At 43.0% G+C, this 144,179-nt stretch overlaps 1 protein-coding gene across 4 annotated transcripts; it reads left to right on the plus strand.

Moving 5' to 3' along the window:
- The first annotated feature begins 31,941 nt into the window (after window positions 1-31,941).
- CTDSPL (CTD small phosphatase like) lies at window positions 31,942-111,863 on the plus strand. 4 transcript variants are annotated; one of them, XM_075705144.1, is made up of 9 exons: window positions 31,942-32,157; window positions 80,795-80,949; window positions 88,234-88,266; window positions 91,775-91,828; window positions 95,046-95,147; window positions 100,225-100,281; window positions 107,502-107,594; window positions 109,224-109,409; window positions 111,628-111,863. In XM_075705144.1, exons 1-9 carry the CDS (start codon window positions 32,082-32,084, stop codon window positions 111,751-111,753), a joined length of 882 nt encoding a protein of 293 aa, XP_075561259.1. In that variant the 5' UTR covers window positions 31,942-32,081; the 3' UTR covers window positions 111,754-111,863. The 4 variants fall into 4 exon arrangements, with proteins under 4 accessions (XP_075561259.1, XP_075561261.1, XP_075561260.1 ...); XM_075705146.1 differs by lacking the exon at window positions 91,775-91,828; XM_075705145.1 differs by lacking the exon at window positions 88,234-88,266.
- Window positions 111,864-144,179: the final 32,316 nt, after the last annotated feature.

The raw sequence follows: 144,179 nt of genomic DNA on the forward strand, positions 1-144,179 counted from the left end.
TCTCATGCCCTTGGGTTGGCTTGAAGGAGGAGGGGACAAAGGAAGCATTTATTTATTGATGGCACCAACTGAGGAGCAGTTCTGTGGCACAAAGTGGGGTAAAAGACGAATAGAAAGAAGCATTGCAAAGAGGATCCCTGCTTAGCTCATAGGTCTGTTTTTAAAGAAGGGCCTCAGCAATGCAATAACAGAATGCAAATGACTTGAAAAAAAATCTCCAGGAAAAATATTTCCTCCCCCCAAAAAACCCACCTTGGTTTCTCTTTACAAATTTAGGTCTGTTCTCAGTTGAGCCGGTGTCAAAGGTCTTCAGCGGGAGCAGGAGCAGACCCATCAGGGAATTTGCAAGGTTTCGTGAACCTGAATTCAGTGACGGGGCCACAGAGCATAGCCCTGGGACGTGAAACTTATTTTCATTGCCCTTCATAGAAAGCATGAGGTTGATGTGTCTGAAAATTGAGGTCCTCTCTTGATCTCACACCCTCGGCAAGACAAGCTTTTCTAGACTGCTCCGTCAGCCCAGCCAGTGCTGCCTCCGAGGACTGCACAGAGGAGCATCCGCTCCTCCCGTCCCCAGGCTGGCACTGACAGTGGAGCCACCAAAGAGGTGACTCACCAAGGTGCTAAGCACCTTCGCTGTTCCCACTGAACTCTAATTTACTTAATCACCACAGATTAAAGCGTGTCTAATTAAGGACAGGCGTTAGATCTGATGGGGACCTGGTTCTTGTTCTGTTCACACACTATCTGGCTGGGCAAGTCCAATGTCCCTCACCTACTTTCAGGCTTTCAAAGTGAAATATTTTCTTCCTTTTCCAACAGAAGTCCAAAGCGTACACCTAAAAGCTGAGGGTATAGAAGAACCCAGTTTTCAGACCCCCAAAAATATTTTAGGGGAAACTTTCTCTCTGTCCCAGGTATTTACATGACTGTGCTGGGTCCCAGCAGGGATTCAATAACTCTGCTTATGGGTGGGCCAAAGAAGGAACAAAATATTGTTATGAGTAATACAGAAGGAAGTTCACTCGCCACAGGCTCACTGCCCAGCATGACCATAGCTCTGCATGGAGACCAGGAGGGACCAGGACCCTTCTCTGTAAGGACTGCTTTGCTCTGCTAACCTGACCTTTACTGAAAGCATAGCCTCCAGTGACGTGGCACTGAAATCAGTTCCACCTCTTGCACATATTGCTGCGCAGCCTTGAGTGAGTCACTTAACCTGCCCGAGTCATTTAACCTCCCTCAGATGCACATTGTATGGCTAGGGAGGCATGGAAAGGGAGTTTCTGCCATCATTTGGCTGATGGGATTGTAAGGTCTCTATGGTGGCATCCATCTACTACTAGGTGTGGACACATTTCTGACATTGGAATAAATAATAATGGCAATATTTGGCTTCTTGAAGGCACTTATCACAAGCAGATCTTGAAGTCCTTTCTAAAAGGCGTAAAATGTCATTATTCTTGGTTGGTAAATGATGCCTTAACCCTGGTAGGAGTGTCTAAAGGCTGCCACAGTGCCTTTCATCCGCTGCTGTCTATCAAATACAGTAAGCAACTGAATTGCCTCATAGGATCATCCAGGGCTGAGGGCCACCGTTGGTTCATGACTCTCATTCATCAGAGCACTTTCACAGACATGTCTCCCTGACCTCCAGGAGAGCCAAGCACTGGTTAGTTTACAAACAAGCTTCAGAAGGAGTCTGCTGGGCTGGCGCACTGGAGAAGCTCAAGTTTCACTTCCCAAAACGATGAAGCACTTGTTTAGCACTCCTCTGGTTGAATGGTGCTGTGAAGTTATTTAACCCTGCCAAGGTTTCACTATGAGAAAAGACAATATAGTTGAGGTCTAGTATGATCGGGGATTTTTTTGGTATTTAAATGTAAATAATTCCAACAGAAGAAGCACTTGCCTAATGCTGAGATGAATCAGGGCATGCACAGGACTGTGCAGCACAGTGAGCATCACAGCCACCCACCCTGACACCATCATCATGTGGCCAACACAGCCTTGAAGATCTGCAAAGGGTCTCCCATAATAAGTCACAACACGGGTGTGCCAAGGGCTTCCCAAGGGTCTCACAGCTCCCTTCCAGCATGGGCTGGGTTTGTAGGATGCAGAGCAACCAGCAGTGTCAGCTTTCTAGTTAGAGGAAAAGGGACTGCTGCAAGGTCAGGCTGGGAAAGTAGGGTGCTGCAAGCACCATCCATGTTGCAAATGCAGCGATGCCGAGGGAGTGAGAGTGGTCTATCAGCCGGGAAGAATATGAGCCCAAGGCCCAAAGCAAGGATATCTGCCCAAGAAGAAGCAAGCTCCCCCAGCAGCCCCTGTGGGCTCACAGACTCTAACAGCTGGCGATTCGGGTGATGCAGACACCCGGTGCTGGCAGCGCCCTGAGCCGTACGCAGGGAGTCATGCACGGAGGTGGCCACTGCAGCAGCAGAGACATTTGTAACTCCCCAAGGCCCACCAGCCCACACATGCTACAGCGAGGTTCCAGCTCTGTGGGAGCCTCATTGGGATGCCAGGCAATGCCAAAACCACATCCTTTCAAAGCAGAGAAGGAAACAGCAGGGAGTACACATCTGCATGTGACCTGGGTGACACAAGCCTGCAGGCACAAATTACATACTTTACAAGTGACATTTGCTGTCATGGGGGGACATCTGAGTGAGGCTGTTTAAAATTCAACTGAACTCTGCCTGGAAGGAGGATGGCATGTGGTCTTCTTTTCTTTTTCACTCCCCAGGGTAACACTGTGATATTTCTAGCAAGGAAATCCCCCTCCTGCTCCCAGATTTGGCAGTGGGTTTTGCCCCAGGGATGGGATTCACATGTGGCATGTGAATCTCTGGCCGGTTTGCAAGCTCCAGGCCAGAATCCCTGTCAGTAAGCACCATGGGAATTGATTTATGCCATCAGAGGGTCTGAGTTAGACCAGCAAGAGTTACACAGCTCAGGAGATACTCAGTAGATTTGTCCTACCAGCTCCACGGTGCAGATGGAGAAACCGAGCCACAGTGACTCCATGTGCCTTTCCAGTGCACGCAGCCTAACAGGAGGTCATAACACAGATCTGTTCACATCATCTGGAGCAGCGTCCACCTCCTCTTTTACACCACCTGCAGTGAGAGTGATGAAAGGAATGGTAGCCATGCACAGAGGCTCCACCTGGGATCAGAGACACTAGGTGACAGTGAGTACGGGGTGCCTTGGCATTCTTTTCTGTGTCATTGTTGAAGATTTTCTCATGCTTGATGTGCAATACCAAGCATCAAGGGTCTCTCTCACTCAGCCTCAAATCCTACTGACTTCAGGTATCCTACATGCCTATCTTCTTAGCATCTCTCCCATGGGATATGAGGCCAAGATCATGACCAATGAAGTTAGCCACAGTGTTGGGACGCATTCTGAAGGAGATAAGACCACCTGCTAGCCACGCAATTACATTCAGCCTTCCCTCCCCTGAACTTTTCCCATAGCTTCTTCTAAGCTGTTGTGCAGTTTCAAAGGGGGAGACAGAAGACCCAAAATCCTGTTCCAAAATCTGGGATAAAAGAAGGTATTCTGAAGAAAGTAGTCAGAACGCTTCAAGAAAGGCATCTGTTCTGGGTTGTGCTGAAGCAGTTGTCAAAATTCAGAGTTGCTTCCACCAGGAGAAATTATTGTAGGATCAAGAGCTCTGCAGTGCAATCCTGTTCATTGAGAAAGTCCTTTTTTTCTCTAGAAACGGTGGAAAAGAACTGAAAGCTGTTTCTGAGTTCACAGCTCCAACCCATTTTCCAGATAACTCAAGACATGAAAGTCAAATGTATTATCGCTCTCCTGTCCATTTTCTCAGCAAATGCTAACAGCGTTCCTGTGACTACGTCCATTGGATAGTCTCTCTCCAGTTTTCTGGTCTTACGGCTCTCTTTGGACATATGCACTTTGCCATGCAGTTAAACTCTCCCATTCATATGTGGCTTGCACATAGCTTTGCTTTGATTTGTCATAGACGGCTGTACCACAATGATGTTATTAAATCAGTTATCTCGTAACACGGAATTACTTAATAATTTGCTCCATTTGTCCTCATTGACAGAAACAATGTATTCAGCCATGTGTTATCTCAGTTCTTAAGAATTTTAAGCAATTTTGCAAGGCCTTGAGCAACTCCAGCTCTTTATTTTATCAATGGGATGACCAGAACAGATGACTCACTGCAGTGCTAAAGGATCCTTCAATTTACTGAAAAGAAGCAGGACATAAACTGAAGCCAGAAGTTCAAACCAGACAAATTCAGATGAGACAATTACCAGTCACAGGGAAAATCTATCAAAGGAATTCATGGACTGCCTATCTCCTGAAGATGCAATTCTTCTGATTAAATGGCTGTATCTACAGGGAAAAGCCAATGCTGACTTCCTATGCACCTTTTAGATCCTGTAGAGATCTAGTCTATGCAGTCAGGAGAACCAAAGGGTTATTCTTGTCCTCCTAGAGAAGACATCTAAAATTGGCAGATGAATCATGCTCCTGGAGTGCACATTTCCTACCACCTATGGTAAAGGGATCTGGGAGTGGCAATATTAGATACAACTCTCTGTATTATGAATGTCTAGTTAGGAGAGAAGAACTACGATTTTGGTGCTCAGCTCAGTTTCCAAACAGACATGTCTAGCGCTTTTTGGGTATGTTAGGTATCTGCACACATATCTGCTGGCAGATATGATAAAAGACCTATGGAGACCTGCACCTCTCTGGAATTTGATGTCATCCAGACCTGGGGCTCCTTTAAGTCCTTTTTCATGTCTGCCACTGCAGATGCCATAGGTGTCCTGGGCACCAGCTGTCTGGGATAATCTGGAGCATCTCACATAGCAAAAGGTGCCAATGCTTAGAAAACCGAGTACCTCCTAATACAGTCAGCAGAGTTGTTCATCTGTCCAAATAATCACTCTCTGGGGTCTGTTGACTGGATGGACAAGATCTTCACTGACCGTAACTCAGACACCCAATGCTCATGTGGACACCATTCTGCAGACACTTCAATTTAGCTGTCTCCATCTGTGAGCTGAACCCTACCCTTCATATCATGCAGGGAGCTCAACTCTGTTGACAACACATAGATATCTCACACCTCTTGAGGGTCTTGGGGGTATCTTGCACAACTTCCAGCAGCTGCTCCAAGAGGGAGGGAGCCCATAGGCTTGCATCATTTCTTTCCAGACCTGTGTGGTTGCCTCAGATTCCCACAGCATCTCAAAAAAACCCTGTACACCTCCATTTAGGCAACTGAACAGTGCCCTGTATGTTTTCCAGGAACAGACACACTACTCAAGAATGCATTGCTGGACACAATGCAGAAATACGTACGTGAATTTTTATGGCATGTGTATAAAAGTGCCCTGACTCAAAGATCAAATGGTGTTTCTAGCCATAAAGTTTCTAAATGCTCCTTACCTATCTTACAGGATGTTTGCTTTGCTCAGTTCATTGGTGTAGGCAAGACACTTTTACCATGCTTTATCACAGGATCTCAAAGTGTAAATTATTTCTATGAATACCGATGTTTATTCTATCAATGGGAACACTCAGTGAAGTTAAAATATAGTCAAACAAGATGCAGTAGGACAGAAAACCACAAGCTGCATTTGATGCATGTCCATAAACAAGCTAAGCTTATCAGAAAAACAGGTCCAAATGTGTAAGGGGGCCAAAGCAAGCTCTTGATTACACAGCTTCAAGTCCATAGCCAATGTGACTATTAGATTATTTTCAGATGAGCAAGTTATAATCCATGTTGGCATGTATGAAATAAGGAATTGGTGGCACTCATTAAGAAAGAAATGGAAAAACATGAAAAAGAAAGTAGCTTTGCTAGTGTTTCCAATGTTGAATCATTGGCATTCAGGGCTGAGGACAGGCTAGAGTGAGAAGGCATCTAATTTGGGTGCCCCACACTGACAAATCCTACTAGGGAAAAATGCTTCCCCTGGAAGCAGGAGGGAAGGAGGGTTAGAGCTCAGCTGCTGCAAGGGATTCCCTTCTCCACCCTCCCCAGGGAAGCCATCCCCCTTTCAAACTCCCCACTCCACCCCAGCCAGATCCTGGCAGTCTGCTTCCAGCCCCACAGGCTGTCTTCAGCCTGATCCATAAAGGCTGCTCCCAAGATGTTCAAACCCTGCTTTCCCAGCAGAGAGGGAAAATCCTGGCTCTTTGGAAACCAATGGCAATATTCTCAGAGACTGCGGGGCTTCAGCATTTTCCGCATCTTCCTGTGTCCAAGCCCTTACTGGTACAGACTGGGAGCAAACTCTGGTCCCTCTTGCCAGCAGTGCTTTCCCTATAAAAACAGGAGTTTCCAACAGAACAAGTTTTCCCTAATTGTTCCTGGCAGGCGTTTCACCATCAGCCTCTCCATGGGCAAACCGGCTACTGGTCCCTCCACTAAAACCACAGTAAACAAGGTCTGGAAAACAAAACTCAAGATGACAGGGAGAGCCCTAAATCAAAAGGAAAGAAGGAAGGAAAAAAACCACGGTAGGCACATAATCAAGTGAACCAAAATGCTTGTCCATGCTACCAACAGCCGGGTGACAAATCTGCCCAGCTGCGGTGCAAGAGGCAGAGCAAGTAGCTCAGCAAACCATCCAGGGGCTGAAATTCAGCACCCTACGATGAGTCGCTGGGGCCAGGACTTGAATTTGGGGTGGCTGGGAGTGGAGAGGACAACCCAGTGGTGCCTGCAGCGCCTGCTTTCTCCAGGGAGATGCCTGTCGCCCGCCTGGTCCAGCACTAGAGGGTAACAGTGAGTCAGGCTGCTGGAGCCACATGGCTGGGACAGGTCTTGCTGATGGAGGTGGAGGGCTTGGAAGTGGTGATCCCAGAGAGGTAAGAGCAGGCAAGAGCAAATGAAAGGGCAGGTTGCACTCCCCTCGCCGCCCTCGCCCTCGTCGCGCTTGTGCGGCTGGGCTGCACCGAGGCGAGAGCAGCGGGTGTGCCGGGAGGGTGTCCCTGCGCGCTGGTGGGAGGAGAAATGAGGTGGCATCAGAAATGGGTCGCTGAGCTTTGCAGGAGCACGGGGCCGTGAGGTGGGAGCCCAGGGAAGGGGATGAGGAGCCCAGTGGAAGGCACCTTCTGCCCCACACAGGACGATTTTGGGCAAAGAGCCAACTTACTGCTCTGCTTCTGCACATGGAGCAGGAGGTGCATCTACTAAACTCCCGGTGCTATGCTCAAAGCCCGGGTTGCTTGTATTTAGCAGCTAAATTACATGCTTTTGAACACATAACAGAAGCCCAGTGTAAAGTGTAAACTCACAGCTTGCTGCTTCTTCAGTTCAGGACCTCATCTTCTGGACACGGACGTGCAGAGCCCTGCCAGCCACCTGAGCTGCCCGCAGCGGCAGGAGCCAGACCTGCTGCGCGTCAGCTGGCGCTGAGCTTAGGACCTCATGCATATGCAGAGCGTGCAGCAGATCAGTGCTGCTTAACCAGTGCTTGTATTCCCAGAGGGGCTGTGCCCAGTCATGCATCGCTTGGTAAAGTTGTAGCGAATTACTTTTTCCTTTAAAGCTCCAATATTTTTTGAATCTTTAATCAAAATTGTAAAGCCTAAGAGTAGGCTCTCTAGCAATTGATGTTAGGTATCTAGTGGGTAGAAAGGACCAGCAGTCAGGACTCCTGGGTCCCATTTTCAAATCTCCTGCTGACTCTTTGAGTGACCTTGAAGAAGTCAATTAATTTCTGTGTCATTTTCCAGACAGGTAAAAATGAGGAGATAATTCTTCCCCATCTCGCTGGGGGTTTGTGAGACTTAATTGTTTGCAGGGCACTTTGCTATCCTCAGATGAGAGGCAAAGGACTGTTGCTACACCATAGCTGGAGGAAGGCTGAAGCTCAGCATGGAAAGCCATGAATACTTCAGGACCGAGACTGCAGTGCTCAGAGGGCACATCTGCTTTTGCTGCAAGGAGGCAGAACCACTTAACCCTGTATCCCATGCCCTATACATATGGATAGCAACTTTCCAGCAGAGAAAACCAGCAGTGTTCTGCCTCTGGGGACCCAGCTCTCCCCATCAGCTGCCCCAAGGCTGCCCTGCCCCAGGCTTTCGTCAGCTCTGGAGGCTGACGTCTCCTTGCAGTCATGTTATGGAGACAGAGGCAATGAGAAGGAACCAGCTGCTTCCATCCAGAGCCACTCGCACGCGTCCGTCTCTCATCCCCCCCGGCTCCCAGCTTTGACACGTTTGCCGATCCTCACCGGTAACATGCTGATACCTCACCAACGGGGATGCATCACCAGCTGGCAGCCTCTCAGCATCCAGCCGCAGCTATGAAGCCCCATCTGGGCTATCAGCTGCTTTGTGGAGCCTACCAAAAAATCCTTTAGGGCCTTAGCTTTGCCGGAAAATTGAATATTTTCACATATAGGATGAGGTGATCCTTTTGCTGGTGTGCTCTGTTGAGGTCAGTGAAGCTGCGTCAGGCGGGGTGTAAATGACTCCTGCAGGAAAGGAACTCTGAGTTTATATATGTCTAAGTTCATTTTTGCCTTGAAGGGAAGCTTGTCACTGCCCTGTCTTGCAGAGCTGATCACTGCACAGGTTTCCCTGGGCAGAAGAGAGGAAGAGGAGCTGCCACCCAGGGAACCCCATCCAAATTAACCTACTTACCAGGCAGCTCTCCTATCTGCACTAGGAGAGTGGTTGGTTGCTTGCTTTAGGCCATTTCTGTGTGAGGAGTAACTAGAGATGGGCAAAATTCAGAAAATTTCTGCTCCCATGGGAAATTTCAGCCTTTCAGAGGTTGGTTTGCATCCCAAATCAGACCAGTTCAGCAAAATGAAATTCTGGTTGAACTCACTTGAAACAGTCACATTCTCCCTGGTGAAAAACTGGAATCTGGGCAAAGAAGAAGGGGGAGAAATGGGGGAAATTTTCTTTTACTTACAGGAAACTTCCCTTTTAGAGAATTTGTATTTTTCACTCGTTCCAGTCCCAAACTGCTCCAGAACTAATGCCAGGAATTCCCTCATCTATTTATACTCAGTTTTGCTGTCTGGGTCTTATTGTACCTGGCATTTGCTGTGACATATGACTGTGTTGCAAATAATACCAGGAACATTTACCTTGTGGAAGTATAGTGGAGGGAAGGTTTCCAAGAGCCCTTTGTTAACCTGCTGTCACCAACCTGCAGGGACCATCCCAGGTCCCTCCCACCCTGCCAGCAAGGGTCCAAAGCCCTGTAGCTTTCTGAACGCTGCAGCTGCAACAGCGTGGGTGTATTTTTGGGGGGCTAAATGCTCTTTCTGGTGAAAAAAAAAGCAGCAACACTGTGAATTTCTGTCAGTTTTGCCAAATGAATTCATTTAGAATTAAAAAACATAAGTTGCTTGAGACAGATTTCACTATGAAATGTCTCTTTGTTCAGAGATTTCCTTTCACCCTGTTTTTCTTCTTAACATGAAAAATGCTTAAAAGCAAACTGAAATGTTTTCTCTGGGATTGAGTGAAACTTTTTTATTAGGTCAGGAACAATATAGATGTGCGTAATTATCTTTCAGTATTGCCAGCAAACCAAAACATCTCTTACTCACCTCGTTGTAATTGAAAGCGTCGTGGGACACCCCGTTAAAATTGAAGCCATTTGCAATTGGCTTGAATCCAAACAAATAACTCTTAACTGAAACTCTTGTTTTTACACAAGGAGCCATGAAAACATTACCATAATGAATATCTGTCAGAGCTTACTTTGGGGGACAACTGCCAAATGGTGGTTCTGAATCTAATCTTATCAACACTGCTGTAATTGCAAGTAAAATCAGGTCCGTGGATTGCTGTTTTCTAGGTATTAAGCTAATGTCAACACGAGACAGACCAGATCCGGCATGAGGTTCATCTGATTGCATGTAAATGTCTATATTTGAGTTCCCCTTGCAGTCACAGAAATCTAGTTATGACAGTCCATGGTGTCTAGGGAACAACTCACCCCCTCCGGAAATAGGCGTCTAAAACAGTTTGGCTAAACCACACCTTGAAAATACTTCTGTCTCTACGCCGACTGCAAAAACAGCCCTGCGTGACCAGCTCTGGTGGAGACACTGAGGGTGTAGATGTGCTGGAAGGAATGCAGGCGCCTAAATACAGGCATCTCATGCCCTTTGAGATGCCCTGGTGTATGTCACCTGGCTTCTAGTCGCCACTCAAGAAGGGCACAGGTCTCACACGGGTCCCATCTCCTATCTTCAGCTTCATGCAGATGTCTCAGATAACACGGGGCATCTAAAGTGGCACTTGATGTCCGATTCCTTCCCCTGAAGCTGCACTAGATAAAATCATTCCCAGAGTCCTCAGGATGGCAGGACTTGGAAATGCACGATTTGGAAGTGCTCCTGATGGGACCTTATTTCCAAAGATGGTTCACGTAATGGCAGCCTGCAGCGCGACAGTCCTGCCCAGATTTTCAGGAGGTTACCCAGCCAAGTCAGTCAGTCTCTTGTTACCTTACATAAGACACATGACGAGAGAAGGAATTGCCGTGGAGACTATATGGTGCTTTCTTGGAAGGTCCCTGCATTAACTTCCAACCTTTTGTCACCTTCCGTATAATCGCTTCCATGATTTTCCTGCTGACAAGTCACACCTCTTGCTTTGGCGGGGCAGCGCCATGCCAAACTGCCCTCCCTCTTTGTGACGGCGGAGCTTGCTTGCATCACGCTAGGAAGCAGGAGATTTACACCACTGGGATTGCGCAATCGCCCCAGATAAGAGGAATGTAACATGTCAGCAGTGTCCGTGTCTTTATCTCTGTAGGAAAGACATACAGGAACACGCAGATCTTTGTGGCGTTGATAGAAAAAAATATCCTTCCCCTGCAGTTTGTCCGAACACGAGTGGCGTAGAGTGGATAGCGCCATTTGATCAACAGCCCCACTGCTGTTTATCTGCTATTAGACCAGAGCTGGCACTGCTTTACATCACGCATTTCCCTTTCACTGTCATTCATAATCAACAGAGATATTTCATGTTTACATAGCTTCTTTCATGCTAAGAATCCCATGGTGTGTTATAAGGCGTGATCCAGATGCAGCTCTCCTGTTCTGCAAGTAGATTGGCTCACGAGGACATCGTGATGGGCTTTGTCCAGAGGGAGCCCATCTGGGTTTTCTGCCCTGGTGGCTTTTTTGCTCAAGGGTGTTCTGGTCAGTGGTGGTTTCCCAAGTAGTAATGGAAAGAAGCACAACCATCCCATTCAGATTCCCTCGTTACAAAATACTTTCTAGAGGATGGTTTGAAAGAGAGGTATGCCCAAGGGCAAGACACTCATGAAAGCATGATTGCTGCGAAGGGCCACGTGTGCAGATGGTTTAGGGACCAAGTTCACATCGTATCTTGGAAAGAGGGCAAATCCATCTCCAGAGATGACTGACTGAAGTGAAAACAGACTGAATGGAGGTTTGATTTTAAAACCCTGAGATCCAGTGAAAACTAGACTGAAAATCTGAGGCTTTCTAATCAAATCTGGATACCTGAGCTGTGGATGTCTATCTCTGAGCTTATTTTCTACACCCCATTAGAGTCCGTGAAGACAACCAGGGTCTTCTAGGGCATAACCCAACAGGGCATGTCTTGCAAATGCCTACTTTAGGATGAGGTAAATTGCTGGACGGTATAGAGGTCCAGGATGACTATTCAGAAGTAAAAGCCCATATTGCAGATGTCTAAAGTTAAGAGAGATGAATCTTACCAGCCTGTACCATGTAGCAGCACCTATGAGCCCAAAACAGAGCAAAGGATCTAAACAGAAAACAAGACTCATGCTTTCAGCTCGACCAACACCTTTGTTTTCTCTGTCCTACACCTTTCAGAGCAACGGAGGAGATCTGGCAAACAGCACTGGGCTCTTTGTTGCTTTGGATCCATATGACAAGCCAGTGAAACAGGCCTTGCCAGACAATCCCTCTAAAAGTAGTCAAAAGGTTTCTTGGTTTAATTACCCAGGCCAGAAGGTGGTATAGAAATCAGCAAGTGCAGAACCACTGATTCACACACACCCAGAAATAACAATCTTGATATTTAGACCACTGAAATAAAAAGAGTGGGCTGGAGATGGGATGAGAAATAGCAATCTTTAAAACACAACCCATTTTAATGTTTCTTTGGAGATTATAATGAGAATTGTGAAATTAGAGGATGAGATGCAAGTTTCCTATTTAGCAAATTAAAGAGAGGTTTCTAGGCTTTCCAGGAGCTTCAGCCAGCTTCAAAACAGAGTGGACCAAAACTAAACATCACCCAGACTAACCACAGTCCTGGTCAGAAGAACAGATCTAAGAATACTCTCTCTGAGCATCTGATTCACAGTTGATGGGAGTCTTTCCACTGACTTCTCTGGTTTTGGACACATGCAGAGCTTTTTCCCCTTAGACGCAGTTGATCTTAGACCCGCGCCTACAGCTGCTAATAAAGGCAGTCAGTGTTTGCCTGTCTGCATTCCAGAGCTAATGCACATTCCAGCCTGTGCAGAAGACTTTGCCTCACCTCCAATGCACAAGGTCACCTCACCTTTGATCCTCCGCGTTGGTGTAAGGCTATCCAAGGAGGATTGTGTAATGACTCAGCAGCTTGCTGCCTGCTATGTTTCTCCCTTTAACTGGATGTTTTTGCTCCAGTGAAGCTGTCTCAGAATGGCTGAAGCTCACATGCCCAATCTTGAAGCTAGTGAGAGCACAATTATTTAGCAGGTGTAAAGCCGGCTAATGCCAGTACAGCGCAGCTCAGGCATGCGTCAGGCAGGATGATGTGTCAAATGATTGTTGCCGTTGCCACGGGAATAACAACACAGGAGAACAGCATCATGTAACATCATGGCAAGCTGTCACCTGTCAGCAGGGCATCCACCTTCACCCACTTCACCTCAGCTGGAGAAGGGGACCGTGATTTGGAGACACTGTGTTCGTTTGGGAGTTTTCATATGAACTCCACGACTCCTATTTGTGCTGCTAAACCCCAGCAGTGCCTGATACTCCTGAGTTCATGAGACACGTACCAGAATCTTAAGATGGCCAAAAGCCACAAGACAAGTGACCAATGGAAGGACAAATTTAGGGGAGGGCTTAAGAAGTAGCACATAGACCAGGTATGTCAACTGCTTCTTAGCTTCCTACTGTCCCTTGTGGGAAGGGGTCTGGCCCTCTGTTTTAGTCCCAGGATAGACTCATGATGTCATGATGTCAGCCTGAGCAACCTTGCCACCTCCACTCTTTCCCCAACTGAAAGTCTAAATCACACAGCCGCCTCAATACCAGCGAAGCCTGAGAGGTGTCCACGTAACCTAGACCAGAAGGGGAGATGTACATGAGTCAAGAGGCAACTCAACAGCCCTAGGTGGGCCATGCTAGAGACTTTAGTAGAAAACTTGCCTAGAGCCTTGCCTAGTTTTCCTTCATGTCACTGGCACTCCTACAACCACCACTGCTAGTAAGTCCCACCAATCGCTGGCCAACATACCACCACATCACACAGCTCTCTTGAAACACCTTTGGAAGAACATGGCTCTGAAGACACCACAAGTACCCCCAACACACTCGCAGCATTAGTTCTCCCTGAATTTTAACCACCATTAATGTACACTGATCAGTACTGTTGGGAACTCTTAAGAAAAGCATGGACAAATACTGAGAAACTACTTAATGCCAAAAAGCCTAAAATATCTTGGCTTTACCTAGTTTATACTGTATCGTAGTATCCAACTTACAGCACAGGGCACAAAAATAGCTCCCAACGATATTATCACTTTGTTATAATGGGCTAAATTCAGCCCTGAGGGGCTGTAGAAATTAATGGAGTTTGGCCCAACATGTGGTTAATGAGGATGGTCTATTTCAAGCCCATAAGGTACCACACTTCTGCCACTACAGATTGGCTGGGAATAATTCACCTCTTCAGAGACACTGTATTCACTTCCAGCCCTGGCTATGTTTGCTCTAAATAGAGGGAGCAAAAATAGACATCAAAACCAAAAACATTTCTTTCAAATTCCAAATGCCTCTGGCTCTGATTTTGATCTCGCATGCAGTAGAAGCTCAAGTGAGTGGAGAGGTTTATTTCTCATTTGCGCCAGTAAAAATGAAATGGGCCCACTATGTTTAACATTGCTTTAGAATGCAGAACATTTAAGACAGTATCTAAACACTTAGAAAATGTTAACCCTGATTCAACAAGGCTAACCTTTACTTCTTCAGATCTCTTCCTATGGATAATCTTTTTGCATCTTTTGATTTCTGTAACCACCTAGTTTCTAACTTCCCTGCCCAAACTGCTAAATCACCTCCCCAGAAGTCCCTTCCCAGGAACTTTAGAATCAAACTCATCCAGCATCAGATTTCTAGTTCTGCATGATCCTGTCCTCATCTCTAGAAAGCATGTAAGCCCATGTTCACCTATTCAGAGCAATATGTAAGTGTTTACGTGTAAGAAGAGGAGCATAAGGATGCTTTCTTGGAGTCTGCACTGTTGCTCCCTCCCTTTATATCTTAGTCTTAGCCCCCACTTTGAACTTGACCTTTACATCTTTGCTGCTGTTTGTTTGTTTTGAAACAGAGCACAGCCACAGAGGCTCAAAATATACCCTCAATTCTTGTATCCAAATTATCCATCATGTCCTCTATTTTCCACAAACACTGAAAACCTCCAAAAAAGCAGAATCATAGAATCACAGACTGCTTTGGGCTGGAAGGGACCTTTAGAGCCCACCCAGCCCAGCCCCTGCAGTGCCAGGGACAGCTTTAACCAGCCCAGGGTGCTCACAGCCCCGTCCAGCCTGGCCTGGGATGGTGCCAGGGATGGGGCCTCCACCGCCTCTCTGGGCAACCTGTGCCAGTGCCTCACCACCCCCACTGTAAAACATTTCTTCCTTATATCCAGTCTAAATCTATTCTTTAGTTTAAATCCATTATTCCTTGTCCTGTCACAACGGGCCTTATTAAAAAGATTCTCCCCATCTTTCCTGTAGGCCCCCTTTAAGTATTGGAAGGTCGCAATAAGGTCTCCTCACAGCCTTCTCTTCTCCAGGCTGAACAACCCCAACTCTCTCAGCCTGGCCTCGTAGGAGAGGAGTTCCATCCCTCGGATCATTTTGGTGGCCCTCTTCTGGACCCACTCCAGCAGGTCCATGTCCTTCTTGTGCTGAGGGCCCCAGAGCCGGACGCAGGGCTCCAGATGAGGTCTTACCAGAGCAGAGTAGAGGGGCAGAATGCTCCAGAAAGTATTGAACTGCAATTCAAGTGGTGTCAGATCTTCCAGCCTTGTAATTTTTAATGTGGATGTTTTGTGTAAGAGATCTCATATATTCCCTCTTCCTCTTACAACTTATCTCAGCCATTCTTAGCTGAAGAGGTAACTGAGGATCTCCCCTGAATGTCTGGATATAGCCTAACAAGTTTCAGCTATGCCTCTTCTAGTGGACTAAATTGTGCCAGGGAGCATTTTATGGTCCAGAGGCCAACTGCCAGTCTGGCTGGGTCCATACTATCAAAGTCCTTCAGCCTCCAGAAAAGGGTGACCTCAACAAAACTGCCTATGGGAAAAGGTCCCTCATCCGTGTGAACTTCCAAACAGTGACCGGAGACTGTTTGGGACAGTGCTACGTGGCCTGGGCCAAAAATTGTGCCAGGGATCATTCTAATAACCAGAAAAAAATAGAAGGCATATTTGAGGGGGTCAACATTGTTTGTTTCTCTGTCATAGATGTACCCTCTAAAACCTTCCCATCATCACCAAAAAAAAGACTGGATCAATTTTTTCTGGACTACTTGCTTTTAGCTTATGGGTTGTTCTCCTTTTCCCAGAAAGAAAGAAAGATGTTCATTGCTGATAAAACCTGTGCTGAAGTGGAGCACATCCACATCTTTCCTTTGGGATAAGCTTATGCTTTCATTCCTATGGCTCATAACCTTAGCTCCCCAAACTTGTTGACATTGAGCAAGATAGCCAAAGGTGGGACTTGGGACTGTAAGTATGGACTCATGCAGACTACAGCTATGTAGATTAGGACTTTCCAAGGATGCTAAAGAACTAAGTGCCCAACTCCTTTCAATCCCAAAGGCTCTACCTGGTCTTCACTGATACAGACAGTACCTCCCAACAGCACTGCTCTGTTGTGTTCCAGCAGAGATGAAGGGGACAATAGCTAAGGTATTATGTTTGGTCTTTTACTACCTCCAAGCATACTCCATTAATTACTTGGATCACAATGAAATAAAGAGCAGATTTGAGATTTTCATCTACTTAGTAATTTGTTAACTTCTGATAAAACCGAGCTTTGTCTTCTTATCTCTCTTTGCCAAACAAAGAGGCCAAGGCCAACAAGTGAACCTCATCTGTCACACTACTCACCTGATTCAATCAGTCACATATTGTAGTTGATCATTACATTTTCTAGATAACTACTTGCTCTCTATTCTATGATGTAAAAAATGTTTGGTGCGCTAACCAGCATTTAATGGGAAGGAGGAGAAAAGACAAAGCTCTACTGATATCACATCTTTGTTATCAGTTTCACTGGTGTAAAACTGGCAATAATTTAGCAATGTGTTTGGTCCATAATCAGCAGGAATAACTCGTCTCTCTAGAATGAAAATATAATCTTTATCCTCAATATACAGCCATTATACCTCATCCTCCATGGGCCATTGTAATACAAAAGTTTCCCAATGACGAAACTTCACCACCTTATTTTTTATCGTTATGATTTCTGAATCCTCAAAATATGAACCTAGTCTTCCTTCAGGGAGCTTTGACCCCACTTACTGCATTATACAACTCAGGTTAAAGACCTAGCCCTTATTCATGGATGCTCTATGCTTCTTGGGAACTACTTCTCAAATACAACTGCTATCAGCTTTGCTTTTGTGGCTAACATATCTGCTCATATCTGTCAGGCCTCTCATTTGGAAGATATTGGGACTTTCTTGGGAACAGGCTGACATCTCTAGCCTACAGTCTTTAAAGTCACAATTCCTAATTAGTCACCAAATCTAAGGGAAAATGGGAACTTTGAAAACTTTGAAAATCCGACTTTAGAAACTTCACCATCAATTCTGAAAATCTCAGCTTTGGACTGATGTCCTCATGGTGGAAAGAGATCTGTATTCATTTGATAGTAGCGATAAAATTTTGCTCTCATTCATAACAGCGTAATTCTGGAAGCAGATTCAGTTAGTCCCTACAACCATTTCCTTTGGCTAAGGGTAGATTTACACATATGTAACAGATTATGACCTTTCTCCCACCTACTCCAAAGCTTTGGCACCACGTGTATTTATAGCATTATGCATACAGTAAGCAATCACCCTGCAAAATAGGAAGGCAACTCCAGAGAGCAAGTCATTGCCAATAGCAAAGAACTAGTTAGGTAAAAGGGTAGTTAATGTTCTGAAATACTGAGTGGTTAACAACACGTCAAGCGGCTGTTGAGAGAATGCTCGTATTTACTCAGAGGTCAATTATTCACTCATAAATTTCTTGGTTTAATTTCCTTGTAGTCTATTTCCTTTATTACATATTCATAATCATCTTCTCATAAGTTCTCCTCCTACAGCTACTAATTATTCTCTATGTTCACCACATACCCTTTTGTGCCATATAGATGGTGAATATTAATTTCCGTAGAGCAGAGATTTTTTTTTTTAATTAAAGCAATGTTCTTTAGAAATAAATGCAATAACCATCAATTAAATTTAACAAATAAGGAAGAGTCATTAAACAAGAATGCCAATCAAGATGCTGAGCTGAAATGCAAACGACATCAATCATACTTCTGTTGTTCCAAAAGGTTGATTTAATCAATACGAAGTCCACAGGGTTTCAGTAAGGGAATCATTCACACACATTACTTTTTATTTCTCTGGAAGATGCAGTTACCAGCTCTGTACCTGGGGCAATCAAACAGCATCTCAGCTACTCTGGAAAAAGTTGTGCAAAAGGTGTGCTCCACGCAGTGTGCTTCTGAGAAATCAACAGAGAAGACATCTCAGACTTTGCATGGTATCTTTGCTCCTCCACATGAACAAGATCAGGTACAACAAACCGAAGCATTTGAAATACATCACTGAAAATAGGGGCTCACATTCTCCAGGGACTCAGAATTATTTACTTCTACAGCAGACAATCAGGTGTCATTCCTTTTTCAATGAGGATCTTCCAAAAAAAAAAGATGCACAAGCCTTTTAAGGTCTGCAAGGGAGTTTTTCTGCACCAACACTTCCCTATTCTGTCTAATCAAAGCAGCTGAGAAGGAAGGACGTGGTCACCAAGAAACTAGAACTAGATTAAGAAAAGTAGTCTGGTGGGTCTTACAAAATTCAGTACTTTGGGTCTTGGCTTCAAGGGAATGGGGTAAGAAACTTGCAGCTCTGGAACTGGATATCATCAAGTATTTATTTCATACAGCTACATGTTACCTAGGACTGAGCAGTTACACATGGTCATTCATACTGTAGTTACACATAACAACAAAAAAACCGGACAATAATATGCATCTTGCCAATTGTGTTTTAAATACCTATTTGGCCCTGAGCAAGAAAGAAATAGTAACTTCTGCAGTAGAAGAATCTCTTGGTCCAGAAGCTGGATTGTGTCCTAGAGCTATCTCATAGATCTGCTTTCCAGAATTGCAGCCAGACACACACAACTCCCATTAAAGTAATTGATTGCTCTGTGAGCTTAATACTTCAATATCCCAGGATCTATAGATTACAACACAATACGCCATATCATAATATATAGCAAATAGCATTGAGGTCAGTTGGCACCAGCTAAGTAAAGACCAAACAGAAGATGGATATTAGAGTCCAGAAAGAGGCACAAGGGATATGTTAGAAGCCAGTAGCCAGCTGTGCAGAATTTAACCTGTCTATGATATTTCTGTGAAGGCTGCAAGCAGAAAATCCCATCCCATTATCTCCAGAGAAGGAAGAAGGATCGTGAAGAGAGAAGGGTGAATTATTAAAGGATAGGCCAAGTATGACTGAGAGCTTATTAAAAAGGGAGGAGGATGGGTAAGCGAAGAAACAGCTTGCTAGGCTGGTTCTATTAAAATCTAAGGCCAGATCCTCTGTGTAAACTAGCATAGCTCCATTGACTCGGGTTGACTGGTTGACTTCTCTGGCTTTATGGCAGTTTACCAGCTGACATTTCAGCCCATTAACTTGAAGCATTGCATGTTTTCCTGTGAGCTTGGTCTTTGTTTGTTCGCCCCCCCCCCCCCATTCTTTTTTTCTGCCAGAACTGACAAAATTCTTCAGCTGAAACATCTGAGGAATGACATCTCATCAAAGATGGACGTTTCCATGGAAATATCTGTTTCAGATGAATTTTTCTGAGTCTTTCACAGATAAAATATAAATAACTGGTTGGACAAGTTTTCAATAAATCAAAATAGAAACTTTGCTGGAGAAGCTGAAATGCTGTTTGGGTTGCATTTTTCCTCTCTTTTCTTTAATAAAGAACATACAATGCCTGAAGAAATGACCAAAATGAAAATTTGCTGAAAACTTCCAAGAGGAGACAAAACCATGTATCAGGTTATTCCCCCACAGATGCCCACATTTATAGCCCTGAGGGCAGAAAGAGATGATGAAGAGCTGGTGGCATTGAATGCAAGGCAGAGGAGGGAGAGGGAGAGATAAGCGCTCCTGGCTTCTCTCTAGATGAGGGCCTTTTCCTTCTTCTCCCTCTTTTCCCTACTCCTCCCTCCCCACCCACTGCAGCTAGTGCCTCAGACCATAATCTGCTGGAAAAAAACCCAGAGCAAGTTGCGCCTCCCCTGCACCAGCCGTTGCTGATAGAGAGATCCTCTGACATGAATCTAGAGGGCTTTTTCTTCCTCATTTTGAGCATTGATTCACCCACACAAATGGACTGACATGTAATCATATTGGGAAATACATTCCAGGGGTGAAACTGCTGTGACTGTTTCCCAAAATATGATCCCAAGGAAGAAAAACTGGTTATGGAAGATTATGCACTGAAAATTATTTTACAAATGAATAGTTAAAATAAAATGCAGAGTTCTGTTCAAGCACATAGAGGAGTCTGACCACAATGGAAGTTGGTAACTACATCCCTGACAGTCTCCATTAGGAGTCTCAGCCCAAGAATACTAGAGGGAGCAGGAATGCATCTAGGATCCTGGACATATCCTACCACCTTCACATCTGCTAGTAGTCCCATGCCCCAAAATAGTGCTGGGGAACCACTCTTGGAGGTCTTACCCAATATGTGTAATGACAGCCAAGACTGTGCTTTACAATGCAAAGATAGTATTGAAGATAAAAGATTCAGGTGAGTATTTCCACAGCTTTGCCTTACCACCGCTACCCAGAAAGCTCTCCATAAATAAAATGTTCCAACTTAATCAATCCCTGCTTCTGGAAATGCAGTACCAGCTTCCTTGGCACAGTTCAGAATAGCAAAAAATGTAAGAAGCCTCCTACGACTGGGGAAGAGAGCTAGAGCTACCAGCTGCTTTGAACATTTGTAGAGGAATACTTGGGAACTGGGTTGCAAATACACCAATATACTCCACTTTCCAGGAGCCTGAAGTATGTTTGGCAATATACAGGAGAGAACTGCTGTTGGTGTGAAACCTCAACTGGGAGGTTGACTAGAACAGTGCATAATCCTACACATGGATGAATACGGTCATGCTATTTTATTGCTTTGCATAAGGTCCCATAAAGAATGTGTCACTTCACTTACTTTTCCCACATAAATAATAAAAGAAATGTTTAAATCATTGCTTAGCTTTAGGCCGCGCTTAGCTCCTGACCAGGGTGGATATCCCATCGGATGGGCCCAAGGAAAAGACATGCAGATTTGTCATCACTGCCAAAGTGGTTTTTGTGCAGCAAGTGCTAATGCAGAATGAGACAAGAACTACTTATTTTGGTGGAGGCTAACTCCAGCTTTTCCCGTGAGCTAGTTAGGTGAGGTCAGCCAGACTAAAAAAAAAATAGTTTGTTAAACCATAAATGCAATTAAAACCAAAGAGACTGTACTGGGGATAGGTGTTATTCAGTGCGTGTGATGGGGTGCCAGAATCTGGCTCTAGTTTTGATTAACAAACCTGAGTCTGAGTTGTTAGAGAACTGTTCATTTCGTTAAGCCATTATTCATGGCCTGTGACTGGTCATAAGTAATGTTCTGCATCCTGATGAGAGGATTGAAGTTTACACTGGAATGATGAATGCCTGACAGGAGATAATGAATAGTGTACTTCCCTCACAATTCACAAATGCTCTAGGGTTTCTGAATTGTAAACTACCAGGCCAACTCACTGAACAAGTACATTGAAAGAACATTCCCAAAAGCAGCAGGATTTCAGCTCTTTCTCGATGGGGTAGAGTTTAATTTCCCTAAATCAAAGCAGTACAGGTCAAGCAGGTGTCCTAGAGCTGTTTGTTGGTTTTGTCTCAGGCCCAAGCAGTCTGCAAATACAACCCAACCCCTCAGCCACAAATTCCTCCTTAGGGAGAGAGCTGGGGGTTTCTCCGTGAGGTCAAAACCCAACTCCCCCAAAAAGCACTATCACTCCATGACCCAGGCACTTCCACTTGTAGTTGGAGCTGCATGAATACTTGCAAATAATAACCTACATGGTCACATAAATAGCAGCCAATGGAAGCCAAGTAATTCATTTATCAATATATTGGCCAACAGACTGTCTTAATTATTTAACTATTCTGGTAAAAGCTGATGCATAAAGAACTTAAATGGTGCATGGATCTTGCACAGGGCCTTCAGCCAAGGGGAGATTTCACACAACACGCCAGGCAGTTCAAAGTCTTCTCTGCATGCAAATGGAACAGAGTGCACTTCTGCTACACGGAGCTGCAGGATGACTGGCCAGGGGCAAAGCATTGCAAATGATGCTTGGACCCCACACATTGCGATACTGTTTTCCAGTTTTGTCATAGCCTCTAAACACCAGCTTGGCTTGCACCCAGTCATATGTATCTCACCAACTGTCCTGGTTTGGGCTGGGATAGAGTTAATTTTCTTCCTAGCAGCAGGCATAGTGCTGTGTTTTGCATTTAGTAGGAGAAGAACGTTGATAACATGCTGATGTTTTTAGTTGTTGCTCAGTACTGCTTATGCTAGTCAAGGACTTTTTCAGCTTCCCATGCTCTGCCAGGCGCACAAGAAACTGGGAGGGGGCACAGCCAGAACAGTTGATCCAAACTGACCAAAGGGCTATTCCATACCATATGACGTCATGCTCAGTATAGAAACTGGGGGGGGGTGGCCAGGGAGCAGCGATCGCTGCTCGGGAACTGTCTGGGTATCGGTCGGCGGGTGGTGAGCAATTGCATTGGGCATCACTTGCTTCGTGTATCATTATTATTATTATCATTATTATACTGTTACTATTAGCATTACTATTTTACTTTATTTCAATTATTAAACTGTTCTTATCTCAACCCAGGAGTGTTTCTCACTCTTACTCCTCCGATTCTCTCCCCCATCCCATCGGGGCAGGGGGAGTGAGTGAGCGGCTGCGTGGTGCTGAGTTGCTGGCTGGGGCTAAACCACGACATCAATTGAATGTAATGCAAGTACGCAAGGAAAATGTTTCACTTACTGACCCAAGGGAAAGCGAAATGTAGAATAGCTGTCAAGTGAAGCTTGGAGAAAATCACCTGAGAACATCAAGATGCACATGTTGCAGCCGAACATTTGATAGACAAGCACGTGCGGAACATGTTACCCACGACAGACATGAAAAATATTGGTTGGCTTGAGCTATTTGTACTTCACAGGTTGATCTTTCAACCAAGCTGAAGAACCAATTAATTGAATTAACATATCAGTCTCCGGAGCACTCAACACTTTGCAACTGTGTGAAGTCTGTTGCTGTGGCAGGCCTGCCTACACGTCTTCAGCTAATAGCGCTACAATTTACTTGTTTCCATTTACAGCCATGTCCTTCATAGCTGTAAATGACAGCAATGGCACTCGTTAAATTGGTGGCTTGGGACAGGCTTCAAGTTGGGAATGGCTTACATGAGAATCTCAGTTCAGCGGTATCCCGCTGGGATGGCAGCTCCAAAAATAAACAAGCAGAGGCTTCCCACTGACCCAGTGACACAGCATCAGTTACATTTTCACACTTGGCACCTTTTTAACAAACGATTTCACTGCGGTTGCATGAGGCAATAGTACACGCTCTGTGAGTCCTTTGTGTCTGCTCACAGGGCTGAGCTCCTGCATCCCAGTGCGCCACTCGGTGCTTCTGTTTCTGATGGGTGGGGGATAGCACCAGGAATTACGGACTTTGCCTGTCTTCCAGGAGTAGTGACACAAATTGTCACACTATATTCCTCCCTGTGTCTTTACTGGGTTGACTTTTAAGATCTTAAAGGATAGCTTCAATCTCAGACTGGAGAAGTAGCAGATTGGGTAGTCCCAACCCTGTCAGAAATTGCCTGTGTAATCTCAGTTGAATTACTCTTTCTATGCTTCCATTTTCCACAGGAAATCATAATTCCTTTTACACTTAAACTGTAAATCTTTAGGCTGTGGGTCACTTCGCACTACTTATTGTACAGAATCCAGCACAATGAGACTAATTTTGACAAGATTATTGTGTTATCTTGATCTCACCATCAAATATTTTTATCAACCTCAATTTCATCCTGGTTGTCCTACATAAGTGCATATTCCTGATGCTTAGACCCTTCTGTTACTTGTAGATATTTATCAGAGAACTGGTTTCATGGCCCTTTTACTGGAATACAAATTCTAATGGTGAAAAGTGTAGGATATTACTCCAAACTATTTGGGGATGGCCAGTGTCTCCTGCTTCAGGAGTCACCAGGAACCAGTCAAGCAGCAGCATCTCCATAGCTTCGCATATTCAGGAAAGCAAAGTTATGTGGAGCTCCTGGTGTCCACTGGACCCCTTTTCATTACACAGGCGGCAGAAGGAACAACTGGAGAACAATACTACTCCCAAGGACAGCCAGAGAACTCCTTTAAATTACCTCTGCTTTTCCAATATCTAAAGCTCCTTTCCCCAACAAATGCTGCCAAGTTTCTTTGCAGCTCTCCAGCAACCAGGTGCTGAAGATCACCCCACATTTAAAATGCCCTACTAGGAAATTCTCCAGGGGAAAGCCACTAGGACTGAAATGCTGAGAGTTGTTAAGAGCTTTTCTTTAAGGATTTCCTACCCTTTCTGTGGTTCATTTTCCTTTCCTCTGCCTTACCACTTCCTCCATCTACGCTGCACCCTCATAGCTTGTGTACAGACAGCCTAAGGCTCCCTTTTGTTACATCTGCAGATACTTTCTCCTCTCTTCCTCACTCCAGCCTACCCACTTCGAATCCAATTTCTCTGCTTCCAGACACACGGACCACCCCACCACATGAGAAATGCTCTTTCACATTCTTGACACTCTCATGTTCCACGAGCAGCCGTGTGAACAAAATTTCAGTCAAACAAATGGTCAGAGTGGCCAGTAAGCATAGCTCCAAAGACTTCAAAGAGAGTTTGTGGTTTTCATGCTAGCATTTTTTGTGGTAGTCATTCACTGCTAGTTAGGTCTAGTATCAGCCTTAACCAATCAAGCCACTTTACTTTCCAAAGCCAGCCCATAATTAAAAAAGAAGGCCAATAGACTCTCAAAGTGATGACGCAATGATGTGTTCTCAGGTGCTCTTCTAGGCATGAGGCCAAAAGCTAAGTTACCATTTATGCAATTTGAAATGAATGGCATAAAATTAGGCACTGACTAGAATTTCTCATTGCAATTCTTAACCATTTTGACTATATTTTTCAAACAGTCAGCAAGTTTTTCTTCTGAGAAGTCCTTTTAAAAAAAATTAGATGGCTACTTACAATGACTATCAGTTGACTCAGATGACAGGACATTGCCCTTACAAGACCTTTCGTGTTCCTCACTCCTTTTCTGTTTCTCAATTAGGCCAAATTCTACTGCCTTTATTCATACTATTGCTTTATTTCATAGCTCACACTGATGATTTCAGTAGTGACTCCTAGAATAAATTACCACTTCAGTGTGCCAAGATGACCTGAAGTCCTTGCTGAAGGCTGTTTCAGGCCTTTGTCACACCTTTCTTATCCCATTTCATCATCCACAAAGCCAGGACTTTCTCAGAGCTCATCGGCTGGTTCCCCCAGAATTGGCAGACAAATACCTTCCCATGTTTACTGGGCTTAATGGGAAAGCATAACCGCATCACTAACATGGCATGCATCTACCACTGCTCTTATTTAGTAATCTCATCGTGTATCTATCAGTAAGAACGGTATTTGGTGTCCTGTTTCAAGGAGGCAAGTTTTATATGTAACAATGGTTGTGTTGGTCAATGCCTCACCGAATCCAGTATTGCATTCATATTTCCCATATTTGTGGGATAAAATACACACTTTTAAGAATGGGTACCAGCAATTGAAATGAGAATTCAGAACATTTAGAAGCATTTAGAAGTATGAACCTCTAAGAGTTACCTAAACATCGTGTAGCTATCCTATTTCCCTCCAGTGAAAGTCCAGCCAATTCAGCAGATCACTTTTAAGTGTTGTGAAGATACCCACCTGAGCTGGTGCACAAGGTAGAGCTTAGTTACGGAGTCTCTTCTTGGAAATCAGTTGGGACATTCGCAAGTATAAATCACGGAGCAAAATCAATTGCTTGCCAGTCGTGTCTCAGAAAGAATGCCAAGAACACATAGTCAAATCCCCAAAGGATAGGGAATGCCAGAGTTAAGATGATCATGACCTGGTCCGGAAAGGACAAGCTGCTACACTTGAGGCTACATAGCCTCAGGGGAACGTGCAGTAACTGGTTACACCAGTGCCCTATAAAATCTACTCCCAGGCTTTCCGCAGTTGCTATTAACAGGAGTTATAAACAGCCACAGAACCATAACAAGAGATTAGCTGTTATTGTATCCGTTTCTCAGATAAACTATCTGACAACCAGTAAAACTGAAATGGAAACCAAGCCTCTAGAGCCCTATCGGTAGGAATGCTACAGCAGGATACTGGAGAACAGAGTGCTCGCAATGGGTAACCAGATAAGGGCAAAGCCAAGTTTTATCCTATTCCACTGCTGTGCTCAAGTGAAACAGAAGTACAATCAAAAGTGAAGTCCTGCTACTGTTGTCATGTCTCCATTGTGGTCCCTTGATGACACAGAATTCCCACCTCTCATCTCTGACCAACAGCAAAAAATTATAGCATGGATATGATCTAAGGCTGTAGACAGACATGCAATTCTGCTAGAAGTTGCTGTTGCCTCCGAAATGGTTGTTTCTGGCAGTTTGAAAGATTCAGAGTAAGCCCTAATCTGGTTTAAGCCAAATTATTTAGGCTAAAGAATTTAAATAGTTGCCTTGAGTCAGCTGGTTTTGACTAAGTGGGAGCTTTCTTACAAACATCTCTGCTAGCTGAATTTTGGTGGCAGCTCACCTCCAGCTCTAAGATGTTGAAGAGCACCTTAGGGCAGTAGGACACTGTTTAAACTTGACCACATGAAGCAGAAGATGCACCTAAGCACACCCCGTGAATGGGAGTCTTCGCCAGTCTTTGAAAAGCCTGGAACATGATTTGGTTGCTTGCTAAAAAAAAAAAAAAAAAAAAAAAAAGCAGGCGCCCTTGCAAAGGTGTATCATTTGCAATTAGGGAGGACTGGATATGTCACTTGTGGGTCACCAGGTGATGAGCTCTACAGAGCCTTCCACCTGTTGGTCACTAGCAGAATTCAACCCAGCACCAAAATTATGGCCAGGCATTTTAATTATATGTTCTCTTCACACCAGGCTGAGCGCTTTTCAGGCATCCGTTCTCATGTGGGTGTCTAGCATCTGGCACAGTCAGGCCTCATCTTAGTTGGGCTCCTTGAGCAAAGTTTCTGGATTAGGAGTCTATAGGAATTTGAGGTTGAACATAAATCATTAATGTTAGTAAAAAAAAAAACCCATTCAACTTGTCTTCGGCACTAATTTAACCCAAGCTAAGGACCCACATTTTCTCTATCATATGCACCATGAAAAGTCAAGGAGAACTAAAAAAAAAAAAAGTACCCCAAAAAACTTTTATTGGGGAGCAAGAAGGGAGACAATTTATGTTAGTTTTTGAAGACGGGTTTCATGAACGTTTCTCGGCTTGACAGTAATACCAATTCCTCCCAAACAACTCAGCCTGAAACAGACAACTCATAATGTTAAAGTTAGGTATAGTTACAGTTGACTGAAAAAGGGACTTAGAATGGAAATTGTTATGCAACCGCTACTTTATGAATTGCTGCCAGATCTGAAGATAATACTAAAAGCAGCCATTTTCTTCTGATTGATTTGGTACTCTTTTATCCTTCTGTGGAATGACAATAGTAACCTCTAAACGACAGTGCTGTTTGGAGTTTTCTCATTTCTTTTTCCACAGGCAAAAAGAAATAAATACATTGCATTCAAAGGCACGAAATCTTTGGAATTCACAGCATTTGGTGAAACCAAAAGAGATCAAATAAGTAGCAGTTTAATAAATTCTGATATGCACATATCTATTCCATCAGGGAATGAGCTATGTTTTACTGTGGTGAGAGCAGAGTCCCAGCACACTTAATGCTCTACTGTTTTCTCATTAAAACCTCTTATACCACATCAAATAGGTCACTGTGCTGAAATCACAGTTATGTTTTAAGTAGATTGCGTTAACTTTATGAATGCATCATAAAATGGGAACTCCATAACTTTGTATTGACACTGTTTTACTGTTGCAATTTACCAGTGTAATGGCACTGTTTAGGAAACAATGAATGAACTGCAATGAGATAATTAAGGGATAATCTCCATTACTTCGAAGTATACAAAGCAATAAACAGCTGCCAAAACTGATTAATAGCTGAAGTGAAGACATTTAATCAATCTAATAAACCATTTATTGCAAGAATATAGCAGCTTACACTAACTATGAAACATTTATCTTATTGATACAAACTGCAGTATTTTCCTTTCTTTAGGATGTAGTATCATGAGACCTTGATTGTTCTTCCATTAAAATCAAGGATAAAACTCCCATTGCAGGCCCAGGGTCAAGCCTTCACTGAGCTGATGTCAATGAAAACAAATGCTTCCTTTTAATGTGGAACAGTTCTGCTAAAAAACATTCCCCCCCCATTATAAAACATCCTATGGCATTGAAAGGGGACACGTTTCAGTGGCAAGGACAAACGTCAGGAGTCGCGATGAAAATCTGGATCTCCTACCAGCTTGTACTGCAATTTCCTGGAAAGCATTGTTTTGCCTGTTGCCTCCACCTCCTATCTGTAACATGGAGATGAAACCATTCACTCGTTCCACGGGATCATTTAGGATTTAGTTCATGTAGCACATAAAGAAACATACATAGAAGACACTACACACTTCAGAGCGTCTCTAAAGTAATAGCAGAAAGGAAACAACATGGATTGCTCTTGATTCTGTCACACCTATCTCATACCCGGTACAGGAATGGGAGCGAGGTGGGTGGGAGAGGCTGAACCACATGCTCAGAGGAAGGGACCCGTTTCCTATGTTACAGCAGCGCTGCCAGTACAAGTACAGCTGAGCTTCCTAAACTTCCATTCTGCCTCCCACTACCCTGCAAGAGCATGGACTTTCTACAGCTCCTCGTGTGCTATCAGTATCCTGCTTTTCTGCTCTCCACTTTAGACTGGAGGGGTGAGCCTGCACGACAGTAGCAAAGGGACAAGCACAGGAAGAGAGATCCCCTCCCGGCACGTTCTCTCACCCTACTTCCACTTTGTATATCGCCATAAATAGCAGTTCCCCCTCTAAACTGAAGTACGCACCAAATTCCTTAGTAAGATGAATACATAGCTAGCTGTTCGACTGAAGTTTTACATCAGTTGCAAAAAACAATCTCACCAACATTTAAAACATACATAACACACTGGCTCAAGGCGAACATCGTATTTGTCAAGCCTTGCAAAACGTGCTTTTTCACTAGGCAAGACGTTTATATCTCCTCATCCCCGCATAGAAAAGAGGCACTAGAGCACACGTTGTCCGACCACACGTTATAATTGCCCTTTCCCTGCAAAGAAGTAGAAGATGCTTTTAGTGCTGGGTGACTCTCAAACTTGCTCTGAAGCAACCCCTTTGTCTTAATGCTAGTAGGAAGCTACTTTGGTTTTATCCAAATATGAATATTGATACAGAAACTCATACCAAATAATAACAGAGGTATGAATTTATTGTTTCAGCAAAAGCTTCTATGCAAATTAAGCCCCAGATAATTAAAAATGCCTCCAGTGCCTGGGCGGGTAAAAGATCAAGCACTTGCTGGATTACAACATAACTAGTGCTGTGATAAAGCTTCATAATAGCTTAGGAGCAGGAGCTCTCAACCTTTACAGGTAGCAGGACTAATCCCATCAGCCAACATGTACGAACTCCTATTCATCTGTGCCCGATCTAACCTGTGAGGGACTGTTTGCAACTGCAAGACTCTTGTCTTGAGAAGCCAAAGCTAAGCAGCAGGTTGAAACTTGCACAATTGGATGCAGTGCAAGCAGTGGCATTGCACTCATTCGCTGTGCAAGTGTTTGTCATAAGAGTAGGACGGGCAAACCTAAAATACAAGTCCCAGAAACCTGCAATACTGGTATCTCTGCATGTACTGTTCTTTAGGGAGTGTTAGTTTTGCGAGAGAAAACGCAGCTAGATTTTGAACAACTTTTTCTACATTGAACAAATGCAGCTATTTGAAGACTTACAGCAAAACGTTTAAATGTGTTGACTGTAGGAATACACTCACTGAAAGCGAAACAAGGCCCCAGAGCTTTAAGTAATTTTCCCCAGAAACTAGCTGTGGCACTACCGCAGATTACAAATTCCTCAAGGCTGGGCCCATAGTCTCCCTTTACGCTGAAGCACTGCAACAAGAACAGCGGCTTGCTGTTGCTGGAATTAAACACAATGGTCATTTCTGCAACCTAGCTCGGCAGTTGGAATGCCGTATTTTTGCTAATGTTAAGTAAAACTGTTCAGAGCTACATACGTCTTTTTTTATATATATAGTTTTATATATATATGAAAAGGCACACACTATCCATGGCTTTCTTTTAGGGTCAAAAAAAGATAGTCGTAACCATTGCTACTAAAATTCACATTGCCTGGGTCTATGCCAGTTACAGAAGGATTTTACCCATTTAGTTAACAGAATTTAAAATGATATCTGTCCTTTTTGTAGCAAAGTTGCAATAGATGCTTGTATCTTTTTTTCAGGAGAGGAAGAGAGGTTGCAATACCTTAGTTGTACCAGATACACCACCACACTTTCTCAAAGGTTTTCTCTTTTAATTTTACACTCTGCCAGCCCCACGGAAGAGCCATGACTCGGGGGGGGGGGGGGGGGCTCCCCCACCTACCTTCCCCACCACCGTGCCTGACAGCAGGCAGCCGAGGGCGGGAGGAGCCGGGCACGCACCCCACAGCCCATCCCCTGATGCAGCCTCCCAGCAGCGCTGGGAATTCCTGGAGAGCCAGACATGCCTTTTAAGATGCTCTGGGGGGGGGGGGGAGGGAAGAGTTATTTTCTCTGAGAGAAGCTGCCAAGGCTGCCCTCGGTACCTGCTAGTTACACACCCGCCTCTGAAAAACACTTCGCGGCCACCCCGTCAAAACCACCTCCCTGCCCCCATCTCCTCCTCGGCCACTGCAGCTCCGCTCCCGAAGGGAAGCGGCCGAGCGGGGACAGCCCCTGCGGCGGGGGCAGGCCCGGGCAGCCCCGCACAGGCCCTGCGGGGGGTGGGGGGGGGCAGCCCCGCACAGCCCCGCTTCCCGCCGCCGCCTCCCTGAGGCCTCAGCGCTCCCAGGGCCCCTCAGCCGCGCGCCGGCCCTGGCCCTGGCCCCGCCCCCGTCGCGCGGCCCCGCTCCCTGCCAGCGGCGGAGAGCGAAGCCTTTTGTACGCAACAACAATAGCCGCCTCGCCCCGCCTTAGCCCCGCCCCGCCCCAGCCCCGCCCCCCGCCTTAGCCCCGCCCCCTTGTTTACCGCGCAGCGGGCCCCGGGCGCTGCCCCGCTCCCCGCCTCCATGTTGGCGCGGGCCGCCGCGCGGGGGCGGGGCGGGGCGGGGCGGGGCGGGGCCGGCCGGGCGGGCGGGCGGGCTGACAGGCGGCGAGCGCGGCGGCGGTGGCGGCGGGCGGCTGTGGCGCAGCGCGGGGAGCGCGGCCGGGGCGCGCAGCGCGGCTCGGCTCGGCCCCTTTCCCCTCCCTTCCTCCCCTCGCACCGCGCTTCCCTCCTCGCCCGCGCACGGCGGCGGCCCGTGGCCCGGGAAGGGGGGGAGGAGGAAGAGGAGGAGGAGGAGGAGGAGGAGGAGGGGGCGGCCCGGCGTCGCTCCGCCGAGCCCGCAGCGCTGCCCGCGGGAAGGGGGGTGGGGGGGAGGGAGGGCCGGGGCGGAGGTGTGAGGGGGGCCGGGGCGCGGGGATGAGATAAGCGCGGAGGAGGAGGAGGAGGAGGGCGGCGGCGGGGGGTATGTAGGCAGCGGGGCCGTGCCGGGGGACGCGCTCGGGGGAGGCCCCGCGGGGCGGCTCGGGTGGATGCGGGGGGCGGCGGCGTGAGGCGGGGGCTGGCCGCGGGGGGCGGCGCGGCGCGCAGGGCCGGGGGCACTTCCCCGCCTCGGGAGGCGGCGGCGGCTCCGGCGGGGGCTGGGGGGCAGCGCTGCGGAGGGCTTCCCGGAAGGGGAACTGGATTAACCGGGGGATTTTTTGTTGTTTTTTAAGGGGGGGGGTTGATTCGCCTCCCTCCCCCCCCCCCCCGGTGGAGAATTGGAGGCGGCGGCGGCGTTACCGGAGGGGCCCCTGTGCGCGGTGCTCCCCCCACCCCCAGCTTGGCTTCGCTCCTGGAGGACTTGGTGGTTTTTTTGTGGTTTTTTTTTTTTTTCCTTTTTTAAATACAAATCCGCATATTGATTTTTAAACAAACAAACAAATACCCCGCCTGCCCCCCCGCGCACAAGCCTGCCTCTGGGAGGGAAGTAGCCAGGTGAAATCTCACTCTGTTTCCATGGACAACCCGTCCATTATCACCCAGGTGACTAACCCCAAAGAGGAGGAGATCCTGTCCTGCGCTCAGGATAAAGGTGAGCTGCCCTCTCTCTTGCTCCATGGTTTCTTTCTTTTTTTTTTTTCTTTTCTGGAAATCGCTGCTTAAAAATGCACGTAGTAACAACTTGCGTTCTTCAGTGACCGCCTAATCCTCTCTCTAGGCTGCTGGGAGTAGAGGAGGGCTTGTTGGGGTTGGTTTGGGGTTGGTTTTGGTTTTTTTTTTTTTGGTGGGATGAAGATATTTGCATGAAGGTCTCTGAAACTGCTTGCTGGATACAGCTTAGAACTTGTTACAGTGTCTAAATACTGAGTTTAATCAGCAGTTATTTAAATAAAATGCTCCTTGAGGCTTGGCGAGGTAACTTTGTAAGGTTGTCACTTTGCACTTAGTGCCCAGCTTCAGGGAAAGGATACCTGTGCTGGATGTCTTGGAAGGTTTTGCAATCCCAGCTCTAAAGATTTAATTTCCCCCCCCCTTTTTCCTTTGGGCGGGGGGAGGGATTCCCGATTTCTGTCTGCTTGCCCTGCCTCAAATTTAAGAATCTGTGGAGCTTCCAGGTTTGTTGTTGGGGGATACTTGTGCGTCTCCGAAAGAAACATGGGCCGCTCTTCAAAGCGGGCTCTATTTACTCTGTAGATAAATAGTTGTTGGTTGCGTAAGCCATCACGCTTGGGTTGCATTTTAGTCCAAAATAAGATGGATCGAGCCTGGCTAAAGGAGCTGCTTCTCCTCAAAAGTCTGGACATCGATGATTGACCTTAACCTTCTTTCCTTTTGGAAGCTCAGCGGGGTCTGGGGCTGTAAGTGGTTGTGTCCTTGCAGCTGGCGATGAGAAAGGTGCGGGTGAGCAGCGGGGTTCCGCTCCTGGGGAGTCGCGTGTCATTGCTCACGGATTTTGGAAGTTACGTGGATGTTGAGTTTATGCTTTGTTACAGGCAGTGCGGGTAAAAAGGGGAGAAATGACAGAAATTAGAGTGTGTGGCAATGTTCCCTAGTAGATATGGGAATAGACCTCTGAGGGGTCTCTAAAAATGGTAGGTTGATGTATCTCCCCCTAAAATCAATGCTTTTAAGATCAGAAAGCTTCCATTGTTGCGTGGCTCATCTTGTGCATAGTGAGGGGTCCTGTATCATTGGAGAAGTTGCTTCCTCTTACTTTCGAGCAAAAGGCTGTACGTGAGATCCCTGTCTTCTAGGGATCTAGGTACTAGCAGGATCCCTCACTTCTCACCAGTGCTGACTGCAGAAGTATGGAGATTTAAAACAAAACAACAAAAAAAAAGCCATCAGGTTGGGGGGGATGTTCAAACGAGAAATTATTTTTTTGTTCAGTATAGGAGTGCTCATGTAACTCTCTAATTCATGTCACTTGCGAAGTGACACTTCCACCACGAAGCCTTGTTTGTCTCGAGATTCCTGATGTTTTCCTCTGTTTTGGCAATGTTGAGCATGGGGTATCTACGGTAAATGAAGCGCTGGTGCTCTGCCTACAATGTCTCCTAAGACCTGGTTTGGAGTGGACTGATGTGGTACTGTGCTCAGATGATGATGTGGTCTTAACGGCCTATATCATTGTACTGGAAGAGCTTCATCAATATTGTTAGCAGCTGGTTGAGATTTTAGTGGTTAAAAAAAAAAAAAAGCCAGTTGAGACAAGTAGAGGAAAATTTGACAGCTCAAAATAAGAGTAAGCATCCACATCAAACAAGTGTCTTCGGAGTCCTCGGTACAGTGAGCTACGCTGCGTAGCGAAAATATGCATATAACTTGCATAACTATGCAGTAACTTGCATAATATGCATTGTGTTCTTGCTGTTGGTTTGTCTTTGGCAGAAAATCGTGATGGTCTTAATTGCAGAGCAGGGGCTTTTCAGGCTGCGTGTTAGCAAGGGTGGGCTGGGGGAGAGTGGAAGGAGGGTGGTTAGAGTTTGAGACAAGAGGCAACTTCAGCATGATCTTAATACGGGAGGCAGATTAATGTTTTTTTCTGTATTTTTTTTTTTTTAATGTGGTTAAAATGCATGCTTTGGATTGATTATGTGCTGTGCGGTGAGACTCTTGAATCAGCCAGAGCAACTTTTGCAGAAAGAGAATTGCAGGTCTGTCCGTCCTGGGCTCTGGAAGGAGAGCGTCGCTCTTACCTTGTCCGCTACAGCTTTTCCCACTGCTCGAGCTTGTGAAAACCCGCTGCGCTACCTACTTTCCTTGCGTGGTCGCATATCGCGTCACCCAACTTTCTGTTAGATTTCTTAACAGTCTTAGCAAAGCCTTTAGGTCCGGTGAGCTACGAGAGACGTGAAGCTGAGATGGTGAATACAGACAGGTTCTTAGTGGGAGACTGATGCTTAAAGTGAGTCTTCACTGCTAATTCAGACTGGACTGAACGTATTGGCACAAAATGGCCAACAAATATGTTAAGGCATAATGAATTAACTCTTTATTTAATGAATACAAGAATCACCTGAGCCTGTCTTCTGAAATTTTTTAATACAGTGGATTACAACAGCACTGTACTGTGTGAGCAAAGGCTGTCCAGTTTAATGAAAACCTGCTTTTTCCTCCGAGTTTAGCGTTTGGCTGCAGAAATATATTCCAGGGGACTAGGTGGCATGTGGTGGTTTCGGGAGTCAGGGTTTTCTCTGGGGTTTTGGGACCTGTTGGTTTTTCTTGTGGCAAAAATTATTTTTTTTCATGTTGTTAAGCTGGAGAGAAGCAGTTTTACAGTAGCTGAGCAACTGCTAAATAATGCATGTGTATACTTTCAAGTGTTTGATTTTTTTCCCAAGATTTTTTGAAGCTTTTAATCAGCCGTGAGTCCAGCATTTAGCTTGATTTATTTTTTTAAATGTATTTATGTTTTAAAAGGAGCTTGATGTGCAGTATATGCTTATGCCCACTTTCTCTTGTGCAAGGGAGGACGATCGGCAACCAACAGAGCTGTTGCTCTGGTCATGGGGCAGTTATGGTTTTAGGTAAATATCGTGCTTTACAGATAAAAATGCCCGGATATTTTCTTGCTAATCCGGATGTATTAAAAATTAGCTTTTGAGATAAGTGAAGCTATGACAACTTGTTAAAGAGGAGCTTGTTCATACTGAGATGGAATTGTTAACATTTATTCTTAACAAATAGTAAAAAAATTTCAAAGGTGGAAAAAAACCAGATCTTGGTACAAGAACCGTTCCCTAATATGTTGCCACATGGTGGTGCACTGTATTTAGTTGTCTGTCAAAATGAAAGCTGAGCATGGAAAGTTGCTACAATCGTATTTTATTATGATTGTAATGTTTGCTCCGAAATGCCTGTGGTGGTCATGCTCCTGCAGGATTTTGGTCCCTATCAGTGTCGTTAAATTAGTTCTGGGAAATAGAAACTTAATGTCCTCCCAGTCGGAAGTGATACATAGGTGATTTAAAAATATTTTGAGCACTAAATTCACAGAGAATTTAATTCCCTGTTAGTTTTCTAAGCAATGAAAATAGTAGTTCTTCATGGAAATATTTTAAGTTGTGGTCATTTGGCGCTTCTGGAAGTTGGAAACACTACAAGACTTGTAACTTGAAATTAAAATGGAGACTTAAGTATGTGAAAAGGGGTTTGTTATACCAGTGATAAATGTGAGTGACTAAGAAAAAAAAAAAAAGTAAAGAAAAACTGAAAATCTGAATCTCAGTATAATCGGTTCTACATATAAAATCAACTGTTTATTTTATAATGAAAGTATTCATTCTCACTAATCAGTTGAACAGTGACCTCTAATGTAAAAATCTATACAGTTAAATCTACAGAAAACAGTGCAATGCTGACAAGTCTTTGCACTGAGTGTAACATACAGAGTGTGATCACGAATGGGTGATAGGCATTCAGTCCAAAGAAGTGAATTTCCCTTTTTTTACCTACGTGCTTTAATTTGATCCTCATAGCTGATGCAAATTCTTGGCTGTTCCCATGTGCCAAGTTAAGTAGTAGTGTAATAATAGTCCAGTCCTCCTTCAGGTACCAAATCCTTCAGGTTGTGGTGGTGTGTTTTCTCTCTGCAGATACATCTTTCCTGACTTCTGTAAAATTTGTCTGTCAGCTGAGCATCTATTTTCAGTTATTTAGAGTAGCCCAATGTTGTAGTGTCCCTACAGAAGTGTATTTTCTTCTGCAGTAAATTATTTGAGAAAGCTTTACAGTGAAACCTAAACCATTATAATTTTTTTCTTCTTTTTAACGAACAGTGTAATTCCCCGAGGATGTTTTTGCAAACAGGCAAACTTCTCTGCCTTCCTTTTTTCCAAATAATACTGGAAAAAAACAGCAATGAGACCAGTATTCATTGTCATTTAAAATAACAAGTTCTTAAGATCTCAAGTTAAAAGCCAAAATAAATGTCTTTAATTGTGTCTTCAATAAAAAGCATTTTGAAAATGTATGAAATTATTTAGAATATTCTTTTTTGCCATTACATCATTGGGATTCAGAGTACTCAAGCATTTGAAGATATGTTAATGTTCCCGAGACATTGTCTCCGCAAATTTTGATAACACCCTAGAATCACAGAATCATTTAGGTTGGAAAAAAGGCCTTTAAGATCATCACGTTCAACCGTTAACCTAGCAACTATACACCTTCAGAATTTTAACTTTCAAGTAGCATTTTAAAAAAAAAAAATGGATGTGGAAAGCACCCCAGCACTACATTGGAATGTGAATTGCTCGCAGAGGGTAAAATTTTAAATCATTAACTAATGACATAGTTGTTATATGAAACCAGAGTAACCATGCAGTAGGTTTTATGTTCCAGGGAGACTGTGGTAACCTGCAGTAACCCAAGATTTGATTTAGGGTAGCAGTTAACAAGCTGAAGTGTGCTGGCAGTAACACGAATGATAATTTGCATGGATATCTAATATTCAGGCCGTGTCTCTAAGCTGCAGGATTACCATTTCTTCGTAGCGCATGTCATCTCGGATTCATATTTGTTTCAGTGCAGTGATTTAACTAAAGTGTTCAGAAGTTTAACGTGCCTTTAAAAAAACAAAGTTGACCTACATTTTGTCAATTCAGTATTCAGAAATGCAGATAGCATTTCTGAGATAATCAGTGAAATGCAGTGTGATCGATGCTACACTTCATCTTTCAGAATTTAATCTGAACATTACACATAAGCCTCCGGATAATGGGTCTGTGTTTGTTTCTTTGTACGAAATTAAAATGCTGAGAAAGTGAAAACTAGGAGAAATGAAACTCACTTATTTGGTCAGTGTTGGTGAAGAAGTTGTTCCCGTTTGCCTGGTAGGTAGGTTTAATTGTGGGAAGCTTGTTTTTCTGTCACGGAACACTAAATTCATGAGTTCTGCTGCTTTGTAAAAGTCAACGTTCAAAGATGAAAATGGTTGCAAAGTCGTTCTAGCCCGCAATTTTTATATATGTCGAATCTTAAATATTTGCTCTGTAAGCAAGCGCGCCTTCGTTTTCTGCTAAATTTTGAGTTGGAAGAGTTGTTGGCAATGGCCACCGCGGCTGGTGCTCAGTATTACATTTTCCATGAAAAATCCAGTTTCAGGCAATCCTGGATGTGGAAATGTTAACTTGGGAAGGGACTTTGTCCATTACTCAACCCTACCCGATGGAGAATTTCGGATGGGTTACTTAGAATTCTATTCAAAGTGTTTCTGTCCACAAGACTTAACATTTTCCTTTTTTAATAAAAAGAGGAAAAGCGAAGATAGGTCTGACTCTCTACATTCTTCCTTAGGTTTTTACCCACTGTGTGGATGAGTAGGGGAGGCTGTGGCTCATCCCTCCTCCTCCTCCCTGCCCGAGGGATGTGTCTTGCTGGGAGAGAAGCTCGGCGTGTGGATGCGTGTAGGACCAGGAGGGAGAAGAGGGCTGCCCCAGCGCTCCGGCCTGTTTGAGGGGCAGAGCAGAGGGTATGAGCTCCTGGCTCTCGAGGGCTGCTGAGCCCATACGGGAATGGGAGTGGGACAGGGAATGGGTTTAGTGTCTGCTACGGGCTCCCGCCCTGCTCTGACCCCGTCTGGCCTCGTACCGCTCCTGGGTAGTGGGTGCTCTTCACGACGAAGCTGGTGGCTCTGTCCACCCGGCTGGCTGGTGGTGTGTGTTCCCTTATCCCACTTTGTAAGTATATGCAGAAAGGGGCAGGAATCGTCCAAGCTGAAATAAGAGAACAGCGAGAGCTAATGGGCAAGCCTATCTAGACCTTTAAAGACCGTATCTGGATTGCTGGTAAGGGTTGCATACCGTCTGATTCCTCTCGGCAGAGAGGCCTGGCTGGAAAAATCTTACAAAACCGCTCAGCAGCATCTCTGCAGTCTTCACGTGTCTGTGCTATTGAATGATAGCGACACAAGCTGTATTTTCAGTGCTCATCTTCCTGGCCAGGAGGCTCCAATAGGATGACATGGTGTCAGTGCGTTTAAATGCTTTGCTGAACTTCCAGAGCTTTTTTGTGAGGGGCTGTGGGCGGGCGCAGGGGAAGGATGCCTTTTGTGCTGTAATGTGGCCAGAGGTGTTTTTAAGAGTTTCACGTTGGAAATGTTGATCTTCTGTAAATTCTACTTTAGCCAGACTATGACGGGAGCTTGCTTTATTTTTACTTGGAGAGGTTAAGGTGTAAAATGCACATAGATGTGACAAATACGGAAGGCGTAAGTAGCGTCTAAATAGATCAGGGCAAAAATACGTTCCACGTGGTCTACTGTGGTATAATTTTGGCCTTTTTTTGTATTTCTGGAATGTTTGCTATAAGACAAAAGAATCAAAGTGAGTCCTATACAGTCCAGTCCTTTTGGTACCAGCCGCTGCTGCGTAACAGATATTAGCGGTAAAAATACCAGCTTCAGACAGATCGGCAGAGCAAGTTCTGTGCATGGTGTTGGGCCTACATAAAGTTTGTAGGCTTTATTCAGTGTGCTGTCAAAATGATCACTTACATAAAAGTGCCACGGCTTGTTTTCTTTGTACGAGATAATAAAGTGTGATTTATAAAAAAAGAAAACACCATTATTAGAAGTGATGGGCTGTACTAGAAACTGGAATTCTGTTATCTGGAAAATTTATTGTGAGTTAAATCTGAATAAATATATGGTAGACTTGGATTCTAAGGATGCCAGGGTGTTTTAAGTGAGATTTTTTTTCCCTTAGTTCTTTTTGCGAGGAAGAGCTATTGCTCTCTTCTGAACCTTTATTAGGATGTTTAAAGCCTGGCAGACAGGGGCAAGTAAGATCCTGCAGGACATATTTTGTACAGAAGAGCAGCCCCGGATGAAGGATGCGTGATCTGTCAAAACCTACTGTGTATGTCACTTTTTAAAATGTTTATAAAAATTCAGGACAGGTTTGTAGGAAACAAATATTTCTTGAACCTCAACCGAAGTTACAGTTTGTATATTGGTGGGTTTTGTTTAAAGTTAAGTCCTCTCTGGTGAGTAACTGGTCAGCCAGTTCTCTCAGGTTTGCTGCTGCTGTTGCAGGGCCTCCTTATTTTCTTGGTAGAAAGGGATTTATTGATTTATTCACCGCTGGGCTCTCCCCCGCCCCGCAGCTCTCTTGCTTCCTGCGTTGTCCTCCAGGATTCCCAGCATTATGAGCAGTAAAACTAATCTTGCTCTTTCCTTGTCTGCTGTAATCGGCAGTAAAATTTTAAACTTTCTTGTTTATTTGATGATTTGCAAGGCTTGATCATCTCCTTGGTGTATAGCACTCCTCTCCTGGCCTCCGGGGGTCAGAGGGAGGAAGAGGGAGAGATGTGTGTCCAGCGCCTGGGGTATGAACTTACAGCTTCAGAGCACATTTTGGGGTAGATGGATCGGTTTGCATCTTCATAGCTGTCAGAAAGAAATTCTGCCACAATGGATGCTATTACAGTGGACGCACGTAGAAGAATCCAGGCGCGTTTCTTTCAAGTAACGTTAGTAAAAAAAAATTTTTTTTAAAGGTACAAATTTTGTACAGAGTTGTTCCAAGCATGCATTTAACAATTTGCATGCGGTGCTTTATTTTTGTCCACAAAAGCTGTTTTGTATATACATGCCTGAATAATTACAGACTTGCATCGGTTACCCATGAACGCACGTACGTGCGGTTACTGGGGATCTAATTATCAGAAAGCTTCGGTAAAGTTCAAAATGGTGGGTGCAGGTTTTGAAGTTGTTTTGCAGTCTAAGATTTGCTCGAACTGTGAAGTTGGCATTTTTTCCTAGTGATAGTTCGGGTAGAAGTATTCTCCAAAGGAGTGGTCAGTAGTTACACATTCCTAGAAGATACTTAATAATTTATACTTCCTTCAGCCAAGCACATTGAAAGATCTAATATTTACCACCTGGAGAGAAAGGAAATTTTAAGATTATTAAGGCTTTCGTGAAGCTTTATGGAGATCCTTTCAAATTTAAAAAAATAGGCTTCATGGACTTCTTGTAAACTAAAACTAAAATGGGTTCGAGACATACGTTAACAATTTGATGAATGCAGTGTAAAGCAAAGCATTTCAGGAAAAACAGTTTAAGCATGTATTTTACAGGGTTTTTTGGAGTGAAGCTTTGACCTTTGGGTTGGGTGTTTTTTTTTTTTTTTGTATTCTCTCCCTTACTGTATTTTGCTTTCTTGCCTTTTTCTCTTCTCATCATGATTTTCTGGATGGCAACAGCTGCCTCTTTGCGGTTGATGATGATGAAGTTTAACGGGCTCGGAGGTGTTTGGCGTCGGTGGCTGTGCCCAGGGATGATTCTGATACCAGAAGCTATAGTAGATGTTTGGGGAGTGAGATGGTGCAGTGATGAGGAGCCCTGGACCATGCTGCATGGACAGATTGGCCCCTGGCAAGTTGGCCAAAATGGCATAGGAGCTATCTGATAAGGAGAGACGGTCTCTATGTTTCTTAAGTCCCTGTTAAAATCTAGTGAGATAAAGGTCTTGATCCTGTGTCTGATGCAGGATCACTGCCGCTGTATAGCAGCTTTGGTTCTTAAAGCCAAGACGTTTATTTCTTCTTCGTAACAACTGGTTAAAAACCTTGAGTGAATGTTGTGCTGTATTTAAAGGGAGGAGGTGCATGAAAAATAACCAGTAAAATAGAGGTAAGTATGCCAGGGCTCTTTCACAGTACATCATGGCTTCAGAATTAAATGGAGACTGTCCCACTTGGGTAAAAGGAAGCGTTTGCTCATGCATCGTATGGGTGACCTGCATAATCCTTGAGAAGATACCGTTGCCAAAATAGTTTATCTGGGAATTCCTAAACAGGATTAACCGACAGCAATTTGCATTTATATAATTAAAGTAATCTTATGAAGGTACTGAAAAATAATACTATAAAGGTACTGATCGTGTTTCAGCATATGAATTGTGTGTCATCAGTCAGTAGGGGAAGGAAGGGAAAAATATCTTTACATAGCGACCACCTGAACATGTCAAGTATTCGAAATGATATTTATCGTGAACTCTTACCAAGAGTTTTCCTGTGATGGGTTATGTGTGCTGGAAGATGATTCCCTCTGCCAAGTCACTTGTTGGCCTGCTGCCATTCTTATGACTTCTTATGATACGAAGCTGGTTTTGTTGAGTATCAGTAAGTTGATAAATGACTTGAGAGTTTTGGAAGGAGTTGGGGGGGAGAGGTTATGTTAGTTGGGGAATTAAAAACAGAAAAGGAAAAGAGTACTGAAAGCAATCTGCAGTGCAATTCATTTGCTAATTACACATTGACATAAATTGAAAAGTCCCAGAAGGAGGGGGTTTACAACATAACTGTAAAACAATTTGCATCTGTGTAGAGGTCTGTGCTTATCCACAAAGGAATGGGATTTTAAGTGGATTTGTTTAATCGGGTTTATCGTGAGTACATAGTTGTGGGACTCCTTTTTCCTCACATTTCAACATCTCCTGTCTTTCTGGAAGATTCCCTCTTGTGTTGAGACTAAAGATGTCAAGGAAGCAAGTATGGTGAAGTTTAACGGAGAATGAAAGTGAAACCTAAAAAAGCCCAAGAAATGTTCTTCTTAATTTTAGAGTGGATTGAATACTTGGATGTTTCTGGCTCCAGATTATCATGATAAAACTGACAGTTTAAGGCAAATTGTGCCCTGAAATTCAAATTCTTTTTTTTCCTGCCTCATAAGAAATTTGAAACACTCCAGCAAATTCTTTCTGTCTGTATTGTAAAGGATGCTAACAACTTAAGCACGCTAACTAGTATTTCTACAAAGAGCATTCACTGTTAGTATTAGGATGGTTTGGGTTTGGTGGTTTTTTTTTTTTTCCTCCCTATAAACCTTTCAGACTTGTTGGTGCCCAACATGTTACCCTGCAGTTGCTGCCACTTTTTCTTTTGTAAACATGTCATGACAGGAGCAAGGATAAAAATTTGAACAAAACTGGAAATCAAGCTTGGTGATTTTGAAATAGAAATCTGTTCAGGTCTCATTCCTGTATTTACTTGTACTATTTCTGCTGCACTTTATTATAAATTACCTGTTTAGCATCGTTCTGGCAGGCAAGTGAGCTCTCAGAGCAGAGTGTTTTTTAAAATGTCACTACCTCAGTTGTTTTGGTAGCAAGGGATTCTTTTCAATAGCTTTAAATCAAACAGTTGTTTATCTTAAACGTAATAACTAAATACCGTTACTGTCTCATGTTATAAAACCGTAATAGGATTAAAAGGAGAAAAATGAGCTTTCGGACAAAACCTGCCCCAGGTGCAAGGAGGAACTTCAGTAGATTCCTGAGGACCAGGTGCCCTAGATCCGTCAGTAAGGTACCGCTTCCAGTAGGTGCAGAGTAGCACTCGCTAACTACAGTACCACATCTCAAGAAAAGATGAGATCAGAAGGAGGTTTCGCTTCATAATCAATGTTCAAAGTGTCCTTTCAGGAAATGTCCTAAATAGAATGAAACTATGCCATTTCATTTTGCGTTGTGTGATATGCTAGATTAAGCCCTGAAGTGCAAAACTTAATGTCGACCTTGTGCTAGTGTGGTTCTGTTCAAAGACAGTTTCCACAGTGGTTGTGAACTCCTGTTGCACCAGATGGTTCTGATTCTTCCCCCCACGACCCAAAAGTATTTCTTTCACCAAACTCTCTTTAAACAATACTTGCAGTCTTCTTAAATTATATATCTAAAAATATTTATTGGAGCTTTGCAACATAAAAAATAAATCAAGAACACCCCCCCCTCCCCCCCCCCCAAAAAAAATCAAACCGAAACCAAGCAAACAAACAAAAAAATCCCAGTAATGTTAGCAGGGATATAAGCTGTGAAAAGCAAGCTAATGATGAAAATCTCGGAAGGCAACCTTGTGATGATGACCAGAAGGGCATAGCAGTACAACTTTTAGCCAGGTAACCTGGCACTCAGTCTGTACAAAACATGCTCCAACCCCTTGAGAAAGTGGGAAGTTAGTGTAAAAGGATATACATTTCTTTGAGTAGTGTTTGTACTAAAACATAGAAGTAACACTGGTTTTGTTTTGGAAATGTCTTCAATGGGTACTAAAGAAAGATAAGAGTAAAATATGGCTGGGCTGACTCATCACAGAATATGCTGAGATAACCTTACCATGTTGAATTTAGGACTAATACCTGTCTAGTTTAGGCTTTATTTATCTTTAATGCTGTGGATGGGGGGGTGTTGGGATTCACTTTGAATAATTTTATAAGTCTGTAGGTGAAAAAATCAGTATTTTTTTCAGCAAACAGTAATGCACTTGCTGCTTACTGGAATGCTTGGATTTTTTTTCCTTTACTAATGGTGGAAGGTTGAAGTAAAATGTTTCTAATGGCCACTTTAAATTACCAGTTGGAATCAAGGTGGGAAAACAAAACCAAAAATTTATGGTTTTGTTTTTAAACTACTTTCAAGTAACTGTCAGCCCAATACTTGCTGCTCTTAATAAAAAAAATTGCAGGTTGTTTTTTTTAGTCAAGATGATTTCTTAAGTCCCGCTGTGGGTGGTCTTTGTATGTTAGCCTTCAAGTAACAAATGGCTTTATCTTCTCTTCTGCTAATAAGGTCAGTAAAGATTTCTGATTTGGATAATAATGACACAGTTATGAATGGATAATAATTTTGGCTGGAAAACAGGTTCACAGTTTTCACCTTTTTAATAGCTGATTAGGCGATAGCTAGCTGGCTGTTAGGAAGTATTTTACAGGAGTAAACAGGCTTTCTGGCTTTAATTAAGACCATATGCGTACAGCAACTGTGATTGTCTGGGAATGCGTATCCCGTATTTTCAGTTAAATAGCTGATAAAATGTTGCAGTTGTGGAAATGACTACCAAGTCCAGTAGGCAGATGTCTTTGAAAGCAGTTTTGGTTTTGCTTTCTATTTCATCATGGAAAGCAACCAAACATTTCTTGAGGTTTGATGGTCTTGTGCTGTAACAAAATAAACACTGAATATTTTTCTGTACCTGATAAGGTTACTGTTTGGACCCAGTATTCAGCAACACTTTTTTAATTAAATCTCAAGTTTACTAAGTGGCAAAACACCTATAAATTCTTGTGTTTTCTATGTGGAAGTGTGGGTTAACTTCTCTGTAAACAGTTGTCTTGCATGTTAAATAATCATGAAAATGTATTGAGCAAGAGAGTTGAAGACGAACATGTTAAATTCTTGATTTGTGTTCTAGTGAAAAGGAGCAGCCAGTATTTACCAGAGAAGTAACTTTTTAATTCTTCTAGAACAAATTAAAACATGTCAACTGAATGGAGGACTCGGATGCTCAACCTGAAGATACTTCTTTGGGAATGTTTGGGTAAAACTGGCCACTAGCACCCTTCCCTCTGGAAAACATCATGTCTATTCATATCACTTCCCAGAGGTTAAATGCAGCCTTTGGAACAGTCACAGGAAATAATACCAGTGTGCTTCTAAACCATGACCCGCCTTTTGGCCAAATATGCCACTTTTCTTGATTACTGGGAGGACCACATATAATTATTCTTGCTGTGCGTGGAGCCGGGAGGTGCCGGGAGATGTCCCAGGGCCCCTGCACTCACTGCCCACTGGCTGATCTTTTTTTTTTTTCTTCTTTTTTTTTTTTTTTTCTGTGCTTCTTCACAAACACCACCTGTGGATTGCTTTCAGCATTTTGGTTCTTTCTGAGGAAAAGCTGAGCCAGATGTTCTGTTGTCCTTCAGCTGAGGATGCGTGACTGAAAGAGATGCTTGCTTGGAAGAGTCCTAAATAATGCGATACTTAAATATCCGGTAGAACTTTTTCAGTCATACTTGAGCTGTTGCTAGCAATGCTGGAAATGTTTTCATGTCTGAAAAATGGAAATGTTGCTGTGCCTTACCAGGTGGTCAGGAACAGGACAATTTTCCTTGCTTTGACTGATAAAGTTAGAAGTCAGGGAGTTTTGTTCCATTTTGTTCAGCGTGTTTGAATATTTTTCCATTTTGAGGCTTTTTTTTTTTGATAAAATAATCTTTGTTATTCAATAAAAATTAACGTGGCTTTGCCATGTGTGCATGTAAATAAGGTGGGTTTGTTTTAATAAGTGGTGGAGGAAACGCAGGCACTTGCAGGATGCATTTCATTGCACTGTTGTAGTTGTCTGCTGTAGGATGACGTGGATCGCGTCCTGGGGACTCCATTAACACTGAAGGAAGCGTGCAGTTTTTCTCTGACCTCCGTGCTTGGCTATGCGCAAAGATAGGTGGAATGGTGTTCAAAATCCTAATTTGACAATTTTTTCGTCAGCTCCATATGCTGTACGTGCCGCACTGGCGTTTGGCTGCACTGAAATGTAACCAGGGATACGGAGTTGCAGAGTCCCACTGTTTATCTTTAGCTCCTCTTCAGAGGAGGAGGAGAAAAAGAGGGAAAACTTGGCAAAAAAATTTCAGGCGGTTGTTGGTGGTGCTCTGCTTCTCTAAGTTTAGCAGCGTTGGGGGTGGTTGTTAAAACGGGCTTTCAGATTTTGAAACCCTCTGTTCTGAGCAGCGTTAGGTAATGTGGTGCTTCAGCATGCTGGAATTCTGTCTATGCTGCAGCTTCCAAAGCCAAAATAAAATACCTGGCTGAATTTAATCAGTAATTTAGTAAAACTGGAAGAGATTTTAAAACTTTCCCTGTTGCTGACAAGAACTGCTTAGTTTGCTCGCCAATAAACTTCAGGCAGCGTGTTGAAATTGCAATTTGTGGAAGTTGCATGTCACGCTGAAGTGACATCGCTTTACTCCACAGAGGCAAACCTGATCTCAGCATCAGCAGGGGCTTGTTGTTTGGCACTGTAGAGAAACTTCTCCTTGCGTCTGTTACGCAGCCAGGAGAACAATGTAGAGGGTTATGGAAAGGCTGCATTATTCCAGGGGCCTTTCGGACAGTTTTCACAGTTTCTATAGGATGTTAACAAATCTCCCATTGCAAAAAGCTGCAACTGAATTTGATAAAATACCACCTCTTCTAATTCCTTCTCTGATGGATTTTGTCAGCTGGCTTCCTGAGTGAGTACCAGCAACATTTTTATATGCTTACCCTTCAGCATTTCCACAAAATCTGTTTTAATTGTCTGTTTCTGAATTAAATAAGTATACTTGCAAGACTGTGATCCCTTGCATAGTTATTTATGAAAAGTCTTTTAGTTCCCTGCTCTTCTCAAGTCTGCAGCATCAAAGGGAAATGAATACACAGTTATGGAAAGGGAAGGGGATTCATCTGGGATGATTGCTAATGCTGGCTGTAGGAGGAAATGGGATGCTGTTGTGGAAGGAAGGGAAGACATCACACATATATGAGTATTTTAAGTGGGATTCTGACTGGATTAATCTCATACTTTTTGATAGTCCACGGTACTGCTAACGGAAAAAAAACCAAAGTCCAAAGTGTGCATCCCATTAAAAGAACGTATATACTTCTCTTTTTAACATTTATATTCAGGAAGCATAAATTTACTGCACTCATAGCAAAATTAAATTTTCATAACTCTTTAGAACTAAGACTGTTTATATTTTTTTTCATAAATTTCATTTGACTTACACTTTCAGTGGTTTGGGTCTTGGCTTCAGGTTGCTCTCATCAGTATAGGGAAAGACGATAGGGATAGAGAAGCCTTCACAGAGCTGTGTGGCCATGCCTGGGATTTTTTGTAATCCTTCTGTGATTTTTTTTTTTTTTTTTTTTTTTTTTGGTAATATTTTGGAATCTTGTCTCATCCCACAGGTATGCGTGGCTTGGCACCTGTGCAGGACTTTGTGTGAGCTTAAGCTCTAGTTCAATGGGAGTCATTTTAATGCAGGTACTTGCTGTGCATTTTGGGTTGTGGAGGTTGAATTTACAGCCAACTTTAAACTTCTGTTCTGAAATTCTGCTTTAGGACTGGATTAAATCATTCTGTAAGCTCAGCTGTATGCTCAATGGTATGATTTTTATGGTGCTGGTTTGTGATACTAAGGATAAAATTCAGCTTGCTGCTGGAGCTTGACACAGTAAGATTCATGATGAAGGTTAGTAAATATTTACAAGACATGTAGCAATTAGTGAGATGCTAATGCTTTTCACCCTTTTTCTGTCATCAATGATTAGTAAGGTGGTGTTTTATTTCTGCTGGCTGGCTATGGTATTCCTTGCTCTACCTCTACTATTAATGTCCCATGAAGTAATTTAAGGGAATGAGGATGTGTAAATAGTAAGGACCTGGAAAAAGAAGATAGGCTGATATTTCTGGGGTAAACAGAAAACTGAGAAAAAAGAGAATAAGGTAGCTAACACAAAACTGGAGGAAAGATGGATGAAAGCTTTTAAAGAACTCAGTGTGAGGTAAGTGTCAGTTTGAAAAAAAATCACCTTTCAGATGTCACACAAGCCCTTTTTAGGTTTTCTTATTTGTCAGTATCATTTTTCAAGATAAAAATACTAAGCTTTAGTTTTCTGCTGCATAAAAGAATTTAAAAGAAGAGGCTTATTGTTCATTCAAGGCTGGCAGATTAATGTTAGAAAATGATTTTTTTTTTTTTAAAGTCATGGGGTTTTTAACCCATTAGTGGTATTTAAGCCGTTGTAAATACTTGTGTATAATTCTTTAAATAATGGAGAGTTCATTGTTACATGTGTATACAGGAGCACAAACTACGTAAATACCTGTTATTCCACTTCAGTAGCAGGGTGCGTTACTGCGGTAGCGGTGTCCAGGCTCGAGGTACCGTACGCTAATCCGGGTCGGAAGGGACCTCCGCGGGTCCCTGCTCAAAGCAGGGCTGAGGACGCCCCGGGCGTTGTCCAGGCAAGTTTTGAGTATCTCCAAGGATGGGGTAATTCCTAATACTTGGGAGGAATTTATCCTGTTGTAACTTGGATCCGTTGCCTCTTGTACTGTTCCTGTGTACCTCCAAAAGTCTCACTCCCATCTTCTCTGTAACCTCCACTTAGGTTGCTCTATCTGCTTAAAATGTTAATCTAAATGTACAAAAGAATTTAAAAAATGCTTCTTTGTCTGATGTTTCCCTCTTCCTCAAGCAGTTATCTGTTCACTTGAATATAATTAATCTGCAAAGAGCTTTTTCTTCCATTATATTTGTAGTGATTTTCAGTTTAAAACCAGTGCTTCATTCTATTCTCCCACTTGCCTTGGTCATATTTTTTCCTGAGGGTAGGAGAATATTGTAGCTGTAGGTTCCTCACTTCACGGAATAATAACAATTTTGTCACGCTCTCATATACTCATCTAAGCCATTTTTTGCTTTAGCATAATCACCTGTTGAAAGTACTACCCTACTGTGCATGTGCAGCTTTTAAAATTTTCTGGAATAAACAAAATCCCACTTTCAACAAAGTCATACTATGTGTCAAAAAACCCCTCAAAAATTAGTAAGTCACGAAAGTGGAAGCTGAGTACATTTGAAAGAGATGCTCCTCTTTTCCAGCACTCTCTTGTTAAGGATTTGACATGCTGGTTCTTGAGACACTGGACCCAAGTTACTAAGCGTTTCAGTAAATACACACTATTAATCCATGAACATTTTTTAATTGTCCAGTGACGTACCCAGAAAAATTACTTGGATAAGGGTGAAGACAAAGGCAGAATCAGCCAAACACGAGCGCTCTTATGCCCATGTGTTGTACAGTGCTGTACGTCGGAGCTATAGGTAACACCCCCCCACGCACACCCCTTTTAATTGGGTTAATTTTCTCACAGGAGAAAAGATGGGAACGTGTGGTCAGCGGCAAAGACTTCTACCGGTTGTAGCAGATGGCGTAATTGTGGTTGTACGTCTTGAACAGGTTGGGGTAGGGACTGGTGTGTTAGTGACCGCTACAGCATAAAGTAAGTAGATAGGAAGCACGCTGCTACAGTGCTTACATCTGCTCGTTCCAGTAAAAGCCAAAACAGGTAGAAAGCGTAGTGTCTCTGGAAAACTAGCAACAGGTAAGCTCAAGAGATGCTGTTAACAAAAATGTTGCATTTGTTCCTATTTCAAATAGGGAATTTGAAAATAAGGGCTTTTTTCTTCAAAACCACACGTAACTCCCCAAAAATGAAGGGGGAGGGAAGCACCATCGTGGCTTTTTTTATCCACTTTGTTTGAAGCCATCCTACAGAGATGCTTAGCTATGGTTGTAGACAAACTGTTTTTTCTGGGTGTGCATTTATGTGAAAGTAATAGTGCTTTCAGCTCGCCTTTTCAAAGAGGGAAAGGGAAATAATGAGATGATGATCTTGTTATTAAATTGTATGTGTTTTTCACTCCTTGACAGACGTGGTCCTAACTACATAGTGGTCTCGCTCCTGAGTAGTTTGCTGCTGTTACACAGTGTATATTCATACTCAGTCTTGAAACAAATTCAAGTTTGTCTGGATTTAAAATTTAGATGAGATCCTTTGCCTTTAAAGTTCAACTTTATCTGCATTAAAACTTGGCAGTTCATAATATCCTGCAGCAATTTTGCATGGCAGTTTGATATATTTTCTCTAAAACACACAGAATCTGAGCCTGTATATTCTCAGTGACTAGTAGTTACGATAATGGCTCTTCAAGAGTGTAGTAGGAATGTGAGCAAACTTTGGGCGCTAGTGCCGCTGCTCTGCTGAAAATTAGGCTGAGTACTTTAATGGTACCAGGTGGTTACGGTCTCCCTCCAGAAATGGCATGATGATCCATAAACAGCTCAGTGTTCCTGAACAAGAAGCTTAAATAATGGGTTACTTTTAAATAAATTGCCATCTGACAACTTTTTACATTTTTTCTGTTAGTTATTTTTTTTTCCCCAAATGTATAATGATTTCAAATAGAATTTGAGATTATAGTGTAAGGTGATGTATGTGTGGACTTCATGTAGAGAAGAAGAAGGTTGGGTTTCAAGAGAACAGCGACACAGACCTTGGTAGTCTGGGGTGCTTTTTCAACCTTCTTCCATTCCGCCTGTTCTTATTTTCTGTGCTAATTACATCTTACGTCGCCAGAAAGTTCTGCAGGGCACAAGAGAAATGTGAATGTCAGGCTGCAGTTTGTATCCTTCGAAATATGCATCTTTACTCCAGTAAACTGGTACTCGTATTTGCAGCTGACATAGGGAAGCGCGTACTGCGCTTCCCTGATTTTCCTGGCCTGTGGAAGCGAAGCGCTGACAGTCCTGGCGCTCAAAGGTGCGGGGAGAGCGGGGGTTAACGATTGCGACAAGGGACAACTCACCCTTGCAAAATGCCCTTCTGAGGTTAGGAAAACAACTGTTAAGACTAAGCAGGGGGTTTTTTGGTGGTGTTAGTGCTGGGGGTTCTTTGTATTTCTTTTTTAAGCTGTTGTGGATAGGATAATCTTTCTCTGCTGCTTGAGTTTAACTTTCCCAGGACATGTAGGATGACAGTATTTTAGATACTACTTGTTGCCCTAACTCCTTATTTTAGCGCAGAGCCTGCAGAGGTGAAATAGTTTAGTGCTTCACACAGCCTCAGGAAGAATGTATATACTTTTTTTTTTTTTTTTTAAATTATTGTCGTAGCTTTTCATCAGAATATCATGAACATTAATTTACAGAAGATTCAAAAAAATTACGGCGTAGATATTCCTGTAGAAAATTTGTACCACATTTAAAAACATCCCTCTGAATCTTGTCTTCAAAGAAAAAAAAAATCTGTAAAATTCCTTTTGTACCTCCCAGTAAAATTCTGACGTAGCCCTTCTTTAGCTTCAGCTTTACCTTTTGCAGTGTCCTTTGGTTTAGTGCCGTAACACCAACTAGTCCATAAGAAGCCAGTTCTTTCCCTTCTTTGAACTGCATCATGACAGCAGGTTGATTCTATTCCATTAATTCTGTCAAATAAACCAATTTGTGTTAATTACCGCTTCGGTTTCTCACATTATTTGCACATATGGCTCTGTCACACTCAACAGCACATTTTCTGATTGTTTGTTTGTAAGTTTGTTTTGGTGACAGTATTTGTGTTTCACTTCAGTGTTTTGCTTTAAGATGAACATATCATTAAGATACAGTCGTCATTCTCATGCAGTGAAATGGCAGGGGAAGGCAGGGCATAGTTCCGCAGTTTATTCAAGAGAAGTAAAAAAAAAAAAAAAAAAAAAAAAATCTCAGAAAGTGGATTAGCCAGTTACTTGGTGCTCTTTGTTATGGCCAAAACTGAAGCATTTGCAGTAAAACTCATGTTCATGGAGGTAGATTATTTTTCCATCTTTGCCAAATGTTGCGAAAGACTGAGTGTTAGTACTAAAATGATCCATGTAGCTAGTTTTTGCCTAATTTGGGGACAAGTCTTCTCTGATTTACCAGCAGTATTTGGTATACTTTTATAATATATTGTGCTGTACGGCTCTGGTATGGATAGCTAGAGGTCTCTTTAATAACTGCAGTTTGGTAGATTTAACAGTTAAAAGATTTGCTTTTGGAGGCAAGAAGTTAATCTTCGACAGTGTATTTTTGATGTGTTACCGAAAATCGTTTCGTACGCTAGCTCTGCTGCTGTTTTCAGTGTTTGTTGTGGGGCTCTCTTCAGTGAAGCTGCTGTCAGCGATAGCCCCATGGAGGCAAAACCAGCAGCTAATCAACGTGTGTTTTATCCGTGGAGTTAAGTGCTAAACTTAAATGGAGAATAGATTTATTTAAAAAAAAAAAAAATCTTTCCATTGAGATGTGACGAGCTGCTGCAGCCTCATCTTCTCAGTTTCCTTGTGTGCGTTTGGTCCCAATTCTGGACATAAGTTTAAACAGGGTTTATGTTAGGTAGAAGAAAGGTTGACGGGTTTTTTTGTGTTGGTTTTTTTTGTTTTCCTTTATGCTTCCTAGGCCTTTGCCTTTAAAATGTGATTCCATGTGGAACAGACTGTTTGTGTTTCTCTTCTGGCCTTTCATCAATGGCATATGCTCTTAAATTACTGTCTCGGAAAAATGTAGGACACCAGGCTATCTACTAGCAGTGCTCCGCATAAAGTTGAGCGTAAAAGCATTTGGAAATCCTCTACTCTGAAGTATTTCAGAAAGGTTGCTTCAAAAGTTCTTGAAACATCTGGGGTCTCTCTTGGCATGGCGACTTGGGATGCGGTCCCGGTAGTTGTACATCCTGGCCTGCCACTGGTAATTGATTAGCTTCTCATTTCCTAAAACAAATGGGATGTTTGGAGTGTGGTTAATATTTATTCCTTACATTGTTGTCCATAAAAAACCCTGTGTTCTTAATGTGCACATACTTTTTATTAAAACGAGGTTACAGCCCTATTCCTTCAAAAAAGGAATCATCGGGTCACTTCCTGGAAGCATATCGAGTCTGACCTCTTACCGTTGTCTTCGTAAATGATCCTGGTTTTCCTTACGATTCATCCTTCTTCTTCCCACTCTCTCTTTGACTTCATGAGCTACCTGTAGAGACAAATGTGCCAAACAGATTGTTAACTGTTGCCGTTGCTTTTACTGGAGTCTATAATGAGGCATCTCATGACGGAAAGGTGGTTGTACATGCTGAAAACCTGATAGATGAACATGTCACCGTTGACATGAAACATTACGGGTGTGCCTGTAGTCATTTCATTCATCACTACAAATGCGATTCTCTTCATCTGCTTGGCATGCATATATATGCAGAATGGCTGAACAGATTTAAGCATGCTTATGTGTCAAACGATGGTCTAGATTGAGCACGGTGGTAGAAACATTTGTTCTTACAAGAGATTGTTGTAAGTTTGGGGACCTCCTCTGTTAGCTCTCCTGCGTGGTGATGATGGTTATTGCTTGAAATGTGATGGGAACCTGTTGGTGTCTGCCTGAGCTGTAAGCATCATTGGTCTTGAACAATCTGTTTCCTTTTTTATTTGGACTCCTTGAATTCTGCAGTTCAATTTTTTTTAAATGTTTAAGCTTCCTGTTACTCTGAACATTTGGACATACACAATGCTGTTCAGAAGTAGTGTGTTTTTAAAAAAAAAAAAAAATCAAATCAACCTGGGATAACCACAATATACTTTTTATCTGTTCTTGTAAGGATGCTCAATACTTTTTAAAGTGTTGGTGTTCAGTTTATATTCTCTATCTATACAGAAGACTTCAAGGAAATGCGTAGGTGTTTCACTGACTGCTGAGCCTGTGGACCTGTGTTTTTTACCAGTACTCCACGCTGTCTTCAAAGATGAATTAAGAAACAGTACAAAATTGCACAAAGTTTTGTTTTGGCTTTTTTCTTTTTTTTTTTTTTTTTTTTAATCCTCTCTCCCAGGCATTTGAGCTCAGAATTTATTTAGAAAAAAGCTTATAACAATGAAACAAACAAAACACTAAAAAAAAAACCCACCAAACAAAAATACTTTTATTTCAGTGCGGTTAGTCACAGAGTGGAAACATTGGTCTGGGTGACAGCTTTCTTAAAGGGAGCCGAGCAGCTTTGCAGCTCCGGCAGAAAAGGCTGTAGTCAGGTCCTCATTTGATCAAAAGGGGAGATGGCACCCAGTTGAGAGGTGCTTATATGGGGATTTGAGCAGAATTACAAATTGCTTTTGTGTGTTACTGCCTCTCTGGCACTTCTTAAACTCTGAAAATACAACCTGAAATTGTCTTGGTAAGAAAGTAAGATTCATCCCTTAAGGATTAATATGCACCTCTCTCAAAATGACTTTCATATTTCATCTAGACATGAAGATTTGTTACAGCAATTATTTTTAAAAAAGACCTGAGAGGAGCTATGCGTTTGTGAAGAAGGATCAGCGCGACGCACGTGTTGCGGCAGATGTGGTGAACGCTGCGAAAGCTGTGAAAGGAGGGGATCTGCAAAGGGCAGGATGGCGCAAGGTCTGTCACAGCAGGGAATTTCAGTTTGGGCAGAGTCCTTCACCTGGGACAGGTGACACCTCTTGAAGCCAAACGTGAGCTTTGGAGGTGCTGGAGTTGTCTTTTGTGCAGGAAGAGCCAGCTCACAGCCTGCCTTCACGCTGCGGGTTTTTGTAGGATGGGCTAAGATGCGCTTCGTACGGACGGGAGCAGTGACGGTGATACAGAGCCCATAAATGACGTCTGCACTTGCCGTTTGAACACCGCTGCGCTCTGCTGTGGTCCCTCACAAAGCCTGCCTCCGGTGCTGTCCTTGCTCGATAGCTGCGTGGCAGCGTAGCGTCAGCTTCGGGAGTGCTGTTCGGCGGTGAGGTACCCAGCGACCTTGTGATGGGTCTTTAGGACACAGTAATTAAATATTTGAACTTCATGTATGGAGTTATTGAGAAAGACAGACTGAGACGCAGTGTTGGAAGTAATAAAATTTACAGTAAAATGGTAGCACCACAGAGCTTCTGTAGTGGCCGCGTTTCATGAAAACACGGCTCTTCTTAGCATAATAGGTTGTAAAAGTGAGCACTGATGATGATGTCAGTGCAGTCACGTTGCGGTAGATAGTTTTTCTTGGACGGCTTTGTATCCTTACTGTGCTTTCACTCAAGTACTTGATAGCATCTGGCAATTATAAGCACGTGCCTGATATGCTGTACAAGACTCACAGAGTCATTCAAACCACAGACGATGGTGGTGAAGTGTTTTTTGCAACTAGACGCTTGGGGAAGGAGTACTGCAGGACACGCTGTCCGGCACATCCTCCCAGTGCTCAGACGGGCTTTGATGTAGGAAGCCGAGAGGGATCCTTAAAGGCGTGATGCTGAATCACAGCTAAGGAGGCACCGAGAACCCAGAAGCGGCAGGCAGTTTGGAAGGGGTGGCTGTGAAATGGTGGCATTCATCAGGGGGTTCAGGGAGGGAGGAGAGAGAAAGAGAGCAAAAACATTGAAATCAGTGAGCTCTACAAGATGGCAAACCACAATAAACTCTGAGAAGTGGGAGACATGACTCAGAGAGTTCTTACAGCTGCAAACCTGAAAGAAAAAGAGGGCTTAAGATGAGGTGGCAGTTTAACAGAATTTTTTATTATGGAGACAAGCACAGACTGTCCCAGTTCAAGTGAAGGATAGAAAAATATAGTAACTCGCTAACTTGCTAAGTTTCTCCAGCACAAGAAGGAAGGAAGGAAGCAAGCCTGCAGAAAGTGTGACCTGGTTTCCAACAGAGATGATTTGAGCCAGGATAAGTGTAAAAGAATATTTTTGCTTCTCTGATATTTTTTTGGTGGTTGTTTTTAATTTTTTAAAACTAATTTTTTACGTTCTGTGACTTGTGCTTGCCAGAACATGCACCTAGCAGTAGCTGTGGGGAATACAAAGAATTGGAGAGTATTGTAGTAATGAAAGGAAGACAAAGGATTTGGTCTGCTGCTCAGCAGGAAGAGGAAGTTACCGACTTCTGACACTAAAATATTTTATTAAAATGGGGGAAGGGAAGCTTGTGTCAGTCTTAGCTAAAGACTTTAATTGAGAGCAGATGGCATATTAAATCACGGGATGCTTAGTGGCTGGTGTGAAACTATACAACTTCAGAGCTGTGAGCTGTTACCTTTGACACCTTGGTAAGAGTAAATAAGCTTCTAAGAAAACCAGAAGAATGAGCGTAATGCTTAGGCTGCCTTATTCGTAATTTCTAGTTTCAGTTTTCAGAAGAGAACATGGAAACATAAGAAATATGGCAAGAGACCAAGGAAACCGATAATATCCAGCAGATTTTTCTTTTCAAAAATAAACTATGTCAAAGAAACTGAACTTATTTCTGTAACTTCGTAACAAGGAAAGGAAAAAGTAGTGGATTACCACAAGTTGAAGCAAAGGTTTTAGGACTGTAAAGTAGACAAATGTGGTCTGCGTATAAACGGCTATAAAGTGGGTGCAGAAGTCTTTGCATAGCGTATCGATAGCTCAGGGCCTTCGAAGGGATGTGGCAGGTAGGACTGTGCAGCCGTCTCTTCTAGGTGTGATCCCGGTCAGTCATTAATGACCGGGATAATGGGATGAGGAATATACTGAATCTGCAGGTGCTGAAATGAAAGACATACTGGGTGTTGCCACTAAAACCAGAGAGGGACTGGATGAGCTAAATGTATATCCTGTGTTTTTCATGTTACTTCATCAGACTATTTCAAGTTTTTGTGGAATATTCCACTGCAAAAACTGAGAAGAATAGACAACTAGTTGTGTTGCTAGTCCATAAAAGTCCTGAGATATTTGTAGTACTTGGATTTGACATGCAGCAGTAAAAAAAAAAAGATATATGCCTGTTTACGCATTCCAACGTGACAGCTGATTTGTAAGAGTGGTGAAGTTGTCCTGCTGCACTCTGTTTTGGAAAGACTTCTTCTGAACTGCTGTGTAAAGCTTTGAGCGCTGGATTTGGATTTGAGAGCTTTCCAAGGAGCAAGGAGAAAGAAATGAGAGTAGAAAAGCTGACCTGCAGTGAAAGGCTGAACAAATTGAGAACTTTTTTTATTTGGGGGGGGGGGCCAGGCGGGACATGGATGACCTGATTTTTTATTTATTTGTTTATCCATCTGTCCCTAGTTTCTGTGACTGATGTGACTGCAACATTTCAATAGTTTGCCAACAGAAATCACAACAGTGCTGGTATTGGCGTACATTTTTTAATATGGAAAAGGTGTGTTGGTGTGGTTAATTCTGCATGTAGTTGATCTGTGTATAGTAATTTCCTTTCTTCCCGCCTCTTCTTGCTATTATATTATTAAACATTACGTATAAATGGCTATGGGATCGCTGTAGTTGACCATGAAGTAAAGGATGAGCGTTTAAAAGCATCACGTTCATTCCTACCACTGGAAGCACCTTGAATCAGCAGGTCAGGCATCCTAAAAGAAATTAATTCAGCTGTCACTTAGCAGTAGCCTTTCTTCCCTCCCTTTTGAGAAAGTACCTTTTCTCTTAGCCATATTAAATGCTTTTTGCGGAATAGCTCGAGGGACTGATGGTAGGGAGGGTGCTCCAATACGTCCTCGTTTTGTGGTGCCCTTCGCACATCCTGCGGTACTTTTGGTGAGTAGCCCCAGTTATTCAGCAGACCACAGGCATTAGAAGATACATCAGCTCCTTTTGATGGTTTCTCGATACAACAGTCAACAGTAATTTGCTGCTGTGCTGTCTACATCTTAAACGCTAGAAAATTATTTAGAGTAAATCCAGTAAAAACTGTAGTGGAATTGGCTGCTGATCTTAGTCAGCAACTGAAGGAATGGTGAGTCTGGGAATCAGGCAATCCTACCTTTCTTAAGCGCCGTGTATGCAATTAAGCAAATTGCAGATGTCTTTATGTATAGTATAGTAGTTCTACCTAGAGTCAGTAATTGAGGAAGTGCCAGAATAATTGGAAAGGATGACAGGAAGGGGTTTTTAACTCTGTTTTAAGCCATGAGGTTCGGAAAGAAGGAGTTGAGGAAGCTGCTGGGACACACACACGCACAAAAAACATTACAAAAGGCTACAATTCAAGATACAGAAATGTCATGCTTGGTTGGTTTTTACCTCCCTGGAACATAGTGGGGTGGTCTGGCAATGTTGCAATGGCCAAGAGAGAGGAAAAGGAGGTTCACCCTCTTAGGTTGAGAAGGAAACAAGCTGTTCTGAGGGTGGAAGGGGCTGATGGTAGAGTCCAGAGACCGGCATGGAGCGAGCAGGCAGAGTGGCAGAGAAACTCAACTGCTTTCAGACGAAAAGAGGAGAAGTTCGAGTTGTAGATGACTCCTTCCTCCCTTTACCCCCTTGATCTGCTGCACTGGGTACCCAGGCTGCTGCAGCCACGCTCCTCTGCTTGCAGCCACATCTTCCCCATCTTCCTACCCACCTCCGGCAAGTGCGCTGCTGCTGCCGCTTCTCCAGCCCCGCACGAAGCCCGTGAGAGTGCTCGCCTGCAGCTGCATCTGGCTCGCCCAGAGTGGCGGCGGCGCAATGCTGAAATGTGGATAAAGACATTAGGACATTCGCGGTTATCTGGTTGTAGTGGCGTTGCGAGGTTTGTTTGTACCTTTAGATTATCTGCTCTCTATCTTGATAAATAGCGTTCAGTGTGTTTGTTCAGCTGCAGGAATTTGTTAATCTTTCGTTCCTTCGGTTTTCTTCCAGAAATAGGGAGAAATAATCTCAGCGTGGAGAAGTTTAGCAAAGATTTGATTGCGAGAGCTTTCGTTGCCTTTTTTTTTTTTTTTTTTTTCCTTTTTTTTCCCCTGGGAGAATAGGTTCGTAGTGGTAGCTGGAAGAGCAGAGAACTGAATGTGCAGGATTAAGCTTGAGGCCCCGGCTTCCTGTATAAGGGGAGAGGAGCTCACGAAGCCGAGACGCCGGCCAAGAGGAAAAAGGGTAACGGGCAAACGTGGGCTGTGCGGCTTGCTCGCTGCGTGCCGGCTGCTGCGGGGTGGCCTCCCTGCTGCGGGACAGCGGTGACGTTTGGGGCGGTCGCTGGCTGCGCGCAGCTGCCCCTCCGCTGGGCTGAGCGCAGGAGCCAGACGAGGGCAGCTCGGCAGCTTGGCACTTTCTCCTGGTTTTAACAGTTCGGAAAGCAATAGGGTTTTATTTCTGGGAGGGTTGAGGTAAAAGAGCTCCTCATATGAATTTTATTATTTAAGACTAAAGCAAATGTTGAGAAGTAGGAAAATAGAAGTTCTCGGAAAAAATAACGCAAGGAATTCACCGCTCTGTCGTTGAAGAGCCGCAGGTTTGTAGGAGGTTGTCTCTTGAACACCGCAAAGCCAAGCGACTCGGGAGTGCCGATTCCAAAACCTTGCTGGGACCTCACTTCCCTTTGAAAGCTCAGTTAGAAATGTGTTTTTGCCAGGGTTTACAGCTTGCTTCCACAATCTCTGATCTGGGAACTGGTGATCAAAAAACATTTACAAGCTAGTTCTCTGCAAACTAGGCACTAGAGAGTCTCCGTTTCCCACGTCTTGCAGCTTAGATATGTCTTTTTGTAGGGAGTGTGAAGAGCCACGTGAAGATCCAACCCAGAATTAGATCTTGGAGTGCTAATAAATTAATAATAATTTAAAAAGCATTTGTAGTACATCAGGTAAAGGATAAAACTTTCCTTTTCCTACTCTCTTGCTGTGATACTGAGCAGAGTATCCCAGCTCTTGTGGAACGCTGCGCCTTAAAGAAGAGAAATTAAAAGATCTCTTTAAAGGATAATTGAGCTGAAAGTTGACTTAAACCTGTAGTTGCAGCCATACAGTCGAGTCCATAAAAATTTCTTCCAGTCCCCTTAATAAAAATGACTCTCTTGCCCTTGATAGCCCTCCCCCATTCTACTAGTCCTTCCAGCAGAGGCAACGCACAGAAATGAAAACAAAGTTTGTGTTTGTTGTATTTGTCCTTTATTCTGCAGACTGTAGTGCGTGTGCTCCTTTCTCAAAGGACACCTTGTCCAGTTCCTTAAGTGTCGTTAACTTGCTGCTGCCTTCCTGGAAAAGATACTTGAAGGCTCCAGGGAATTGAACTCGGCGATACTGCCTTCTAACGCAGCCTTGCCGGATGCGAACGCTTAAAAATACTTCTATGGTAGCAGTATAATTGGACTCTTGCTTTCTGATTTCTGAAACATCTGGGTTCATATTCCGCAGTTTGTTTATTTTTACACAAGCCGAAGCAGGAATAAGAAGCCCGCGGCCGTAGTGGAGCCGTCAGACTGCAGAGTCAAGGCTCAAACAAGCAGCACAAGATCGATGCGGCTGCTGTTCTTAGAAGGACTCTTCTCTTCCTAGAAGTTTTCATCCTTTTAACAGACAGTTATTTTGCTCCCTCTGCTCTCCTACATAATTTTTGCTTCTGTAAATGGTTTTCCTTGTTGGATTTGCTTTTATTTACATAATCTACTAGTAATGTGGACTGTAGATGCCTACTCGAAATCAGGATTCTCTTGTCTCCTTCATGTAAACAAACTGGTTTTCATGAATGGCTGAGAAAATCTATTCCACTTCAGATTATAACACTGAGTTATGGACCAAAATGTGTTATACTCCTTATTGTGGATACGGTAAGTGATTATCTTTTTTGATGGCAGTTATAAAGCTATGCGCTATTGGCTTAGAATTGGGCTGATAAATGGTGAAATATTGTTACAGCTTAATTATGGAAAACGGGAGCTTATGGTTTACCCTTACTTAAATGTGGACATGAATCTTTTCAAAGTAATAGGGCAAATACATTACTGTTTCTGGAGGCTTAAAAAGAAGATTTGTTCTCTAATATTAAATTTTTAATGTATTATTCATGAGAAACGTGAAGCTGAAAGCTTTTCTCTCCCCTCAGTAGAAATGAACTTGAAGAATACATTATCTGTATAGGAAAAAAAAAAAAAAAGTAAAGGACTCTAACTCTTGCTAATACGGGAGTGGTGCATGCAAGTACTATTGGAATTTCCTCAGGGAAAAGGAACCAGAATTTTGTTGAAAATAAGCCGATAGGATCATTGAGTAATTCGTACAATATTACTTGAATGCAATTCCAAAAAAAAAAAAAAAAAAAAAAGTCAGGGTAAGTCTAGTTAGAATATGCTTTTTAGAGTGACAGAGTGACTGTTTACTGAAGTTTCTTTAAAGTCCATGTCTAAGAATTATTACCTCTCTGGTTTGGATACAGGGCTGGGCTGCATATTTTTGTTGCTTGTACTGCTTTCAAGCTAGCTTTTCCAGATGTGTGCATATGCATGTAATGTATTCATGCTTATATATATGCTGTTGGTTTATTAAGACAGACAAAATGTGTGTGAGCTTTTGTATCTATGCCATGGAAATGGAATTTGGAAAAAAAACATTTAAAGCTATTTAGCATTATGTAATATGATAAATTCTTCCAATATGAAATATGTTAAACCTGGTGCATACTTATGTTTGTGATTATATTTTCTGCTGTCCTGTCGCTATAAACAAGACGTATAAGCCAAGTGACATCATCTTGAGTGATCTTCTTCATTTGTACTTTTCAATGTACATTCTTATTCCTACATCATGCTTGGTTTAGTTTCCCGAAACGACTCAAGGAAAAGAGATACCAAGTTGCATGTTCAGATGAGCTCTCAAGATATGTTTTTCCATTGCCTTCCTCAAATCTGACTCAACAATTAGTTTATTAATAGGAAAAATATCTGTAATTAGTAATAACCGAACACCAAACACTACAATTATATTTTGTGGAAGGCATAACTTAAATTGTTACTTAAATGTTAAGGACGTCTTCTAGCAGCATTTCCTATGTATGGTTAATGTCGCTTCTGGAATATGTTGGATAAAACAGGGTGTGATACCACTGCAGGAATTCATGCTACCTGTGATACGGGAATAAAATTAGGATGTTACAAGCTAAGTGCTCCTCTAGACCTTAATATTAAATCATATGAGCACTTCTCAATTTTTAATATATATTCAGCCCCAAGCTCCTAGTGAAAGGCTGCGTGTGTGCCTTACCTAAGAATGAAAATGAAGCAGGAAATATTTTGAAGGTGCTTTTTACCCTGGGTTTAAAAAGTTGTTCTATAGACAAGGAACCATGGCATAAAACGTATGAAGCCACTTGTCCAAAAAAACGGAAATTTGGAGTGGAGCAGAGAAGTGAATGTAGTTCTCTTTAGGCTTTTAACTGGTTGTCTTAATTGGTGGGCTTGACCTTTTTCTCTTTGCAGTACCTATATCCTATTAAGTAGTACAGTATTGTCTTTTGTCACTTGATCCGGAGTTTTAAGGAAACCTCAGTTCGATGTCCCCAGTTGTTACTTGGAGCAGTTAGTACCTTCTGGCATTACTTGGATTTTTGTATTGTCTTTCCTTTTAATGGAAGTATCCAAAACTTGCGGTTGCAAGAGAAACTACGTATTTCTAGCTCTTTTTTTTTACATATTCACTTCCAGCCACATTCCTTAATGTTTGCTGTGATTTTTTCCAATGACATAAAACACAAACAGATACAGATGTTTGTACCATAAGCAAAAGAGAGGAGGCATGTCGCAGATTCGTAGAACTTGCATTTTTTTTAACGTTATTCATGAAGATACACCAATCTTTGGGATTGAACAGGAGACTTAAGATAGTGGTGGGAAATGTAAAATCTGTGGCCAGAAAGCAGGCACAAACATTACACAAGTGTTGTAATTACCTCACGTTGTTATCGGATGGTGGTGAAGCGTGTTTTAACGTGTGGCTTGTCAAAGGTATTTGGAAATTGAGCTCGTCCTTCATTAAAGGAGGGGATGAAATAGCCTCTTCAATGCTTGGGCTCACCTATAAATGTGCGCTAGCTGATTAATCTTTGAAAAATTGAGTTTTCTCAAATGAGGGAAAAAAACCCCCAAGTTTGGTGGATAATGTGCTTGCTTAAGTACTGCATAACTCGGTGTCCAAAGCATCCTCTGTATGAAAAAATTTTCCACTTTCACCCTTGGCAAAAGGAGGGAAGAAAAGTGGAGAAAAAATTGCTGTGAAAGTCCATCCAGAAGCTTTGCCCTGTTTGCGTAAGCTCTTTCCCTTGCGAATTGTGTTGTGGTCTTTGAGCTGGTACACATAATATTTTGGGCAAATAATGTTCCATAAAATGTTCTGTCATCAGATTTTCTGTATTGTGGCATTTTTCCTCCAACACACCGTGGGGAACTCGCTGGAGTCCCCAGGAATCCTGAAAGCTGGGGTACGCTCAGCAGCAAATTGTGGGTGCAGGAGCCTGCACTTGATGTCCAGTGTTCCTGATTCAGCCTTGTTGAGGAACCTCGCGTTAAGCCCTAGTCCCGTGTTTTGTTTTATTTTTCATCGGAACAACGTTTTCCGTTTGTATTTTGGATATGCAGATTAACACTTTGGAGCGGTTAGGAAATAGTTGCATTGATATGGGTAGAGGAGCAGAAGGATTAAATGAAGGGGTTATTTTGCAGCATTTTTAGGATGAGCAGCTTGATGGATTGTTTCTGGTCTTGGCCAACTCCACTGACTTACAGGAAAGACTGTAGAAGTGTTGTGGGGGATGGTGATCTTTCCCCTAACTGTAAGTGTTTGCAATATAAACAGCTGAGCAATTTATCAGCAGCTCTCAGTGGAGGGAAACAAAAAAAAATTGGCATTTTTAGGGTGGGTTCTAGCGTAGACAAATCAGATTAATTCTGCCCTTCAAGTTCTTATCAGCTTGGCTTTGTGAACGCTGCCTATGGTCAGCTGGGCTGATGACTGAGCTACCAGGAGGCTAAGGAGAATATCCATGGACGTGACTTTGGAGCTATAGTGGTAGAATTAAAAAAAAAAAAAATTTCTGTTCAATGTGGAGATGTGTTACCACCCAGAAACTTCTCACCACTAGCTTTCTGGATCTTTTAAGGAGGTTTTTGGCAGCGTGTGTCTTAAACACACCGGACTTGACTTTGTTTATTTTGTAGGGCTGGATTTCCTTGCTTGCGTTGGGACTGTGGGAAGGGACTCGTGCCTTCCTTCGTGCACACGTTTTACTGGAGTAGAGTTCTTCAGCAGAAAGGAGAATGTCTCCACAGCATTACAAGAGTTAGTTCCAGATTGCTACTGTTGATCTTTGTTAAATTTTGGTCTGGGAAAAGCACGTTTGGTCATGTGTTTCTCTTGTCACGTTTTCCTGTGTCCCCAAGAAAAACAGAATCCTGCAAGAACGGCAGTAACGAAGCAAGCCCGTGTGCAGCTATTTGTCCTTCTCGGGTTGGTTACGTAGGAGCGGGAGAGATGCCAGATACTTATCTTGTTTCGCAGCAGGCATGCGATCGCATACAATGCTTTTTTGCTTTAGTTCTGTGTAGGTTCGGGAGATTAATTCAAATGCAGAAGTCCGGTTAGGTTTTAGTAATTCATTGAATGTGCAGAGCTGGGCAGAGGCAGCTAAGTGGGCAGGGAGAGGCTCTGCCCGAACTGATAGCACTCAGCCAGTAGCCAGAAGAAAAGCTTTTAAAATTGCTCATGCTGTGTTAAGAGTACAGGACATAATACTTACAATTCGGGCCAAAAGGGATTTTTAAAGCTATGAGGACAAACAACACACACAGCTGTGGCAGGTGTGACCGTCCTAGGCAACGCTTTTCTCAAGGCAAGTTTTGCTGCGCGCAGCCGGGTATCCCGGAGGCACCCGTACGCTTTTCGGTTGGAAACTGCTGTTGCTGCCCCCCTTCCGTCTCGGTCTGAGTTACGACCCGCGCCGCAGGGGGTTTGGTGGGTGAACACCTGCTCGCAGAGCCGCCGCAGGCATCTTCGCTGCGAACCGGCAGAGCCCGAGTCAGGGCTGCGCAGCCGGCCTGACATAACTGGAGAGGAGCGATGCTGAGTGGCGGTGCCGCTGGCGTTCTGGCTGGAGCTTGTTGGTTTGGGGAGAGGACAAGGGGCAAATCCTAGAGGTGGCCTTCTAAGTGCTTGAGTGTAGATGGAGCTATAGACTTCATAGGATTTAACATTCATGGGTCCATACGCCTGGGATTTTCCATCTAAGCTAAGTGCAGTAAATGCACCGGGTCCGTCATCTGGTTTGGGCTCCTTGCATGAGCTCACCAGCCGCTTCGCTCCCTTGAGCCTCACCGGGACCTCTGCTGTTAGACGCGCTGGTAATAAGGCAGGGGTCCTTCCTCCCTGCGCGACGAAGAGAGTGCTCTGCAAGACCGGGCTTCCCTTAGCACCAAGAACAACAGGACAGTAAGATCTGTTTAATGTAAATGGTTGTCCTGGTTTGGGCTGGGATAGAGTTAATTTTCTTCCTAGCAGCAGGCATAGTGCTGTGGTTTGCATTTAGTAGGAGAAGAATGTTGATAACATGCTGATGTTTTTAGTTGTTGCTCAGTACTGCTTATGCCAGTCAAGGACTTTTCAGCTTCCCATGCTCTGCCAGGCGCACAAGAAACTGGGAGGGGGCACAGCCAGAATAGTTGATCCAAACTGGCCCAAGGGCTATTCCATACCATATGGCGTCATGCTCAGTATAGAAACTGGGGGGGGTTGGCTGGGGAGCAGCGATCGCTGCTCGGGAACTGGCTGGGTATCGGTCGGCGGGTGGTGAGCAATTGCATTGTGCATCACTTGCTTTGTATATCATTATTATTATTATTATCATTATTATACTGTTACTATTAGCATTACTATTTTACTTTATTTCAGTTATTAAACTGTTCTTATCTCAACCCAGGAGTGTTTCTCACTCTTACTCCTCCGAATCTCTCCCCCATCCCACCGGGGTAGGGGCAGTGAGCGAGCGGCTGCGTGGTGCTGAGCTGCTGCCTGGGGCTGAACCAGGACAATGGTAAAAGTCTGGTTCTTTTATCCCAAGAAAGAAGAGGATGCAAAGCGGTGGGCATAGTATTGTGTCATTATGTACTAAATAAAGTGCTCACCCTTGCCCCTGCATCAGTGACGAAGGGAAACAGCTTTTTTTTTGCCAGATTGGGCAGAGCCCAGCTGATTTGGAAGCGTTCTGCAGAAACAGCTTGGGCAAGAATGTAGGTTGAGAGAGGCTGGGACCCGGGCAAGCTGTAAAATTAGAGTAATTCCTGTTGCGTCATGCCTTGGTCATCTCTTAAAATTAGCATGAAGGCACATCCTGAAGAAGTAAGCTAGGAAGGAGTTTTAATTTTGTTAATGGGTGCCGGTGCTACTTTTACCTTCTCTTATTCTACCATAAGATCAATATCTGGCCTTTGGTTGGGGATAACAGGAGTGAGTTTTGTAGAATGTATCCACACAATTACAAACGTTACCGGTTTTGCTCCAGTAAACAACAAAAAGGTAGCCTACTGCTTTGGTTTTTGCATGTTTTGGAGTTTGGTGGGGTTTTTTGGGTTTTTTTTTCCTAGTAGAATTAAGGAAACCGTTTGTTTTTAACTTCTCCAAACTTGTAGTCCTGAAGACACTGGTTATTGAACACGGTCAGCTACTGTACAGCAGTCAGTTACTCTGCTTTCTTATGACTTGCATGTGAAGTAGCAAGTGGCTAGCTTTCTGCTTTGCAGGCTTGTTAGGAATTAAAGCATAGGTATTAAATTGTGTGCATCCCTTTTAGTAGAAAGCTTAGGATATTTCAAATAGGCCAAAAGTAGTTGACGTTCTGGGTATTTGGAGAAACAATTAGACGTGCCTGCCTCTGTTCCAACCTGCAGCTGAACTGTCAGCTTGGTAGAGGCATCTAAGTACTTGTTTAAGGCACCAAAACGCTTTTCAAAAAATCCCCTCCTGTTAAGCTTACTGGAATAAGAAAAAATGACTTATTTTTGTTTTTTATTATCTGAATTTCTAAACAGGCAATAAAATGCGGCTTTGTTCTGGAAAGGAATTGCTGGAAGTTGGACAAGTTTCGCTGCTTTTTCTGTCAAAACTGTAGGAACTTTATCATACAGAGCTTGCCGTTTCCTGTATCTTTTGTTTCAGTCTTAATCTAGTTTTAGCTTTCTGAATATCATATTTCCAGGTGAGAATGTGCTGCTTTTAATGGTCGTGGAATGCTGAATGGGTAAAATAACCTTCAGTCCACAGTACAAGGTCAGAAGAGCTAGGAATGAGTATGTCCCAACTTATTCCAAGGGCTCAGTTGAAAATACACTTCATATTAAGCAGTACCTGCAGTCTGTACTGTTACAGTGGTTGCTGGCATTGGTTGAATTACCTTGCAGATGGTTGATAGTTATCATTTCAGGCTTTTTAGTTCTTAGTGTGAAATATTACTTTTTTTTTTTTTTAAACGTAAATTATGGACTTGCTAAATGAGGTAAGTTGAACATTTTCCTAAAGCTGATTTTGATATTTAGTTCAGCTTTGCGTTTTGGTACAACATACATACCCAGCCAGTAAGGAAATAAAAAAATCTCTGTATCAGACTCCTAAACATTTTTAAATAACGTCAGATGTATACTGGTTTTGCCTGTTCCTTCCTCTGCCGTCAGCTGGGGGTTTTTTGGTAGTTGTTCAGGACTCAAATAGACATTTAGATGTTTTAAACTTAATATGACTACATCACGCTTGTCTTTCAGAAATGATAGCGTGTATGCTACTGGCCTTTTTAAATACACCCCAGGGAAGAGGAGTTTGAAAGCCAAGGAGAGAGGGCTCATGTTTCACCAGGGCAATGCTACGTATTTTAGCAAATTATTAATGAGAATTTGCAATACGCTTTTGTGGGTTTTTTTAACTTAGCTATTTACTTAGGAGTATAACAATAGATGCTCTGTTACAGAGAGGTGAACTACAGCTTAAAATTTTCGTCAGAGGTAACAGGCAGTGCTGCTGTTCTGCAGGTGACGCTTCCATGGGACTGAAAAACCACAGTGGTTGATGTTGTAATTACTTTAGGTTTAATATAGTTACTGAATATGCGTAGATCTTACTGAAAACTTAAATTCATCAAAATGCTTTCTAGCTTAACTGGTGAGGGCGGATGCAACAGCTTGAAGAAGAAAAGCAGCAAATAAGATTGCAAACATTTTTTTCTCTGTAATATGCACTTGTATTGCACGTTCATAAATATTGCAAGTATTTAAAAAAAATTAATATATGAAGGGTAATTTAAGGTTGGGTAAAACCTACTCCATGGAAGCTAAAGCTGGAGGAGAAATTACTTTGGCAACAATTCCTCCAAGCTGGATTCTGTGCCAGCAGATAGACTCAAATGTCTTACGGACTGCTCCTTGAGAAATCCCTGCAGCTAAACATGCAACAATTAAGTTTATAATCAAAATCTGATGTTTTAATTTTACTCCTAGAAGCACTGGATTCAAATAACCTGCTAAAGTGATACTAGCTGTATGCTGGCTGTAGCTTGATTACAAGAGTGGTTTTAGGGTTTGGATCATATTAATAACCGAAGCACCGGTCATACAGTGATTTAGAGAAAGTTCCTTCTTCCAAATGAGTGGGGCTCTTCTTGCTTCTGGTGTGTCTGGGTTTCATAATACAGAGAAATAATCGTGGGGGCTGGAGGGAGAATGGGGAAAATCAGGAATTGGTCCAAATAACTTCATCTCTGTTAAAGTCAATGTCTTTTTGAAGTTACACAACTTCTATTTTGCTTTTCCAAAGAAAGAAGGTAGATCTTTCATAAATAGTCATGCATGTTCCTTACTCCATTAAGACAGAGTCTTTTCCAGAAATTACGTGATGAAAATGGCTTTGGTTCTGTAAAACGCGTTACCATAAGCAGCATCGTTTGAAATGTGTACTTCCTTGCAGAGTGGATGTTGTAGGAGAACTGCACTCAGTATCCACAAAGTCACAATGGATTGGGAGAAGCAAGTGGTAATTGGAAATAAGCCTCAAAGGAGCTACCAAAAAAAGAAAAAAAAAAAAAGGCATCCTAGTTTGATTTTTACTATTAGGGATGTATCTTTTGGGGAGCAGACTTTGAATGAGTGATTTCCCTGGCAGGAATGAGAATTGTAGCCTCTCCCAAAATATCCCCAGGGAGTGAACGAAAAATTCATAAGGTGAAATGGAGAAACAAAACTGCCTTGCAAGGGAGCACCCTTTAACAGCATTTTTGTGAGATGAAGCCATTAGAGAAGAGCTGTTCCTAGGAAAGAAATGAGAAAGCTTGCAAAAATAGACTAATACTTTAGATTTGATGTCTTACTGAAGTATTTGCTGCAAAAAGTACAGTTTGGAATGTTACTGTCTCTATGGGAGCATCTTACAGCTATATTTAGGAAAAGTAAATTAAGCTTAGCAAGATGAGCAAGGTTTTGGTAAGGCTTTGGTTGGAGGTGTAGTAGTAGTATTGAGGGGAAGGAGTAGAAGAATTCCTTCTGCGTTTGGCTTTGGTGAATCACTTGCCTGATACTTTTCAAGTCAAAAAAAAAAAAAAAGTGCCAAAACCTGTCACCTGTGTTTGAGTCAACCTGTTTGCAGCAGGAAGCAGAAAGAAACCCAGCTTAATTTTTGGAGCCAAACCTCAGGTTGTGAATTTGGTCACTGGGGGGGAACCCAAACATCTATTTATTAAGCTGAACAACCTTGATAAGGAAACGAGCCGATCATAGGTGTGGTGCCCGGCAATATTCTTTGGGTTTGGATCACGCTTTGACCTGAAACATGAATTGATTGGATAGCACGTGTGCGGCAGGTGGATGGCTTGGGGTTTTACACACCGCGCCGCGCCCGTGGAGCACAGGAAAAGGGGCTTTTACAGCTCTTCGGTAACTTCATACTGATTTCATGGCATAACTTCTTCAGGAAAATGCAGCCTGGGGTTGCAGAGGCCGTGTGTGTGTCTGTGCCACGTGCGAGTATCTGTCCGTCTGTCTGTCTGTCCAGTCATACCATGCGTAATAAGAAGACACGCTCTGCAAAAGTGCTTTTCTTTAGCTTGTTTTGCACGCTTTTTTGTTTAATCAGCATCGGTTCAAAGACTGTTGAGGGGGTTTTTTTTATTATTATTATACCAGCTTTGAATTAAATTAATGTTTGGGGAAAACTGTTAACTGCTTTGGTTGTGTGATGCCTTCGGGTGCCCGGCTGTTGCTCGCTTGTATCCGCTTTTCCCGTGTTTTAGCTGCTTGGCATTCGGCGAGTTGTTCTTTTCTGCCTTTCCCACCACGTTACATGTAAGCACAATCCAAGGCAGAGCAGATCGGATGCTGTACATATTTTTTGCTCTATAAACACATGCTTGTTTACATTTACTTCCTTGCCGTTTTGACTCTAATCCTCTTCCTATCGGCCGTGACTAACAAACTCTGAGATGCTGCCATTTTGACCCCGTGTGCTGCTCATGTTTCCATTTGTTTGTTTCTCCTTTGCCTTCCCTCCCAAGTATTTAACAAATGATTATTAAATATCTTCCAGGATTTAAGAGGCCAACCTGGGAGCAATTCAAGAGAGTCGAGATACACGACCATGTGTTCTGGTTACTAATTCTCTTTGTTACTTTATGGTTGAAGAGAAACTTCAGTGCTGAGTCCTTGTTCCTCAGTGCTGCACATCAAATGGAAATAAAGCAAATCCCCTTTTTTGCAAATAGGTCTTTTTTGCGGTACAAAATTCAGTTCTGATCGACTGTTGCAGCTTGATTCTAAGCTGCTGCTAATATTTGGCAAAACTTTCTTAAAATAAACCCTCTGACATATGTGCAATTGCTGCTCACTTACAGCAATAGCACCCTGCAGAAGCTCAGCATTGCAGATTTTGCATCTTTAAACGTCCAGGTCTTTGCTGATCCAGCTTTGCAAAACCGTGACGTTACACCAACATTGCAAATGCATCGAATTCTTTCTATCGGCAAAAAAGGCCGGTTTGGATTCAGAGGCCACATCTGCTGGTGAACTTTGTGCAGTCTGCTTTTTTTTTTTTTTATTTTTTCTCTTTTACTAGAAGAAAGGTTTGTTTGTTGGCCGCCCGCTCGGGGCGGGACAGGAATGTAATGCATGCACAGACTGCGCAGTATTTCCTGTTCAACTGCCGCGCTCCAAACCTCGGCGCTGGGAAAATCTCCAGATTGAGCAGCTCGGTCCTTGCTCAAATGACGGAGAAATGCTGCGGCTTCTGAAATGCTTCAGCTTCTGAAATGCTTAGATTTTAATTTTTTTTTTTTTACAGAAATATTTTTTTTAAAGTGCATCTTCATGGTGTGCTACTACTTTAAATGTATCAGGTTCTATGGATATTGCTTCTACGCTATTTATAGGTTACTGTGGCGAGAGAAAGCATTAAACTTAGTGAAGCACTATAGGTATAGAGAGATGGCTCCATAATGTCACTGCAAAAAGTTATGTTTATTTTGTACCATAAGACATCTCCATAACGTTGCCTGCGTAGTTCAGTTAGCTTTGTTTTCCGTTCAGATAGCTTTGTTTTCCATCCAGTTAAAAAAGGTAGTAATCTTTTGGCACTGGAGCTATTTTTGCATTATTTGCTGTATTTTGTTTTGCCCTTAAACTGTTTTGAAGCATCGCTTTTGCATTGCACTTCAGAAGTGAAATATTTTGTTTTAGCAGAAGGAAAAAACTTTGATCACATCTGCCAACGAATACTAAACTCCAGTGCTGCAACCTTGCTTTGTGTGTAGTGTGAAAGAGAGATGACAGGTTTTATTTCTTTTAATTTTGTATCTTTTTTTTTTTTTTTCCCCCAAGTGGTTCTGGTCCTTTATACATGTGGCAGCTTTGTTACCGTTTCAGACTACCAGCTGAGGGAAGAGTGACTTCGTGGGGTGTGGCTAGTTAGTTATTTTATATCTAATTTTTTTTTTTTTTTTTTTTAGCAGATGTATGTTTTTAGAATTTATATCCATAGGCTCCTCTGGAATGTATGAAGTGATGTGGCTCTTCTCAAAAAAAAAAAAAAAAAAAAAAAAGGCAAATACTTAGGAAGAGCTTCAGCTGTGAACTGCATGTATGTGCATATACGCGTGCGTGTATGTGCATATACGCATGCATATGTGCATGTACACATAAAAAAAATGTTGTATGTCCTTGTAGCGCCTTTTTTTTAGCGTGTTCAGCAGCTACTTAGTCCTGTGCGGAAAGGAAGCGAGCGTGCACAGGTCAGCCTTGAAGACCCCCGTACGGGCCCTTGGTCCTTGAAGCTCTCTCGCAGGACACTACGCGATGACCGGGCGGATGGACGCCAGCGCCGCAGAGGTGGCGAGCGCGGCTCGGGCTCTTCTCTGTCTCGGAGGAGAATCCAGAGAGGGCTGGGGGGGCACGTTCGGCTCCTGCTTAAACACTGTCCAGCTGTTTACGGAGAAGGCAGAGGTACAGCAGCTGCCTGGCTCATCTTGCTGGAGGAATTACGGGACTGCCGCTGGAGGTGGACGTGTCCCAACTTCTCTCTTGTATTCTCATCCATCTTCTGTCCCTGGCTGTTCCAGTGGCAACCGATACAGGCACAAAAATGAAAATGCTAAGTGTTAATTAGTTCATTCCTGGATCACAAGGAGACCAACTTTTCAGTCCTTTGGCGGACAGCACATCTACACGTGCTGCTTCTCGAAATTGGAGGTGGTCTCAGTTGTAGCCCTGTTAGCTTGTCAAGCACTGGGGCAGGGAAGGAGGCGGCCAAAATCTGCGCTGTTTAATTTGAAGGTATTTCACTCAGAACATAGTTCAGCCAGTTAATTAGGTTGTTAAAATAGTTTTTGACTTTTCAGCTTCATGATGAAATATGGGTGCCCCTGAAGCAGTGGATCTGCCTTCAGTCTTCGAGCTGAATGAATGCAAGGAGTTGGGCTCCGACAGATGCGTTCCTTTTAACACAGTATTTCCTTGCAGCACTGCAGGACAGCACAGGTGCTTAAACCACGGCTTATGAGAGAAGCTGACACGTATAATATGAAGGTTATACCATCATATACATGGATGTCCAACCAAACCTCAGTGTGCAGACTGGAGTGTACCAACTGCTTTATGGGTTTGGAATTTGCCTTGGGATCCATCAGGTTTTTGTGCTGTTTTGAGCCTTTTTTATGGTTTCTTATCCCTCCTTGTCAGTTAACAGGCTTCTGTGTATGGTTGCTGTTTTAAGTTACTAGCTATATCTCATGATGCATCACAGCCCTGTACAGAGCAGTGCTGAGTTCTCAGTCGGGTATTTAAAAAGGGACTTCAGAATTTCACTACTTTTGATCCTTAGATCCTTTAAGCCACCCAGATTTGAGGACTGTAATAAATAATTTAGGTAGGGCAAAAGAAGTTTTTTGCTTGAAGCTGCTGCAACAAAAATGTTTCCAAAGTTTTGTTTGGTTAGGTAGAGGTCTTTTTTCTTCGTACAGCATTAACTGTCTTGAATTAATATTTGTCCCACTGATTTTTCTCCTTTTGTCCTCTGTACTATGTGAAAATGTATTTTTATAGAACTTCCACAGGTCTGGAAAGCAAACTGTGGTGTTCTGATATCCACTAGGTAACTTCTCTTTGAATGAGATAAGCTGTTCTTGCATAACCATTTGATCTTAGCGTACAGGTGCAGTTCTGAGCTTGTTTTCCAAAACGTGGAATGGGTTAATAAGAGTAATGTTCAATTTTTCTTAAAATTCGTAAAAGTTCATAAATCTTGCTGACCTTTTTTGCAGATCCAAGTGCAGTGACCTACTTTAAATAGATAAAAGTCAGATAAAGAAGAGATTATCTCAAAAGTAAAAATAAGCTACTTGGTTATTTTTCCTCCATGTCCCCACCTGTGTTAAGTGTTTAAGCTTTTATTTCTTGGCCCCTAGCCATGCGATCAGCTCCATCCAGAGCAGAGTACTAATGCAGTGTATGGGAAAGGGTTTGGCGGGGGTGTAGTCAAATGTTTTGGAAAGATTTTTCTTTCACTAAACTAGTCTGGGATCCCTCCCTTCAAAGAAATAATTTCAATGGAAAAACCAAGACCTTAAGTTTATTTAATTATGGTTTGGGGGGGTGGGGGGAGAGGTTGCCAGCTTCAGCTGAAATGAAGGTAATTCTGGGATATATCATGCCGAATATAAACCGAGCAATTTGGTTGGGTTTTGCATGTTTGAAGGTTAAACCAGTTGCGGGTGGTTGTTCCGGGTATGTGACAGTGCTGTTATTGCTTTATTTTCTGCAAAGCCCATGTGGAAGGTTAAACCTTTCAACGATAAACTGCAAGTGGCATTTAAAACCAAAGTAACTTGGGCAGCACGTGTAGATTTGATATCGAGTATTCTAAAATAATTTCTCTCCTGGTCAATACATCACAAAAATAGGAGTTGTATAAGCAAAGTTGCTGGTTTTCTGCTACTTAACTGTTTCTAGCTTGAGTCATGCAGGATATAAAATTGTATTTTTCTAATAAGATCACATGCAGCCTTTTAGGAAGATTGAGAAGTTACGCATCTCTAATCACGTATAAATTTCGTAACTGCTTCCTTTTGAAGAAAGACTTTGTTTAATACCACTTCATTCTGACTTGCATCTTTCCATTTTGTATTGTAAACAAACTTGTTAGTGGAGAGCTCACGATACACAGATGTTCATTTTATTGCATTTAGCAAGTTCATCTGTAAACGCACGGAAAGTCTCTTCATGACCCAGTTTATATTATTTGAGAGGACTGGCTATTGCATTCATTTAATTAGGAAAAATTCAGCACTAATTAGCTTGCTCACGCGTTGCAGAGGGGTGGGCTGGATTAGGAGCCCTCTAGTCGTCCCACGGTGGCTTCCTGGAGCAGTTAGGGGTTTCTTGTGCGACGGCTGCGCAACAGTCTGCTTTGGTAATTTCACACAACTACAGCAAAACTTGATGGGAGAAGCCCTGAACTAAACTTTTTTCAGAATACAGTGCATGGGGGAAAAGCTTTTTCTTTTCTGTGTAACTTGTGCTGCTGTTGAGACTGTCTTGGTGGGAGAACAGCAGCACAACGCTTCTGCCTCCGTAGGGTGGTTTGAGTGACAGGAGGTTTGAGAAGATGCTGTAGATTACTTCTATTAGCATGGTCTTGTATTAATTTAGATTATAATATTTGCCTGTAATGTTTGGGGTTTGGTGCTGTGGTGGGTTTTTTTTTTTTCCCTTCCTGTTCTCTTTCTATAACCACCCAGTATGTTATCTTCTGTTTAAGCTTACGTGATTGCAGTAGTGTATTTTAAAACTTGCCTTTGTCTTTCCTTGAACCTCTCCCCAGGCTTAGTAATGCTGTGGGTTTGTTAGGACTTGCCAGAAGACCTTGATAAGCACAGTTCTGTGGACCATCTTTGACTTCCAGAAACTTGCAGGCAATTCAAGAATTAACTTACCCGCAAGCACACAGCACAGGGTAAACACACAGGTTATGAGCAGGGAGACTTGTCATTAAAAATAGCGCAGGAGAGCATCTGGACATTATAGGTGAGACTTTGCACTTTCAAATTGGGGGAAATGTGGAGCAGAGGGGCTTCCCTTCTGGCAGGGAGAGCTGTGCCCCTGTTTGTGACCCTGTCTGCAAATAATCTTTTAGAAATTCAGATAATTTGACAAAGTGCTTAGCTGAAGGCTCTTGCAGACCTCCATGAGATCCCTGGGGAAGAAGTTATACCAGGGATCTGTGCAGTTTGCTCTTAAGTCTTAAGCTATATGGAAAAGGGAATAGGGAAATAAGGCGACAAAAATTGTAAGGGAAAGGGGTGTGCATTTGTTTGTGCATGTATATGAATGTGTATGCATATATGTGCATTTGTATATAGATTTAAAACTTAACTGTGAAGAGCTGTAGGAAGGCAACATGATTTTGAATGGCTGGGCTCTAAAATAGCAGATGAAATTAAGTGTAGATACGCATGAAATTTTCTGCATGGGAAGAGATGAGAATTCGTGGCTTGTATTTGCAGTGATGCCTGAAATATCTACTAATGAAGAGACCTTGGTGTTATAATAAGATCTTCTGAAAAATCACATTAGCCCGATGCTAATTTAGGGTGCTCTCCTTTCATCCTGGATATTGTGTGTGGTTCTAGTCCCCCTCCTCCTGCTCAAAAATGTGAATTCGAGAAGGTGCAAAGATAGGAAGCAAGGAGGGTCAGTCATGAAACGGCTAAGGTGTTGACGGAGCTGTGGACCTTCTTGCCCCAGGATACTTCTGGCGCCAAAAGTTGGGGTAGGTTCAGAATGTGATGGGACAAAGTCATGGAAGAGGAATTAGTTGAGGACTGCTACATACGCACTTGATGCCTTTAGGTAAGGAAGTCCTTAAACTGCAGTTACGATGCACCTGGGGTGGTGTCATGGGAAAGCATCGCTCCAGTCTGCGTTGTTCCTTTCTTCAACTTTTCTGCAGATACGTGCTGGTTACAGTCTTCTCTGCTTTCACGGATAACAGTGCTTTCATATTGTGAAGTTATTTTGCCTGCGCTTTTTTGGTGTTTAAGTGTTTGGTATGCAGTGTTTAACATTGTAAAAGGTCACTTGTCTTCAGCAGTGAGTGGTGGTAGGGGTAATGAGTATAGTACTTCTGCGGATGCCATAGGGAATCAATTCCAGAAGTCAAGGTTGTAACTCCCAAAAGATGGAGGGGGAAAAAAAAGAAAAAGTCCTCTAAATTGCATATGCTGGATGCTGCTCAGACGTGGAGTTTAGATGGAGAAGGGACATCCTGGTGTCCCCAAGATGAAGAGCAACTCCAGTATCATTGCTGCCTGGTCTTAACTGTAGACTCTTAAGGAACGCCAGGTTTTGTCCTCTGCAGTTTTTGTCTCTTTAAAATTTGCTGGCATCCAGAATACCTCAATTTGTGGTAGTGATTCAATATGAATGCTTCTTTACATCTTCAGAATTGTAGTTGTTACCTGTACGTACTGTCAGCGCTTCAAGGAAAGCAAATCTAGCAAGCGGCGCACCTATTGCGTTTGGTCCAGTGTAACTAAGGAAGGAGAAACTGTGTTCTGTGATGCGCAACACTGTCGTAGTTGGTCGAAATGGGATAACGGTGCAAATCTTTTCTACGTATGCAATACCTGTGTGTGTTAATACTCCATGGCACGTAAAGCCGCTTGAGAACTTCTGTTCATTCAAAATTATAATTTATTAAGTCACAGTAGAGCCTCTATAATGTATTATTAAAAAAACCCAGATATCTTTAAAATAATACCTAAATTAGTGGAAGGACCTGTTTGAAACACCACTGTATTATGAATGGGAAAATAGTCAAGATTAAAAGCAACGTAGGAATATTTTTCCTAGAACAAATATTTCAGTAAGCGAACGTGAGTGGCCATTTGAGATGTATAATTTGATCAAGGAAAGCAAGAATTCTTAAATTATTTGGACAAATCAGTAGCTTTTGTCTGAGATTTTTGAATGTTTATTTAGACTATTTAACTCTGCTTACTGCCTCTTTCAGTCCTCTACGTAGAAAAGATGGAAATGTTAGTTCCTAAGCGGTTATGCTGTTCCTGTTGGTCTGCTGTGCAGGTGATGTGAATTTATGAATTTAAAAACGTTGCTGTAATTCATATCTGATTGAAAGGCTTGCTACAAACAGCAGCTCAGAGCAGCAAGATGCAAACAGACCGGAGGAATCGCTAGAGATGAGGGGTTCAAGCGTCTCTTGGCCACAGGCGTCTTTATAAAGCTGTAGCCCTCGGAGCCTGTGCAGCGTCCCTGCTTTTAATCCTCTCCGTTAAATGCTGTAGTTGGTACCGGGCAGAATTTCTCTTGAAAATCTGGGACTTCATCCTGTAATCTGTTAATACGGCTCTTTGCGTGTCCGGACCATCCACGGTCTGATATTTTGCGTTACGAGGTTTGGGGATGAACATTATGTGGTTTAGGTAAATTTTTGCCTTGCATGCTGTTTGTATTCAATAACCTTCCAAAGACTAAGCCCAGAAGTGCTCTGCAGCATTTCTTATGCAAACACTTGGTAATTAGTTTTTCTTGCTTAACACTCTCATTTTTTATTAACTTCATAGAAATGGATCCTGTGTTGAAGACCTACCTCAATCCCAGCCTAGAATATAAGCTGGACTTTATTACAAAATGCAGTCTTGGCTTTGGGAGGACTATTTTATGCGTAAAAATTGTTTGCAGAATGAAGTTTTAATGTTACTTTCTTGTACCTTACGAAGTCCAGGAAAAAACAAAAGCTTATGGTAAATGCTGTGTAAGAGCATTTCTATTTTAAGCATTCAAATTTGATTATTTACTGTCATATTTCTAAGTAGAGGCTGAAAACAAAATATAAATTATTAGGAAGGTTTCTGTGGCACTGGCTGTAGGGAACAGGACACGCAGCGTTGCGTTTCCCGTTCGAATTTTCAGCATGTTTCAGTGTTTAGGGTGAGAAAGGAGCTCTCCTTTGGGAGGATGGTATTGCAACAAACTTGCTTGTGCTTGCAATACAAATTTTCTTGAGTGCTGTTTTGAAAAAGCCCTTCGTAGCTGCACAGGCATCCTTTAGGGATTTCTAAACACGTTTTTCTGCAAATTTGTTGCAAGCAGAATGTGACATTTTGCAAATGAGCCTTTTACTCTAACATATACCACCAATGGCTAGAGTTTTGCACGTTTTCTGTTTAACTGAGTATTGAAAAGCAGTGATCAGACTGGTTTCAGTTTGCAAGTGTCTTTAAAGTAATGAAACACTTCCTTAGACACACAGACGCACATAAATCTGTGCGCAATTCTGACTTTATTCTGTTACCTGAGCACTTTTTAAATGGTGAAAGTTTATAAAACTCCTTTAGTTGTCGATACTGGTACACTTTCCTCTTAGTAGCAATTAATAACTGAACCTGAGCATTGCTCAGTCCCTTAAGGTGGAAAAATATTTTAGCCAATATGGAAATGCATACTATACGGAGAACAGAATATTACTGTTGGACCTGTTAGACACCTTGCAAGTGCTTTGAGAGGAGAAAATACTGATGTCTAGCTTATGCTGACTCTTCAAAATCAGAAGATTTTTGTTTCTGCTTTCAGAGAGTACCTGAAAGTTCACTCAACATCTGCACCATGAGGCTTTCTTGTCAAAGCACCCGCGTGTACCCCCACACCTTCCGAGCGTGATGGTATCCCTTAATTCTTCCGCAGGAGATTTGCTCCATTTCATGCAAAACTCTTCTCCCACTGAAATTCTCTTCTTGTGTTAGTAACTGTATTATTTGTATTTACGTTGCCAGTTGCCTTGATTGCGCTTGGCATATTTGTAATACGAGGAGGAAGGTAGATGTACGTGGCAGTTCCCTACTAATCCGAGAGAGGAGGAGAGATGGGGAATTACATATTGCTGTGTGTAATGGGACTTCCTAAGAATTTCACTTACCCTCTAGCTTTGGGTCGGGGGACTGCTTTGTTCCTTCTAATGCAGAATAAATAAACCGTGTAGCGCGTGGATGGCTGTTAATCTGCTTGGTGCTGCAACCTTCATAGCATCCTTTTTCCTCCGCGTAATCCGCCTTTTAAAGTTTACTACGTTAAGGTGCGCTGCTGCATAGCTGTGAAAAAAAAAAAAAAAAGAATAAACCCCAACTTGTTGGGGCTGGCTTGCGTGTATTTTAATTGAAATCATGCGTTGACTCTGAAAAGGCAGCCGTTAGTTTCTGTAGTCGAAGATACTCCTCTGCTTGATGGCGAGGGCGAGTTGGCCCCGGCGGAGGCGAGCCGTGCAGCCGAGGGGAGCGCCCGTGGGCGCGGGGCGCTCGGCGGAGCCCGGTGCCCGCGGCATCGTTGGGCAGAGCGGTTGCGTACGGGAGGCACGCGGCGTGGCTGCCTCTCGCCGTGTTCCCACGTGATGTTAGCCAGTCGAGCATCGGCAGCGTTCAGACCACGCGTCGCAGTGGTACGGATAAGCGTCAGAAAGGGCTGCACAGGAGGGAAGGGGCGCGCCTGCCTGTCCCCGCCTGCGGAGAGCGCGAAATCTGGCGGGGATTGCGCTCCGACGGAGGAAGCGCGTACTTCTAGCTAACCGTAGATCATTAAAATACTTGGTGATCAAATCGAGTATTGCTGAAAGTATTCTGAAACTTTTTTCCAACTCATTTTGTTCTATATTTCATCTTTCTGTGTGTGTTCAAGATCTAATTTGCAGGAGTTTGAATCTTGGGGAAATCATTAGATTGTGGGTTAATGGTTGGACTGGATGATCGTAAAGGTCTTTTCCAAGCTAAATGATTCTATGATTCTATTAGATGTCTTACGGGCATTTCTCGTCTCCAACCTGGTGCTTTTATCTACAGTTTTTAGTCTTTAGAAGTGCTGCCCTTGCTTTCATTGAGCTGTAGGTAATTTTTTACCAGTTTGGCTTTTTTTAAATCCTGGTAGCCCAATAAGCAAGTTGAAAAAAAGGCCAGGACTCCTGTTTATTTAGTAACACCCTCTCCAGACCTGTTCCTGCAGCCAGTTCTGCAGCTCACAGCGTTGCCTCTGTGTTGTGTCTTTTGTCCTCCAGCAACACTGTCAAACAGTAACAGAGGAAACTCGGAAACATCTCAAGATTTTTTTTCTGACCCTTGCAGGAGTTTAAATGTTCCACATGGGATCGTGTATTTGGCTAGAAAATATGCCCGGGCATCAGCAGGCATTTATTTGTGTCTCTTCTGTTTTAGATCCATCCCGTTTGCTTCCTCAGTCCGGAGACGTATTTTAGCAGCGAGTTATTTCATGTAATTTACAGCGTCTACTTTGGGTATTTCTAGGAAAACTCTCGAGGTAGTGTCTTAGTACGGCAAGCCCTGCGATTGTGCAGAGATCCGGCTTGGGTAGCAACAGGCTAACGTCAGCGTGAGTTCAAGAAGGAAAAAATGGGTTGAAACGGAAGGAAGGGGGCCTCAATATGATGGAAAAATCTCTGTGAGGTTATCTTAAGACTTAAGAAGGACTTCTGAGGTAATAATCATGCATCTTAAATTCAGTCACTGTGGTCTGGAAAACTAGGTCTGTGCTACGTGAATTTATTTTTCTGCTGTTGTTTTTTTTTTTCCCTAGTGTCCCAATGTAATATCAGCTTGAAGAAGCAGAGGAGTCGAAGTATCTTTAGCACCTTATTCTGCTGCTTTCGTGACTACAATGTCGAACCACCATCTACCAACAGCACCAGTGCTCTTCCTCCTTTGGTGGAGGAGAATGGAGGACTTCAGAAGGTCAGGCTTTTCTCTTATTTTGCTGTCATACGGGTCTTTTGTAACCAAGGGTTAACTCTGTGCTTCTGAAGGTTTGCCTTGGTAAGGTTTCCCTCACGGGGAACATCTTACCAGTTACAGAAAAAATTACCGGTTTGGTGGTGAATTGCTAATACTATCTATTCAGCTGCAATTTAAAACTAACTTCTCCATGAAGGGTATTGGCACTATCTATTTTATAAGCAAACAACATTTAAAACCTGAATAAGTCACTAAAAAAATGTGGACTTGTCATAAAATTTCAGATGCTGCATTTTTTCTAGCTTTGGTTCTCTTTCCCAGCTACAGGAAGGTTAAAATGTGTCCACTGGAGCGTGGTGGAACCTCTTTGAATGTCAGTTGAAAGGGTTTTCGGTGACATAAAAACAGTTCAAACAGGGGGAGAACCATAATTGTTTGGACCTTTTTTCTAAACAGTTCACCTGTGTTTAATGCACGCTGAGTCCAGAGGTATTGGCTTTTGGCCATTTTTCCAGGTTATTAAGTTTTGTTTACCTAATGAGTCAAATTAATTTAAACTTTTAGCACTTCAAAGCATCGTACGTAAGAGCAGCATGTTACTTTCATTGAGTTTTAGTAATTATATTGCTTTGCCATATTCAGAAAATAACAACACAGATTATTTTATATGTTCTTTTTAAATCTGATAACACTGAGAGCATTTGTGTTACGAACTGAAGAATTTCAGTTCAATATAGCAAACATAGGAATACCATCTTTTCCATACCATGTTGCTATTCAGCACTCTCAAAACTCCACCAGTGTTATAGTCTTAACTGAAACACCATTCCCCTCACACTTTTCCAGGACTTTAAGAGATTGGAAGTATAGGTGTATCCATGATGGGGAGTAATAGCAGAAATGGAGATGTCTCTATCTTTTCACCCTTCTGCTCCTCACACTAATTTTTCATATTTGATGCAGCTGATTTCTTAGCTACCTTTTCCTGTCCATTTTATTTTGTTTGGAACTTTGCGGGTTATGTTTGAATTCTGAAAAGCTCAGGAGAAAAAGCAGAGGAACTGTTTGGTGGGAGAGAGGAAAGGAAAGCAAATTAAAGTCATGGAGACTAAGAATAGGTGCGGAGGTAAAGTCTGAACTGCAACAGTTTATGCTGAAACCGCTCACGCAGAGGTAAAGTGCACTGCAAATTCCTCTGCCAAAAGGAGGAATTGTACGTGTATTTTTAGACTTCTTTTGCTAGCCAAGGTACATTTTGACTGAAATGAGGGAAATGTAGCCTGGATGTGCTGAAGGGAAGGCTGAGTAGTGTGTAGCATGTATGCACATGCTTGCCTGAAAAGCAAAAGGAATGGGAAACTAGTAAAATTTCCCTTTCCACTACGCTAGAGAATGGAAAGGAGGCAGAGGTGAGGCTACCAGCAAAGTTACAAATGAGAGAAAATGAGAGTTGATTAGAAAGAAAAACATTTAAAAAAAAAAAAAAAAAAGAGAGTTTATTCTTTCTATAGAAGGTGTGAGTTAAAATGGCCTGGAGTCAGTAGTTTTCAGATTGCATTTTGTAAAATTATTATTAATTACTTTCTAAATATATCTTGGTCCTTGAGTGAGTGATTGCATGTACGTTCACACAGGTTTCCTTCCTCACTCTGCGCTACCTTAGTGAACAGTTTTGAAGTTGTGTAATACTTGTACATGAGCCCAAGACACAAATCACAGAATTCATAGCATTACCAGATTACAGCTTAATTGAGTAAAAGAGTTCAAGGAGTATGTTAAAAGGAATTATTAAAGAGTGCATTTTCTTCAAACAGAATGAAATGTACTCAGATGCGTACAGAGCTTTGTAGAAGAAATCAAGTATGGCTAAGCTTTTGGGTAGTTCTTAAGTGAGTGCAAATAAGCCTGTAATATCTCCATTTTAAATGCAGTATTGAAGACTAATAAGCTTTGTATGCATTTTTCATATGCTGGTTTTGTTTTCAGTGCTAACATGGTTAGTGTAAGTAGGAAATTGTTTAAAGAAAGAAAAACAGCATTGAAGACTTGGATATATTTGAATATTGTTACGCTGTCAGGCCAGTGCTTTTTACCCAGAGAGCTGTGTTTGAGCTGCGCAGGCTGGTTGGATTTGACCCAGCTTACACTGAGCGTCTTGTCTAGATTCGGAAGTGATAAGTGAGCTGGGGGAAAGTACATGCAACAGTGGGCCTCAGTTTCTAAGTTGGTGAAATTAAACATCCAGGAATGACAAAATTACCTGGTTTAGGAAAGAAAAGAAAGCCTGACGGCACGCTGCTTAAACTCTGCTGTTTGATTAAAGCTCTTGTTGCATTAATCTGCCTGCCAGGTTAAGAATAGTTTAAATTCTGTTGAGCTGCTGTTCAGATGGTCACTTACTTATATCTGCTCTCTCTTTTGTATGTTGTATTAATTATTTATCACATCACAGGTGACCTCTGACCGTGGCCCAGTCAGTTCACATGCTGTGACCCTTTCCTTCAAAAATGGGAAAAGAAAATTGCACAATGATGTTAAATAGTTACTATTAGAAACTAGTATAAAATGGCTTGGACGTACTTGCCTTCTGTCTTTACTGTCCACTAGAGTTTTTACATGAAAATTGGTGATAAACACTTCAGAGGAGGGAAAGGAACCGAGAAAGCTTCTGCTGGTTTTGCAGGAATTCAGTGTTCTGTGTTGCTTCTGGCATATTCTTGAAGTTAATGTGACAAGCTAACTTCCTTCTAATTAGGAGTCTCGAGTCTTTCAGTGCTAACCTGTTATAAAGGAGGGAAAGCAGGGAAGCGTATTTTATAAAGTAATTGAAAACACAGTTCTAAAATTTTGTTCAGAGCAATTGCATTGTGCACTTTAATTTTATTATTATTGTTTTGCTGTATTAGAAAAAATGAAATCAGTGCTTCAAATGAAATCAGTGCTTCATTTAGTATTTTACTAAATGATGTGACTTGATTATGCTTGGCAAGTCAAGTGTCATGCCACTTCTTCATAGGATTGGAAGAAACACCAAACTGAACATGGTTTTGAATAAACAGGGGGTTTCAGCACTGACTTCTGTTCCATTAGGGGAAAAAGCCAAAAAAATTCTTTAAAGTATTGAGTTCACTTTTAGACCGTCTACTCACAGAGCAGCTGCTTGTCCAAGCGTGACTCTAATACTGGTAATGAATGATCCATTCTGTCTCTAAAGTTTCAATACGACATTTTTCAATAATAACTTGTATTTACTGAAACTATATTTGTTTTTCTTAAAACGTGACAGCTTTTTAGTGCGGCACAAAGATGCATTCTAAGACGTAATATCTATTACAGTGGGTATATCAGCCTGTCTACAGCTTGGATGCCGAGCCAGATGTGTCATTGGGAGGACACAATGTTCAGCCTCACAAAGCCCTTGCTAATTTTTTCCTGCCTCCTCAGCAGCAGGCAGCTCACCAAGACCTTCCAGCCAGCTCTTTTTTAGGGTCCAGAGTGCTGGGAGGGGGAAGTGTTTTTTGTTTTCCTCTGAATAAATTAAAATCTCAATTTCTGTTCTTCAGTTAGCAACTTGACTCAATTTCTGTATTTTCTGGGCACGCTTCTCTGTGTAAGGTTTTTTTTTTCCCCCCCCTGGGTAAGTTTGTTACCTGAGTTTTGAAGTGTTTGTAGATACAGATTTCATCTGCAGGCTTCAAGGAGGGATCCAGATAGAGAAAGGTGAGAAAAGCTAGATGCAAACTGTCTCTCTCTTCCCTTCGCTTTCAGTCGTGGTGGGTGAGGGAGCTCTGACGAGTCGATGGGCACTTTGCCATTTCACTTGCAACCCACTTCCACCGGAGTCATCTCCGGTTTTGTTTCGCAGTTAGATCCAAATCGGGCAGATGGCTCGTGTTCAACAAGATGGAACATGAATGAGGAAAGGGTTTTTTAATACTTGTTGAATTGGAGGAGAAGGTCTTGATCCACACTCAACAGGGAAGACGACAGAATTAGAAGGTTTATTCTGGGGGCACCAGCTGCCCCCGCTGCTTTCCCTGTAACAGGGATGAAGCCAGAAAGGTCAAGTCCTTGAATTTCCACCTCAGCCATCCTAACCACTATAAAAATAAGGTCTCCTTCTCCCCAGTGCTTTTTGCCGCACGGCGCTGTCATCTCCCAGGTGATGCTAGAAAGCTGTTTTGATGACCTGTTGTCATGTCTCTAACGCTCTTGTCTGCTTCAGGGATCTCTATAACACATCTGAAAGTGCAGGGTTAGGGATCTTCTTTATCCAACATGAATATGGTCCACCAGAGTATGAAAAACAGTTTGTAGGGAGTACATTCTTGAGGTCAAAAGTAGTATCCCCTTTGTGCAGGAGACCTAGAGGAGCCACATGAGCAGGGGCTTGTTGATGGGGAGTCTGTTAACAGCGTGCTTCCCGAACAGACGTGCAAACCAGTCCTACTCCCCAGTGTGGAGGAAGATAAGCGAGATTAATGCAACTAATAGTACTCTTCCTCCTGCTTAACCTTTGCTGATCAGAGCAAGAAAGTTCGTAGTGTTAGGTTCTGTGGTCACCATCAGCATGTGGTATGGTAGGTCTATTTAGGAAAAAAAAAAAAAACCCCAACCTCTGCATAGCTATGTTTGGTTCCTCTGGCTCTGCCTACTCATTCTGACCTCCTTTGCCTCCTCAAAAAGTCTTCTATATTAGGAGACAAAGCTCAATAGTCCAAGTCAATGAAACAGTCAAATAGCTTCTGTATTACTGTTTTTAAAGAATCTATCATGGTCTAGTATAAGCTTTGTGTTGAAGAAACGAATATGGTAAATCTGTTCTTTTGATCAGCTGCTTCTTTTAAGGGGTTATTTAAAATTAAACAGCTCCTTATCTTTGAATACAGGCTGTTCTCAAAAAAGCAAAATAGCGTGGTCTGTCACTTGATGCTCGTTGATCCTGTATGTGGCCGTAGACAGACAGCATTAATGAATAGATGCGGTACTGAAAATGTTGTGCATCTCAGACTAAAATTATGTAGCTAAGGGAAAAGGTAGGATTTATCTTTTCATCTGTATATATCATGCCATAAAAAAAAAAAAAAAAAAAAAAACCTGATTTCAGTGGCTGGACAAATCAGTTCCTGGGTCATCTTAGTGGTACAGTGGGGAAATTTTGGCATTCTAGGAACAGCTTTGTCCTGTTACCAGCATCAGGAGCTCGTGGAAAAACTTCAACAAATGCAGTCATCTGTCATCTATTTCAAACGATAGCGTTATGACCTACTTCCCTTGCTGTTCCAAGGCATCAGGAAATGAGGCAGGACACTTTTAAAAAGTTTCCCATAGCAGGCTTGTTTTTAAAAAGCATTTGCCTGTTCATGAGCATTTATGCTTTACTAGCAGACTTCGCCTTTATCTTTCTGCTTGTTTTTCCAGTTGTCATCATTACCATTTTGATTTTTGCATAGGTGCTTTCAGGGTTCCTCTTAGGAAATTCGCTTGTTTTCCTTGTGTTTTGATTTAAGAAATGCTGCAAGAAAAATAAAGCGAACAGTAATGCAAGTCCTTTAGCAACTTAGGTTCTGAATTCCCATGAAAGTCAGGCTTAACAGTAATACCATGGAGTGCAGCTCTGACTTCAAGAGATTGCCGAAATAGAAAGCAAGTTACACCACGGTGAGTGCCGTTTGAAGTCTGTGAGAAAACCTGATGTGATACACAGCTATGTTTGTGTCCAGGAGTAAGATAATCTTGTACCATAGCTGTAGATATGCCTCTACCTCTCATATGCTGGTTTTGTCTGTTGAGAGAAGAGGAGCTCCACTTGTATTTTCTTCCCTCTACCAGTGAATGCAAAAAATGCCTTTAAAAACAAAACACAACATGGGTTCGCAATCTGTGCTCTGCCTGCCTGACCATATCCTTGATAACAGTTTGATCACAGGCCAGCTAATCTGGCTGGCACCTACTCAAATTCACTCCTTTCTCAAATGGCTCACAAACTTCAGATGATGTTCCACTAACAGGACGTTAACGTGCTGAATTACATCTTTTTTTTTTTCTTTTCTTTTTGCCATTATCTTGAGGAAAATTTGGATTATTACCAGCTTTTGTGTGTGTTTTTGTTTTTATAGAAATCAGATACTTCTATTAAAGCAAACTTCTTGACAGTTCATGATAGTTGCTGTTCTCTAGCTGCCTCATCAGCTTCTCTGGATTTTGGCCAAACTTCAGTAAAAATTTCTGCTGTTGTAGCAATAAAAAGAGGACTTTAAAAATAATATTGAATTACTTTTGTTTGTCAGCAACGTGTCAACACTATGTTAGACTCCAAAACAAGTGAGCACAAGACTTTTTCAGCTGGAAGAGGATGCTCTAATGTTGAAACCAGCTTTTTCAATAGATAGACAATCTGCTGGTAGTCAGAGCCTGTGTTGTCCAAGTAATTAAAGAGTAATTTGCCTAAGCTACATCTGTGCAAAAAGGGTCAGCTTCCTTTTTTTTATGTGCAGTGCCCACCAGAAAATGAGTACTTGTTTTTGACAGATTAGAAAGATAAGAAAATACAGTTCCCACCTCCCAAAATGTCTTGCGTATTGAGTTGGCGACCCTGTGACCAACCTATCTCCATTTAGAAGCTGTAAATGGAAGTGTCTTTGTCTCTGTATCTGGGGTCCCAGGGTGAGAAGAAAAGGTCAAGTTGGCCAAAGACTGGCTTGCCTTCTCCCAAGTACAGTACGAAAGTGAGACCATGGGAGGAGCACTGATATTGTTGCCTTTATCTGGGTGAAGAAAGTGGGATTCATTGGATCGGTTCATCATCATCATGTCCATCTTAGGCAACAGCGAAATGCCCAAGTGAAAATGCTGGGTTTTGAGGCAGTTGTTTCAAGCAAAGTTAACTTCAAGGAGTGGGCTGCTTCTGCCCTGCTACCACGGTCTGGCTGAGCCTCTTGTTGCTGCAGTGAAAATAGACAAATATACCCATTAGTAGAGCTTAAAGCTGAAAAAGTTACAGTAAATACAGGTACTTTCTTATCATCTCTTATTAATCATAGCATGGGTTTTACCAGTCCAGTCTCCTAAAAATCATAAATGCCAATATACTAACCGATCATTTCAGCGACTAAAATGCAAGATCCTGTTTTTATTTTTTTTTTACCCTGGTTTCTTGAATACTTGGAACTTTTGGTTTAAAATGTTTGAGTGCTACATTTACTGCTTCAGACCTTTGTTCTACCCTTAAAAGCCATTACCCTTACAGTGATTTTTTTTTGTTTTTTTTTTCTTTTTCCCCAGGGTGACCAGATGCAGGTCATGCCTATACCAAGTGTATGTATTTTTATCCCTTTTTCTTTTAATAATTTTCATAACTTTTGCTTTGATTCATCTTATGTTGCAGTCTAACAGGTCTGTTTTGTGTTGCATGTTAACAAAAGGTTTTTACGTTCTGTCTGCAGTGTTGTATACTCAGAGATGAATTGAACTGCACGTGTTGTACAGGGACTAAAAGAAGAGTTTGGGTTTTATATGGTTTTCATCTTGCATCTCAGTTAAACTTGTTTCTGAATTTTTATCATTTTGGAAACACGTGAAGTAGTCTGAAAGTTGAAGTTACTTATTTTAATAGAGACAAAAGGTGACTGATCATCACTATGAGTGTTACAAAAACCTTTTCCTCTAATTTTTCCCTATATTCCAGTTTGAAGAGAAGAGTTAGAAACTACCTAATTTGTTTGAAAGAAACTACTTTAGGAAAACAAAGAGTACTCTGACCATAGCTGTGCTACTGCACTCATTCAAGATGATGCTTTGAGTTTCAGCTGCTGTTTTATGGGCCTTAATATTTCCGCTTATCTTCTTGGAATGCCATTTGGCATGTGAATTATTTCTCAAAACTAAATAAAAGGAAGGAAAAAAAAAAAGTTCTTCAAACTGAAGCTTTGAATTTAATTAGGTTTAACCTTTTTTGGTCAAAAAGCTGCTCTTCTTCTTGTTTTTTATGTGGATGAAGACAGACTTTTTAAAATTTGGAAGTATGGGGGTTTTGAGCTCCTTTGCTGTTTATAATACTTCATTATTGCAGATTTTTCCAGGAAATAGCAATGCTGATGTGTGGAGTTACTGACACAGCCCTCTTTCTTGAGATATTTGGTAGCTCCTAAAGACCTGAATATTCCCAGGATACCTTTTTTTTTCCCCCCTTTGCCTTCTCATGTAGCCCAGTTTTACAAGACCTTCTGTAAGAACCTTGTCCATGATGCAGCGCAGTAGTGTCAGGGGATCGCTGTAACTGTGCAGATCACTTCCCTCCTTCACCACTTTTTCTTGGATTTAAGAACTGTTAGAAATTACTCTTTATTGCTTATCTATTATTTCTAATATGAAATTACTTCTAATACACCTCATGCATATGTTTACATGCATGCGTGTATGTAAGTATACATACACGTATGTGCATCTAATTTGTATATATGCAAGTCTGGGAATAGAAAACTTTGGATGCACAAAAATACAGATTTCTAAATTACTTTTCCTTTTACATACCTGCCAGATTCTGTTTGGTCGCTGTAGCTGCTCTATGAGTAGTTATTTGAACATAAAACATGTTCTGGCTGTGCTCTGACCTGGAATCAAATTTTGCCTAAGAGTGAGTGTTAGGTATTAATGAAATAAATATTCAAACGGAACAAAATTTTGAAATGACAAATGAGTACAGCTTTGTCAGGTACAAACATGAAATGAGATACTTCGCTAGAGCACTACCTTTCTGATGTTAAAGCAGTGCACTGCTAGATTTGGGTAGTGGTTGGAAAAGGAATGATTGAAGAAAGGGTTTCTTTGCCTCCTTTTTTAATTTCCGCCCCCCCCCCTTTTTTTTTTTTTTTGGTAGCTCAACTGTAATTTTGCTGACCTATATTCCCAGCACTTTAATAAGGCAATAAAATTAACTTTGCAGTCATGACGTAGAGTTCTCAGTGAGCAGGTGACTTTAAACACACTCGTTCCTCCTCTCCGGTGCCATCTGATGCCTTCTTGCAGCAGGACATGCAAGTGTTGTCAAGCAACCATCGCCCGCAGGCAGTTGTGTGACATTTACTGTCTGAGTATCAGAGTGCTTCTCGCTGTCAAACAGAAGCCAGCGAGCATTAGTACGTAATAGTCTAAATAAAGGTAGACGTGAACTGCGTATGGAGAAAGTGGTAGGAACGAAGACGCAAAGCCAACGTTCTATTTGAAAAATACCTAAAATTAAAGCTGTCCTTTTTGCCAGTCTTACAAGGGCGGTTTGTCCTGCGCACTGAAGCCCAGAGGTTCACTGAGACGACTCTTAGCCATGTGATTAAGACCCATTAAGGCAGAAATTCTTGATGCTCTGCTGCATAGGGTCATGGATGCGAAACAGACTGTTCACACTGTATGTATTGTACGTACCAGGAGAAGAATCTTCTAAACAGACACAGAGTGAGCTTGGTCGCAATTAAGTTGGACATTTACTTTTTATAGGGCTCATTGCACATGTAATCACTTCAAGTGGTTAGAGAATTCCTTAGTGACTGGAAAGAGCACTGCCGGCTCTCTGCTCATTAAACTTCAACATTAAAGTTGAAGCCTCCAGTCAAAAGATGAGGTTTTCTGGAGCTTTATCACATGTGTATAAAATCTGGCAGTCTGCTGAGGTCACCTGTTTAAAAACTTCCATTCCTTTACGTACATGTATGCAATACCAGTGAAGTGTATCTTCTGCTGAATCAGATTCTCCCTGTATTAATGGCACTTAATTTTAAAACTTGAATGAATATGAATTTTCACATGATTATTGATAGGGATAACTGCTAAGCAAGAAACATTCCAGCTTCAGGTTAGATTCTTCAGGAAACAGAAACGGTGCTACTTTGGTTTTTTTAAAGATTAACTTTATCCTGTTTGTATCTCATATTCTCAAACTGTTTCCAGATAAAGCATAGATTAAACAGCAGCGTAATTGATTTTTTCCTAATATTGCAAAATTATTTATTTTGGGGGCTGAAATAAACACACACAAAATTAGAAAAAAACGGTACCAGCTGACACTTTGTGATAGACCTGACTTAAAAATAGATTAAGTGTAGCTCAGGACGCCTGTGCTTTCATGGATTTTTCTCAGCTTTGGAAAGGAATATGGTAGGGAAAACAAAGTAGACCCATAGCAACTTCATCACTTGTTTTCATTCTTTTGAATGAAAAGGTAGATGGAAATGCAAAGCCATACTCGTGCACCTGCTTAAAATGAGTTGGAGCGTCCATTTCCTTTGTTCAATTTAAAATCCCAGTATTAAGGCGTGGTACCAAAAGTAGTCCTTGGAGTCCCTGCAGAAGTTAAATCTTAGCATTGGGATATTGGTTTTTCACTTGTCCTCACCTACATTTAGACACTCTCTTGTTACAACTTTTTCTAGAAGAAATTTTGTGAACTGCCTGTTTCCTAACAGGAGCTAGCGTCTTCTGGCAGCTGTGTTTTAAGTGGGAATAATTTATCTTCTCTTGGAGTATTTCTATGCGTAACTGCTGGGAGAAGCTGTTAGCTATGTAGAGTGCAATCAAAAGTGTGAATTGAAGGGAACATGAACAGCAAATTAATGTGCTGCGCTTACGCTTGACAACATTTCCAGTATGCAAAGGAAGGGCTTATTAATTCTGATACTTGTCTCTGTGGGAAATATGGGCCTACAGGGAAGAAAGGTTATGATTGTTTTATACAGTAAATTTCTAAAAGGTTTGTGTTGACCAGCTGTTTATGCTTCAACAAAAGTCCTGTTTTCTTGCCACCACCACCCCCTTTTTTTTTTTTTTTTCTTAGGGAATATACTATTTCCACGGGACTGAAGCAGTGCAGCAGTCGTTTCACTACAAGGTCTGTTAAGCTGATCAGCCATGAGACCTGGCTGGAATGCATAAATCCCAAACAGTGACTAGTTTAAAAGCTTTAACTTGTATACAATTTATGTCTTGTTGGAATTGAAGACCAAGCTAGGACTTACAGTACTGAGATTACCACATGTTATTTTTCTGCTGAGTTCTGTGGAAGTCTGCAGTCTTTCGAAGAGTATTGCATAGTAAATATGAGTTGCTGTTAGCCACAATTAAATACTCTTAATCATCTTAAATATCTTTAAATGTTTAAAAAAAATTGTCAAAGATCCATAACTATTTGCTGTAACTATGATGGAAATCTGGTAATTATAACTCTTCTTGGATATGTCTCCATTAGTGAGGAAATTAAAATACAATATTGAGTAATACTTGTTTCTGCCTAAAAGCTTTGCTATTCTTGGCATGTGGAAATTGCTTTAGATCAGAAAGCTTGACCAGTGAAACAAATGGACTGATATCCTACGTACAAATCCTTTAAGTTCCTAAAGCCTCAGAAACGTCATCCTTGCTCCAGAGTCCTACACTAGATGTTTAGCAGTCTCGCAACTTGTAGCGCCTTCAGCTTCAGAATAGTTTCCTTGTCCCTGTTAGATTATCAGGTGACAAATGTGTTTTCAAAGTTGAGGGCAACAGAAATACAAATTTTGAAATGGAAAATTTATTCCTTCTGATCTTCAAATGTGCACTGTTGATCAGGTGTCTTTGAAAACAGGATCAGATTGAATTCAAGAAGCCAAAGCTTGTGGAAAGGTTGGTGTGCCCTGGTGGGAGATTTTCCCCAGGAGAAACCTTGAGCTGTAGTCTTAGATAAAGTTAGGTCAATAATTACACATTGTCTCCTGAGGCAATACTGAAAAGGGAGAGAAACTCTAGCAGTAACCAGCATCTCTGTAGATACCACAGGTAAGCTTGTTCCTCTCCCAGCTGCTGCTTTTGAGAACGCAGGGCTGCAGGTGGATGAGGAGGATGGGGACAGGTTGTCACTCACTGTGTGGTCAAGGAATTCAGGTTCTCGGAGTTGAAGGTTCTTGCATTTTGCAGTCCTTGGTGTATGTACACCCTTTTCCTGATGACAGGCATAGTAGTTTCCATATAAAAACCAAAGATATCTGCGCTATGACAGTGCTCATATTTTTCATCTGCATATTTCTGTATGAAAGAAGATCTATTTCCATATATTTTCCATATATAGATAGATATTTTCAGTTTGAAAAAGAATTCACACAGCAGAAGAGATTGCTGGCTTTGAACTGCTTGTGTAGATTAACTTAGTCAAAAATTTGAGCTAAATACTAACAGTCTTAAGAGTACCAAAATCAACTGAACTATTCTGTTAAAAAAAAAAAAAAAAAAGTACGCTGAAGGTTTCTTGGGATGTTCCTACTTTTTTCTCTTCTTCCAAGACAAGGAATCAGTGTCAGAACATGGGTTCTGAAGATTGTTGTCTTTAAATGGATTTGATTTTTCTTTTAGTAAGCTTTTAGTCTGTTTAGGTTGCAGGTCTAGATCCTTCTCACTATGAAAAGTTGAGGTGGGGTGCCTAAATACCTTTCAGATTTTGAAGTAGAAGGGGAAAACCTAAATTCCTTAGATCTGGTCCTAGTTGCAAACAAGCAAAGGTAGAGCTCAAGCAGTTGTGGAAGTAATGTATACGTGGGACTGTGTATAACCTAGAAAGAGTGTCCTATAAATTTTGGTCTGGTTAGGTTACTGTGATGGACACATACTTTACAGGCAGTAAGCAGCAGCTGCTTTTTCTGGAAGGCCATCATTAGATGTGTGCTGAGAGGAAATGCATTGAGACAAGCAAGGCAGCTTCCATTTTGGTAGCTGAGAAACTGTTCTTGATGTTAATTGTAAGGAATTAAGTCGGTTTCAGTGAGCACTCCTAAAATCCCCAGTAACATACTTCAGCTAAAGACACTTTGATTTAAGTCCAGAATCTCATTTGTTAGTTAGTTCATTTAAACAAGAACTTACTAGGCATCATTGGCTGGTATCTATCAGCTTGGGACGACATCTGGCATCAGTCAGTAGTTACTAATCTGTTCTTGCTGCTGGAGGGTGTTCGGAGGGTGTCCGACTGGCCTGTTTGGCACCCTCAGATCTCTGCAAGCACCTCTACAGAAGGCCATTGAAAAGAACAAAAACCATGTTTTTGGTTGGTTCAACCAACATTGGTTGAACAGATAAAAAGATAGCAAAAGAATGAAGTTGGAGTTCTGTATCCAATTCTTACCTACTTTAATTTCCTCTCAGTCTTGAGCTTCTCCCTATTGATACTTTTCTGTAAAGCTAGTCCTTTGCCTTCATCAAAAAACCCCTCTTGAAGCGAGTAGCAGCAGTGTCTCAGCTCCAAATGGAAGCGTTCTCTCCCATTTCTGATATTTCAGGAAGTATCCAGTACCAAAGTCTAAAATAACATAACTGTATTGCAGATTGGGATGTTAAAGTGGGAAATGAGCGATCGGAAGACTATGTGACTGTCTGCATTGCTTTCAGAAAAATTGTCAATTCATGTAACTGGTACCATTTTTTAGTAAGGGTGGTGTACTGTATAAGAGCCTGGTTTAGGTTCTTTACTGCAATTTTAAGACCTTGATTGGGAATTTAATCCACATGAAAGCTCTTGGCCAGCACCCTCACAAGTGGTAAAAATGAGAGTGGAGACATGTCCTGGAAGATAAAATCAGTAATGCTGTCTCCCTTCAGGATTGATTTCTCCACTTTAGCATCTTTCATGGCAAATAGAAATAACAATTTGTGTAAATGTCCATCAGTGTGATATGGCTGGAAATGGTGTTGACTATGAATAGGATAACAACATCATCCAAAACTAAGGCATTAGGAAGAGGGTCACTGGAAAAGATATTGTATCAAATGTCCCATTTTTTTACTGTTGTTTTTTAGCTAGTGGTGGTGTTTTACCATTTTCATTACCAGTGCTTTGGAGATCATTCTAAACAAGTCTCTCATTTTAAAAAAAAAAAAAAAAGAAAAATCAGAAGTCTGTATGGGTATTGCATGAGCCATTAATTTCCATACATGTACTTGCACTGAGCCCAGAAAAACATTCAAGTCATGTATTTCAGTTCCCAGTAACTACTAGAATAGTAATGTTGGCAGAAGAGTGCCCCTTCAATAGAGGTTTTACTTTTTTTTTTTTTGTTGTCTTCCTCTTTTCTTTTTGTTTTTAGCCACCAGCTAAATACCTCCTGCCAGAACTGACAGCATCAGACTATGGGAAGAAGTGTGTGGTCATTGATTTAGACGAAACTTTAGTGCACAGTTCATTTAAGGTAAGTAAATTCAAAAGCAATTTCTTGCAACTTGAATCTGTCAGTGAATGTTGTAGGAACTGTTAAGCCTCTTAACAGTTAACTAGTCTTACAGGCTCTCCCAGGATGGCTGGTAGTTCTCATTGTTGCTCCTATGATTATTCATCCTAATTTAGCTGTAAGGGGAGTAACGCAGACATTGCTATTTTTTTGATTCTGAGAAAGTCACACCAACTGCAACGTGGCCTTGAATGGTTATTGACTTTATGGCTTTAAATGGTAACTATTCCAACAAGGACCTGTATTTTAACAGGTACAAAACTTGTTGCTCTAAAAATAGAGCATGTTTTTGCATAGAGCAAAACCTAAAAAAATAGGTTTTGTTTTTGATGTTTAAATGATGCCATGGTTAGTCTGGGAGAATGGAAATTCAGCACAGCTTTATGCTAGGTAGATGTACCTGAAACCAGTAGATTTTGGGCACCAGTGATCGCTGTGCTCTGTTTCCGGAGGAGATTGCTTTCCGTTGTCAGGCTGCCATCCCGATCACAGTAAGTGTTTTCAAGTATTTAGCTTTCTCAGTAGGAAAGCAAATAGCATTTTGCTGTTGCTGATGAGTTGGTCGTCTTGTAGAAGCAACTTTTATAACCCTTCAGATTTCAGCGTGTGATGGAAATGGTGGTATTTTTCTGTTGTTTAAATAGGGCTACAGATAGAATAGGAGAATTCAGAAATACAACCAATCTAAATCGGCTCAGAGTACTGGTAGTATTTGTGATTAGCAAATGTCAGACATGATAAAGTATGTGCTAGTTTTATACTTCGCTATTGGAGAATTTTTAAGAGTCAGTAGTATGTTTCCTTATTAGTAGCAAGCTAGAGTTACCACCAACTTTATAGTCTTCTAGTTTTGGTTGCACTCCAATTTTCACTGCTAGGATAAACTCAACATTTTAATCCTGCAATATTTAGTTGCCAGGATTTAAATATGCAAACCATAATTCATGTTGTGGTTAGAATTTGGCAACAGCCTGTCTTTGTTGACTTAAAGAAGAACTTATATGGAGATACTAGAACAAATACTCCGGTGCCTCAAACTGAAACTAAGATTCTTCTCTGTCTTTATTGTGCCTAATGGTATATAACAATTTGTGGTGGCGTACAGGAACCTCTTAACCTCAGTGCCAGATCCTTGTCTTCTATACCCAGACTGAACTTGCACTTGAGAATTTTTCAGGGAGACGAGAAACACAGCTGGATTGGGAAGGGAAGGACCATGCCTTCCTAATTAAATGAGAGTCAAAAATAGGAAGGGAAAGCTGAATTTAGAAGTCTAAATTTACATAAAAATAATGAAGTATTAGGCTTAGTGTCATCTGAAATGTAAAAATAAAAGTTTGTTTTCTGAATGCTGTGGGTAACTTTGTACTGTGATTTTTCTGGGTTTTGAAACAAAATGAGATTCAATTTATGTGTTTATTAATTTTTTTGAAACCATTTTAAAGAAATACATGTTTAATGGTTGATGTAGTATAAATCCTTTCTTGCAGGATTGAGGTTTGCCTTTATTGCAGAGTGCTTTCTTAGTGGGCTCATTTTAATCATCCCATTTATTCAAATTATATTTAATGGGTATTTAAATGATGTTAAAATAGATACTTAAGAAAAATCAAAAGATTATTCTAGTCAGTCTTGAACACTGAATAATGTTTTGTGTTAGGAAAAGAAAACTGGTCCTTTTTTGTGTGAAGTAAATAGTGTTAGGCAAATATTGGAGTTTCTGCAGTATGAACCTTATGGCTATGATGGGATTATCTTAATGCGAAGCCCTGTGATGGGAGTGTGTAAGAGAAAACCGAGTGTTGGAGGAAATGGCTTCCGTGTTCAGTGGCTGGCAATGGCCAGTGGTGCTGTTTGGATTTTGTTTCACGAAGGGAGATACTTCAGCTGAAGTAAAGCCGTTGCGGTCATCAAAAATAACGATGGATTTCTAGAAGAGCAGGGGGTTTAACACCTGTATGCACGCTGCTCTGCCCGAATAGGCAAGTTACTTTTGCAGTTTCTTTTAGTTGTGGGTTTTTTTCTCACTAAACCATGTCTGCTCTACCCAGGCAGGTCCCCACTTAAAAGCTGTAAAAGCATACATAAATTTGTGATTTTTAGTATACAAGGCTTTCTCTAAAATGTATGATATTTTAGAATTCATAATTCTGTTATGAAATAGGCTTCATATTTCAAATGCAGATAACTTTTTTTAACACAACCAGAGAGTCAGAGTATTTAAAGTGCTCTTTTATGAAAGCAGCAACATCTGAAGGAGGGTAATTCTTGTCTTTTTATGCCCCTGCATATTTGTGAAGCTTTAAGGTGGTACTAGTCTTTCATGTTAAGTGCATATTAAAGGAATAAAGTTTGGGGTGCTTTGGCAAGAGTAAAAAAGGAGTAGATAGACATTATAGTTATCATTCCCATCATAAAACAATAATAGAAGCAAAAATCATAAATTATTAAATCAAGAAGATGTAAACATGGTTTTGTATAAAATGAATTAAACCACATGCAAGTCTGGAATGTAGTCATATTCAAAACTGGCTGTGAAACATTTTTAGAACATTTAAAACTCTGAAGCTTTTCATTAAATAGAAACAGTTCAAACTGGAGCAAAGATTTTCAATGGAAACATATTGTCTTCTTTCACGCTCTGTCACTGTGGTTCCCACTTGAGGCATGTACGTGCTTCACGTGTGCAACTCCAGAAATCTTTCTCCGGCAAAGTGTTGCAGGCTTTTCTCCTGTCTTCCCATCATGATGAAGTGCAGAACCCCAGTCCGCGCTCTCTTCCTTATTATCACTTGTGCCAACAAAGCTACGTAGTACCTAAAGTATAAGTAGGGGAAGCAAATATGTAGTTAAGAGTAGTTTGGTTAGTGTGACAAAGTCTAAGGGTGGGTTTTATTTGTTAGCAAAAATTAGGTTGTCTAAACAGAATGTGGTTTTCTCTGACATCTGGTTGCTGTTGCTCCTGTTAAGAAAGCTTAGTAATAGCTGTGCTTTTATCAGTGGGCTTCAAAACCTTTGCAACTTGCAGTGACCTATTCTTTTTCTGCTGGTACAGAATATTTATCTTGCTTAAGGGCGTCATGCATATATAAATTGTTCAAGTGCGTGCAAGTCTTTTCAAAGTATGCACGGAGCTGGCACCCACTTGAAAACTTCGGTGGCTGAGTCTTATTGACAGTTCATTTGGGTTTCTTTTAAGGTGAAGCTTCAGAACATTTTTGTGTGCCTGTTCTCTGGCTATTAGAGGTGCTGCAGAGTTATCTTCTCTGTCTGAGGAGCTTCATGTACATAGCAGATGGGAGCCTCCCCTCTGTCTTTTCAGAGGCGGAAAGGGGGGTATGTCTTGGAAATTGCTTGACGTCAGCTAAAGAAAAATCTAGATTGTATCTGCGGGTATTTGAGGAATTCTTTAGGCCATACTAGCGCAGTGGCCATCAACAGAACGGATTTTCCAGCATCAGCTGCTCTGGACGTTTGGTGGACAGTACTGGTTGGTCAGGACGAGTAGATTCGGTGTAGGTTCTCATTTGCCCTCTGACGCAGCACGTGCGGATGTCTGATCAAAACATCTGCCTTATTACTTCACTACTGAGAGGAGGTGTTGCCCTGCATATAAATTCTTACGATTGTTTTGCTCTTCTCATAGGAAGGTCATTTAACAGTGGAATTAGAATCTCATTTTTCCAGGGAATGGGATCGAAGTGATGCTATCAGGTTAATACCGCAGGATTCTTTTTTCCTACTGTTTTTCACAGAGCACCTGTTTAGGCTCACCAGTTTGTGATCTGCTTCTCAGTCTCTTTACCTTGGCTGCTGCTCTGCTTTCGTGGCACCTCCTCACCCCTCCCAAATGGGTTTGAAGGCTGTGTCTAGTCTCACAGATTCTTCAGGGATGTGCTCCTTGGTGGTACCTAAGATCAGTCTGTTGGCTGATCCAGAAAACCAGGTGGGAAAGTCTGTGCAAGTCTGACAGAGCCGAGTGAAGATGTTTTCCAGCCTTAGTAATGCCATACCAGTTACCAGCCAGTCTACTCCCAGCCTTCATTTTAGGCTGTTATCCATGAAGCGTATTGTCTGTTAATCAGTCCTGTTAAAACTATATTTGGCAGCTCTGTATCTCGGCCATTTCCAAGCTGCGGATCATGGAGTGAGTTACAAACGTCAGCCAGGCATGTTCACGAGGGGTTTTTTTATCACGGACGTAATGCATGAGCCGTACCAAAGGATTCTGCCAAGGTTGATGTCCATTTGAACTAGTAAACATTCTCAGCTGTGCATCCCCCAACTATCACTACTATCTAGCCAAGATTAGACTGTGTACTCTTAAGCTGTCTACAAAGACGTGTTTCTGCTTTCCAAAGTAATTTTACTTGACCAGCAGTTTGTCACGGTAGGTCTTAAGAAATAAGTTGTGTTCAGCAGGCTAGAAAAACAGATTCAAGGACTTGGACAGAGTGTGCCTGCTCTTCCCTTTTGAATTAAAATGCAGTTTTACATGACTAATTTTATTGGAACAGCATATTCTTGAGGTATCATGTCTTGAGAATCATTTAACTATACAACTTAAGTCTTGCTTGTTGCAGCTTCTGATTCAAATGTAACAGTTAGGTATTACTTTTACCACTGTCTTTATTTTTAATCAATTACTATTTGATGACCCAGAGTAGATGATGTGAAGCACATAGCTGAATTTCTTTGTCATCGTCCACACAGACTTGATGAAGGAGTTATCCAGATAGATATTTATCCTGGTAAACACGCTCAACGGTAGTGGGGGTTATTCAAGCAGTAAAGCGTATTGCATTGTATGAAGCTTAAAAATGGGAGAGAAGAGGGAAGTGCAGTATCTGGTGAATACAGCTGCGTGAGGCTCCTGACTTGTGTGTGTGAAGGGCACACACACAGAGTGGGTCTGTATAGTCAGTAATGCTTTTTGACTTGTTCCTGAGAAGTAAGTACTCCTCTTTTGTGCCTCTGAAATTTTCCCTGTAATGATCTCATTTTTAATGTTGATTTATTTCCTTGTCATTCTTTCTAGCCAATTAGCAATGCTGATTTCATTGTTCCTGTTGAAATTGATGGAACCATACATCAGGTAAGTGCTGTTGTTCCTTTCACGTTGTTCTAGTAGTGGAACTGTCCTCAGTGTCCCAGAGCGTTATCTTTCTCCGTTTGCTGCTTTACATTCAATAACTTGTCCTTTTGCAAAATATAAAAACTGTGTACTCTGGAATGTATTGTCCAGACAGGCATCCCTGTTTGATCAGGTACGTAGTTTCTAACTACCAAGTCTTGATTTTAATGTTTTCTGTTCTCCAGAATATCTCTCTCGGGACTTCAGTACTTTTTGTTAATTTTAAAACATTTTCAAACAGGAAATTATCTAAGGATGGGTTTTCAAACTTTGCTAGGCCCAGAAAAAACTACCTGAATACTGCATTTCTCATTCCCTCCACAGACAAACAGGACATAAGTTGGCTTTAATGTTTGTTGGTAGTTCATATGGACAAAGCTTTATAAAAGTATTAAGGAAGAACAGACATTTCTTCAGTTTTTGTGGCAATCTGTGTTTAAGTTCTGTCCCCTTTTCTTCCTGTAAGTAATTTAACTTCCTCTGCTAGGACTTTTTATACACTTCAGCATCTTTAAAAGGTCTGGGCAAAATTGCAAGGAGACTAATTTTTATGTCTTATTCTTTAAGAACGTCACTTACGACTCTGTGAAATGGTTTTCAGTAAATGCAAAACACCCATTCTTTGAAAATCAGTCCCCTTCATGTCTCTTAGCTTGGTGTCTTTAATCAGTAGTCATTTCTGAAAACGCTGAATGAAATAAATTACAGTGCCATAAATTTTCCTCTTCAGACACACATTAAAGTTATTGCTGGAGACAGGTTTTACTGGTTAATGTGAAGTTGAGCCTTTCTGATATATGAATCTTTAAAATGGTTTGAAACATCCTCTATTGGTTGTTGTAGGTTAAAGATAATGCAGTTACTGAGTTGCAAATCTTCCCTGCATGTGATTCAATGGAGATCTTAAATACTTCAGGTTTTGAAATGTCGTCTTTTATATGGATATGTTCGTATTTTGATCTTAGAACAATTGATAGCTCATGAAGTTAGTTCATAGTTTTGTTTGATTTCCTGTTATGAAAACCATCCATGGAATTGTCACTCTTAAAATAATTACTAAATATCAGTCAGTGGACTGAAATGTGTTGTAAGGTGTTAGTTGCTTTGACAGTTTTTACACTGTGCATGTTTTATGTAGAAAAATTCAATGTCTACGGTACTTAAACCTGTAATGTTCACCAGAGCTGAATGCTTAAAATATGTAAGTGATGTTTTGGGAGATTTATATTGTGATATCGTCTGTCCTCATTTGATGTGGGCTTTAATTGCGTTCGGTGCTGTAACACAGACGTTTTCTCTCCTAAAACTTTCTAGAATGCTTTTGAAAGAGAATAAAATAGGTTGCCTAACAATTTTGAATGGCTTCGGATTGTGATCACTTAGCTTGTCAAGATTATATATCTACATTTGGAAACAAAACCCATTAAAAGACTATTTGGGCTTTACAGTCAAGCACTTCAAAAGCATGTTGCTTTTCCATTCCCTGCTGCAAACTTTCAGATTCTTCACCAAACATAATGCAGTTAGGCACTCAAGATGACTGCATATGGGGGGAAAAAAAAACTGAAAAATAACTGGTCAAAGGGAGTGGATTAGTCCACGCTCTAAAACGTGGACAGGAGGAAGGCTGCTCTTGACAGAGAAGGTAAAGTGAAGTTAGTCTCTGACTGATTTGCTGGAGACTTTCTGCATAATTTTCAAGGAAATTGCTTAATCCCCTTGTATTTCAAGTTTGTAATCTCTAAAATAGGTAAAAATCTCAGCTGCAGATGGGTGGTTCAATTGAAGTTAATTGTAAGGAATTTTTGACCCTTGAAGTAAAGGTGATTTATACAGTATGCAGGCGAAGTCTTGGGTTCCTGTGTTTGCAATACCTCTGCAGGCAAAGTAATGTACTATCATCCAGCAGTCTTTTTTATTTAACTGGGATAATCTGAAGGGCGAAAGCAGACATACTGGCTTAGTATGATGAGCGTTAACACAGGCTGTAGAGCTTTGACAACCACTTCCTACTTCAAACCTGTAATTTTTTTATTTACTTAGAGCATAAACTGAACAGATAACAAAAATTGTTGGTATCCATCAGAATTTATCGTCTGTATAATGCATGTCCATTTTCTTAAGCTGTTTGTATACTCAAAAAGATTAACCACTGGCATTGGGAAATACTTCCACCTGTTTAAAATATCACAGGGTATGTGAAATGTTGTGGATCCATACTGTCCATAGTGCATATCTCTACCTGCTTTACCAGTAAGCCTGGTGTCTTATCGAGCAGGAGACTGTCTGACAGAGTATCATTGTACTTGAACTCTGCCTTGGACAGAACCCCACGGTAAACAAATGGAGAACACCGTTTCAGAAGTGCCCATTCAGAAGGACATTTGAAATTAGGAGATTCTTCAGATCTCATATACCAAAAATACAAGCTATGGCAAATTCCAATTGCTGTATGCTTGAAAGAGTTTTGAGACTGACTTACCTAACAAGTTTTGTTCATGGTAAGTGTTGTAATGTTTTGTTGTGCAACAGAGGTATTCAAAAAAGGCTGTCTTTAGTTCGGGGAGTTTAATTCCCTTATGTCACGTATAATCCAAAGGTCAGAGAGACTCTTGTTTGTCTATAGGGAGGACAATTCAAATCATAGTCTTACAGGGTGCTTGGGTAAACCAGCTTCCCTAGATTAAAAACTAGCTTTTCTGAACACCCCTAGTCCCTCTCCCATGTTTCTTTCTCTAGCCTAATTTACCTTGCCTTTAGAAAGGATATGTCATTCTACTTCACAAGGAAATAACTCCTATGTGGAGGTACCTCTCTTTCCTTCTGTTAGGGGTCTTTAGATGCCTGCAGGGACTGTGCCCCTCTACAGGGCAGCTAAAGTTACCGGAGATGAATCCCACGCTTTGTGTTGGAAATGATGGCGCAGATACAAAAGAGAAGTTCTAATGCAAACTGACACTCTTCTGGCCAGTTCTCTCATTTCTTTCTGGCTCTCTGAATAAAAGGAAATTAGAGCCGGTCCCCTGCTCTACCAAATTATAAGTGAGAAACTGTGGGAAGTCCAGTGAAATGTGGGAAGTCCAGTGAAATGTGTTGCAACTGAGAGTGCTCTTTAGAGGAAGTTTATCGAGGATGAAAGTAGTGGCTGGAGAAAAGATGTTCAACCTGTTTGCTAACCCTTGACATAACTTCCGCAAGTACACGTCCTCTCTTTCGGAGCGTGCTTCCCATTTAACAAGTGCAGAGCAATCACAACACCCAGATTAGAAACTGTGCGTTTAAATATAGCTTTAATCCCCAATGGCTAAAGATTTTTAGGGCACGATGGTCCTTTGTCTTTTATCCAAATTGACTTGCAATGCCTTTGTGCCTTGCTATCAAAGAGTAAAGAGGGCAGCCAGGAAGAGTTTGATTTGGTGTTACTTGGAATTTCATTCTTTAAGGTAATTTGTTTATTAAGTGAGTAAAACTAGTTTTTAAGTGGTTTTGCTATTCAGTTAACAATTGCTTATTTTTAGTTGTTGAAGGCTAAAGCAATGTTTGGCATGTATACTTTGAACGTAATGTACAAAATGTTTTTATTGGTGGGGGAAGATGCTGTTCAAATAATAAACTTTCTTTCTATAAAGGACAAAATTCGTTAATTTTCTCACCAGAAGGCTGTGGCCTGGTTCAAGTAATCCAGGATAGGCTGTATCCATTCTAGCTGGCCTATTCTTGGTTACTTGCACTGGGAGGCAACCACAACTGTGTGAACCAGAAAGATGAGGCTTAAGGACGCGTGTTATGTTCAAGAAGATGCACCCAGCCCACGAAACAGGAGATTACAGGAGCTCGAGTTGTTATGGGCAGCTTTTTTTGTCATTACTTGAAGATTTCGTTATTGTAAAGCTGGTTTTGAAAGGCAATTCTTTGTGTCCTATTTAATTGATTAAAATTGAGCTGGGTTTCTCTTTTGGTTTACAAATACTGAGTCTTCTTAGGTTAAGACCGCTTTGAGGTATAGAAAAATGTATGTGGAAATACCAAATGCTTGAAAACAATTAAAGATAATTACTTGTGTTCTGCCATTAGCAGCTGTAACTACAGAATCCTGTGAAAACATGCCTGGTGTCTGATTTGTGCCTTAACATTTTAAGAGTAAGGTTCATTTTAAATTTAAAAAAAAAAAAAACACACAACTGTATTCCTCTAAATTCTTACTGTGATAAGGAAGAAATTAGTGAGCATGCAACACAGAAAAACTGGAGGGTTCTTGTTTTTTTAATGCCCTGAAGACAGTATATAAATCTCAGAAAAATGCCAGGAGCCAGTTAGTCTAGAGACTTAAACTGAAGACATCAGGCAACGGAGGAAAAAGCCAAGCCACAAATAACCATGCAGCATTGAGATGCAAGTCCAGCCGCTAACAAAGTAAAGGGGAAAATATTCCAAATGAGGAGGAAGAGGAGAAAAGAACTGCACTGTGTCAGCTAAAGAAAGCTTTTTATGTGAAGTAAACCAAAGAGATTTTGTAGCCCAGGATACCAGTACACTTGCAGTGTAAAAAAAAAAAAAGGGGGGGGGGCAGGGGGTGAAGGAGTTGGGGGTTTTTTTTAGAGAAGGAGAGAATTAAGGGGAAAATTTGATGAGACCTTATCCAAAGAGATCGCATTTATTTTATTAATAAGGTATTTAAAATGAGGAGCAAATCTGTTGGCCAGAGCGTAGTAGGTAAGATTTAAGGCAAAGCAGCAAGAGGAACTCAAGTAGAGGAGGTTGAGGGTGTTCTGTGGTGGATCAGGAGATCTAAACTGCAGGATGGAGACAATACCTCTTAAAAATGCTGGGTACTTGCAGCTAATACTGACTAGCTGCAGTATTAGGAAACCTACAAATTGCCATAAGAGTGCATGTTGCAAATACTTGCTTTTATGAGCCCGCTCCTGCCTGCAAGCCTGTGGTTAGGAGCTCTCGCTCCGTAGCTGCTGGGCTGATTTACTGTATGTCCTCTTCATGGAGGAGGTGGCTTATGTTGCAAGAAGCAAAGTTCATATCTTTGGCTTGGAGTTTGTAATTACATTCCAAGTGGAAATACTTCACCGACACAGGCATAGATAGGGATGGAGAGCGAAGAGGAGACTTCTTTTGCTGTGGCTGAAAACACTAGGTTTTAAAAGGGAAATTAATACTAAATTCCAGCACTTACTATCCAAGAATGACTTTAAGACTCTGGGGTGTCCCTTTTGTGCCCTCAAAAATAAGTGTAGGAATATAATTTAAGGCTAAAGAATTAAGAACTTCATAATGAACTGTAGCGTTAAGGAGTAACTGCTACCTTTCCTCTTACAACGGGCAAGTCAGATAGTCTCTTTCTGGGTACCCAAATGCAGCGGGGACTGCAACTGTCCCTGCAACCTTTACAAATTTGAAGATATAATTTGGAAAGGAAATACTACAGAGCAACTTTGAGTAGTAAGATTTAAGTGAAAAATTAATTGCATTGTTATAGGAGAGGAAATTACTTGGTTTATGCCTAGTGCAGTACAGGGAACTTTGCTGTAATTATCTGGAGAGAGGGCGGTGTTGAAGTACCTCTGTTAACTGTCTTTAATTCATAAAACGTCACATTTATTTAATTGGTTAAGTGCTGCTGTAGCTGTATAAAAAATAAAAAAATAAATCTGGGTTATAAATTGTTATCTGTATCAAAGTTGGAATGTATTGCTTGAATTTGAAGGGCCAGAAATAGTGTAGTTAAACTTTATAGAAATAACTTAAAGCAGATCAAGTCTTCATGCTATGAGCTATATGCTACATAAAGTAAAGTGGAAAAGTAATTAACATTTCTGCTTTGGTCATTAAGGTACAGTTCCATCATATGTGTTTAATAACACTTAGCTTTCAGATTTAGGTTTTCAATTTCAAGTCCCTATTACGCAACTTTTTTCCTTCTTTTGCTAAAGGCTTTAATTGTTACACTTCAGTTCAAGCTGGCATTTCCATAATTTTCTCCTGCAGGCTTTTTCTCTGGGTGCCCTATGTTTTTTACCTTTTTATTAATACGAGTGTAGTAAAATACATACAATTAATCTAGTTCTGCATATCAAAGAAATTCCTGAAATTGCATCAGTCTTGCAATTCTTCCTGAATTCAGTTATATGCCAGGCTTTACTTGAAATTTCTAGTATTAAGGATTATTTGCCAAACAAAGATGATAAAATGCCGCAGTGTTTTCTCTAACTTTTAATCTAAGTGCAAACAAGATAGATAAATATTTTTCAAGCAGACTCCCTTCTTCAGCTTCCCAGTATATTGTGAACGACTTGTAAGCTTTCTGCGCAGCAGTTCTCTTGGTATTTTCTGTGAACACAGACCATCTTGCTTGCTCTGCAAAGGGAGGCAAGGAGGCTCTAATATTTATTAATCAGGTTGCTGACAGTAGGCAGGCAAGCTGTGCCTGTATGTTTGTCAGTGCAAAAAGGCAAGAGAGCGTTGCTGAGCCCAAGCTGCTCAAGAAGAGAGAGATGCTGAGTATTTACCATCGTTATGGCAGGGTCACAGTAGAAGATGCTGTAGACCTTGCCACTGAATTTTGAAAGCAGCATTTGCTAGACATTCTGCATGGTGCTGTGAAGTTTTTTGGTGAGAGCTGTCTGCAGAGCCAGGTGATTGAGAACTAGGCGTAGTGAGATACGGTACTTAGCGTCTGGAATTTAAAAAATGAAAGAATTAGCCGCAGGAAGAAAACAGTTCCCTATTGTGCAATTCCTGTCATCATAGAGGTTTCACCAGATTTATTCCTTCTGTAAAGCCTATCAGGACTGAAGACACCAGCACCAAAATAGTTTCGGTTGAGAGATATGAATCCTCGCTTCTTGAGAAGCCCTACTGGCTCTCTTTGCCTTTAATGAGATTTTTCAAGGAGCATCACTCCAGATGATGCACAGTATTTGCAATTGCATAGTCAGCATGGGTCTTGGCAGCCCATGCATTCAAATTTCTCATTATTGGATGTCTACTTTTATCTTGTGTACTTACTTTTTTTTTTTTTTTTTCCTTTCAGCATTTCATTTGAACTGCTTCCATGCTAACTTTTGTTTCTTCAAGTGTTAGGATTACAGGAGTGTTTTGTTTTGTTTTGTTTTTTTTTCCCTTTCACCTTAAACACCACTTGACCTAAATAATCATTGTCATTCCAGGTTTATGTATTGAAGCGACCACATGTAGATGAGTTTCTTCAGAGGATGGGAGAGCTCTTTGAATGTGTACTCTTCACAGCCAGTCTAGCCAAGGTTTGTTCCTCTCTTCATCTCATTAGCCCTTACGGTGCTGGTCAGTTGACTTTTGGTTGGGTTTTCTATGGATAATTATTTCCACAGTTGGTACTATCTTAATTTTTCCCCTTCTTTTCTGCTTCTTTGTCTGACAGTGTGTACTTTGTCTGCTAGTGTGTGGGTAAGTGTTTCCATGGTAACACCATCACATATGGGCTTGTCTCATAATGTAGCCTCCATGCATTGCTCATAATGCCAATATGAAAGGCTTACAAGTTACCATGGTTATAGTGAGAAATTAGAACAAATAGCGTGCGAGTAAAGCAGTATATTAAAGCTGGGCATGAAATAAAGCACACTGTATTTAACGCTATCTACATGATCAACCAGTGATTCAGAAATTTACTGCGTCTGAAAATTGGGAACACGTTTTTGTTCTGTCAAGGTGCAATTGCAATCTGGAGTTAGAAAATTAGACATTTTGTAAAGCTTGAAACATCAACAGGAATATTTTGTGCCCTCTGGTCTCCAGTAGCAGTAGTACCTCGTAGGTAGTTTTGTGGTAGACATTGCAGTAGTAGACATCTTAAATTCTTCACTTCTTTCAATGTATTGTATTTGTGGTGTCTTGTTTGTAAAATTATATTGATTATTTCTAAATAATACTCTAGCATAGTAAGCTTTTACTCCAACCTATTGTAGAGATGGTGGAAGGGGACAGGACCCTTTTCGAGCTGCTATAGTGCTGCCTTATCAGAGGATTTATCCCTGTGCTCTGTTTACCATGATCTGTTCAGTCACATTGTGAAAATCCTAAATAATGGAACAATTCCGTACTGCAGTTAGAGATGTCTAGCAGTTTGCATAGTCAAAAGATGATTGATTTCAACATCAGTTTTGTTTCTCAGTTTAAAATGTAGGATAAATGGTAACTCCTATCCTGCAAAAATACCTGTACCATTTTCAAGTTTCATGTTTTGGTTTATTTGGATACTTTCCCTTAGACAGTTTATACCAATTGTTAGATTCTAAGCTGTGCTTCACTTAAAGTATCATCTTATATATAAAATGAGAATTTCTCAGTATTGTACATGGGTAATTTTCCTAATAACATCTTTGATCTTTTATGGCCCAATTATGCAATTTGGTAATCTTAAGATTCTTACTGACCCAGTCACTCCAAGGGCATCATTTGAAAAAGCTGCATCACGCTCAGATGCATTCATTGCAGTTTGTCTTGAGGCATGTGGAAATGAGTCAGCTGTGGAAACGGCTTCATATAGATGTTCTGTTCGCATTGGCTGGTTTTATGGTAACTTTAGGTGAGATCTCTAGATCCATCAAGTTCTAGGTAATGCCCTGGGTAACTGTAAGTTAGCCCTGAGAATAAAACCTAATTGATAAATCACAGAAAACATTAGAGTGCAAGTTAGCCTTCCATAGAAAGATAACCATCCTACTTTTGCGTTATCTCTCTATTAATCACTTCAGGTTTGCAGGCATGTAAGTTAATTAACAAGGAGCAAGGAAGAAAATGAAGTCAGGGTATTTTACCTGAAATTATTTCATGTCTGTTTTTTGTATAGTTCTGTGAATTAGCCTTATCTGCACATTGCTAACTTCATGTTTCTAACTTCTATTTTTAAGTATGCAGACCCAGTAGCCGACTTACTGGATCGCTGGGGTGTGTTCAGGGCAAGACTCTTTAGAGAATCCTGTGTTTTCCATCGAGGAAATTATGTGAAGGATCTGAGTCGACTGGGACGTGAGCTGAGTAAAGTTATTATAGTAGATAATTCTCCTGCATCTTACATCTTCCATCCTGAAAATGCAGTAAGTAATTCTTAGTATTTGAAGTACTCAAGCGTAACTTTATCTTTCCGGTCCTTGCCCCAGACTTTCTGATTCAGAAAATAGCCTTTCAGGACACTAACTTGTATTAGTTTCTGTATTTTCTTAGACTGCAGGTAGGTTCTAGTATTCACTGCCAGATGGTAAAGGACTAGGGCAAACTGATCTGGACAGTGTGTCACAGTCATGACTGTTCGTCTGCTTTCAGTTTTAGCTTTTGGTATCAAGTCCATCAGTTTTGAGAAATACCAAGCGATGTAGAACCTGAATAACTAACCTAGATCTAAAAAGCAAAGCTGCCCCCCAGCACAGTTTTTGTTCTTTGGAGTGGTGATTACAGAAAGGATGGTTTACTTGAACTGCTTTTGGTACTCCATCTTTTTTCATCATGTAAATGAAAATACTTTATTAGGCAAGATAATTAATGCTTTACTGGTAACTATCCGAGTTCTGTATTCATGACTAAGGGGAAGAAAAAAATCAGGATCCTGTTGTGTTGTTACACTTCTCCTTTTAAGTATTTTTGTGATAACTCGCTTCATAATTAGAAATGTAAGTCAAGAAGTTCATCAAGTTTTAGGAATAAAGATAAAAGGCAGGCGACAGTACTTGAAGGGAGAATAATTAGGAGCAATGCGGATTTTCACTGTGTTTCATATCAGCTCCAGAAACTATGATGGAATGGTCTGGCACTTGCTCCATCCATTGCTGCACTCAGTACAGATGCTCACATCTGTTTTGTAGCTGCCAGGATAGCAAGCTGAAACTCGCCTTAGATCTGCTGACTTAAACTACCGGGCTGTGCAGTGTTTCCTTTGATGTTTTTAGGCTGCCTTTTTTGTGAACTGTTAAAATTAATGTAGGAAATTTTTATCGGGAACATTGTTTTGCATGTTCCTGCCTCTCCAGAATAGCCTTTTTTTTTTTTTTTTTTTTTTTTTTTTTTAACGTGAGCTATTTATCTTGCAGCAATCAGCTTTTGAATTCAGATCCTAATACTGTGATGCCCTAAATGATTGGGTGAAAACATTTTTCTGGTTGGTGCCACACATGGTTTAAAGTTGCTATTTATAATAAGCAGGAGCTGTAGCTCTAATTTATGTTCATGGTTAAAATGAAAAACCTGATCCAGATTGTCATTTGGTATCTTGGAATTCAGTGCCAAGAAAATAATGAGCTGCAGAAATTTGGGAGCTGAAATGAAGGGCCTTGTCAGAGTGGTTTAATCATGTACAGAAAAGTGCTGTTAGCTAACTGATAATACTGAGTTGCTGCAGAAACCAGAGCTTGTAATAAGATCCAAGATAGTCTTTAAAGACCTCAGTATACTTCCATAGGGAAGATACACAGGACTCCTTCCCCAAATCCAGCCCACGTATTTCAGAAGTGTTATTATATGCATTATTTTCTGAACCCGCTCTCAAGGTCTTATATTTTAATCAGAGAACTGTTCTGTACTTGCTGTTTAAGTATTTCCTCTGCAACCTCATGCCAGAAGGTTGCTGCGTGCCTATGTTTAGTGACTCACACTGATAATATTTAGAGGGGGGAAAAAAAGATTTGCCTGTAAATAAAGTGTCAGTACAGCTTCGTAACCTGTATCTTCCTTCCAGTCTATTCTGAATATCAAGGAGGCAGAGCAAATTGAGCTGTCCAGTGTTGGGTCATGTAGGTTACCTGGACGTGCAGGAGAAGGCCAGCTGCGTGTCAGCTGTTTCGCGGTTGGATTTGGGGTTGACACTGCATACTAGAAAATGTAGACTTGAACCTGGTACTCCGCTTGAATGCTTATGACTAGCAATTTGCCTTACTGTGATCATAGAATCACAGAATCGTTTAGGTTGGAAAAGACCTTTAAGATCATCCAGTCCAACCATTAACCTACACTACCAAGTCTACTCTAAGCCAATCAAGGGTAGACTAGACTAAACCATGTCCCAAAGTGCCACATCTACCCGTTTTTTGAACACTTCCAGGGATGGTGACTCCACCACCTCTCTGGGCAGCCTGTTCCAATGCTTGACCACCCTTTTCCGTAAAGAAATTTTTCCTAATTTCCAACCTAAACCTCCCCTGGCGCAGCTTAAGCCCATTTGCTTTCGTGATGGCAGTGAGTATTACAGGACATTTACTGAGGCAAAACTCACATGTTCTTCACATCATAAAGTCATCTTAATATTTATTGGTTGCTTTGTTTCAGGTGCCTGTGCAGTCCTGGTTTGATGACATGACAGACACAGAGCTGCTAGATCTTATTCCTTTCTTTGAAGGACTAAGCAAAGAGGAAGAAGTTTACAGTATGCTTCATAAACTCTGCAACAGGTAGCCCTTAACTTTGACTGACTTCTGCTACTAGATTGCAGTTGCTAGAGGGTGTCTCCATCTTTTTCAGCTCTTTCAAATGTAAGCTTTGGGGAGGTCACCCCTGTCAGAAGTGCTACTCTTGATCTTCCTGTTACATTGGACACGAAGGACAATCATGAGTGATGCTATTAAGCCTTCAGAAGCCTGACTCCTAAGGTCATGTGTTCAGACTACTTTTTTAAAGGAAAAAAAAAAAAAAAAAAAAAAGAAGCTATTTTAAATGGGACTCTTTTAATGAATTTCATAAATGGACATCTTTTACTGGATCAGCTTTTCTTAAAACATGCCAAAAAAGAAGCTTGTATTTCAGCAGTTGAATTTCTCTCCCTTTCTTCCCCTCCCACTATGCAGACAATTTTACCCCCCTGCTTAGAGCAGTTGACCTGACTCTGAATTTTTTCTTACAGAATGAAGTGCCTTTTTGAATGTTATTTTAAGATAAAAATTCATTTTTGTATAAGACGTATTTCCAGACATCTTTTAGTCTTGTATTGTCTAAATGCTTTAAAAGGAAAAAGGAAAAATTTTATAGAGCACTGTAATATATAACAAAGGAAAAAGTTGAAACAAAGATGCTGGGTTCCTGTCTCCACAATGACATTAAGTTGTATTACATTTTGTCATGCTCAGAAGGTTTAAGCATTTGTGGGAGGGGTGATTTGGGTTAATTACATGGTTGTTTCACTGATACGATTTCGGGCACAGTTTTGAACATATCTGCAGTTGTTTGAGTATTAGGGAATGATGGAATTGAGAAAATAAGGTGGCTAATAGATCTAAAGCACCTTTTCTTCTAGACAGATGAAGTTCTATTGTCTCTGCTTACGCACAACTGCCATGCCTCTCGTTTTTTGGAAAACCATTATCTTGGGAGAATGGGGAGGAGGTCTATTTATTAGTTTAAGATTCTTTTCTTAAAAAAACCCATCTGGGTAAGCTGGATCTGTATTGAGCTGTTTGGAGTACTTTTTTCTTTTAATTGCTGCTACTGTATACTCACCAAATGGAGTTGACCATCGGCTGTTATACTGTTTTTGCCACTGTGCCTGTGCTATGAAACATTTTCTGTAGGCTGCAAACTTGGGCAATAAATAAAATGCAGGCTTCATATCCCACCCCTATGTACTAATCCTACAGTATCTGATATACCAGAGAACTCAGTTAAAGGTGACCTGCAAAGGATTTTTTTTTTATATATAATTCTTTTTTTTTTTTTCTTTTTCAATTGAGATGAAGCCGTCTCCTTTCTTTGGTATATAAAATCACAAAAAGTATTTTTCCCACATCTCTGATTTGTATTTCTTCTTCCTCGAGGTGTAAGGCACAGATTGGGAGCTTTATCAAGTGTTGCTAGAAGGGCAGAAGCTAGCCTAGACTAAAAGCAGTCCTCTGGCTTTGGAGTTGAGTAAGTCTCATCTCTGAATCTGAGAACCTGCTTAGCATCTTCTGCAGTGTCATAGGTACCTTTCAAAAGAATAACTTCTAAATACTTTAAGCCTTTGAAGAAGGCGGCACGCCTATCTTTTTTTTTTTTTTTTTTTTTTTTTTTTTCCTTTCCAGTGTCACCTTTTAATTATTTTCCGCACCAGAAATCTACAGACGTAAAAATTACAGCTATGTTTGGCTGTCATCAGAGAAAACTAAATGGAGTGGTTGGTGCTTCTAATTAGCCTTGTGCTAAATTCTGAATAGTCGATCTCCTTTGCCTTTCCTGTTTTTCTCAAAGTCTCGACGACTTGGAAAAAAATCTTTTGCTCTGGACTAGGATTGTCATCCTCGTCTAAAACATTGGTGAAGCAGCTTAACAAATTCGTTTATAGAAGGGCAGGCCAGCCTACACAGGCGGTGAGTAGGTTGTCGTAGGCACAGTATAAAACTGAAAGACGACTTGCCCCTTGCAGTGCAGCTGTGCGCCAGCTGCGCGCTGTGTCCGTAGCGAGGGATGTTAGAGGCAGTCCCGTGACGCTCGTCAGTCTGTACCGCATCACCATTTTCTTTTCTTACCAGTTGGCATTACCTTAGTACTGTATAATTCTGTGCCACAGCAAAAGACAAAACTGTCAAATCTTAAAACCTACGTTGTTTAAAAAAATGGGAAAAAAAAAAAAAAAGGACGTATGGATTCTGGTTAGTCCATTAACGTTTATTTTCAGTTTAAGATTGTTTAATTTTGTATTTGACTTCAGAGTAACGAAACTGTAAGCTGCCAAAAAGTTGTTCTCTGAGCAGTATTTTCAACTGTGTTTGTAGCTTTTAGGCTTCAAATACAGTTTGCAGGGAAGTATTCAGGTTGTAGTTAGTTGTGCAGGTATGATAGGAATGGCTGAAAATATTCAAAGACTTTCTCGCTAGCATTAGACCAAACAATCTTCCAATTAGACAATAAATAACCCCACTGAGACATTACCATTTAACGGTTGTGACCTGTTGTACGCGAGACGAACCATGTCATTAGTTTGCATTTATGAAAGCAGCGATTTCATGAACCAGTTGCCTTAAGTCTGTGAATGAATGTTGATTATTAAAGTGTCTTGTATTGTTTTAAAATCCACATGTAATGGACAACTGAACTTCTGCACCAGCTTCTGGAAGAACGGTTCTGATGATGTTCTGTACAACCATACTTGTTCTGTATTGTTTATTTGGGCTCTTGAAATCCACAAATTAAAAAAAACCCACCTTACTTTAACTTTATACAGCATTAAAATGACGCTTGGTGACAATACAAAGGCGAAAACCTTAGCAACAGTTTTGATCTGTGCTAGTATCTTAAGGGTATTTTCTATAACTTCTGATGAAAATATTTTTTATTTTTCAACTCATTCCCATTGAAATAAAACTTGGAGTGCTCTGCAGTCAGGTTTGGACTTCCCTGGGTGTTCAAATTTGGCCAAAGGGATCAAACTGTCGTAGTTGTTTATTTTGACACTATCATCGTACTTGAAATTTCAAGTGTTAAGTTTGCGTGAATATACATACGCTATATACTTAGAGTTTCTAGATTTTAACAAAGCAATATAGTTCTGTCCATAAAGTCAGATGATGAGTGGAATGTTTGTAAAATTTGCAATACGGGTATTTGATTGTATTTTAAATACAAGATTTTAAAAATTAAAATAGGAAAAAATACTTGTTTCCTAAATCTCTTGCATATTTTGAAGTGCAGTTAATGCATGCAGGTCACCAGGGCTGTTATAAACCCTGGTTTTCAGTTCTATTTCTGGATATTATAGAAGTATTAAGTCTTTTCCAGTTGGTCATTCTGTTCAGCTAAAGAATGCTGCCTGGCCCGAAGTTCTGTTGTCCTTTTTATGTTGGGTTAAAAACGGTTTTTTGCCTGTATAGGTATTTTTAAATTAAGCTGTAAGGCAGAATGCCTTAGATTCTTGAAATTCAACTGAAGTGTTACGATTAAATTGCCATTTCTAAACTAGGGCTGTGCGCAGAATACTCGTTAACCACCAGGAAGTACGGCAGGTTTCGAATGGAAGATCATAGCAAATGTACAATATTGCTGTGTTCATTTAGGTAACTTTGGAAGAAGAATTTGTCTATTTGTTTCGCCCTTTAATCCTTTTTAAACAGCAAAGTTATACATGGAAGAAACTCAACACCTGAAGAGATTTGGTTATCAGTGTATGCAATCACTTTATCACAGCATGATTTTGATTAGACTGGTTGGGGACAATAAAGTATCTGAATAACACTGGTGTGTACTGATGTTGCAGCTTTTGAAATTTCAGTGTAAAAAAAAAAAGAACTGTAGCTATATAATTTACAAACACATAATCCTATGTTTTACAGATTCTTTTTAAACTAATAAAACACAGTACCGCACAGCCCTATTTGTAAAACAAAAACAAGTTTGTGCCTCTGATTTCCAAGGTGCTGTGATGTTATGCCTTTGTGGGGCGAGGAGGGCAGGTGAGACTTGCGTGGGGCAATTGCTTAAAAATCTCTGGGCTAACTATGCAAAACCAGCTGTCAGTTTTCTGTTTCACATTATATTGTAAAAATCCAGCTGACTTTTTTTCTTTCTTGTTAAAGATCTATTGGGAACTTCTTAACAGAGGAGTAAGCAATGGAAATGTTTCTTTCTTTTTTCTTTTTCTTTTTTTTTTTTTCCTAATAATGGAGCTGTTTACACTTTAATGCAATGAACAATCCAGTGATACTTGAGAAACACTACAGATACCATATGAGTGTTTTCAGGAGAGAGAAGTGTTGTCAATCAGGTATTGAATGGTTTCTTTACTGTCACAAATAAAAAATTTTAACAATATAGTTACTTGTGCATGTAATACTTCTCTGGGAAAAAGAATTTCCACACTTCTCCTTCAGTAATAGTCACTGCCCTAATTTGACAGGGACTTTATTCCTGCTAATGTACATCCACGTTAGACAGTAAAATCACCCACCTCTGTTCCACTCTCCTCCCCCTCTCCTCTTTTTAAGTCATGGACAGGACTCCTTGACTGCCCTGGCACCTGCTTGTGCAAACAGAGCTGATGAACTACTGATGAACTCTGCTAAATAAATTGGTGGTGACTCTGGCAGATGTTCCAGCTATTTAGATCTCTTGGATGAGATCATACAATAATTTGTTCAAGTCTCAAAGCTGTGTGACTTCTTTTGAAGGGCTTACTTTAGCTACTTGAATAGCTGTTCTTAACATCACTGCCATATCCAAATGAATATCTGAATAAAACACTTTTCTTTGGTTGGAAAGTCTATTTTGGGACTTTTTATCTGACACAGTAAGACTTAGGCAGAGCCTTCCTTTCTAGAAAAAGGCACATACTATTAATGCTTTTTGAGCAGAAAACCTCATGCCTGTTAGAATAAGCAGCTGGCTCAAGATAGCACATAGTTGCAATTACAAATATTTTTTAGTTACTCCTGTGATCAGTTGGAATGACCTAGACTGCCTTCACTTTGTACTGGTGGGTTGGGTTTTTTGATTTTTTTTTAATTATTATTTTTTTAGGGTTGGGGTTTTTTTTTTTTTTTTTTTTTTTAGTTTTACCAGTCTCCTTAGCTGCTACTTAGGATAAAGATGCCTTTCTTTCACTCAGTGAAACAAGCATTTCAAAATTCATAAAACAGCTCATTTATAGTGGTGAGAAAGATACTGTTGTTCTATCCTAGCTGATTGAAAGTAAGTGTTCACAAATTGAATACACCATAGTCTATATACGTATATGCTTTCCAATATTTTTTTCCTCCCCCCTTTTTATTGTGTTCTGACTCAGAAGGAAAGCCAACCACTCTGAAATTCCCTGCAAGATGGGATAGGGCTTTTCCAGGTGGGCTGCAGCTCCAGGGGATCCTGCAGTCTCCCGCAGTTTTCCTGGCAAGCGACCTTCGCCATCCCGACTTCCTCCCAACCCCGCCAGGCTGGCAGGAGGCCAGGCAAAGTTCTCCTGGACTCCTCTGTTGGTTCTGCTGGAGCTACTGGAAAAATAAACCCATCTTTGGGTAATATATTGGTTTTGACAGGTTGGCAAACTCAAAATTGAAAAGCTTTCAGGCGTGTTTTGTTTAAAGCCTTCTCCAGTGCTATTTCGAAGGGAGCTGGGCTGAGGAGCAGGCTGCCCTGTCATTGCCTACCGCCACGTTAATCAGCATTTCTAAAGCGCAGGACTCAGTAAAGTAGGTCTGCATCTGCAATTACACACCTTCCCGAACAGCAGTTTAAAAAGTTTAGATTCGGTCATTGCCTAGATCGGCAGCAAACTGCATTCTTGAGGTGATGGCTGTGCCAGCTTAGCTGTATCCCCCGGACTGTGGCGGACCCTGTGCTGCAATCGTACCTCCCACCCCTCTCCTCTCTGTGACTGGCATCGTTTAAGTTTGCAACCGCCTTTTAATTTAGTGATGTTGAAACATTTGATCAGGTTGTAAATTGCAGGAAAACGCTGGACGAAGAAATGAAACGCAGCTGGCCCCCGTCAGCCTTAGCCGTCGTCTCGGGCTGGACTCCAGCTAGGACAAGGCTGTTGCTACTTGAAGGCAAACAGAGGAGTCACCGTTAGCCAGAAACACGTCACCCCCTCTGAGAACCGCTGTTCTTGCTGATAACGAGGGCTGATCATTTGTTCGTACAAACGCCATGTACACCACCTATGAATTCCCAGCATTTCAATAAATGTTGCACTCAAAGAGTCTGAGGGTTGTTGGAGGAGTTGCTGGCTTGGCAATGGGTTGTTTTCTTTGTCAGATTTTAATGAGCTTTTGTGATAAGAAACAAATTTCTTTAACAGTGTAACTTTGTGATTTTTTTTTTTTAATGCTTTGATTCAGTTTGACAATAAACTATCTGTGTTATTTTTTTTCATCATCTTTATGTCTGATCATGCATGTAGTTGAGGTCCACCCTCAGAAATCCCCTTCTCCCCTCCATAAGCCATTCTCCTTGGAGGAAGTACTGGGGGGAAAAGCAAAGACGCTATAGAATCAGGCCAGAAAGTTCTCCTCATTCCATTCCTGCCCCAACTCTTTGGACTTGCTGGGCTTTAATAAAGATTAAAGCCTTGACTACTAAGCATCAAGGGCTTCTTCCTCTAGCAGCGTACTGGGCAGGTAGGTTCAGTTCCCATTCTTCTTTTGTTAACCTGCTGGGATTTAAATTAAACAATCTTGCTGCTTCCAAAGCCACCGATGCCTGTACATAAGCTGGAGATGACGAAGCAGCAAGATCCTGGATTCTGGGTGCGGGGGAGCAGACAAGGTGCTGGGAGAAGAGGGGTGCCGCAGCCTAGTGGGGTGTCCCGTAGAACCCGGTTTGAGTTCCTGGGTGCGGCATCCCTCATACTGCCTTCAGGGGCACCCCGTAAAGCAGGGGGGTGATTCCTCGCCTGGCTGCCCTCGGCTTGCACAGGTGAGGGGTGGTCTGAGTGTAGGTCAGGAGGCATGTCACTGCATTTTCTTCCAGGCTACAGTGGCATCTGTCTCTAGCTCTTGGAAATGCCTGTTGTGAGTACATCCATCGGTGGTGATTTTGATATCAGGTGACCTGATACTGGTCTTGGGTTAACCAGTGATGACCAGTCTACAGTCAAACAGCATTTACACCATAAGCGAACGGGGGGAGCTGCCTTTTACTTGAATTCGTTCAAAGCGACCACGTGAAGATGCTTTTCATCTGGCACGCATCTCCGAGTTAGGTCTTCAGACAGTAGCATGTAAGTAAGTATCATGCTGAAGAAGTTTGGTGTAAATTAAGCATGTGCAAGCAGACTAACCCACAGAAATAGGAAAGTCTGCCATATTTTCATGTGTGTTTTTAATAGGAAAATCACTTTATAAATGTTTTCAGGCTTTTTTTCTAATCTCTACCTAATGACCTGGTTACTACGTGCCATACCGTGAGAGGTTGAGAACCATAGATACATGTAAAATTTATGCATGTTTTTAAGCACCTGAAATTTTCAAGCATAATATCTGGTGCCTTGGGCCATTTTGTTCCTTCAGGAGCAAATGCATTTATGAAGAGAGGAAGATTTTTGTTGAGAGACCTGAGCCCATTTCTAGCTTAGTGGGGCCACGTGCTGTGTAAGAGTTGGGCTAAGACTGAGCATTTGAGGTCCTGCCCTTGGCTCTGCATCACGGGGCTATGTAGCTCTGTGACCCTTAGTCTTCCTTTTAAGATTTTCTCGAAATAGTGGAGCCTTGGTCTCGTCTGAATCCTCTGTAATACATCCCAGTAATTCAGCTAAGGCAGGTTCAGGTGAATAATAGTTCACCAGCCTGATCTCCAATCTGCTGAACAGATCTCGAAATAATAACCGGAGGGATGTGAACAAATACTTGGGATGACGATGGTTGTGGTTGGAAGATGGTTGGACTGTTGCATCTCGGAGAGGAGGATGAGCAGGCAGACGGGACGGGAGCTGGGGGAGGTCCAAGGTGACTTTGCGGTGCTGGACTGCGGTGGGCCAAGCTGCGGCATGGCCTGGTGATGGGAACGCTTGGCTTTTGTACACCCGAGATCAAAGCCTGAGGAAAATGAAGAGGTTTTTAGAGGCTTGGACCATGCAGGGCTTGGTCAAACCACGAGATGGTGCAGCTGTGCAGCGTTGGCTTTTAAAGGCGCCGTAAAGGAAATTTAAAAGACGTTATCTCAAGTAAAAGCGTCACCACAACTTTGGTATCTGAATCTCCTGCCAGGGTTGCACTTCACAGGTCCACAGATGATGTCTTCCTTCAGTTAAACAGTCTTTCTTAGTATTTTAGAAGCAATTTCTTCATTTGCCCAATGAACGCTGAGTTTCCTTTGCAAAAGGAACTCCACAACTGAATACAGGGCAGGTAAGTATTCATGATAGTTTTAGTTACTGATTATGTTTTCCCTCCATGAAAATGCAGAATCATATGATCAGTGCATGAAAAATCGAGAGAAATCAGTATTTCTCAAATAGTTGAGTTGTTACACCTTCCCTAGTGTGGTAAACCTTTTTTCCTCCAAATGCTTTACTGCTAACCTTTTTTTTTCTTTTTAAAGCAACAATATTTTAAATTGTTTGGGATTTGGCTGAAGTACATCATGAGAACTGTGGACAAATGTTAAGGCTCCAGGAGGTGGGGGAAAAAAAAGAAGAAAGAAATCTGGTGCCAAGCTGGCAGGTGCGTAACAAGGCATCGCTCCCTGCGCCTCCTCCGCTTCCCCGCCGGCACGTGTGCACTGAGCCGTGCGCGGCGCCCGCGGCGCGGCCGAGACCTCAGCCAGCGCGTGGGGCACGGGGGGACGGCAGCCGGGCGAGGGGAGGGTTCAAGGCTGGGCCAGAAATGCAGCATCTGCTGGGGAATGGATCACACTTGCTGGGCTGCGTCTCCCCGTTAATGCATCATCTGGTTTCACGTGCCCAACACGCTCTTGTTTGCTGTGAGAAGGTGGTTTTGCAGCCCAACTCCTTGGCTTTCTGCTCTCATTGCATTTTCAGTTGTGTGCTCCTTTCCCACCTGGAAGAAACTGCCCTGCGAGGAAAGACTGAAAGAGTTAGGTCTCTTCTGCCTGGAGAAGAGAAGGTTCAGAGTGGACCTCATCACCGCGTTCCAGTACTTAGAAGGTGGCTACAAAGAGTACGGAGGCTCTGTCTTCACAAGGAGTCACGGAGAAGACAAGGGGCAATGGGTGCAAGTTGCACCAGGAGACGTTTTATCTTGACATAAGAAAAATTTTTTGCATGGGAACAGTCAGGCACAGGAACAACCTCCCCAGGGACGTGGTGGAATCCCCATCGCTGCAGGTTTTCAAGATGCGACTGGACAGGGTGCTAGATAACCTCATCTAGGGCCCCCTTCCCACGAAAGGTTGGACCAGATGATCTTTCGAGGTCCCTTCCAACCTGGGCTGGTCTGTGATTCTACGTTTGCCACGTGTCTTCTTCCACCTCCTGTCTGGGTGTTCCCGGGAACGGGGTGGCCACCTGTCCTGGCGAAGGAGGAGGGCTCTCCGGCTCCAGCAGCCGATGAGGATTCATCCAACCAGGGTATCACCCCCAGCTCTGCTACGAACCCTCCACCTTACCTCGGACACACTATTTGCTTCTGGCTCAGTCTTTTGCCCCTTCTTTTAGAGGAATGAACAGATTTCCCTGAGCATTGTTTGTTTTACTTCTCCAAGTGCAAAATGTCTGGATTGGAGGTCACACTAAACTCCTTGCAATCCTGCTCCTCGTTAATTCTAGGGAGCGAAACCGCTCTTCTCATTCAGTCAGAATATTTTTATTTTGCACATAGTGCCATTTGATTAGAGAAACAGCGTTACTAGAAGGGAAGATGAGCATTCACCAATGAGACAACATGGGGCCAAGAGATGCTGATGGGTGCTTCCAGATGCATATGGGAGAAGCAAACCCTGTCTGGCTTCATGGGGGAACAGGACGCACCACGGCACGAATCACTTGTGTTTAACCTGAAGGTTAATTCATCCTCGTACAGCCATCCAAATATTTCAACAGGATGCAGCTCTAGCCTTGAATCAGTGTGTTTATTATGTTTAAGCTGCCCTTGCAAAGAGTGAAAAAGGTCATTGTTGTGGATTTAAATAAGCACCGCAGGTTTTCTTGCCTTCCCATGGTGAGGGGGAGGCTGCCTTGAAAGTTAAATCCCAGGCTGGGATCCATGCCTGGGCCAAATTCCTGGCTTTTCTAGGTGACAGCTTTGCCCGTCAGGGGCAGCCTCCAGCCGCACGGGGCCCTGGGGGTACTGCAAGTAACGCCTGCATCTCTTAGCAAAACAAAGACGTTCTCTGCGCTCAAAAGATGCGATTATCTGTGACTACATATTCCCCGTGAGATGCAGGGTGATGGTGCAACTCGATTAATGTAACCCACCCAATATGGAGAATTGAAATTAAAAGAATTCCTTGAGAGGTGTCTCCCAACCCTTACAGCGATACACCGTGTGCCGGGGAAAAGGTCAGGCTCCAGTTAATGACTTGATGTTAAATGTGGCTCTGATCTCTCCAAGACCCTGCTTCGCCTTGAATTGTTTCAGTTGCTTGGATGCTGTTGGGGGCACAGGCGCTTCTCGCCTTCGCTCCGGTGGAAAGGAAGGAAATCATCTGAGTTCCCATTGTCTGAAGGGTTAAAAAAAATCCACAAGTAATACACTTTCTTACAACTTCTGTAAAGGCTGCAGCCTTGTCTCATTTGATTCCGTATCACCCTGGCTCTCCTGAAAATCCATGCTTTGGGAGCTGGGGGATAAATGCTTTTCATCTGTCTGCGGTGAGTCAGCTATGGGCAGCAAAGGGAACCAGTTTTTCTGGCTGCTTTAGATTTTCTAAATTTCAACTTCACAGAAAATCAAGTTCTTCTTTTAACTTCTTTGTAACTGGGTTGTCAGCTCTGATGCTTTCTTGCTATGTTTTTAATATAATGAATTTGATGTGCTCTCTGACAGGCCAGATTGCACAGGCACCAGTTTTGTATGCTCTCACCCATTTTTAGGGATCTCACCACCAAAATTGGTATCAGCTCCATCCTGGAAACAGAAGTGTTGAGGAGAGCAACTAATTAGTCATAATAGCGGGTTCTGTTCCCTAATATCTTTTTAGGCTTTAGAGCAGATATCCCCCGAGAACTATTAGTTAGTGAAGCAGGAATTGGAGCATTATGAACCTCTGTAATTAAAGAGAACAGTAGCTCATCCTCCAAGCAAGACGAGCGGTTTGATAAATGTGTAGAAGCGCTCCAGCAAATGAAGTGGTTCAGGATCTGATGAAACTTAACCCAGAGGGAAGTGAAACACAGGTTAGCTGTCAAGCCAATCAGCAGGATGAGAAATCAAAGTAGTTTATAGCTCTCTCTGCCTTTATTCAGAGCAGAAGAAAGTAGTCACCGTTCCATGTTCCTCAGCTCCATTGAGGGGCAATGTACCCATTTTACAGAAGGGAAGTGGAGATGCAGGAGAGTAGAGAAGAGGCCATCCCAGATCATGTAGGTGACCTGTGGCAGAGCTTGGACATGGGCTCTGGGTCCTCCATGTCCCACTCCATGGTCCACAACGCTGTCCCCTCCAGCACCTTGTGAGCGCACATGGCCTCCACCTAGGTCCTCACAGCTGCATGGGCTGTTGGTGATAAAATGCTGTCAGTCTCTCCCGGATTGAGGCACTTTGGATTTACAGGTCCATACAGGCTTGCAGCCCAAACCACGACACCCTGGCTGGGGGAGGAAGGACACCTCCGACCACAGGCAACCCTTCTCCACCTCCACAGGAGAGCACCACGCTCTCGGCTCCGCAGCACACCTCTCCAGCCCCCGTGATGTTTGCTGTGGTGTGGGGCCAGACTGGCTGCAGGAAACCACATCCAATGCAGTGGCCTATACCTTGGTAAAGCTGAAGGACTTAAGAGGGAAGAGTATTCTTAAAAGCCTAATCTTGCCTGTGTCTCTATATCCTGCCATTGCATCAGCTTTGGTTTGGATGTAAGTCTGAGTTACCCAGGCTGTGCTCATGTAACAGCCAAGTGCTAGAACAACTTGGGTTCACTGGTCAAAATAAATTCTTTGCATCCTAGTATAAAACCACAAACCATCTCCTGTCTCTGCTTCCCCACAGGTATCGGCGCCAGACACAGCGCATCACCTCGAGGTGGCCGGTCCACCAGGCTTTACAAACCTCCCATCTCTTGCCTCATGGTAGGGGCTTGCTCTTGATGAATTATTTTCAGCAGAAGCTGGAAATCTGGAACAGCAGCACAATGTCTGGAGTAAACCTGGGTCATGACTGAGCCTCAGCTGTAGCTTATAAAAATAATCTTGATGCAATACAATAGTTAAGGTGAAAGTTGCTGTATGGAAGCATCTCTTCTGCAAGAGGAGAGGACTAAGAAGTGCAAGATGAGCTCTAGCAGGTCATTTTGGTGGAGGGGGGATGCGTGTTTGCTCCTGGAAACTTGTAGCTTTGGTCTGGGATGTCAGAGGTTTCACTGTAGGAGAAGAGATCCCACCTGCCATGGCACTGCCAGGAAAGGTGTGACACGGAACAGGATTTTCTGTGCCGTGACCTCCCACCGCTGTACTCCATGCTCTGGAGTACTGGTTCTTCTGTAATGACGGCAATTAGAGCTGGGTGAAAGTGCTTTGAATTGCTTTTTTCAATGCCAATCTTTTATCAAAACAAACTGCAAAGTTGTCAATTCCTACGAACTTTCTGCTCACCTCTCCTGTTTCATGGCCAGCTGTAGAACGATGAAAAAATGTAAAATTTTTTATTAGCATTTTCAAAGTTCAAAACACTTCTGTGATTATTATTTCCTATTTTTTCCTTAAATTAGTGGCAGCTATAGCCTAATGACTTTAATCTGCTAACAGCCTCAGGAGATGGTCTAAGGGCTGTTATAAATAAGCTGCACTACTGTAATGAAAGAAACGCAGATATGGGAAAACAAAGGCTGCTACGGTACCAGTGAGCTCTGTTTGGCCTCTGAACATTCAATTTTAAGTTGCAGCTGGCCTAAGCCACTATTCAGGGAAAAGAAGTGGAGAGAGATGCTGATTTCGAAATGGTCCCAATCCAAGCCTATACATTGTGTGAAGACACAGTCCTGTTTTCCTAAATGTCTGTTCAGAGCTTATCCTGATGCTCTATTTCAAAAAGCACAGTGGCAAGGTAGGAGGGGAGAATGACTTTATCAGGCTAACGTAGGTGGGAGGATGGGAAGCGTAAGCTCTCAGGTACTGGAGCTGCCTTCAGATCTACAACAGAGGCAGCAACTTCAAAGCACTTCAACAAAATGCTTGCTGTCTGAGCTGGAAATAATGCAAGATCAGAAAAATAATGTCAGATGCTTTCTGCTGGGAAAAACAGTCGTGGGAGAATTCCCCCTCATCACAGGTCAGCCCAAGCCATTGGGTGGCAATAGCCAAAAAGTTGTATCCTCTTGAGGTCGGTGTTTTCTCTGCTGTTACCTGCTCCAGGCGACGTTTGTCTCCATTAGTTGCCTGTCCAGAGGTATGTAATGTAGCTTTGCTCATCGTTCAGCTCCCCCAGCCTGATCCAAAGCTCATTCCTTACAGGAAATTTGAGCAGAAATTGCTTTAGTCATGCCCAAAGCCCCATGGAAAGAAATAAACCCTCCTGTCTCAAAGTCATACATTTAAGCTCGGTGGGCTTGATGGGGCTTTCCAAAGATCATTTCTTAATGCAGTTTCACCCAGGGAGAACCCTTTCCTGCATGGTTTTAGTTACTGCCCTGAGTGAATCAAATTATTGTGCTAGAGGAAGATAAAAGAGAGGCACTATTTTAAACACTGCTGTTATTTAGGGAAGCTCCGTGCAAAATTACGTTGTTGACTGAGGATACGGTCGCACCTGACTGATGGTCTCCCAGCCAAACCAGGGAAGTGGTGTAGGTTATGGGTCACTGAAGCCATGGAGAAGCGATCTGCAGTTGAAACAACGTGAGGAGTAGAGGTGAGTTTTCCCGGTGATGATTAAAATTAGAGATGTAAGCAGGGAGATCTCCCTGCACAGTAAATCCAAGCAGATCAAATATATGAATACAGACCAGAAGACTTCATTGTAGGGAGCGATGCCACAAAAGGAGAGCAGGGAGATGTGGTGGATGACAAATTCTGCATCACTTACACCGTGCTTCTGAAGAAAAAACAACCACCACAAGTTTAAAAAACCAAACCGTTGCCCAAAAAAAAAAAAAAGGTCTAATTCGAGGAATATATTCAAAAGGAAAGCTATGTAAAATCTGGGAAATAATTGCTGCTGCTCTACTGGATGCCAGAGAGACTTCAGTCGGAACTGTGGTCAGCACCAGTGCGCTCTAAGGCAGAAATTATAGATGAAGTGGCTTAGAGCCACAGAAAGGAGAGTATGGAAAGCATGGCCCATAGGAAAGCAGCACACAGCGAGGTTCTTCAGGAGGAGAGAAATGGTCACTTGTCAGGATAAATGCCTGGTTTTCAGCAGGATGTGAAATTTGTGTCATGTCTAGAAGACAGCTTCTTTTTCAACAAAAAAAAGAAGATTTCAGCAATGTATTAGGACTGCCATGCAGCTATGTCCTAGCTATAAGGGCACATGATGCAGTTGGACTAGATGATCATTGTAGGTCCCTTACAATTGAAATATTCTGTTCTATTCTGTTCTGTTCTAATATGAATGCTGAGGCAGGATACCTGGAAGAGCTGTGAACTCCCTTTAGTGGAAGAATTGAAGAAACAAATGCAGCCACTGGACTCTGGCAGCATATGAGTCTGCAGACTCCAAATGCAGCTGGGCATGAGCTGTGTGGCTCTTCAGGATCTTCCACACTTCGTATTTCCCTGGTGTAAGTCGGGACACCCCTCATCTGGGCAACCATAGCGTGCACCCTGCCACCATCACCGTGCTGCGTTCGATGCTTCTTTCCCTTGAGCACCCAGAGTCTCTGGGACCACAAGGCACCGTGCATTTCTGTAGGTACGCATCTGCAGCTGGGATTTTCTGGCATGAATGCGTCTGGACTCATCTTCAAAAGCAAGTGTTGTGAAAGCTCCCAGTGGCCGGGCAGGATGTTTATCTGGTGCTGCTTTGCTTTCAGGAAGCGTAAGGTGCAAAGCACCCCGGTGAAGCAGCATTGGAGGAGCCTTTGGGAAGCATAATCCATCCAGTTGGGAAGGCTGGTTTAGGAGAGGAGAAAGGGGATGTAAGGAAATAGCTTCAAGCCTGCGTCATCAGAGATTTGAAGCATTTTGGAGTTTGGCTGAAATGGCTGAGAGCTGGGGTGTGGGTTTTTATTGAATAATCACCACTTTCTGGATAAAGTGGAAAACGTTCCTGAGAAATCTCTAATTTATCACTTGTTTATGCAAAAAAGCAACTCTGGTCCATGCACTTCCTACATGTGAAGTGCGGTCCTTTTAAAATGGCAGGTCCTTTGCTTCCCGGGCAGGTTATCCAAGCAGCAGTCCCCGTGCTGCGTAAGCTTCCTGACAAGGAAGCAAGGAGTGCAGCTGCCAGGACCGGCAGAGATGTGCAAACACGCACATTGCTCGGTGCTAACTGCTCTGCTTCGGCTTCACTCCTGCTGCCTGAAACTTGGAAACCAGTCCATCCTGATCAAATCCCCTCCCTCGACCAGTTCCTGGCCTTCAGTGTGTTAGAGATGGGCTTTTCCCTTGTGGGACTGGAAAATGATTCATCCACCAGCCCAGGAATGCAACCCTGGAGGCATCATTTGTGGTCCTCTCCCAAAATGCTCTTCTGGAGCTGGATTTCTGTGTGGAAGGAATGTGGTCTGGAAAAGTCCTCCCCAGTAAATCTTTGAGCAAAGAGGAGCTGAGTCCTGGTCTCATCCAGATCCTTGTTGGGGAGAGAAAACATCCTAAAACCGAAGGTGGGTGCAGCAGAACTGCCCCAAGGGCCAGGACTCGCTTCCTGCTCAGGGTGCGAGTGCCCTGCCCTTTCCTCCTCCCAAGGCTGATGAGCCTCAATATCACCCTCCTCCTCCTCCTCCTCCCTGTTTGCAAAGGGAGGGATTCTTCTGACTCCAGGCGAGGCAAAACCCATGCAAACACGGCCAGAAAGCCCATGTGTGAGTGCGTGTGGATGCCATCAGGTGCGCAGCGATGTCCCTGGCATCTCGTTATCATCTGCCCCCAAGCAGTTTTGGTAAATGCTGAAATTGCTCGTTGCATTGTGCAAATGCCTACAAGGTGGAGCTGGTGTCCATTCACTCTTTGAATACGTTTAATCCAAATAAGCTAAGCCCTGGGCGTAAGAGAGGCAGTTCTGTGACTTCGGATGGTTTCCCTTCGTGCCAAGACTTGCTAAGATAATATTGCCCTTTGCAGGATGGGCTCTTCACATGGGCTGCTGTTCAGAAAAGCCAGGAAACATAGGAAGGAAAAACACTAAACTGGCCAAATTCTGTTGGGGAGTGGCACAAGGATGCCCCAAGCACAACCTCTCGCTTGTATTAGAAAGAGTCCCATCCCACACAGAAGTAACACAGGTTTCTTGTAAACAAGAAACCACGTTCAAACGCAGTAGCCAGAACTGCCCGGGAAAAGGCTCTCGGCTCACGTGAGCTCCTCGCCGGTGTTATTGCTCCAGCCTGTTCAACAGCAGGCGGCTTCGGTATTTGTACTGACTAACCACCAAAAGGCTCTCGGGAGGAACTGAGTGTATCAGCCTCAGGGCAAGGTTTTTCCTGGAAATAAGAGGGTTTCGGTGAGCACCACCGTTCCTCACTGGCCTCTCATGCAGAGCTTGATGGCAGCTGGGGTCACCACTGCTTGTTGGCACCCATGCACGTAGCCAGCTTTTTAGGTCTAAACACAACATGGTAGTGACATGTGGCCCAGTGGGTAGTACAGGGGGTACAAGAGACCTGGGTTTCAGCTCTGGCTTTGACTTTCTGAAAATAATTTCTGATAAGGCAGCTTAACTCTGTAGACTGTGACATTGCCTAAAAAGTGGCCGCATGGATTCTTCAATCATCGAAACATCTGTAATAACAAAACCCAAGTTGTTTCCCTTAAATAGGCCTCCATCTTCCCTTCTCAGAGAAGCTCTATGGGTCCTAGTTAACCCAACCTGATCCAGCCCACCCTACGTGTGATCTCCTACGTTGTGATCCTTGGGCTGCTCCCCAAGAAGCAGGTGGAGATGACCTGCAGGCCACATGGAGAAGTGTGTACAGCACCCAGCAAAGTGCCTGATCTTCATTCATCAGCTGCACCAAGGTTGCGATAGTATCGGTGCCCGTCTCGTGCTTGCAGCCGCGGTATCGCAGCTCCTCCGGTATCGCAGCTCCTCCGGCAGCGTGACGCGACCAACGCCCGATGCGTGGGGGTAATGGACCAAGCGCGCACGTCAGGCGCAGACCGTGCTCTGCGCCCTTTGGGGACTGTGAAAAACAGGGAGGGGCAACATTCAGCAGGATGACAATTCCTCAGCCTTTAGGGTGATTGATTTTTCTTGCTAATTCCTGGTTGGCACCGGCAGGGCTGCATTCCTGCAAACAATAGCTCGCTGCTGGGCCAGCCCCAGCCCCGGCTACCAGCTGTACCCCGAGTCCTGTAGTCATGATCTTGGCTCTGCCTGCAGGTGCCGGGGCTCAGCAGCTTGCGTGGTTTGTCCTCGCACCCCTTCGCCTCCTAAGATTTGAAATTCATTAGCTCTGTTTAGCAGATCTGAACAACAGGAGTTGGTAAACTCAGCTCAACTACCAGACTACCTGTCCTGGGGAAATTTTTACTCTGTTTCAGAGGAAGACTTGGGGAACAAACCCAAAAGTCCCTGAGAAAAATCTAGACCATCTCCCAGGACACAGTTCCCAGCCGACATGGTACAGGGACATCCCCCACATTCTCCACATCTGGGCACCACAGACCGGCAGCTGCTATGACACTAATTTAGTGGGGGAGGCCAGTGTGCAGTGGCAGCAGGGCAGGGCTTCAGGATTTCATCCTCCACCCCAGCCCTTAGCAGAGAGTGACTTTGTATAGGCACATGTGCAGCTGGGTCACTGAAATGAGATGGGTTAAAAATTAAGTTTGCAAGGGAGGGTGGAGTTATTTTGTGGGCACTCAGGTATGGTCACCAATGTGAGCAATCAGGTTTCCAAAAGTTGTGAAAGCTGCTGGTCTGCCTGAATGCTAAAAATAAATTAATAGTGAGGGTGAGAGCTCCAGCAGCCTTTGCCACTAAAGTCAGCATGTCCTGCAACTACACCTTTCAGCATCCAGGGATCCTAACTCATTAAAACCATTGGGACCAGTTGGCTTCACTGTGTGCTGAAGGACCAGCCTTGTAGCCCACAGGAGAGAAACCTGGTCACATCTCCTGCAGGGTGGGGGTGAGCTGCTGGGGACCTGAGTTGACTTTCTGGTTCTTGCACGGACTTCCCATGTAATCTTGTCCAAAAAAGCATAAATAACCCGTTTGCTTGAGCTCCCACATGAAAACAAGACATTAATCCCTCATCTTGCTTTGCTCGCAGTGTGATTCCCATGAAAGCACAGTCCCAAGGAATGGACCTCAGGGGGTGTCACCGCCGTGGCACGAGCAAGTTACTCCTCCAGCGCCCAGGGGCTGCCGCGGGATAGCCTTTGCCGGGCTCGCACGCCCATTAACCAGTGTCGGCACAGCTGAGCCTCCCCTGCTTGTGCAGCCTGTGCTGCGAAATGTCTCCCTTCTGCCGGATTCAGCTGACGCTGGAAATCGCAGAGGCTCTGCTTGATGACCCTGACCAAAGCGTGCTGGAATTCGCTGGGTTTCATAAGGTTTTCATTACGGCTGAGAGAGAGCCCCTGAGGTTTTGTGAAACTCCTAAACTATCTGTACAGCAATTTGCAAAACCGCCCCGTTCGTAGGGATGTTTGTTTTTACTGATCCTCTCTGCTTTTTGTCTTCCTCTCCTCATTGTCTTCCTCTTTGAGGCAGACGTGCTGCTCTACCTAGGGGAAACATCTGCGCCATAGCGTGGCTGAGGACTGAGGACAACTGATGCTCAGGAGGAGGCTGGTCTTCGTTACGGAGTTGCCAGGCTGTTGCTTGGGTGATCTGGATTTGTTCTTGTCTTTACTACCCTGTTCCTGAAGTGATACTGGTTGGGAAACCTTATGCGTTTCCCTGGTATCATCCCTGTAACAGCAACTGATAATCCCTGCTACCATCTTCAGACAGACATGAGACAGGTAAACATTTCAGTGCAAAACTCCCACGATGCCTTACCCTGGGATTAAGTCTGTAAATCATCTACATTTGCTTTGCAAAGGGCTGAATCAGGATTTAAGATCTCTAGAAGACTGTAATTTAATAACAGTAATCAGCAGCTGATAGTCTGGATCCTCAGCTCGGCTGGTTGTGGTTTATGTAGAAATGAGAAAAACACTCAGGAACAGGAACACAATAGTTTTGTTTTCCTGCGTGTTGTTCCCCCATGGTTAGACTCTGTGAAGTCCACCACGTTGCCTTAAAGCTCACCCCATTAGATTCTCCATCTCTTTACCTAAAGGGCCAAGTCCTGCTGAGTCCTCATTGCCACCAAGTACTTCCCTAAAGCTTTTTGGCATTCTGGAAAAGCAGGCTAATTTTCTGAAGTAGTAGCAAATCTAAGCTTTTCTAGCACAAACCTCATTCATCCTAGCAGCCAGCCAGCCAATAACCCGAAGACCATCAGGTGCCCACACTCTGGCATCAGCGTTAGGAGTAGGTTTTGACGGCAGCCTTGGGGTGATGGGTCTGGGGGACTCGGGGCCTTCTGGAGGACTCCCCAGATAAAACAACAGTCGGAATACATCTGTATCTGAACTGGGGCCCCGGTGCCGCATTCCTCCTCTGGCTGGAAGGCAGCCAGGGCTGCTGTTTGCCTGTGCCACGTCATGGTCCCACCTCAGCTATCCTGTTTCCTCAGCGCACCTACTAATTCTTGGCAGCCGGGCACAAGAGCAAATGGAGAGAGGTGCAGAGGAACCCACGCCCGCAGTGCACACAGGCACGGCCAGCCACCCCCAGAGATTGCCACCTCCCCGGCTGACCCTGTGCCTGGGAGAGTTGCAGATTAACCTTCTGAAAGGTGACGGTAGCTCTTTTGCTCCAAGACAGGCATCGTTCACCAGCGGGAGTCTGGAAGAAAACCCTCCCTGAGGATTCTTCCTCCACATTCCCTCAAATGTAATTTTGGAAAAGAAAACATGCTGCAGTATAGCACTCTGAAAACCTTCAGTAGCAGCCAGAGCTCATGCAGAAAGACCAGTGGAGGTCTGGCATGGTATGTCCATTTCCATCAGTGTTGTTATATCCCATCATTACAGTCAGCGCAGTTATATTCACTAAGGCATTTCTCCTTGCTAGCAGAGACTTAGAGTTGTGCCTCCCACCTTCAAGGATGGGTTATAGACATTTTAGGACGTAGAAGACTGACCAGAAGCCCTGGCAGGCCTTGCTGTCATACTACAAGATGTCATCGTCTCTGTTGGGGGGGTGCTTTTTCCCGTAACCCCGAGGAAACATGAACCCCATATCCCCAGTTCACAGCCCAGCATAGCTGGCTTAAAATGGGTTTTGCACTAAGATTGCTAAGCAATAAATTGGAGCAACAGGTACAGGTTTCTTCTGCCTGTGTTGCAACCGCAGTGCCAGAGAGACTGCTCCTGTCTTAACCGGCTGCAAGCTGTTGGCTCTGGGAAGGCGAACTGCATCTCTACAGCTCTCACCAAAGCTGTTCCTGCCCGAAATCAGCATTTACCCTTGTGTCCTTGGCTTGCCAAGGACACTCTTTTCTTCTGAATCAGAAGAAAAGGATTTGGCCCGTCCTACTCCTGCCTGCGCGGGATCCAGCGTTCACATGGCTCCGTGCATAGTGTTGCCCCAGAACTGTGCTGAAAGGGCTCATTTGCAGGATCAAGGCTTCTCTGTATGCTGAGAGCCGCTGGCGGACACGAGCTGACCAGAGAAGGGTACAACAACTCCCTACAGCTCAAGACGACTGTGCCTCCGTTGGTGCAGCACAGCCTTGCACCATGGCACTGCAGCGCAGGAGCTCTCCTCACCCTCGTGCCCGGGCACCTTCCCCTGTCCCCAGACATTTCCATTTGCTGCTGTTAACCATTAACCAGCACACTGTTACCTGTCAGAGGCAGCTCTGTGCTGCCCAGGCAGCTGCTGCTCGCGCAGCACTGCCCTACAAAACCGTACCCACGTGAAGCCCCAGCCTCCCCCGGTCTGAGCCCGCCAGGCCAAAGAGCAAAGCTGTGTTCACTTTCCCGCATCAAAACGCCCCTTGCAGGCAGCTGGGCCAAATCCTGAGGCTGGTGCTCAGTCCTTCACGGCTGCCAGTCGTCCCTGCCTTGCTCATGGCTTGGGGGAGGAGGGGGGGGTGTCTTTTGCTTCAGCAAGTTATAAGCCCCAACAAGTGAGGTCGTTGCATGTGTTATGGTCGATATACATGCATATGTATTGCTTTCTCATCTTTTTCCCCATACCCAGGAGCACAGCGGATGGAGGAGCAGTAAATTACAGCCGAATCCTCCTCTATCAGATCTGTAGGGATCTGCCTGTAAGAGGCACTATGTAGATTTTTGTTTGGATATGATGATTTTGTAGGGCAGAGAAGTGCCTCAGCAAGGCTGCATGAGGAATGTGTAGTAAAATGTCACATGCTTTGGTTGCGGGTCAAGGAAAGCTCTCCTGAAACATTCTCAGAAATTCATGTAATGCTTTGGCTGCTACAAGTAAGGACATTTAACCTCACATAAGTAGCGATGGGTCTTTGCACTGGTGTCTTGAGCAGCTTGTGGGGTTTTTTTTGCCTCCTTCCCTTGCTTATTCCAACCCTTGAGACCTCTACCATGTTATCTCATCTGCAGGGTTTGGCCTTTCCCTCGTCCTTCCGGAGCTCCGTACTTGAAAGCAGGGTGGAAATACCTTTGCAACATGTCATTTTGCAAATACATGTTTGGCAGAGCCTGTTTCCACATGCACAATGTTAACCTTGTCCACAGGCACGTGGGATGGCCAAGGCTGAGGCAGATGGGGGCCATTACATTGCCAAACCTTGCTTTTGCACTTCAGCTGAGTCTTCCTCCCAGTGGTTTCTGATTTACCCCAGCATCAGCCTGTGACAATGTCTTCAGTGTCTTAGGCTTGCACTGGGACACTGCAAACAGCCTCATCTGCCAACTGTATGCATGAAAAAAAAATTAAACCACAAGGTCTTTGACCTCTGGGAATACCAAGTCAAGAATTAGGCCCAGAATATGCGTGCATCAGGTCATGCACATGAGAAGAATAGCTGGAACAGGAACATCTCAGAGGTTCATCTCAGATCATGTTTCAGTGATGAAAGTCAGGCTATTCTGTTTTCCACCAGTACTGAGTTAAACTGCTTGGAAATAATGTTTTCTGCTCTATAACCCATGGCATGACCAGAATTAGCAAGAAGCAAAAGTGCCTACAGCTCAGCACTAAATGAGCCCATGTTTTATGACAAACATTTTCTTTTCCCTCGGCATTGACTGTTCTAAACTGCTTTACATATATTTCTACAGATTTGGGCTCCTTAAAAGCTCGCCAGGATTATTTACTACTTTTTCACAGCGGCGATGGAAAGGAGTGGGGACAGGCAGCTCAAACATCGCCTGTGCCTGAGCCGGATGGGCATTACCAAAGCTGTGGGCATAGGAATGACATGCTTCATCCCAGAGCTCAAATTCATGTAGCCGCAACAGTGGAGACAGGTTGGTTTGCATCAGCATAGATCAGCGCTGAAAAGGACCCAGACACACAGCAGCTATTAATTAAAGCCTTGGTGCTGGGGGTAATGACTTCATGTGGCAAAAGGGGAAGTGGAGCGTGATGGAGTTTGGTGCCGATCCTCTGAGGTGTCCTCGCCCCAGTTTCTAACGCCTCCCACCACAGCTGCTGGTCTGTGACCCTCACCGCTGGGCCAGCAGTGGGCTTGGGCTTGGTGCCAAAGATAAAAGCAGGTCCTGCCACTGGTCCCCATCTCCTGTGGGCTGGAGGAAGACACAAAACATGGTTCCTCTGTTCCCTGCAACAGAGGAAGACACTCAGTATGATTTTTCAGAAATTAAAAGAATGAAAAATGAAAGGTGAAGGCTGTTACGGGTTTTATGAGCTTTAGCCTGTTGACATTAAGGAATAAATTGCTTGCCAAGAGTCAGTTTTGCGTCTCCAACCATGAAACTAAGATCTCTGAAGGGTTCCTCTCAGATATGGGCACACCCAGGCTGAACGAGCAGGTTCAACCCATGCCATGATTTGCAGCTATCTGTGATTAGTGGTACACTGGTCTGTAGCTAATGTCACAGATATTTTGGGTGCTCTTCCCATTACAGGTCCCTTGAGGTGAGTGGACAAGATCTGTGGCAGCTGTGTTGGTTTAAACCTATTCTGATACCTGGTTTAGCTGATGGGCTGATCCGTATCTATATTCAAGTTTTCTGGGTTAATCTAAGAAATTAGGAAATGGCAAAAGAAGCTTAATATATAGGAAGGGAAGGGCTTGGATGGTTCCCAGTTGAGAGTCATGGAGTGTCCATCCTCGGAGATACTCAAAACCCAGCTGGACACTGTCCTGGGTCCCCGAAGGCAGAGCTGCCTGGTGAGGCACTGTCGTGGGTCCCCAAAGGCAGAGCTGCCTGGTGAGGCACTGTCGTGGGTCCCCGAAGGCAGAGCTGCCTGGTGAGGACGGGAAGAAGCGGTGCCTCCACCCCTCTCCAGCGAGGGATGTTCCCTCCACTGGCAGCGAGCAGCACCGTGCGGATCCATGCAGAAGCAGCTGGGACCAAGAGGAGATGGCTTGCCTTCAGGTCACCCACAGCCAGCGGCATCGGGGCAGCGGTCAGAGCGGGTGGCTGGATATTACAGCCGACCTTTGCATATATACGCTTAACAATAAGCTGCGATACCGCAATGCGTAGCCACATACACAGCTTTCTGCTGCAGAAGGTGGCTACGGCAAACACTGCCAGCTTCGCTGGGGTTTTCTGGTTTATCATTAAGTTTCCCCTGGGAGGGCAGCCTGGTTGCACGCTCCAGCGCTCCATCACGGCCCCGTTGCAGCCGCTAATCCCGACGCACTGCTCACCCCTGCTCCCCATCGCCGCGGGCTGCAGGCACACCCAGCGCTCCAGCCTGCGAGCGCCGGGACACCCAGCTCGGCCTCACAGGGAGCGCAGAGCCGGCTGGCTGCCCCGAGCACCTCTGCCCTCGGACCAGCTGTGCCAAAATTCGGGATAGTCAGAGTCAGGGACTAGAGCTGAGACCTCGGGCCCGAGCGTTAACGTGGCACTGAGCAGCACCGCACCTTGCTTTGTGCAGCAGAGATAGAGAAAAGGCGGGGGGGGGGGGGGGGGGGACACGACCCTCCCCTGCCCTTTTACATCTGGACAAAACAGGTTTCTAATTAAAGCAGCACTTAATCATTATTGCTGCCTGAATGCAGGCCTGGTGGATATTTGATGCAAACAGTGAGTTGGTTGAAACTCTCTCACACCGGCTCCCTCTTTGTCCCTCCGTGAGCCTGGGAATGGGTGTGATCTCCAAGTAGGAGTGTCTTTGCGGTTAAGTAGAGGATTGAATTACTGAACACTGCTGTTCCCGAGCTGACAAGGTAGCAGAACAGCAAACAAAAGTGCCTTGAAACTAGCTCACCAAAGAGGAGAGAAGGTGCTGGGCTCGGCAGAGAAGGGAGACCTGCGAGGACACCGCGCGCTTTCCAGCAAGGTAAGCAGCTTCCCTGCACCCCTCCTAGTTTTATTTCTAAAGGCCGGAACCGTCTGATGACTTCTGTTCTGTGGGATAGCAAGAAACAAACAAGCAAAAATAATAATTTCATATTTTTTTAAAAAATTGCTTACCTAGTGTGAGCCGGGATGTCTTTACTGAAAGCAATGAGCCCATCCTGAGTAGCACCATTTGGGGTTGGAACGAGCAGCTCCCTCAGGTCCCCGAGCACCCAGCCGGGCTACGTATCAGCTCCGAGGACACATGCTTTTCGTTTAGCTCTCTGCGCAGCCTGGCTTTGATTTCACGCAACGAGCAATTAATGGTGTTTCGGCTTGGCCTGGTTTGTTTTATGCTTTGCTGCTGCGGGGATTTGCTTAAAGCTCGCCTGCCTTTGCAACGCGGTTATGGGTCCAGGCAGCGACAAAAAGTTGTTGGAGGGTCTCATCGATAGGTCTTGTTGTCGTCTAATCGATAGATCTGCTAATGGCTGAACTGCTGGGCTGTTCTGCTTTGTAAATACAGAGTATGTTCTCATCCTGTTCGTTTGAGATGCAAATTGCACTGAGATAAAATTGAGTTGCAATGGAGTTGAGCTGCAGGCTTACTTGCCAGTATTTTTCTTAGGCGTGCATATTAAGAACATAAATATTTAACACAAAGGAGAACCGATAGGAATTGGCGTCTGTGGGAGGTTCGCCCTTATTCAAGGCTACCCTAGCACACATGTAAACAAATGTTGCAACAGCTGAAGCAAACTGGCCCCACAAGAGCAGCACTTAGACCGTGAATCATCCAGGTGCTCTTTACACGCTGCTGCTAAATGGGCAGATTAGAGCCTGCAAAATAGAGATTAGACAATCAGGAGAGCATTGGCCTTCCTTTTCGGCGGGGTTTTACCATTCCCTGCCGTGCGGGCTGAGATGCTGGGTGGAAGCAAATCAAGGACAGGCACTGGCCAGCGTGGTGCAGATCAGGAAAGCCCTGACCACCTTCCCTTGCCTTCCTGCTAGCAGAGCCAGGTGAGCCTCCCCTCCTCCTCCTCCCTGCACAAACAGGCTGCCCTTCTCCTCCTCCAGCTCTCTTCCCACCGGCGGACACGTAGGTCTCATGACGTTATATCCTAGGCAGGACTTTGTGGCAACAGTTGCTAAGGTCTTCCAGCTGGGAGCAAAGGTTTCGTGCCACGGATGCAAACAGTGTCACCCTGGTCTCCTGCCTTCTCTTGTATCTTGGGGCTGTGGTTAGGCTGAGACAGTAAATCCCTGCTCTTGCATGGCCAAGGATGCTGAAGATCCTCATGGTGTGTCCTGATCTTTTCCATGGAGCTGCACAAGTTTTTCTGGACTTTAAGCATGGAGGTTGTTACCTTTTCTGCTCTGGACCCCCTGGGGAGGTGTGGGACACATGATGTGGAGAAGATGCACCATGGACTCTGACTTCAGGCTGGATCTGTCCTGCAGCCTGGTCCTCCAGCACCGCCCATGCTGCGGTCATTCATCCCAAGGAGGAGACCGGCTCAGACACCTGCCCCGTGCTTGGAAGATGCTGGGGCTCTGCTCTGTGCTAGGCACGTCCTGCTGGACTAAAAGCCTTGCTTCAATTTTAAATAAAGCTAAATACATGGTAGCCCACTTGGAAGCAGAGCCCTGAAGTGTCCTGTGCGATGAAGGGGAGCTCGGGGCACAGTGAGAGCCTTTGTGCTACCTGGCCCAGCTCCGTTTCAGCCACCCCTGGGGAACGCACATGCCACCACCGCCCCTCCTCAAGGTCCCTCCTTTGTCACAAGGAATGGGCTCTTTAGCAGCCTTCTGAAATTTGCTCTGGGACTGGCACAAACCCACAGGTTGGGCTTTCTGTGTATGAAATGTCCACCTGCGTGAGGAAGGACTCCAATGTGGACACCCTATACCCAAAATATCTCTGCTCCAGCTCTTTGTTTATTGACATATATTCTTCAGCTTCTCTTGGTCCCTCAGAGAAACAGATCATACAGTCACACAGTGATACATGCTCCTACGACTTATTAAAAGCTTTCTTCTCATGCTCTCCCTTTCCATGTAATACAACCCTGGAAATAGGCCTAATTATGATTTATCCTGGATGATTATACATTTCCATTGTATTTCCACCCATTCTGGGTGTAAAAGGAATGCAGAAAGGGATGAATATGTTGCTAAGTCTTTGGCATCCTTCAAACCAAAAAGTCCTCAGAGAAGTAATGTTAATTTCCAGCATCAGATGGTGTGCGTTTGCTTCAGTTGCCTTGATTTTCAAGGACCTCTGCTTGAAAAAGAAATCTTACCACTTGTTATCTGTCTTTATCTGAGCCTGTTCATGCTTATCTGAGGCAGTGCTGTTAGAGTAACGGTGAAGCTTATGACCTTATATCCACGTCAAAGACATAAGACATAAGGGATGCTAAATTGCATGGTTGAGCTTCATCCTGGGCAGTTCCTGTGCAATGAGCTATTCAGAGCAGCCGACCTCTCCCACCTAAAAATGTCCTGTTGCCATGCTCTGGGATGAAAGAATAGGTTTCTGGATGGCCCTTTATTTAAAACTGCTCTTACAAAAACAGCAGAACAGGGTAAGAAACAGGCAGAACTAGCAATCATATTCTTTTTTGGGTGATAGAGACTATCTAGATACCCACTTTCCCTTTGGGAGGGTGCTGGAGCCTGAATTGCTGTACTTTGTTGCTTTCTGCGAAATAGCTGTCTAGGTCTGAACGAATCCCACCCATCCCAGTCTTTCAGATGCCTGGTTCCCTTCCCTGTGTTCAGACAAAACTCCCACTGGCAGCTCTGGGTGCAAAAGGCGGTCCCGGATGAATGACTCTTTCTAAAGCTGTTTGCAGTATTTGCAGGGATGTTTTATTCATTTGGCTTTGCGCTGCTTTCTCAAAGCTGGCCTTCGTTTCTGCCAAGAGGGGATTGCACACTCTTCCCATGCTCGTGTGCTGTGGTCCTGCATGGACTGCGTTTCACACTTGATGCCAAGCGAGTGCCAGACGCACGGCCCCACGGGCTGGGGCTTTGCTCCTTGCTGTGCCGCGTCGGCGGAGAGCTGCGCGCAGGCGGGCAGGAGCCCCAGAGCTGGGCACTACAGGGTGTAGCTCACAAAATCGTGATGCACCAGCTCCTTCCTCATACAGCACATGATGCCACAGGGACAAAGTTACACCTCCTTATTGCCCCATGTCCCTCTGCCCCTCATTGCCAGTAATCCACGCCATCTCCATTTGCCCCGTTGTCTCCCTGGACCCCTTTCCTACCACAACAGAGATTAACCACCAAAAGCCATCTCAGGAAGGAGACGCAACCATGGGGTCTCTTGAGGGTGGGATGGTGCTCCTCCAGGAGCAATCACTTTAAGTCAGGAGATGCAGGTGGAGACTGAGTGGCACCCGCAAAGTCACAGGAGGACCAAGAGTGACCTTGCAGCCCACCCTGGGTTGGAAGGGCTGGATGAAACAGTGAAAACCACACCATGTATGTGGTGCTGAACGCAAGCCTAGAGGCTAACGCTCGTATGGGTGACTGCTACCAAAAAGGCGTGTGTTGCTCGTGTTCCCTTGAGAGAGGATCCTGTGGAGGTCTGGCTCTGTTTCAAAGGCCTTAAAGCCCATATAAGGCAACTCGTACCTTGGCTCAGCACCCCGTCCCAGTGGAAGCCTGGGTTGGATTGGTTGGTACCTACTTGGTTTGGCACAACTTAGGTGTCTTTCAGCAGAGGTGTGTCAGCCAACATACGCAAAGGGTGAGCGTTCCTTTGCAGCTCAAGAAACAAACTTTCCCCCTGAATAAATCCATTGCATCTCATCGGGCCAGCAATGGAAATACAGAGTCACCTACAGAGCACCATGCTTAGGTCCAGGTCATTCCATTTGCAATCCAAAACGTAAACCTGTTTTTTTTCCAGAAATCCTGGGTTTCTCTTCCCAAGTTTGATGTGATGCTTGAAGGCCTGAACTGGAGCAAAACTGGAACGGTCCCTTCCTTTTGATAGTTAATATTAATCTCGCCACTTTCCACTGGAAAGCTAATGCTCTGGGAACCGGTTCTCCAGCTGGTCTGAGCGGTCCCAGACCAGCACCCCCGCTCCATCACCATCAAAAAAAGGTCCTGATAGCAAGGGCTTACTCAACTGCACTAGTGAAACACTGGATCAGGGAAAACATGGGCTTTATCTTGTACACATATATGTCTGCACATATATGTATGCGTGTATTCTTACAATGAATATAAAACTGTTATATGCAGTAGCAAAAATCGGAACTCTTAGACTTGTTTTTTGAGAAGGATGGGCCAGGTGGGCACTGGTGCTTGGGTTTAAGTGTGGTTTGTTGGTGCTTTTTGGCTCGGTTCACACTACAGATCTGGCAAGCAGGGTCTCGGGGCACGGTGGATGGGACCGAGCTCCCACACTCAGAGAGGTGAAGGGCAGCGTGGCAAGCTGGGCTCTCCACCCGGGGGTTTGCCCCACAGGCCAAGGGGACAGTCAGTCCCTCCTGACCAAGAGCCACCAGATCAGTCACCCAGCGTCAGGATGAGGGGATCCACCCAGGGAGAGTCCTCCTCCTCCTCAGACTTCAGCCCCTCAAACCGAGACATCCGAGTGAGGGTGGGTGAATCCCAGCCTCCAAGCCCCTCTCCTAGCCTTCCTCCAGGCTCTTTTAGCCCTGCAGAGGAAGCAGTGGGCTTTCCTCAGTTTCAGCTGGGAAAATGCCGTCTTTTGAGGGTCCCTCCTCAACTTCCAGCTGCCACACCCTTCCCGTAAGCTTTTGAAGTGCAGGTGCTCCCCAGGGCTCAAGAAGGTCTTGTACCCGTGACCAAAACACACACGCTCTCCTCCCTGACATCGCAGCTCTGGTTTTACTTACCTGCAGTCATTAGGTTAAATAACGCTCCGTTAAAATGCTGATGAGGGAGAGGATCATAACTTTTTTCCTGGAGGTGGTGAGTAATTAGAAGTTAATTTCTGAGGCCATTTCTAACCTGAACCACTTCTCTGCAAACCAGGAAGAGGAATTAAAATGGCTTCAGCTTTGTTTTCCTTCTGCATGCATCTCCTGCCCTCGCTGTGGCACACAGCCCAGCCTTCGGACACAGTGCTGGTCCTGAGCCGGTCACCAGGGGAGAAAGAGCTGAAAGAAAGGAGAGATTTGTTCATAAAGAACTGGCAAGCCTCATGCTTGCCTTTCCCTTGGGACGGCTCTGTACCGTAACTGACTCAATAACCTCACGAAGAGGAGCCGGAGGTGGAATGGATACCTCTGAAGCAGGCATGTGCCAAGCTGCATTTTATTATTTGAAAATAATGCACCTGGCACGGTACCAGGGGCAATGCTGCAGCAAGGCGCTTGCACACAGAAGGCTTTTAACAGCTTCTTGTGCCACTGTTTTTTCTCATGGCCGGATCCTCAGAGAGAGGTGGGTTTGCGCCGAAGGAGTTTGTTATCAGGCACTGGGACTGATCTCAGGGGGAAGTTACTGCAGCTCAGACTCTTCTGCTGCTTCTGAAAGCTTTGAGCCTAATAGAGCTGCCCTCACCCTGCAGAGATGCTACCTGCCTGGGAAAGCCTGCTGCTTTCAAAGACATCCTGGGGAAGAAGGACTTCACGGGAAAACAGTCAGTCAAGAGCTGCGTGGGTGCTCTGACCTTCTCTGTAGGACACCAAGGCAAGGGCTGCCAGCCTCCACGTTCAGCCAGTTTGCTCTCCCTCTTCCAGCGCCAGTCACTGCTGAGCACTGGGCTCTGCATCTAGCGTGATGAATGTGGAAACTCAGACTGCATGACTTGGGAGTTGTGGCTGATGTTAAGGCTTTCTGATTTAGTTGTCAGTACATTGTTCTTACATTGTTGAGAAGTTTGCTGGGACAATACAGCTCTACTGTTCCCAAGACAAATAGTCAGTTGTTAAAATTTTAGAGGGAGGATTCAGAAATAGCAGCAGTTTGGGAAAAATCTGCTCCTACAAATCAGTTTCCCAAGACCATCTGCTTGAAGATCAGACTGCTGGAAAGCTACCAGCAGTGAGATAAATAGAGAGGACAAAGGAGGTCATAAAGAGAGGTGTGGAGAGATGAGCAAGATTTTCTGGATGGAGCAAGGTGTTGAGCTAGAATTTATGGCAGGTGGAAATAAGGCAACTGCAGGGACGAGTCAAAGTCAGAGGAGATAAATGGTGAGTTGCCTGCCCTTCTAAATCAGATGTCTTCTGAGGAATGTGAAGAGATGGATGAGATACAGATTGAGGGCTGTTGCAACTGGGAAGGTGGCTATTTCCCAGTAACCCAGTAGTTCCCTCTGCTCCTTCCTTTTAAGTAAAGAGCGATGGTAGGTTTGGAGAATTAATGCAAAGCCCATCTGCATGTGGCTCACAAGGGGCTGAAAGGTAGAGGCTCACAGCACCAGTGGGTTTCTCGGAAAGGCTGTGTGTAAGCTACTAAGTAAGTCAGAGATGCCAGAAATGGACAGGGGATGAAGGCACAGGTTATAGGAGACACACTAAGCTGAAGGTCTGCTTCTTGGTAATGCCTGGGACGGTGGTTGGAGAGGGAGTAAATTTGCAGGGTTCAAGAGGTACAGCAACTGTGTCCTGGGGACACTGGTCAGCTTTTGTCAGACAGGGCGAACTGGTCATTGCTCATGCAGAAGCTGAGAAATTACTTGGCTAGGTGGATCCAGGTTTGTGCATCCTTTGAATTTACTGAACGGGGAATTCAAACCTCTCCTGGGGTATAGAGCACTTCCAGTTTGAGAGGCCATTAAGAACAGAAAATCATCTCAGTGATTCTCCTCTTTGTCCCAGGCCCTTAAGTCTTCATTCACATTAATGCTGAACAGACTTCAGCATCTCAGTCCTCAGCATCCCAGCCCTTCCCCCATGAACAAAGAACAGAAGACACCAGCTGCCTGTGATGGCAGGTAGCTGCTTGGACAAGACATGATCTGATGATCCCTGGCAGCTATTTGTGGAAAAAGGGAAAACCTGCCCATCTGAACCCGGTGAAGTCCCTTCTTAGTTCCAGAGCCATCGACCCTGAGAAGGTGAGCAGGAAGTTTCTTCACAATCTTAGTTCATCCTGTCCAATGCCCCATCTCAAGTTTTGATCCATCTCTACTTAAGAGTAAAAAAGCCCTTCAACCCCTTTCATGATCCACCAGGATGATTTGGTAGCACAGATAGGGGATCTTTTCTGACCTGTGGAGGTGGCTGGGTGAAGCCCTGAACATTAGGATCCATCCATGTTATTGCCTTCATGACAAATCTACGGAAAGGTGCAGCTTGCTGGAAGTGCAGCACCTGAACAGGGGCTCATGGTCACAGACCCCGGAGGAGCCAAGCCCAGAGAACACACCCGGCCATTTAGCTGTCTCATTTCAAAGACATTAAGTAAAGGCGAGCCTGCCAGCTTCCCTAATAAGCTGTTCCAATATTTAATTGCCCACCGTGATCAGAAATAGCATCTTATTTCAAGGCCTGTTTTACGTAATCTTAGCTGCCAGGCAACAGCTCTTTCCAAGAAGGCTGAAGTGCTCTCTGTGGTCAGCCGGGTGCGTCTGTGCAGAGCCCTCTCCTCGGCACGCTGAGCTCCCAAACCTGGACCTCACGGGACCTAGAGGAGGAGGGTGAGCCGAGCTATACCCGCCCCTCTTTTGTCACCCCCTCAAAGC

The sequence above is a fragment of the Pelecanus crispus genome, chromosome 2, assembly GCF_030463565.1.
Source record: "Pelecanus crispus isolate bPelCri1 chromosome 2, bPelCri1.pri, whole genome shotgun sequence".
In the NCBI taxonomy this organism is placed as follows: domain Eukaryota; kingdom Metazoa; phylum Chordata; class Aves; order Pelecaniformes; family Pelecanidae; genus Pelecanus; species Pelecanus crispus.

Bases quoted from the DNA above. Each gene is read 5' to 3' on its own strand.
- CTDSPL (XM_075705144.1), top strand. From the start codon at position 32,082: ATGGACAACCCGTCCATTATCACCCAGGTGACTAACCCCAAAGAGGAG. The intron at 80,950-88,233 runs GTCAGGCTTTTC...CTTTTTCCCCAG, and splicing joins AGAATGGAGGACTTCAGAAG to GGTGACCAGATGCAGGTCAT. The intron at 107,595-109,223 runs GTTTGTTCCTCT...TCTATTTTTAAG, and splicing joins TCACAGCCAGTCTAGCCAAG to TATGCAGACCCAGTAGCCGA.